General features: G+C 46.1%; 4 protein-coding genes across 5 annotated transcripts; 1 reads left to right on the top strand and 3 right to left on the bottom strand.

Moving 5' to 3' along the window:
- Positions 1-1497: 1497 nt before the first annotated feature.
- LOC133457363 (calcium and integrin-binding family member 2-like) lies at positions 1498-12397 on the bottom strand. Its single transcript, XM_061736561.1, has 6 exons — positions 12256-12397; positions 12009-12043; positions 11474-11585; positions 11165-11312; positions 6779-6974; positions 1498-2211 (listed from the first exon to the last, which is right to left on the bottom strand). Exons 1-6 carry the CDS (start codon positions 12304-12306, stop codon positions 2190-2192), a joined length of 564 nt encoding a protein of 187 aa, XP_061592545.1. The 5' UTR covers positions 12307-12397; the 3' UTR covers positions 1498-2189.
- A 10368-nt stretch (positions 12398-22765) lies between these two features.
- LOC133457335 (isocitrate dehydrogenase [NAD] subunit alpha, mitochondrial) lies at positions 22766-33994 on the top strand. The gene is made up of 11 exons (XM_061736502.1): positions 22766-22849; positions 24520-24594; positions 26436-26519; positions 26596-26710; positions 27691-27878; positions 28890-29023; positions 29154-29256; positions 32100-32164; positions 32235-32319; positions 32412-32564; positions 33635-33994. The coding sequence occupies exons 1-11, from the start codon at positions 22820-22822 to the stop codon at positions 33716-33718; spliced, it is 1116 nt and encodes a 371-aa protein (XP_061592486.1). The 5' UTR covers positions 22766-22819; the 3' UTR covers positions 33719-33994.
- A 4958-nt stretch (positions 33995-38952) lies between these two features.
- Positions 38953-70729, bottom strand: galr1b (galanin receptor 1b). The gene is made up of 3 exons (XM_061736490.1): positions 69958-70729; positions 67688-67753; positions 38953-39854 (listed from the first exon to the last, which is right to left on the bottom strand). The coding sequence occupies exons 1-3, from the start codon at positions 70648-70650 to the stop codon at positions 39537-39539; spliced, it is 1077 nt and encodes a 358-aa protein (XP_061592474.1). The 5' UTR covers positions 70651-70729; the 3' UTR covers positions 38953-39536.
- Positions 70730-73503: 2774 nt separating this feature from the next.
- LOC133457322 (transient receptor potential cation channel subfamily M member 1-like) lies at positions 73504-143326 on the bottom strand. Of its 2 annotated transcripts, none has more exons than XM_061736465.1 (28): positions 143156-143326; positions 127824-127900; positions 125584-125776; positions 125283-125496; positions 121623-121747; positions 119860-120031; positions 117812-117986; positions 113842-113965; positions 109901-109973; positions 106828-106928; positions 106485-106649; positions 106271-106405; positions 106005-106055; positions 104909-105049; positions 104766-104795; positions 104379-104671; positions 101066-101294; positions 100863-100991; positions 100654-100782; positions 88299-88427; positions 87240-87491; positions 86387-86579; positions 83892-83912; positions 83402-83546; positions 82183-82373; positions 79829-79961; positions 76885-77240; positions 73504-76493 (listed from the first exon to the last, which is right to left on the bottom strand). In XM_061736465.1, exons 1-28 carry the CDS (start codon positions 143240-143242, stop codon positions 75919-75921), a joined length of 4638 nt encoding a protein of 1545 aa, XP_061592449.1. In that variant the 5' UTR covers positions 143243-143326; the 3' UTR covers positions 73504-75918. The 2 variants fall into 2 exon arrangements, with proteins under 2 accessions (XP_061592449.1, XP_061592460.1); XM_061736476.1 differs by having other exon boundaries at positions 86405-86579.
- Between the last annotated feature and the right edge of the window lie 853 nt (positions 143327-144179).

The raw sequence follows: 144179 nt of genomic DNA, 5'->3' as shown, positions 1-144179 counted from the left end.
ATGCAGCGCCGGGACAGGAGTTTTCCGACAGTACGCGCTGGTGCTCATGGGAAACGTAGTGTTCTTTCTGGTAAAACACTACCGATTTTGTCCACAAGATGCCGCCAAACTCAGAAAAGCTGAAAGTTACGTTGTGCTGCTTTAAAATCTGCTTGACACAAATGAAAGTTCAATTGAAACACGTGGGAAAAACGCTGTCATGGTTGACACGCCTCAGCAGCATCGCATGGATGAAGGGGACAGTGCCGTTGGAGTGGCAAACCGGGGTGGTGGTCCCTCTGTTTAAAAAGGGGGACCGGAGAGTGTGTTCCAACTACAGGGGGATCACACTTCTCAGCCTCCCCGGGAAAGTCTACGCCAGGGTACTGGAGAGGAGATTACGGCCGATAGTTGAACCTCGGATTCAGGAGGAACAATGCGGTTTTCGTCCCGGTCGTGGAACACTGGACCAGCTCTACACCCTCCGCAGGGTGCTCGAGGGTTCATGGGAATTTGCCCAACCAGTCCACATGTGTTTTGTGGATCTGGAGAAGGCATTTGACCGTGTCCCTCGTGCCATTCTGTGGGGGGTGCTGAGTGAGTATGGAGTCCGGGGCCCTCTATTAAGGGCTGTCCGGTCTCTGTATGATTGGAGCAGGAGTTTGGTTCACATTGCCGGCAGTAAGTCAGACTTGTTCCCGGTGCATGTTGGACTCCGGCAGGGCTGCCCTTTGTCACCGGTCCTGTTCATAATTTTTATGGACAGGAATTCTAGGCGCAGCCAGGGGCCGGAGGGGATCCGGTTTGGGAACCACAGGATTTCATCTCTGCTTTTTGCGGATGACGTTGTCCTGTTGGCTTCATCGGACCGGGACCTTCAGCATGCGCTGGAGCGGTTTGCGGCCGAGTGCGACGTGGCAGGGATGAGAATCAGCACCTCCAAGACCGAGGCCATGGTTCTCCACTGGGAAAGGGTGGCATGCCTTCTCCGGGTGGGTGGAGAAGTCCTGCCTCAGGTGGAGGAGTTCAAGTATCTCGGGATCTTGTTCACGAGTGAGGGAACGATGGAGCGTGAGATTGACAGACGGATCGGTGCAGCGTCCGCAGTTATGCGTTCGATGTACCGGACCGTCGTGGTGAAGAAGGAGCTGAGTCGAAAGGCGAAGCTCTCGATTTACCGGTCAATCTACGCACCTACCCTCACCTATGGTCATGAACTTTGGGTAGTGACGGAAAGGACAAGATCGCGGATACAAGCGGCCGAGATGAGTTTCCTCCGCAGGGCGGCTGGACGCTCCCTTAGAGATAGGGTGAGGAGTTCGGTCACCCGGGAGGAGCTCGGAGTCGAGCCGCTGCTCCTTCACATTGAGAGGAGTCAGCTGAGGTGAGATAAGCGGCGGACGATGGATGGATGGATGGAACCACAAAAAGTAAAAGCTCAACTGAAACAGATGGTTGGAGAACAGACTGGTGGAGTGAAAAGAAAAGTGCCACAGAGAAAGAGGATCGCACTCTTGGTTAGAGATTTTTAATTCCTGGTTCTCAGATTTGGGGTTTGGATTCGCAGTACATTTGGTGTTGATCTGACACCGTACAAAAGTGAACTGTTTTCGATCAGAAATCCAGAATGAAATGAGAACCGCAAGAAGTCAGGCGACAGAAAATTGTTTTATTTGACTCTGGACAAAAAAGATGGAATTGTGAATGAGAGAAAGCTGCTGGAACAAGTTACCTGGAGGCAGGAGGAGGTGTACGAAAACCAGACTACAGGTGAGAAGACAGAGAGCCCTTCCATTAACTGAGCGACAGTTTACTATGATTGTCGGTGTGCACCTGAACGCCTCACTACAGCAGACTGAAGCTGTGCACAACATGCACGTGGTGAACAGAGATTGCATAGCTCCTCACGGTTGGCCCTTTACAGGTGTGCTTTTAGACGAGAGTCCGGTCAGTCCAGGAGAGCCTCCTGCTGAGCACTGGAGTCAGGCGAGTCCACATCCTGCTCCACACTTTCCACAGAGGACACCAGTCCACTCCAGTCCCGGTCCCGGCTGGGAACATGTACAGGAAAAAGGTCCAGTCCTGGTTGGGAGCAGGTCCAGGAAAAGGTCCGGTCCTGGTATGGAGCAAATCCAGGAACCAGTCCAGTTCTAGTCGGGAGCAGCTCCATGTGAGACGTGTGTCCTCTGCAGGATCTTTGAGGCCCGCTTTCATATTCGGATGTGGAAGTTACTGCAGACACAAACACACAGAAAAGCAGGAGTGACTACGTTTCCATGCATCAATAACCCTTTTCTAACCGGAATATTAGCAATAACCCGATTTTGCACGGCAATGTAAACAACAATAACCCCTTTGAATAACCGGAATTTGCTCATATTTGGGTTTTTAAAAACCCCAAAATCCCTGGGTTACTCCTTTTCTAACTCGAATATTCAGTCATGTAAACGCCTAACAGGATTTCCCCATCAAAAGGAACATGAATTTGTTTTCTGCACATGCTCTGTTCTCAAGGAATCCTGGTCTTTTGACTCCAGGAAGTTCTTATAAACATGGAGAAACGCAAGACCATGAGGAGACTAATCCCTTCATAAATGTAATGAAAGATATGAACATTTTGTTACTTGTAGATGGTAGAAAGTACCGGGATAGCCAGATTTACAAAAAGGAGATCGAAAAGTTGCACGAAGCAGGATTTGTACAATCGCCAGACCAGATCAAGCTCCGCTGGAAGACGCTGAAAAAGGCGACTTCTACTGGGGTGTTGATTTTCCTCCGTGCTGCTGTTATTGTTGTTGTTTTGGATTTGGATACAGGAAGAAGAAGCAGAAATGAAGGGAATTGCGTCATGACGTTCTCCGTGCGTCGCTGGTTTGATCCAAAAATCCCAAATGATTAATTACCATGTATACAGGGATAACCCTGTTTGCTCACGCATGTAAACAGATTATTCCGAATGTTTCAGTAACCGGACTCGTTGTTTTTCCCCATCCACTATGGGATGGCCGGAGTCTGTCACCGTGTGGTAGTGACTGCGCTAAAGAGGATTTCAACCCATCAGAAACTTGTGGACTGGTGGAGTCTGGGTTTTGATCAGGACTGTCAAGTTTCTGACATCAATTTTCTGATTTTCCTGGTTTTGTTTTTCCTCAAACAGTCCCAGAACACCATTGTTGTTACTCAGTTAACTTTGGTTTTCGGTTTGTTTATCCCACTAAACTGGAATCTTTGGGCCAATCCCAATACACCCCCTACTTTCTACCACTAGCCTTCACTCACTACCCATACCCCTAAAAAAGAAGCAACAGATTTTAGGGCACTTGAAATCTCCCCAAGACCCTGTCCCAATACTCCCACTACTCCTACTTTTCAGCACCACCCCTAAATTTTGCGTGCTATGTCACTGCTTTTAATTTCCGCTGTAGCGCTGTTAATATGCCACTTTATTAAGTTTTTATATTTTTTCAGGCGTAAAAGTAACCGTTAAGATCCCCAACCTGGGCTCAGTTTATCCAAATAACGCCTGTTAAGAAATTTGATCTGATGTTTTCGGCGATGAGAAGAGCCGCCGGTCCGGGGCGCAGCAGCAGCAGCAGCCGGAGTACAGACGTGATCGCCAGCTCGACCTGCGCCGTCGTCCCGGGGAGAAACCTGCAGCTCTGTGGAGAATTACCGCTGGCTGAAATAAATCATTTAGGAAAATAAATGTTGGTTTAATAGATGAAATCTAACAGTTGTAGCTACACCTGTTAAGAAATTTGCTCTGAAAATTTCGAGATGAGTACAGCCGGCTGCCGGCTCGGGAACTGATTTATGGTTCCACGGTAAATCGACGCAGAGCCTACGGCGTAGGGTACGGCGTAGGGTACGGCGTAGGGTACGGCGTACGGCGCGTGTCGCCGCGTAACCTACACCGTAGGCTCTGCGTTGGTGTGACGCGGAACCATAAATCAGCCTTTATTCTGGCGAGGTTTAAAAAAAGACTTTGCAACAACGGGCAAGCGAGTGATTATGTACATTCACCGAGTAAATATTATGAAAGTAAAATATATATTTCTCGCTAGAAAATGTAATGAAAACGCATTTTTATGCAGAAACTAACTCAAAATATTGATTTTATTCACAAAAAAATAAGAAATGTCCGCCATGTTTTTTTTTTATTCAGTCCGCAAATTACAACAAAAAGCATTTTGGGAATTTTTTCTGGCCCTCGGTCAACTAGTGAGCATCCGAAATCCCTCGATCCGTAGGGACAGATTCATAGCCACTACCCCTCGTTTAAGCCACTACCACTAGATGAAAAGAGGAATTGGGACACCACTACCCTCACTGGAACGCGCAAAATTTAGGGGTAGGGCTGAAAAGTAGGGGTAGTGGGGGGATTGGCCAAAGTTCATCATGTGGAACGAACTGAAACGGTTTCTTTCCAACATGTTTCTGTTTTTACACTGACTCTTGTGTGTTTTGCTTTATATAGGCAAAACTCTCTGGCATTATAGTGTCATAATCTTTTATGCAGAAAGGGGCCATAAAACAGATTCCTAAAGACTAGGAAGGGTCCAGGACAGACGATGGTAGAGATGAAACCGGAGAACTAGGCCTGGCGGTGCTCTCATTGATTAGACTGAGGGGAACATCTTTTCTGAGCGTCCCTGACTGCAGCAGGTTTGGTCTGCGGCGCCTCAGCTCGACCTTCGGAGGATCAGATATGTGTCCACCGGCAGACTGAACCCACCCCGTCCTCCAGTACGTAAACCGTGAACCTTCCTGCTCAGAATGAGATCGTAAATCACTCGAGGGCTGGAGCTGCAGCAGCATGGCCATGATCGTGTGTCTGAGGAACATGGATGACTCAGCAAGCCTTGCACTGCGGTCTGTCTGAACCAGGTTGCCATGGCAACAACAGCCTGGTCAAAGACTGATATCTGTGAGCTGCAGATTTGTGGCCGGAACAATCACGTTCAAAAGTTAGTACCGTGAAAATAAAATACAAATCCTTATGTCCATTATCTCCCAAAAATAAAGGAAGAAAAAGCAAATGGTAATCCTAAGTACCCCCTGCAAAGACATCAAAATGACCTCCATGTTAAAATGTTCAACTTTACAGCTCAAATGAACATATTTTCAGTCTGTTACAAAAACAATGTTGGCATCTGTAGTAAGACTTCACATCAAATTACAATGTATGGAGGTGAACTTTTATCTTCCTCATCAGGTACATTTGTATTCACAAATGTTTTGTATAATTTGTATTCACAAATTATTTATCATTTGGACTGTGGTGTTTTGATTGACAGCTGAATTGCAGCCGGTGGTGTCCAATGCCTTTACTGCTTACTTCTGTCGAGTCTTGACTTCTGAGATGTACAGACCCAACAAATCATAATCTCCTTTGTTTTGGTGTGCTGTTAACAATACTGAAACTGCCACAACTGACTCTGGTTTGTTTTGGAGGCATCCAGGGTGTAGTTTACTTTAGCAGCCACAAGCAGCTACCTTCAACAAAGACTCAACAAAGGCTTGTTGACGGCTGCTGACGGCCGCCGAGGGCCACTGACGGCTGCCGAGGGCCTTCGAGGGCCGCTGATGGCTGTTGATGGCTGCTGACGGCTGCTGACGGCTGCCGAGGGCCACTGATGGTCTCTGACGGCTACTGATGGCCTTCGAGGGCTGCTAACGGCTGCTGAGGGCCGCTGACTGCTGCTGATGGCCGCCGAGTGCTGCCAAGCGCCGCCGAGGGCCGCTGACGGCTACTGATGGCCGCTGACGGCTACTGATGGCCGCTGACGGCTACTGATGGCCGCCAAGGGCCGCTGATGGCCGCCAAGGGCCGCTGATGGCTGCTGACAGCCGCCGAGGGCTGCTAATGGCTGCTGAGGGCCGCTGACGGCTACTGATGGCCGCCAAGGGCCGCTGATGGCTGCCGAGGGCCGCTGATGGCTGCTGAAAGCCGCCGAGGGCCGCTGACGGCTGCCGAGGGCCACTTATGGCTTCTGACAGCTACTGATGGCCTTCGAGGGCCGCTAATGGCTGCTGAGGGCCGCTGACTGCTGCTGAGGGCCGCCGAGGGCCGCTGATGGCTGCTGACAGCCGCCGGGGGGCGCTGACGGCTGCTGACAGCCGCCGGGGGCCGCTGACGGCTACTAATGGCCGCCAAGGGCCGCTGACGGCTACTAATGGCCGCCAAGGGCCGCTGATGGCCGCCGAGGGCCGCTGACGGCTATTGATGGCCACGAGGGCCGCTGACGGCCGCCAAGGGCCGCTGATGGCTACTGATGGCCGCTGACGGCTACTGATGGCCGCCAAGGGCCGCTGACGGCTGCTGACGGCCTCCAAGGGCCGCTGACGGCTGCTGGCGGCCGCCGAGGGCCGCTGATGGCCGCCAACGGCTGCTGACGGCCTCCAAAGGCCGCTGACGGCCACTGACGGCTGACGACGGCAGCCAAGGGCCGCTGAGGGCCGATGACGGCCGCCGAGGGCCGCTGATGGCTGCTGATGGCTACTGATGGTCGCCAAGGACCGCCGAGGGCCCCTGACGGCCGCTGACGGCTGCTGACGGCTACTTATGGCCACGAGGGCCGCTGACGGCCACTCACGGCTGCTGATGGCTACTGATGGCCGCCGAGGGACGCTTTTTTTTTTAGCTTTATAATGTTGGATAAATCAGAGACGAGACGCCACCTCCCACATTTTGGTGATTGGGCGAGCCCTGTGGGGACCGGAGGTAACTACAGATTGGTGTTGGGTAATAAATGTCCCCTTTGTGCAGCTTAGCCCTTTAATGAAGTATTGGCGTTACCTCAGGAAGTCTGGAGCTTTAGAGATCATGTTCTCGAAGTCGGTGAAGGAGAGCTTGCTGTCTGCATCCAGGTCAGCCTCCTCCACGGCTTTATCGCACACCAGAGAAACCTCTTCTGCCGTCAGCTCCCCTTTGGTCAGCTTGTTCAGGGTGTGCTGCAGGTCTTCCTTACAGATGAAGTTGTCCCTGTTGAAGTCTGGATCAGAACCACATGGAGAGAAGAGCAGGTTGACTTTTAATACCCTCATGACTATAAAAAACATAGAGACAAAGACTGCAGGCAGAGCTGTAAGAGTGTTTGTAGAGCGTTTCTTTCGTACTCCGAGGTCAGAATGTATGTTTTCTAGCCAAAGATTTTAGCTTTACTGTGTTTAACAATTCAGCATAAAATAAGTGATACTCATAACAGTTGGCTTATTGTCAAGAGGACGTGTTTCTACAATGTCTTTATGCGACAAATACTGTTTATTATGCAGAAGCAGCAATTGTAATAATTTTTCAAAGACTAAAGATGGGTCTGGGTCTCTGGAAAGCACCTATAGAGACAACTTCTGTTGTAATAGACACTATATAAATAAATTGAATTGAATAGATGTTTTAACCCATCTTCTTCAAAGTCAAGATCTTCTTTGTTGAGAAGTTTTGAGAGATGCAGAGTCCTGTTCAACGGAAACACTGAGCCCCTGCAGCGCTACCTTTATCACAAATTCAGAGATTTGATTTCCTCTTGAGCAAAAACATAATGGAAACCGTCTCTGTCTGGACGTTTGGAGTGTGTGCTGTGTGTATTGTCCACGTGAGGTCGGCAGTGACGGGGGAAGCCAAGGGACTTGAAGCTGGTGACTCCTTCCACGTTTGCACCATAGATCCACGGTTGAGTGAGATGTAGTCACTTTTCTGTTCTCTGTTGTCCAACACCATCTCCTTAGTTTTGCTGATACTCAGGTTCAGGTTGTTGCTCTCACACCATTATGTTTACCTCTTGTTTTCCTCCTCCCGTTTTTATCAGCTGCTCATCCATTGATCACCATGTCATCTGCCACCGTGATGATGGAGGTGGAGCTGTTGGCAGTATCGATATAGAGGGAATGCGCATGACGTCACAGATGCAACTTCACAACGGGTTTCGCCCACTGAGTGGCAGAAAGACTGAGTGTCAGAAAGACTGAGTGGCAGAAAGACTGAGTGGCAGCGTGGACTTTCAGTTTGAGCAACCGGAAAACATCTAATATGGGAAAGAGCTGTTGTGTGATCGACTGTACTCATAGATTAAGCAAGAAATTGGAGTTATCGTTTTAGAAACTGCTGAAAAATAAGTTTAAGAGAGACAAATGGATCGCTGCAATTCGCAGAAATAACTGGATTCCAGGCACTGAAACGTGGATTTGTGGTTCCCATTTTGTATCAGGTGATGTTGGATTTTTGGGTAGCTAACATTAAACAGTCAAATCATAAAGTTCGGTGTCCTCATCACTTTAATTTCGCCAACAAATCCTGCCTTGAAATAGGACCAAACATCAAGGCTTTTGTATGCCTTTGTATGAGCTTTGCTCCGTGTATTTCCCCGGCGTAGAAATTAAGTACATATAAATATTTGGAAACTCGATTCATGGCCAAATATTAATGTCCATGGACCACTGGTTCTTGGGGTAACTGTACGGGTCAAGTCAAGTCCAACTGCCTTTAATTTAAGCCAATAATCGGCTGTTATCCCATCTTTTCCACAGTTTCCCCTACCAGTTGCAGCCATTTCTGCCACTCAGTGCCAGTAAGGGGGCTGGTCCAGTGGGAAAGTGACGTCAATGCAGACCCTCTATTGTAGAGGATGGGACTCAGCACGCGCCCTTGTGGGACAGCTGTTCTCATGGTGAGAGGACTGTTGTCTTACCCACCTAGGTTCTGTTGAAAAGGCCACTGATCCAGTTACACAGGGTTGTTTTGAAATGCCATCTTCATGGACAGCGTGAGAGGGACGGTGTTGCTGAACGCTGAGCTTACATAGTTCACCCTTGACCCGTCCAGCCGGGTGGAGGTCGTCTGCAGGAGGTCGCAGATGGCATCACCATGGTTTCTGTATCTTCCCTAAGCAAGCTGGAGTGGCTGGAATGTGCCAGACAGGGGTGGACAGATGAAGTCTCGCATCACCATTGAAGTCGGGGCTACTGGGTGACGATCGTTTAGGGGCTGTAGTTGTGTTTTGGCGCACAGAGACCATAATGGACTTCTTCAGACACAAAGGTACAGCAATGTTAAAGTTCTTTGTGAACACGGAAGGTTGTTGGTTGGAGCAGGACTTCAGGACACGGCCGGGTAGGCCATCCTTTTACTTCTCCTAAGGAACCTTCTCAAGTCAGATTCTGTGACGGAGAACAGCGTTTCTCCCTGAACGTCAGTGCTAGCAGCAGCGATGCAGCGATTCAGGACAGCTGTTACCGTGGCTAGTCTGAAAGCTTGTGTAGAAGATACTCAGTTCATCAGATAGAGAGAGGTCTACTGTGGTTGCTTGCTTGTGCCTGTGATTACACTACATTACATTTAGCTGACCCTTTTCTCCAAAGCGACTTAGAGGAATATAATCACGCTAAAGTAACACAGTAGATCAAAAAGTAGGTCTTGTGAAGAATGCAGTGCTAGTGAAGGGGTGTGAAAGGCGCCACGGGGAAAGAGATGATACTTAGTTCCCTCCACATGTAGGCCCCTCTACCCTTGTAGCACCTCTTAGCTTTGTTCCTACATAAGCTATAGGTAAGATGACGTGATCAGTGTGCGCTGTCAGAGCCCATCACACCTCTATGTCCATGGTTTCTGGTCCAGGTACATCTCAACTGTGACGGAAGGCATTCTGGAGTCAATAAGCGGGCTAATGTAGCTAAGAGCTACATCCGTAAACACATTTGTGCATGTCTGTTATCCTGGTTTCTGATTGGTCAGATTAGCTTTGACCTCTTTCAACACTAGGGTTCCCTGAAAATCCTTCATTTACATTTTGAGGGGAGGAAACAGTCCGTGTGGTCTGATTTGCTGAACGCTGGCCTGGAATAGAAAGTTGACCTGCGTATAGCCACGGTCCAGAGCATGTTCTCCTCCGTGTTGTACAAAGCTCAGCACATCTCAAGAGCCCTATAGAGGTAATGCACATGACGTCACAGATGTGACTTCACAGCGGGTTACGCCCACTGAGTGTCAGAAAGACTGAGTGTCAGAAAGACTGAGTGGCAGCGTAGACTTTCAGTTTGAGCAACTGGAAAACATCTAAAATAGGAAAGAGCTGTTGTGCGATCGACTGTACTCATAGATTTAGCAAGAAATCGGAGTTATCGTTTTACAGACTGCCGAAAAATAAGCTTAAGAGAGACAAATGGATCGCTGCAATTCACAGAAACAACTGGATTCCATGCACCGAAACGTGGATTTGTGGTTCCTATTTTGTATGAGGTAATGTTGGATTTTTGGGTAGCTAACGTTAAACGGTCAAATCATAAAGTTCGGTGCACTCATTACTTTAATTTCACCAACAAATCCTGCCTTGAAGTAGGACCAAGCATCAAGACTTCTGTATGCCTTCAAGCTTTGCTTCGTGTATTTCCCCGGCGTAGAAATATAAATATCAGGAAACTGGATTTGTGGCCAAATATTGTACCAAATATTAATGTCCATGGACCACTGGTTCTTGGGGTAACTGTACGGGTCACTGTCAAGTCCAACTGCCTTTAATTTAAGCCCATAATCGGCTGTTATCTGTCTTCTCCACTAGTTGCAGCCGTTTTTGCCGTTTTTGGTGGGATGTAGGCCGTTGTAATGATGACTAGGCAGGTAGACAGAGCAGCATGTGATGGTCAAGTGTTCAAGGTGGGGAGAGCATGATCCTGGAACACTCCTGGGATCACGGCCTTTATTATTTATTTACTATTAATGACCACACAGCCAGGCTGGTGGAATTTGGTCTCTGCATTTAACCCATCTCTAGAGACTAGAGAGCAGTGGTCTGCCATATGAACGGCACCCGGGGAGCGGTTGGGGTTGAGGGCCTTGCTCAGGAGCCCAGGGTGGTTGACCTGGGTTGCATTCTGGGGGGCTTGAACCTGGGTCCTCCAGACTCCAGTCCACCTCTGCAACCACTAGGCTACCACTCCCCCCTTGTCGGTAATCCAGCAGAGTCCACCCCCCCACTAATGATGCAGAGAGCAGCCAGGTAGAGCTGCCAACGTGAAACACACGTGGCAAACGGAACCCACTCGGATATCGAAGGAGAAATGGTACGAAGCAGAATCAGGAGCTGAACGCTGGTTGGAATATAAAGAGGAGGTGGAGAAGAGAAGGGAGGAAACTGAAGGAGGGACAGACCAAATGTACGTTTGTATGTGTGTGTGTGTGTGTGCGTGTTACCGTAGATCTTGAAGGCGTAGATGGTCTTCAGCTCTCTGGGCGACGCCTCACAGAGGACAGAGAACATGTCGACGAAGTCGTTGAATGTCTGGTTCCCCTGTCCGTCCTCAGAGAACGTCGCCACGATCCTGTCTCTGAATGGGTTCTCCTGCCACCACAAACACATAACACGGTCAACATGAGGAGTTCTGGTTTCATTCAGATCACCCTAGGACTAGCCAAGACCTCTAGCCTAGACCTCCGGCCTGGACCTACGGCCCAGACCTCCCGAGCATCTCGACCCGGCGAGGTTTCCGGCCGCCGTCGTACCTTCAGCTCAGGCATGGTGACGATGAGCGTCGGCGGGACTCTGACGTCGGGGTTGTTGGTGTAGTCCAGCGGCACTAGATGCGGAGCCAGCTCCCGGAACCGCCCGTGCAGCCTGCGGACAGCAGAGGGGGTGCAGCGTCAGGACCGGAACTCGGCAGGCGGCACTGGAGCGCGTCACCTAACCAGGAACGAGCTGCAGACCTGCAGAGGTCAGCATCTATACGAGCAGAGGTCTGCACCTCAGGTGTTCAACCGTGAAATAAATCTGGTTTTATGAAATGTGGAAATCGTTATATTGTCTTCATCGTTTCACATTTTCCAAGACGTCCACAACTTCTTTGGAAGTTTAACGGGACCGGTGATGTGAAGCAGTGACGACGCTTCGTGAAAAGGAAGGCGCCCCGTTGCCATTGCAACAACAGTCTGCCAGCATGTGTGTGTGTGCGCACCGTGTGTCTGAAAAGTGACTGCAAGTCTCGGCCTGCAGCTCCTCCTCTTCCTCAGTGATGAAGGTGTGGGTGTGGCTCGTACTCACCGCAGGATCTCCTTCCGGGTGAAGAAGGTGCAGTCCTGCAGAAACACAAACAAACAAGCGTGAGAGGAGCGAGAGGAGGGTCCGACCGGCATGAGGGGGCAGCGCAGAGTCCGGCTGGACGGCAGCCAATCAGAGGCAGCACATCCCCCTCTGCTCTGTCTACACTTTCCTGCTTTTAAGCCCCCTATGATCTGTGAAAGAAAAAGCCGTTTCAGCTCAAAGCCTCTCTGAAGGACGCGCCCGTTACCTGATACGCTTCCAGCTGCTCATCGGTGAAGGTCGTCTGCTTGTTGCCCATGGTGACCAGCCAGTCGTCCCATCACACGGCTGCATCACACCGCTTCACATCCAGCTGCCGGGGCGACCGCGACGACGCAGATCTGAGACTGATGCTGCTGGAGGAGGAGGAGGAGGAGGAGGAGGAGGAGGAGGAGGAGGGGGAGTATGAGGAGGACGAGGGGGAGGAGGAGGAGCTTGCTACCTTCAGGACCTGCTCACAAAATCAGCATCCGAGCAGAAGGAACATCTCTGAACAAAGATGAAAAAACAATTATATTTGTGTCACTCCTCTCTCTGTTCTTCATCCCCTCTTTCCTATCTCTCTTTTCCTGCTCTACCCAGCTGGTCTTCAGCAGGACGGTCCCCCCCTTATGATCCAGGTCCTGGTCCAGGTTTCCTCCCTGTTAAAGGGGAGTTTTTACCTGCTATTATGTAATAATTGATCTGGGGTCATGTTCTGGTCTCTGGAAACATCCTGGAGACCACTTGTGTTGTAATAGACGTTGTATGAATAAAACTGAATTGAATTGTGCAATACTACTGCTATAATAATAATAATAATAATAATAATAATAATAATAATAATAATAATAATAATAATAATAATAATAATAATAATAATAAAATACCCCCTGGGCTTCCTCAGGATTTGAGAAGGGAAGATTTTTTTCCAAATTCAAGATTATAAATATTTTTGATATCAATAAAATGCAAATCTCTATTTACAAAATTCTGTATTTAAGCCAATCACTACCACTCCACTCTCAACAATAGTTTTGTATAAAATCCAATATTCACAGTTATCCAACTAGATCAGCATCTCATCTCCATCCACCCCGATGTTGCACCATTAGAGGGCAATAGAATATTAAATACAGAGGGGTTGCCCTGTCGAATAACACCTATAACCTAGTACCTAGCACTCCGTCCCTCCTTGTTTTCAAAAAAAGATTAAAAAACTCATAACTCATAGCTGAGATGTAAACAGCTGCTGACCCAGTACCATCAACGTCTGCTGTAGCTTGTGTGTTTGTCTCTACACGTACATTGTACACTGTACATACTATATATCCAGATGTCCTTTGTTTTGATTTATGCTACAGTCTGCTTCTTTTATCATATTTTCTAAGATGTTTATTTTAACTATTATTTAATTATCTTGTGTTTTTTCTCTTAAGTATTTCTTGTTTTACTGTCTGAAGTGTATCATAGAGGGAATGCCACTCAATAAGCCCTCTCAGGTTTCTGACCTCTCCAGCACATTTTCTTTTATGTTGTTTTGTTTTTTTAATTTCCTTTTAATTTTCTCTAAACGTATTCCATTGTATTTTTTCTTTTCTTCTTTCAAAAATGTGCAAAAAAAAAAAAAGCTGCAGTCTGCTGCTGCTGACCGTCGCCTACTATCGCCTTTGAAGTGACTGAACCGCTGATATATATATCCTTTATTTAAAGGAGCTGTATGTAAGAGCAATAAGAAAACGAATCATAAAATGACCCCGATATGTCAACAGACATTTAAAAATCATGTTCATTTCAAATACTTATGTCACTGACAACAGCACTCAAGCCAGGATATTCCAGTTTAAAAAGAGGAGTTGCAGCCCTCAACTCATGTTTATGTTGTCATTTTTTGTTTTGGCCTGAAGCTCCACCCTCCACCTATCTCCCAATCACCAAGTCAGTATTGTTTCTGAAGCTCCACCCTCCACCTATCTCCCAATCACCAAGTCAGTATTGTTTCTGAAGCTCCACCCTCCACCTATCTCCCAATCACCAAGTCAGTATTGTTTCTGAAGCTCCACCCTCCACCTATCTCCCAATCACCAAGTCAGTATTGTTTCTGAAGCTCCACCCTCCACCTATCTCCCAATCACCAAGTCAGTATTGTTTCTGAAGCTCCACCCTCCACCTATCTCCCAATCACCAAGTCAGTATTGTTTCTGAAGCTCCATCCTCCACCTATCTCCCAATCACCAAGTCAGTATTGTTTCTGAAGCTCCACCCTCCACCTATCTCCCAATCACCAAGTCAGTATTGTTTCTGAAGCTCCACCCTCCACCTATCTCCCAATCACCAAGTCAGTATTGTTTCGGCATCCGGGTTGCCAGCTCGGCTCTAATTATCGCAGCCATGGCAGCCTACGTTCCTGCTGCATTCTGCAGCCTACCTGGCAACCTCTGGTCGGGGGGAGGAGGGGGAGGGTACACGCCGCTCAACAATATTTTGAAAGTGACTGCAGTACCAGTTTTGGACATTTCTTACAGACGGCTCCTTTAACCAGGTAAAAAAACTCATTGAGATTAAAACCTCTTTTCCTCCCTGTTAAAGGGGAGTTTTTACCTGCTATTATGTAATAATTGATCTGGGGTCATGTTCTGGTCTCTGGAAACATCCTGGAGACCACTTGTGTTGTAATAGACGTTGTATGAATAAAACTGAATTGAATTGTGCAATACTACTGCTATAATAATAATAATAATAATAATAATAATAATAATAATAATAATAATAATAATAATAATAATAATAATAATAATAATAATAAAATACCCCCTGGGCTTCCTCAGGATTTGAGAAGGGAAGATTTTTTTCCAAATTCAAGATTATAAATATTTTTGATATCAATAAAATGCAAATCTCTATTTACAAAATTCTGTATTTAAGCCAATCACTACCACTCCACTCTCAACAATAGTTTTGTATAAAATCCAATATTCACAGTTATCCAACTAGATCAGCATCTCATCTCCATCCACCCCGATGTTGCACCATTAGAGGGCAATAGAATATTCCTTGTTGGGGGGTTCCCTCTCTCCGGGCCCGTCTCCGGTCCCCCCCGCTGCCTCTACGGCGGGGCGCCCCTCTGGTCTTGGAGGGCCACTTTCGTGGGGGACGGGTGCGCCTGCCCGCGTCGGCGGCCGGGGCGGCTCTGTCTCTCCGGGCAGGCTGGCCCCCTGCCGGGTGGGGGTCGTTGGCCTGAAGGGTGAGGGCCTCCTGGCCGCGTGTCCGGCCCGGACCGGGTGGCCGGGGATTGCCTGGGTCGCGGTCCGCCGCCGCGGGATCCCTGGCTGCTTCTTTCCGCGCCGTGGGGGCCCCGCCCGCGGGCCCCCTCGGCCGCCGCCGGGTGGGGGGGGGGCCTCGCAGGCGGTGGGTTGCCTCCCTCCTACTTCTCCCCTCTGTGGGGTTTGCCGGTGGCCTGGGTTCCGGGCTCTTCCTTGTCGGCCTCTGGTCTCGCGGGTGGCGGGGTTGCTCCCCCCCCTCCCCCACTATAGATACACTTCAGGTGGAGCTTTGTTTGGTTTATTACACACACACACACACACACACACACACACACACACACATACATATAGTCATTTAGTCACATGCACGCACACACACACACACACACACACACACACACACACACACACACACACACACACACACACACACACACACACACGCATGATCATATACATACACACACACACACATAGACATACACACTGGCTTGTTCACCTGCATGCTGGCTCTCTAGTTTTTGGGTTTAGGTAGCGGTAGCGATAGCTTAGCTCAGAATGCGATCAGATCTCAAGATTTAGGTCGATTGCTGTTCGTGTTTTGGTTGGCTCCGTGCCGGTTTCGTGCTTTGTTTGTGGTTTTTTGTTGCAGATTTCCAGTGCTTGACGTGTGTCTCCGTGTGTTCCTGCTTCCTGGATTGGCAGTGGATGTCGTCACCCCCCCCCCCCCACCCCCTCCCCCACCCAAAAAAAAAAAAAAAAAAAAAAAAAAAAAAAAAAACACTGGGTTTGTATGTGTATGTTTATGTATGTGTACGCATATGTGTGCGTATATATATGTATATATTACATATAGTAATAATGCACATATATACACTTTTGGTTTCTACCGTCATGGTATCAATCAATAATATGTGTGCAGACAAGGTAAAAAAAAAAAAAAAAAAAAAAACCTCTTTTCCAAGAGTGACCTGGCCAAAATGGCAGCATAAAAACTACCGGTATACAACAATACATACAAACACAGACAGTCAGTCACACATTCCGGGGAAACAATAGTAAAACAATAGTAAAATTTACACAACAGGGCAGTCACAAGAACCGAGAGAGCTAATTTCTCTGTCTTTTAAAATGGATTTGAATTTACCCAAGGATAGTAGATCAACCAATTTCAAGTCCTTTTGCGCATCATTCCAGGTTGACGGGGCAGAAAACTGGAACGCCTTTTTACCCGGTTCAGTTCCGGCCCTCGGGACCTGCATTTGAATAAAGTTCTGTGAGCGCAGGCCATAATGGCTGACGTTTCTACACATGTGCACACACAAATATGTAGGGAGATGTCCCAAAATGGATTTATAAATAAAAGACAGGCAAAGGACAATTGGCAGCAGCAACAAAAAACAGTGACGATAGCTGTAACCTGTGATAAAACGCAAAGCACAATGATACACAGTATCTAATTTCTTTAAATACTGCTCAGGAGCGTTCATAAAAAGCAGATCGCAGATCGTACGTGCAGCTCCAAACTGTGTCTCTGAGACTGTCCTGCAGTACAGGGGCCCCACAAGGAACTGTTCTGTCACCCTTTCTTTACACCCTGTACACATCTGACTTCCAGCATAACTCAGACTCCTGCTTCCTTCAGAAATGTTCTGATGACTCAGCTGTGGTGGGCTGCGTGAGGGAGAGTACAGGGACACCATCAAGGATTTTACCACCTGGAGTGACCGGAACCACCTGAGGCTGAACCAAGACCAAAGAAATGGTCTTTGATTTCAGGATGAAGAGGCCAGAACCTGATCCTGTCTCCATTACAGGAACTGATGTGGAGCTTGTTTCAGCTACAAGTACTTGGGTGTAACTGCTGGACAACAAGCTGGACTGGTCAAGCCACACAGAGGCCGTCTAGAGAGGGCAGAGCAGGTGGCACTTTTTAAGATGGTTGCGCTCTTTTAACATCTGTAAACCATTGCTGTGCTCTTTTTATAAGACTGTTGTGGCTAGTGCTCTGGTTTTTGGTGTTGTGTGCTGGGGTGTGGCTGCTCGCACTTCACACAGAAACAGACTCAACAAACTGATTAAGAAAGCGAGCACCACCACGGGCACCTCAGGACTTTGTTGAGCAGGTGGCTGAAGTGAGGATGCTCAGGAAAATGAATGATTTCATAAACAATGACACTCACCCACTTCATGGAGGTGTTTGGGCGGAGCAGCTTCAGTGGCAGGCTGATCCCACCACTATGCAAAACCCAACGCCACAGAAAGTCCTTCCTTCTAGTTGCCATCAAGCTCTATAATGTGCAATAACTGTCCTATGTGCAATACTCCAGCACTTTATTCTTAGAACTTTATTACTCCCCACCCCAGCATTTTCAACCTAATTTTAATTCTAAGTGATCTGGTTTTTTTTTTTTTATTGGATCTGTTTTTATCTTGGTGTTGAATGCATGCATGAAAAACGCACTGCTGCTGCTGCTGTAACACCTTAATTTCCTGCAAAGGATTAATAAAGTATCTTATCTATCTATCTATCTATCTATCTATCTATCTATCTATCTATCTATCTATCTATCTATCTATCTATCTATCTATCTATCTATCTATCTATCTATCTCCTCTGGACACGAGAGCGACGGGTGAGCTGCAGCTTGTATCCGTGGACCGCTTGACCAGCTCATGCTTTACCAGGTGAGCTGATTGAGTTATGTCAGCCTCCTCGCCGTAATCTGGAAACTACAATTATATCTTCTAGATGCAGGAAAAGCATTTGATCAGGTAAACTGAAACTTTCTATTGGCAACTTTGCATCATTTTGGATTTGATTAATAATTTATTGATTGGATAAAGATATTATATACAGTAGCTCTCCCAAGGCATGTGTAAGGACAAACGATCAAACTTCTACAAGCTTTAACTTGCAGAGAGGTACCAGACAGGGTTGTCCTCTTTCTCCTTCATTATTTGCGATATTTATTGAGCCTTTAGCAGTTGCTATTGGGCAAAACAAGAATATTAAAAGCATACAATGGAAAACATTAGATCACAAGATAAGTCTTTATGCTGATGATGTACTCTTCCTCCAGAACTCACGAACCTCACTGTCACAGACAATTGCACTTATAGATGGATTTTCATCTCTATCTGACTTCTCTATCAACTGGTCCAAATCCACCGTTTTGTGCATCAACTGCAATTTCCAGAAGACAGGCACTGCTAAATTACAATCAGGAAACATCTGATATCTAGGCATAAACATCTCCCCTAGGCTGTCAGAGCTAACAAAATTAAATAATGTGTTTGCTCTTAAAAAAAAAAATAGAGAATGATATTACCCGATTGAACTCTCTTCCCATTTCACTCATGGGGAGAATTGGCAGCATCAAAATGATGGTTTTAACAAAAATAAATCTAAAATTGTGTTTTCCTGTGTTTCTCTCATTTCAGACTTACAGCGGACGCCACCCCTCAACACACACAAAGATGAAAATGCATGTATATGCTATAAGTTTTACCAAACTTGGTATTAACCAAAAATATATATGCAGACAAGTGGAAAAATAAAAGAAAAGCTGTGTGGCTTCCCATAATTAATTCCTCCAGCAATGATCAGCTGTGTCTCCCTTATTGCCTACTTATCACGAATCATCGTAAGTGCCGACAGCTGTGCAGGTAACCCATAGCAACCGTAAAAACACCCACATTCAAGCACATCTAGATTGGCTGCAACAACTACAATCTTTGACACATCTCTCCATGCTCATTCGGGTGCTGTTATACCTGGAGGATTTCTGCTGGTTGCTTTGACAATTGGATAATTTATTATGACGAGTATCCACATCATTGCAAGTCATTCACATGTGAAAACATGTAAGTCTGCACAGGCACAGGCAGTCCCCCGCCGCCAGGTAGTGGGGGACTGCCAATCACATCACATGTGTCAGCCAATCACATGACAGCACCTCAATGCATTTACTGTAGGCGTGTAGACATGGTCAAGACGATCCGCTACAGTTCAAACCAGCATCAGAATGGGAAAGAAAGGTGATTTAAAGGAGCTTGAGGCTCCTTTTAAGAAATGAGACTCATTAGCGCCGCCCTTCACCACGACGGCCGTTGGGGGTACTGCAGCCAACAGTGAAGCCGGCACGGGAGAACGGGGAGAACGCACATGCAGCGTCATGTGACGTCACATCCACAGCCCAGCGCGGGAAATTCGGGACCGAATTGCAGCACATTTTGCAGCACACAGCCTGTTCAAGGCAAAGGAGAGATACACTAGAGGAATCATTCTTTTTGGTTTGGAACGCTTCATCTGACATTATTACTAGAAAACTTAAAATGTATACAGATTTTTTAATAAATCCTGCCTCAATTCGGCCTCAAGCTCCTTTAAGTGACTTTGAACGGGGAATTCTTTATTTTATTTTATTTTTTTTTTAAGAAAAGAGCTCTATTTTATTTTGGGTTATTTATTTTTTTTCAGTCACTGTAATTGTGATTTTGTTTTGTGTTACTACAATAAAATTGTCATTTGTTAACTATACATCATTTTTCTTTCTCTCTCCTCAGAACCTAGGTCTTCGTAGCCTATACCTTTCTTTTGCAATCTTATAAGTACAAGTGCTACACAAGCAGAGCTGCAGCAGCAGCACCACCACTATCACGCTAAAATAATAATGATAGAATAGATAATAGAATAAAACCACACAGCGCAGGAGAAATGTCATCTTGTTTGGGCCAGGATAAACAGGAAAGAGCGGAGCTGCTACTGCTGCTGTGACAGGAGTTGTTACCATGGTAACAAGTCCCCCTCCCAACGGCAGGAAGTGCCGTGTGGCTCTGAGTAGTACGTCCCAATTAATGCACACTAGCATGCACGTGCAGAGGGGGGGGCGGAGGATGCTTAAGCACTCGCCCCCTTTGCTCAGATGCCCAAAGTGTCCTTCTGTCAAAGGCCTTTTTTTTGTTGTCATTTTCACTCATGTGGCTCTCTGGTATTTTGAGTCAGTGAATCGGTCACGTGACAACTGACGTTTGAACCCGAGCGACGTATGAAGCAGTTCGAGTTCAATGCTTCGGAGACCGGAGAACAGGACCGAGATGGCGCTGTGGTGGGTGGTTTTCCTCAGTGGATGTTAGGTTGGTGGGAAGTGAGGGTGCTGGGGTGCTGCTGGATTAGTGGGTGTCACAGACCCCGGTCCTTACCCCAATGGCCTTTTCACTAGCAAGGACCACGCCATCAACAGGATACGTTTAAATGATTTATTGATACGAAGATGATGACGATGGTGATGATAATGGCGATGGCGATGACGATGACAATGACGATGATGATGATCTATGGATCGGTCGATGCGTTGTGGGGAAGCTGTTAGGGAATCCGCCGCAGCGCCCGGGCAACGACGAACCCCCTAGGAATCTATGAGGTAGAGAAAGAGAGGGAAGAAGGAGAAGAGATAAGGGGTGGGGGGAGGGGTGCAGAGAATGAGCGAAGAGGAACTGATGGTTAGGCTGGTATTTGAAGGTTTGCCGGAAGAGGCGTGGTGCCAGAGGAGGCGTGGTTGAGGCGTGGTCCTGCTCCCGAAATTCGCTGGTTAAGCTCCAATAAAAAAAAAGATTTCCATTTTCAAGTGTGGACCCATCGTGCCATTCATTCACCAATATCTTCTAATCAGATGCATTAAATTTTGGTTTTATTTATCAGGATATTTAATTGTGCAGACATGCCTCGTAAGGAGAGGAGGATGAGAGAGAGGGAAAGGGAGTGGAGTGAGGTGCTAAAGGCCGTGGATCCTTCACCAGCTGGGTAGCAAAGAGCACAGCAGCACATGTACCAGTTATATATTTTGAGTCATTACTTTAGTTTTGATTATTGGGTATCCAGAGTTATTATAGTTTTGTATTTTTCCATTAGTTTCCATTAGTTTCAGCATTAATTTTAGTTTGTTATTATAATACGCGTGGTTTGTGGGTAAAGTTTAAGAAGTTCAGAGCAAGTATTACAATACAACACACAACAGTGTCTGGTATTGTAATGTAACAAGTAACAAATGTAACAAAGTTATTGTCGGAAAGTGTTAAAGTTGTGTTTCATGTGTCCCTTTTTAAATTTCAGCACCTGCCCCTCCAAAGGTCTCTGCACATCCCTGCATACTACTGATATTTACGCAAAAGTGTGCCGGACCTAAGTCTACTTTTTGAGTATATACTGTTTAGTATGGCATTTGGGACGCACCGAATCATAAACTGGGGCTGGATTCACAAAACATTCTTAAGAATGTCATTTTTTTCTCAAGTTCAGTCTTAAGAAGAAAAAAGAGAAGAAGTCATATTCTCCCAAAAAGTATTTTCTCAACTTTCTTTTTAAGTTTCTTCTTAAGAAAAAACGTACACATTTTAGAGTCTGTTAACTGTTTGTTAGCATGTTAGTTAGCATGGTAGTTAATTATTATTAATTTTCCCCAATAGTAATTTTTTCGCACATTAACCTCATCCACCATAACCTCAAGCTCCTGCCTTGAAAAGTTCCTGCATCTCTTTTTCTCCTTCTCCATGTTTAGTGAGTGACTACCTGTATAAATGTTGTTTGTTGGCGCGTGCAATGCAATGACATATTTTAAGAAGTTCTTAAGTAGGAAAAATAAGAAATTCGTAAGAAATTACAGTTCTCAAGACGGTTCTTAAGAAAATATTGAGGAATTGCACTTAAAGGTATTATATATGCAACTTCTGAGAGCTAGCAAGATTTGAAAGTGGCACCTCCTCTAAGCCCCGCCCCCTCCTCCCCCTCCCGTCAGCGCTCCGTCCAAAGCCACGCCCCCACAAACTTTGGGGAACGCGCATTTGCAGGAGTCGAGGTTTCCAGGACATTTTGGACAGCACATTTTCAACAAAACTACCCCATGTCTCATTCATCTGTAAGCGAGGCCGGTTTTAAGAGGGGGCAGGGGGGGCTGTGCCCACCCAAACGTGCATCCTGCCCACCGGCGTCTCCATCCCAGCGAGAGTGGAGAGCGGAGAGCGGGTGGCGGTGCGCCGTAGGCCACGGCGTAGACGCCGTAGTGGTTTAAAATGAAGGCATCTGATTGGTTCTTTCCCTTCCTGCCAAGCCTCTGGTCTTCTGACCAATCTGAGCCATTCGGTGTGCAAATAACTGATTGGTTAGAGTTTTTACAGGATTACAGCTTTCAGAGAGGATTGATTTTTTTTCTTTCCTTTTTCTGAACACATTATTCACTGGCTACTCTCAGGATGGAAAGACCATTTCACCCAGTATAACAATAAATGTTTTTGAATATGATTGCAATTAATACCTTTAAGAACTTTCTTATGAACTTCTTAATTTTAGAGCCTAAGAAATTTCTTAAGATTGTTCTTAAGAAGGTGAATCTGGCCCGTGATCTGTAGCGGAGTGCATCGTGCTCTAATACACGATCTTTGTTAACTTGGTCCTCGGTCCTAGGTGGTAGTGAGTCCTCCTCCTCTCCTCGGATCTTGGTGCAGCTCTTCTTCTTCTTCTTCGTCGACAGCATGGCAGCCGGCAGCGCATGGAGGTCACTGGTAAGACTGCTCTTTATCAGCGGTTTCAGCTCTCTAACGGACAGTTCACAGGTCTCAGTGGGCTGGGACAGCCGTGTCTACGTGGGTGCAGGTGTGCTGGTTCTGTCTGTGGGTGTCAGGGCTGTCTGATCGTTGTCATCCCCCCGCCCTGGCTGGTTAGCTGCGGGTTAGCCCGCGTCCTTCAGTCTCTCTCCACCGCTCTGACACCACCTAAAGGCTGATTTATGGTTCTGCGTTACGCCGACGCAGAGCCTACGGTGCGCGTCGCCGCGTACCCTACGCCGTAGATTCTACGCGGAACCATAAATCTTGTCCATAAATCATGTCACCTGTGTGTAAATCTGCTGCATCCGCTCATCCCTCTCGGCCTGTGCTCTCCATTAAAACCTGACTCCCTTTAACAATACACACATTTAACACTACTAGGTTTGGACAAAACCCACCAAATATCTTTCTATAACACTCTCTCAAAAGCCCTTAATAAACTGGCCTTTTAATCTCTATTTTTGGTGTACCTGAAGATTTTAATAGTTTTACTAAGAAGGAGATTACTATAATTGCTTTTTCCTCTCTTGTAGCTCGTAGACGTACAGGACTGTCTCAGAAAATTAGAATATTGTGATTTTCTGTAATGCAATTACAAAAACAAAAAGGGCTTACAGCTTAAGAAAACTCAAATATCCTATCCCAAAATATTTGAATATTCTGGGAATCTTAATATAAACTGTAAGCCATAATCAGCAATATTAAAATAATAAAAGGCTTGCAATATTTCAGTTGATTTGTAATGAATCCAGAATGTATGACACTTTTGTTTTTTTAATTGCATTACAGAAAATAAATAACTTTATCACAATATTTTAATTTTCTGAGACAGTCCTGTATTTTACTTCAATGGAAGGACCAAAAACCTCCATCTCCCAATTCTTGGTTGAAACACCTGATGTCCTTTTTATATTTAGAGAAAATTAAATACGGTATTAGGGGTTGCTCTGATAAGTTTTCTCATATTTGGGAACATATTCTTTCTCCTGTTAATTCTTTGGCATCCTTGGAAGATTAATTTGATTTAATTTAATTATAGGGAAGTATGATATTGCTAACCATTTCTATTTTATTTTTATTTAGTGTTCCTCTTACCCTGTTTAATTAATTTTTTATTATTTTCTATTTATTTCATTTTATTTTATTATTATTTTTGTTGTTGTTTTGTGTGTCCCTATTTTATTTTATTACTTTATCTTTCTCCTATTATTGTCTTCAATCAAAGTTTGATTGGTAATTGGTACTTACTTTGGGACTTGTTTATAATTATGTATTTTATAGTGTGTGTGTTTTGGGGGTTTTTTTTGTGGTAAAATATAAAACGGGGTAATTTGTCGAATCCTTTTAAAAATGTTTATTGTGTAATATGCATTACATCGACTACCCAATAAAGAAAAGTGAGAAAAAAAAACCCACCAAATATAGTAAAGATACAAAAAGCTCAGAAAGAGGCTAAATGACTTCTGTAATATTCGGCATCATCATAGGAATAAAACGGACATAGAGGAAGCATGCAGCAAAAACATAAAGCAAAAAGTTGTTCATCTTGAAAGAACAACCAGTTGGGATGTGTAACCATGTGCAGTGTGTTGGAGGAGTTAAGTTGACCCTTGTGTCTCCTGCAGGTGACCCAGGTGGGGGGGGCCCTAAGAACCCCCCTAAGGACCCCCGCTCTGTCCAACGCCTCCTTCTCCAGAGGGGTGAGTACTTCAGCTCATGTAACACTGTTGCTAAGCAACGGCACAGGTGTCACATGCTTTTAATCTTCTGGTTGATTGGTCTGTTTTAAACGGAAGAATATCAGGGCCATGGAGTAGAAAAAATATTTGAGAGGGGAAGATTTTTTTTTTATTGTGCACTTCGAGAAAAAAGTTGAAATGTGGAGAAAAAAGTTGAAATGTTGAGATTAATGTTGAAATACAATTTAAAGAATAAAGTCAAAATTTCGTGAATAAAGTCGAAATTTCGCCCTTTTTCTCAACATTTCGACTTTTTTCTCGAAATTGTACTTCAACATTAATCCCGACATTTCGACTTTTTCCTCGACATTTCGACTTTTTTTTCTCGACATTTCGACTTTTTTCTCAAAACTGTATTTCAACATTAATCTCGACATTTCGACTTTTTTCTCGAAGTGTACAATAAAAAAAAATCTTCCCCTCTCAAATATTTTTTCTCCTGCATGACACTAATACTCTTCCGTAATTTTAAAACTGTTCTTTTATTCAAAGTAATTTATTACTTTGAATTAAATATTTAATTAACAAGACTAAAATCTTAATCTGCATTAAAATGAGTAACACGGAGCATCCTTGTTCATCTGCACTTCAAGGTTCACAAATCAGGGATTACTTCCTGTTTTAGCTCATCCAGGTCACATGATTAGAAGTGCCGCCTCCTCCCTGCAGCAGCCAGAGACGTTAGGCCCTCTGGTTGGCTGTCCTTCATCTCGAGCCATCTCAGGACCCTTCTCAGGGCACCGGCGGAGCTTTGCCGGTCCTCATTTTGGACGTGGTTTCAGTAGCCTCCTCTGAACCGAAGATGGATGGAAAGATTTATCCAGAGTGAATGAAACGTTAGTGGCTTCATGGCTAATGGCGCTTTTCCACCAGCACCTACTCGGCTCTACTCATCTCAACTCGGCCTGGTTTCTTTTCCACTACAATCCATCACCCAGATCAGAAGTAGGAGGTTGGAGTGAAGCTGCTGTGACGTATTTGATTGTGTGATCTAAACGAAGAAGACAACAACACTAAAGATGTAGAACCTGGAGGAGATGATAGATGTGCTGCTGGATCTGTGACTTGTGTTTGATATCAAGTTAAAAAATGAGAGTGAAAGAAGCTTCAAGTGGCTACGCTTTTTTTATGTTAGTTTGTCTCTGCGCTGCTGAAAAGTCAGCTGGAGCCGTGAGCAGCTATGAAGAGACAGAGCTCCTGGTAGATCTGGTCGTTCCTTATCTCCGTCTAGATCTCTTTTTAATTCTCTCCTCAGCACCAGGTTTATGAACATCTGACCCTCAGAGTTGGATCATGAAACAGACTTTTGCTGCCGTTGCTGGTTGAATAAAATGAACAAGAATCCGTCAGAGTCTCTTTCTCTGATTTCCTCCTCCTGACTCAGACGTCTGACTCCAACCCCCCGACCAATCGGTGGTCTGTAGTGTGATGATGTCAGATACAGCCGACTCAGCCGCTTAGAACCTCGGCAGAATAGATACAGAAAAGTATCTACTTGACACGTTAGACCCCTAGTGGGAAAGCACAAAGGCGAGTGGAGTCGGGCTGAGTAGGTACTAGTGGAAAAGCAGCATTAGTGTGGTAAGCGGGCGAAGGCGGCCGTGTTCCAGCTTCCACGGCTGCTCCTTCCACCTGCTTGTTGATGCACCAGGAGTGGAGCAGCGTCTGCTTCCACCAGTGTGGCGTCATCCAGAACGTAGAAAGTTTAGGCTTCAAACTGAAAACCTGAGTGACCTCACAGGTCAGTCCAGCTCTCGGTAAATGATTAAAAGGGATGGATTCGTTTCTCTGATCCCTGACAGATGCAGACCGTCACTTTGATTCCCGGTGATGGAATCGGTCCAGAGATTTCCAACGCCGTCATGCAGATCTTCGATGCCGCTAAGGTTGGTGTGATCCCGCCAGAACCCGCCCCTTCTCCTTCTCCCTGAAGCAAGTCAATTAAAGGTGTTTCCCCCGCAGGCTCCCATCCGGTGGGAGGAGAGGAACGTCACAGCCATCAAAGGTCCAGGCGGAAAGTGGATGATCCCGCCTGACGCCAAAGAGTCCATGGACAAGAACAAGATGGGCCTGAAAGGTCAGCCTTGTTCCACCTCAGCTGCGTATGTTTTAGGGCCAATCCCAATCCCAATCCCCCCCCCTACTTTCTACCACTAGCCCTAAAAAGCAGCCACAGGGGTAGGGTCCTTGTAATGTTCCCTAGGGATTGGGACACCACTTGCTTCGTCACTGCGTGGTTTACGTTCGGGTACGTAAGTGACTGCGTAGTTACGTTTGCACATACGTCACACCATATCAGGAAGCCCAGAGATAAAAGCTGTTTTAATTTCCACTGTAGCGCTGTTAATATGCCACTTTATTAAGTTTTAATATTTTTTCAGGCGTAAAAGTAACCGTTAAGATCCCCAACCTGGGCTCAGTTTATCCAAATAACGCCTGTTAAGAAATTTGCTCTGAAGTTTTCGGAGATGAGAAGAGCCGCCGGCGATTTATGTTTCCGCGTTAAATCGACGCAGAGCCTACGGCGTAGGGTACGGCGCGCGTCGCCGCGTAACCTACGCCGTAGGCTCTGCGTTGGTGTAACGCGGAACCATAAATCAGCCTTTATTCTGGCGAGATCTGAAGATACAACGCAACAACGAGCAAGCAAGTGATTATATATATTCACTGAGTAAATATTATGAAAGTAAAATATATATTTCTCGATAGAAATGTAATCAAAACGCATTTTTCAAACTCAAAATATTGATTTTATTCACAAAAAATTAGAAATGTCCGCCATGTTTTTTTGTTTGATTCAGTCTGCAAATGACGACGTAAAGCATTCTGGGAAATTTTCTCTAGCCCTCGGTCAGCGAGTCAGCATCTGAAATCCCTCGCTGTGAAGGGCTAGATTCATACACACTAGCCCTCGTTATGTCCACTAGCCCTACATGTAAAGAGGAATTGGGACACCACTACCCTCAGGGGTAGGACTGAAAAGTAGAACTAGGGGGGATTGGGACTGGGCCTTAGTGGAAGCTGCCGGCTCATCGGTGTCTCTGTTCTGGCTCCTAGGACCCCTGAAGACGCCCATCGCGGCGGGCCACCCCTCCATGAACCTGCTGCTCAGGAAGACCTTCGACCTGTACGCCAACGTCCGGCCCTGCGTCTCCATCGAGGGCTACAAGACGCCGTACACCGACGTGGACCTGGTCACCATCCGGGAGAACACGGAGGGCGAGTACAGCGGCATTGAGCACGTGGTGAGTGTGGCCACGCCGCCACAGCAGGCTCCTGAAACAACTCGGTCACATGACTTCAGTGCTTTTATGTTGTATACAGTCATCCCTGGTTTTTCACAGGGGTTACGTTCCAAAAAGAACCTGTGATAAGTGAAATCCACCAAGTAGCAACCTTTATTTATTTTTTACAATTATTATACAAGGCTTCAAATAGCGGAGATCAGCCCCACCGTGACCCGATTAATTGGATTTGAACAGGAGGAAATGAAAAATGATTATGAAAAAAAATACAATAAGTACAGGAGGACAGATTGTGACTGATGTGTATTTCCCTGCTCTTCTGATGCTGCTGCATCCTGACTCGCTCTGTAGCGTCTTTTTCTCCTAAAGCCGCGGTGCAGGTGTGTTTTTTCCAGAGAAGAACATAGTTATGGGTCGTTGTTGTCGCACCTTTTTCTTCTGGGCAAAAAGATTCTTATAAACCGACACCATGGATTATATCTGAGACTGTAATGAACGATTCATCAAAGGTCCCGTTCTTGAGCTGCTGCTGAAGCTCATTGGCCATTCTCAGCTTGTTGCTAAGCAACCAACGTTATTGACACAGGAAGTGAAGAAGCGGGGAGACTGTTTAGATTGCAGAACACGATGCACAATGAAAATCCATGAAGCAGCGAGACGTGAAAGGTGAACCACGTTATAGCCAGGGATTACTGTAATACCATTTTGATCAGAGAGAAGTGGGATGCATCTTCAGAGCAGAGTGACGTGGTATTGATTTAAAAAAACCTGGACCCAGAACACGGAGACGACAACAACAAGGAGGCGCTCCAGATTTACTGTTGGAGCCTTTCTAAAGTCCCAAATTCTACCATTTTGACACCACACAGAGTCATGTAATTACCGCCTACATAATTGGTGTTCTGGGTGCTGCGGTAAGATTCCCTCCATGAGAGCAAGGCAGGGCAGGTTTATTTGTAGCACATTTCAGCTACAAGGCAGTTGAAAGTGCTTAACAGAATGTTGTTGCAGATCGTGGACGGCGTGGTCCAGAGCATCAAGCTGATCACAGAGATCGCCAGCAGACGCATCGCAGAGTACGCCTTCGAATACGCCAGGAACAACCAGAGGAGCAGCGTGACGGCAGTGCACAAGGCCAACATCATGTCAGTGTCCAACATTAACACGCAAAATACTCAATCAGAAGAGAGTTTAATGCCGACTGCGGGCCCCGGGACGACCCCGGGGTCGCCTGTGTGTGTGTGTGTGCTGCTCATGGTCATCCTCTCTCTGCAGGAGGATGTCTGACGGCCTCTTCCTCAGGAAATGTCGGGAGGTGGCTGAGAACTACAGAGACGTCAAGTTCACCGAGATGTACCTGGACACCGTCTGCCTGAACGTGAGTCACCTGACCCCGAACACACGCCTGACCCTGAACACGCGCCTGACCCTGAACACGCGCCTGACCCTGAACACGCCTGACCCTGAACACGCATGACCCTGAACACGCATGACCCTGAACACACGCCTGACCCCGAACACACACCTGACCCCGAACACACGCCTGACCCCGAACACGCCTGACCCTGAACACGCCTGACCCCGAACACACGCCTGACCCCGAACACACGCCTGACCCTGAACACGCCTGACCCTGAACACGCCTGACCCTGAACACGCGCCTGACCCCGAACACACACCTGACCCTGAACACACCTGACCCTGAACACGCGCCTGACCCCGAACACGCGCCTGACCCCGAACACACGCCTGACCCTGAACACGCGCCTGACCCCGAACACGCGCCTGACCCCGAACACGCGCCTGACCCCGAACACGCGCCTGACCCCGAACACGCGCCTGACGACATCTTTAAAATTGCTCTGTTGCTTAGATAGTTTTGTGATTAGTTGAGGCACAGAGACAGGATCTCCGTGTTTGCTGTTGTCTGTTTTTCTGCGTCACAGCTGCCATTGCTGCTAGCTTGCTAGCTATGCTATTCAGTGTTTCCTCTAGGAATTTTTTCAGCAGTGGGGGCATGCTTCCCGGGGGGGTGGCGGCGGCGGTGGCGGCGTTGACTAGGCCCGGCCCAAAGCAATCGGCGTGTGGAAACTCAACAACAATAACGCCTGGCATGAGTGTCACAATACTTAATTGTGGCTCATGATACTATACCATCCAAATTATAGCAATAGCACTGATTTGACTAGATGTGTTAAGAGCATAGTATTCTAGTTTAACTTGAATACTGTCTAACTCAGTCCCTCTGTTTGATCCAATACAAAACAGGTATCTGAAATACACAACACTGTATGAGTTATGATAAATCACAATGTAATGAGGGTGTAAATATACAGTTTAACTTGAATACTCACATAGAAATGAAAGTTGAACGTTAACCTAAAAAAACAAACCAGCAATGCTATTTTTCTCAATGTTTAGGGATAAAGAGTTTCTTCAACAGGTCACTTTTTTCTGCAACTCTGTCATTGTCAAGGGACATGAGGATGTCTTTCTCTGTGGTCATAAGCATGGTGTTCTTGTGTCTGTGTGCTCCCCCCTCACAAAAGAAAAACAGAGAAACATATTTTCTCATGAACAAATGTAATTGTCTGAAAGATGGTTCAAATGTTATTTCATTGCCCGAAAAATGTTATTTTGTTACTTGGAAAATTCGGCACTACCTTGTTCTCTATAGCTGATATAACATGAATTACTCCTATGTGGGATCAATAAAGTTCTTATTTTTGCCATCTGAGAAATTCAATATATTATATTTGATGCCTAACTGTTTCCATCTGGGAAGTCAGGATGACATTCCCTTCATCCAAATGCACTTTTGTTCTTATTCTACCAAAGTCTATGTTGTGCACCTTTCCAAAAAGACACATGTTTACAGCACCAATAATTTCTGTATTAATTCTGATTTTTGATCGATTTCTTTTTATGTTTTGAAGATAATTTTAAAAATAAAACCGGGTTAAACTTTAGCCAAAACGAGGCGTAGTTTAATAGAAAAACACAGAAAAACTCCCACAGGGAACTCAGAACTTCTTCACAAATAACTTAAAAATCACAGAGAGGAAAAAAAAAACACCAGCAAACTAACAAACAAAGCAACAAAGCTCAGAGTTAAGAAAACGAACCAGCAATGCCGATGAACAACTCGCAGCCCCGCTCCATAACTTCTCCTCCCGGGCTGCAGGTGGTTTAAGGATGATTTATGGTTCCGCGTTAAAACGACGCAGAGCCAACGGCGTAGGTTACGCCGAGGCGCGCGCCGTACGTTGCTGCGTCGATTTAACGCGGAACCATAAATCAAGGCTTCACAGCGCGACTCACTGTCCGCCGCGCAGCTCCTCGCCACGCCGACTCCACGCTCATATATTTAATAAATTTATAAAGCCCATATATTTATAAAGCCCCGCCTGGCCGAGCCCTAACACTGTGGCCGGCCGCCATCCGTCCTGGACTACTGGCCGTTCTGTGATTCTCCAGATCACACAGATGGCCAGTCCGCCTCAGTTGGCTAATAAGTCTACCTTTTCTCCGGTAATTCGCTGCCTTTATTTCTTACGGCGACTTCTCCTTTTTTTTTTTCTTACGACGACTCTGACTCTGACTCTGACTCTGACTCTGACCTGGTGCCTAACGTGATGTCACTTTAGGCCGCGCTCTCGCGAGTAATTAAGTCCCCCAAACACCCCACTCACTCCCTCCCCTCCCCCCGCCGTTGCGCTCATCATCACACAGGCTGTGCTGTGAAGGTGGAGAGATGCGGCGATGGTGCATTTGCAAAAAAAAAAAAAAAAAAAAAATTATAATAGAATTTTTTTTTCAGGCGTGGCGGCTATGATTCAGCAGTGGCGGGCCGCCACTGCTGAATGAATGTAGAGGAAACACTGCTATTTGTTCGTCTAGTTGAAGTTGAGTGTTTCTGTGATTTATTGATTATCGCTGCGAATTTAGCCGTCGTGTGGTTTCAACAAATATATCTCCATCGGAACGACGTTTAATACGCGTGTAAAACTTTGATTATTCAAGTTTTGAAGAGTTGATGGGGAGCCCCTTCCCCCTACGTCTCTCTCCTACACCGCCAAACTGGAAGCCGTCTAATTCTCTCCTGACTGGTTCTGACTCAGTTTTTCTTCTGGACCAAAACCCACTGGCTACTATTCATCAACCAGTTCTGACAAACTGCTTGGTTCTCAGTGACCCACCACTGTCTCTGTGTCTGTCCAGATGGTTCAGGATCCCACCCAGTTCGATGTCCTGGTCATGCCCAACCTGTACGGAGACATTCTGAGGTGAGTGTTGGGAGTGATGATCAGTGATGTTGCTGTTCTGCCCGGCTGAGCTCGTCTGACTGTGTTCCAGCGACCTGTGCGCCGGTCTGATCGGAGGACTCGGCGTGACGCCCAGCGGGAACATCGGCGCCAATGGAATCGCTATCTTTGAGTCGGTCAGTTTGTCCCTCTGCGGTAATATGATCTCTGGCTGCTGTGGTCATGTGATCTCTGGCTGTGATCTGAAACGTGCATGTTTTCCCTGCAGGTGCACGGCACGGCCCCCGACATCGCGGGGAAGGACCTGGCCAACCCCACCGCCCTGCTGCTGAGCGCCGTCATGATGCTACGCCACATGGGTCTCCATGACTACGGCAACAAGATCCAGACGGCCTGCTTCGACACCATCAGAGAGAAGAAGGTGAGAGGGGACAGGTGCACGTTTGAGCATGCTTACATCACTTCCAGAGCAGCCAACCAGACCAGAGGCAGCTCTGCAGGCAGCCAATCAGCACGCTGCATGTGTAGTCTGCTGAAAGTCCATCCATCCATTTTCTTCCACTTATCTGTTACCGGGTCGTGGGGGCAGCAACCTCAACAGAGATGCCCAGACTTCCTTCACCCCAGACACTTCCTCCATCTCTTCCTCCATCTCTTCCTCCAGCTCTTCCTCCAGCTCTTCCTCCAGCTCTTCCTCCATCTCTTCCTCCATCTCTTCCTCCAGCTCTTCCTCCAGCTCTTCCCCCAGCTCTTCCTCCAGCTCTTCCTCCAGCTCTTCCTCCATCTCTTCCTCCATCTCTTCCTCCAGCTCTTCCTCCAGCTCTTCCCCCAGCTCTTCCTCCATCTCTTCCTCCGGCTCTTCCTCCATCTCTTCCTCCAGCTCTTCCTCCAGCTCTTCCTCCATCTCTTCCTCCAGCTCTTCCTCCAGCTCTTCCTCCATCTCTTCCTCCATTTCTTCCTCCATTTCTTCCTCCAGCTCTTCCTCCAGCTCTTCCTCCATCTCTTCCTCCATTTCTTCCTCCAGCTCTTCCTCCATCTCTTCCTGCAGCTCTTCCTCCATCTCTTCCTCCAGCTCTTCCGAGGGGAGTCCGAGGCGTTCCCAGGCCGCCTGAGAGACATAGTCTCTCCATCGTGTCCTGGGTCTTCCCCGGTGGGACATGCCTGGAACACCTCCCTAGGGAGGAGGGACATGCGTGGAACACCTCCCTAGGGAGGAGGGACATGCCTGGAACACCTCTCTAGGGAGGAGGGACATGCCTGGAACACCTCCCTAGGGATGTGGGACATGCCTGGAACACCTCCCTAGGGAGGAGGGACATGCCTGGAACACCTCCCTAGGGAAGAGGGACATGCCTGGTTGGTGTTGACAGGAAGGACCAGCCAGCCTGCACTTTCAGAATAAGAGCTTTATTCTGACGACAGTGACACCTAGTGGCCGTCAGTGGCGTCCGCCCCTTCAGGTTCCCGTAGCAACGGTGCTTGTCGTTTCAGGTGCTGACGAAGGACCTGGGAGGAGATTCCAAGTGTTCCGAGTTCACCGCTGACATCTGCCGCCGGATCCAGGACATGGACTGAAGCTGCTGTTGGCAGAAAAACGGAGGGGGCGGAGCCTCTGATGGGGACAGGGGGCGGTCCTAAACATTCACACACGCACAAAGTTTGACCTGACCAAGAACCAGAATGTACTGTATCAACAGTTTTTCATCAGAAATACAGTCAGCTCTGTTGTTGCATATTCACTCCTTTTTTAATGTTAGCAGCTGAACTGTTCGTTTATTTATTGTTTCCAAATCCTGCTGTCTTATCTTCCTCTGACAAATAATAGACAAATATTAAAGTCTCTGAACTAGTCCTGAGTTTTCACTGAGTTTTCACTGAGTTTTCACTGAGTTTTCACTGAGTTTTCACTGAGTTTTCACTGAGTTGGAGCAGCTCCGACAAAAACCAACACTCCGCCATCAGCTTCCTCCATTAGCCGCGCCTCAAACCGCTGGATGCTCACAGACAACGTCTCAGCCACTTTAAAGTCAAATAAAAAGTTCGGACCCTTCACAGCAGCTTTATTTTGGCTCTAGTGGCCTTTTATTCAAGGTTTAGACAGGAAGGGGTAGAGAGAGAGAATGGGGGACGACATCATAATTATGAGTTTAATTCTTATCATTCATACTCCACAAGAAGAAGGAATGATTTGCATATCCCCTTCTGTAGAACCCCAGTTGCCAAATTCTCATTTATGTATCGACATCTAATTGAAAAATGCTCAACATTATCTGCATTCAGAAGAAAGCTGAAAAAAGTTTATAGATTTTTAATATCGATGTTTTTCATTTACCATTATTCAAATACAAACCAGATTCGGTTGAAGTTGGGAAATTGCGTAAAATGTAAATAAAAACAAAATACAACGATTTGAAAATCCTTCTCAACCTATATTCGATTGAATGCTGCACGTGTTGCAGCCATGAAATTCTAAGTTAATTTTTATTCGAAAAATAAAATAAAGTTTGAGTTTGAGCATTAAATATGTTGTCTTTGTAGTGTATTCAATTGAATATGGGTTGAAAAGGATTGTCAAATCATTGTATTTTGTTTTTATTTACATTTTACACAATTTCCCAACTTTAACCGGATCTGGTTTCCAAGCTATTTAATGGTATTTTGAAGTATCGTATAACTCTTGAGTTATCAGTTATACTGTATAGGCCTATGTATTGTGCTTATGTGATTTTGTGAATTCTTTTTTTATTGTTTTTATCTTTTTTCCTCTGTGTAATGTTCCTTTTTACGAGTGCAAACAATAAAACAGACAAACAAAACACAGCAAAGGGCAGCAGGCCGGGATTCAAACCTGCGACCGCTGCAGGAGGAGCAGCCTCAGTACATGGGTCGCTTGGTTAACCACTGGGCCACCCAGCAGCCTCAAAGCAGCTTCTTTTATTACTTTAGATTAGATTAGATAGTCCTTTGTTCCCTCAGTGGGAAATTTGCTTTGTGCAGCAGCAGTACACTCAACACACACATGCAGCGAAAGGGTAAAAAATATTAATATTATATTCATATTATTACAAAATATAAACAGTAGGTATATACCAGGGGTCACCAACTATATTTGTCAGAGGGCCAGAATTTTACCGGACAGTCACCTTGAGGGCCGGACCCTCAAATAAAGATTAAATAAAAATCAAATTAAATAAACATCAAATTATTTGATATTTGTTGTTGCAGCTTCTCTTTCCAAACTTCTGTGAGCCGCTACTGAGCGGGTCAACACAGTCAAAAACAAAAGACAGACGCGGATCCAGCGTCACTCCCAAATTGATGCAATTTAATAATAATTCAGCAGATTATACTGTTGCAAAAAGTATCCATCAAAAGACAAAAAAAGCATCTTATTTTAATTCTGCGATCTGCCCTTTGCAGTCAAAAAACTGTCCCGCTTCCCACTCTCACACTCTTCCCTTCATCTGCAGGTGTCAATAATCACTCATTAAATCACTGCAGACGCTCTGACACAAGAAAGGAGGGGCGAAGACAACGCAACAAACCAACGAAAAATGATTCCTTCTGAACTTATCTGTCCATAATATATACAACACAAACAAAACCTCCCCCCCACAAACCAATTCATATACACCTTCTTTCAAATAAAGGATTAAGTAAATAAAGTATAATTAGACTAACCAGGATTCATTTTGGCCTCAACATTTGTTGTTTATATTTTTTTTCCATTTCATTACAGAACTGAAGGCATCTTTAGCCTTTATGAGTCAGTCTCCTATCACCTAGACCACAGTCATCCACCAGGAGTGATAGAGATATTTTGCCTCAACTCAATTAAGTCAACTTTATTTATAGAGCACTTGAAAAACCAACACCACGGAAGAGCTAAGAAAAAGGCCTCTTAACTCAGGTAAAATGGCTCTCAAAGGCCATGAAAAGAAGAGTTGATGTGGAAAACAGATCCTTTATCGATGACTGGACTGAAAAGTATGCATTTATCATGCCAACCTTCCCAAATATGTCACCTGTATGCCTCATTTGAAACGAAACTGTTAATGCTGATCCTCATAATTATGGAATCCAGTCACGGGCTGTATTGGACGGTTCCGGCCCACGGGCCGCCAGTTGATCACTGGTATATACAGTGGAATGAAAATAAAAGTGCAGTACGAGAAAGAAAGAAAAACGGTGCAAAAAAAGCAGGTAGGATGTGTATGAGGTATAAAGATATTGCACATCTTGTTGTTATTGTCCATTAGCTACTGTGATCAGCCTGCTTGTGGAGTCTGATGGCAGCGGGGAGGAAGGACCTGATGTCTCTCAGTGACGCATCGCGGGTGAAGAAGTCGGTCACTGATGGAGCTCTCCAGGACAGTCTCATGAAGGGGGGGGGAGACATTGTCCATGATGGATGACAGCTTTGCCACCATCCTCCTCTCCCCCACCACCTCCACAGGATGGAGACTGCAGCCCAGGACAGAACTAGTACTACTACTACAGCCCAGGACAGAGCCGGCTTTCCTCTCCACCTTGTCCAGTCTCTTCCTCTCTGCTGCAGTGATGCTGCTGCTCCAGCAGAGACACCATAAAAGATGGCCGACGCCACCACAGAGTCATAGAAGTTCCTCAGGAGGCCGTCCCTCACTCCGAAGGACCTCAGTCTGCGCAGCAGGTGCAGTCTGGTTTGGACTTTCTTATAAAGTGCCTGAGTACGACGGAGTATTAGGGCCAAACTAAGACAAAAAAAATTGGAAATTACAAGAATAAAGTCGTAATATTATGAGAATAAAGTTGTAATATTACGAGAATAAAGTCGTAATATTACAAGAATAAAGTCGTAATATTACGAAAATAAAGTCGTAACATTACGAGAATAAATTTGTCATATTACGAGAATAAAGTCGTAATTTATGAGAATATATTGTATGTAAGTATATGTATATGTATATGTATATGTATGTATGTATTGTAATATTGTATGCGATGGCAGGGAATACAGAGAACTGATCTAGGACTTTGTGAACTGGTGTCAGTGGAACTGCCTCCAGAACAGCTCAGGGAAAACTGAGGAGCTGGTAGCTGGTGCCCCCCCGACACTGGTGAACATGCAGGGAACGGACATAACGAGAGTGGACTCTTTCTGTTGACTGTTGCCTTTCTTCTTGTTTGTCTTGCTGCTGTAACTGTAAATTTCCCCATTGTGGGACAATAAAGCAACATTTCATTTGATCTAATCTTATTGTTTTCCCGTTTCTCTTTATTATTAAATTTTTTTGACTGAATAGTGCAAGCGATTATAATGGATTACAATGGAGCAGCCTTCAGACATTCTTAAATAACGCTGTCATCTTTGAGAGCTCACCCCGGCTCATTCCTTCACGTAGAGAAACAGTTGGAAATGTTAACAAGTCACACGACTTTGGACTACAACATATGTAAGCCGTGTGTCCGTACAGTCTACAGGGGCTTCAAACTGCTTATTCATGGAGCTGAGAAGGGGGAGAGACACAAAGTGCAGCTTGTCTCGTTGCCGGGGCGACTAATGTTTAATTTCTCTGTTCTATAAGTAGAACTGGCAGTGCAGCTCCTGTGATGGACAGTAGGAGCTCACATGTAGTTTTTAATGTAATAAATGTACTTGAAAAGACTTGTAATAGCAGACTTACAACATATCCTCCTCTCTTCAAATGATCTTTTCCTTTTCAGCTCACCTTCCCCTCTTCAGATGATTTTTTTTCTTTTCAGCTAATCTTCATCTTTTCAATGTTTTCTCCTATCTTCTCCTACTCTTTTCAAATTTTCAGATGGCTAAGCTAAACTTTCACAACTTTCTTCACATTTTTACCTGACTTGCAATTGTTTTTACATTTTCAGCAGTTCACCTTGTTTGCCAGCAAAGTTTAGCTCTCGTTCAGCTTTCATTCAGCATGGCAGCATTCAACCTGCATTTTCACAGGAAATGCAGCCTTTTCTAGTTTCAAATATTTTATTTTTTTTTAGATTTGTTTCAAATGTAAAGTGCATATTAAATCAAATGTATTATTATTATTATTAGTCCTGATTTGAGAGTACAGACTTGACATGAGGATGTCTAGACAGATTTGATCAGAACAGAAAGTAATATTAATTAGTATCATTGGTTAGCATAAGTTGCATGTTCCAGCTGACTTTTCAACATGGTGCTGCACAGTATCAGGAAGTAAATGACTAGATTAATTAATTCATGATTTATGTAACAGACAGTATGAAATCACTCAAAACTTAAATGTAAAGGTAAAGTTTTGAAAAATAAAGTCAGAACTTGTGAGATTAAACTCTTTTGCCAAAAAAAAAAAAACGTGGTGTGTCTCGTCTATATATATATATATATATATATATATATATATATATATATATTTATATATATATATATATATATATATATATATATATATATATATATATATATATATATATATATATACATACAAATATTTTTATGTATATTCTTCTGATGCTTAATATTATATAATTAGTTTCTTATCTCACTACTAAGCTTAAATGTTGCTGTAACAGTGTGAATGTCCCTGCTGTGGGATGAATAAAGACTAATCTTATCTTGTTTTTAAAAACACACTGTGATTACATTATGTCTTTATTACAGCTCTTCAGACAAAGAAGTGCGAAGTAGCAAAACAGATGACCGCTAGCTCTTAACCACAACCAGCCATGTATCAGATGATGCCCCTAATGCATAAAATGTTGTATTATACAGTATGTAAGTATAATTTTACCTGTGTGGTGCAAAAAAATGTCGTCGTACCATTCCAGACTATAAATATGTTTATTTCTTCTGCAAAGTTGAACATTGAACATGCAGGTCTGGATCCAGACCCTCGTCGTCAGCCATGGTTGGCTCAGATCTAAGTACCACCCACTGAGCGTTAACATTCGCTGCTGTTTGAGTCCACAGTGATGAAGGGGGTTTGTCTTGTCTCTTTTCTACAGCTGATGGTTAGACTATTAAATTCAGCTAAGCTAGCAACAGTGTAAACTGTGAAACTGACATCAGTCAACATATCTCTGGAGCTAAATAAAATTACAGACTGGGAACTGTTCACAATCATGTCGGTGAGTTTGGCGTGTACACAAGTTGCAGAATTTAAATTAAGGTTTGTTGAGTTCAATTGTTTTTATGAGTTGAAAAAAATCACTTAAAAAAAACAGACAAATAAATCAGGACAGTTTCTGAGCACCATGTTTCACATGCTTTTCTCTGTTTTTCTGCTGGACGTCCTGTAGCCAGACCCGTTTAGGCTGACCACAGAAACCAATCAGTTTAGCTCCAGCAGTCATGTGTCCCGCTCCAGCCAAACAGACAAGTTGGCTTTGTTTCTGCCAGACCTCTGCTCCTTCAGACATTGGTAGTAGAGTGTGTTGTGGAGAAGTTGTCTAGGCGGAATCGGACTACTGTGCCATGGGGAGGCATGGAGGACAGGAAGTGGCGGCCGAGCACTTGGCGGCATGCTTTACGGAAGTTCTCGGACATGAAGGCATAGAGGATGGGATTGACACAGGAGTTTCCATAGGACAGGCAGTGGGAGATGATGCGGAAGGCAAAGGTAGCGTCGTTGAGGGGGAAGGTGCCGAACTCCACCCACATGGCAATAATATGGTGGGGCATCCAGCAGATGGTGAAGGCCGCCACAACCAGAAGGACCGTCTGAGTCGTCTAGGGAGAAAAAACACCAATCTGAATTTACATAATGTTAGACATAAACACATCATATTTTCAAGTGTGTGTTTAGGCAGTCCACAATGATTCCCCAGCCGTACTTGAACCAGTCCAAAATTATTCTTCACTCTGCATTCAATCATCAAAGAGAACAGGACCATTCTTCAAAAGTTCCCCAAACAATCCACAACCATTCCTGAAATAGATCAGAAGGATTCTTAGGACAATGATTATTCTTCAGAGTCCTCAACCATTCCACAAATGATCCATAACCATTTCACAAATGATCCATAACCATTCCTCAAACAGTACTAAACCATTACTTTAATAGTCCTGAACCGTTTCTCTAACAATCTGTAACTATTCCTCACACAGTCTTGAACCATTCCTCAAATGATCCGTAACCATTCCTCAAACTAACCACAAACCACAACCATTTCTCACACAGTCCTGAACCATTTCTCACACAGTCCTGAACCCTTCTGCAAACAGTCCTGAATCATTCCTCAGACAGTACTGAACCATTTCTCAAACCATCCTGAATCTGAAACTAGGATTGTCCCAATCAGGTTTTTCTGATTCTGAGTCATTTGATTTTGAGTATCTGACGATACCGAGTCCTGATCCGATACTTTCGTAACACATACAAAAAAAAGCAAAATAAACAGATCCAGGTTGTCCCCTATTTTTATTTTATTCACCTTATTTTATCATTTTGCACTTAAACAGTGAAGTTCTCTTTGAAGTAGCTTGAACAATCAAGTAATAATAGTGCAATTATTAACTCGTAAAATTGTGCAAATTTAAACATAAATTTGAATTAAATAAAAACAGCAGCTAGACCCAACGCAAATCTGGCAAGAGCGGGAGGTTTGAACTTTGCTGTGGGCGGCTAAAAAAACACTGCCGGATCGAGATGTAGCCTAGCGACAAGATGGAAATCAATGAGGTGGAAAAGAACCTCAAACATGGTCTTTACGAAACAAAGACAAAGCAAAGCCAGTCAGATATTTGGAGAAACTGCGTTAGTGTCTGTGGAGCATCTTGGAAGAAAGACGAGGGATTGGACCCTCACTCGGTCAGCAACATTCTCTTCCTCCACATTAATATAATGGCCAAGCGAGTCATTTGTTCAATTAATTTGTTTAATTCGTTAACTTTGTTTATTTTATGTTATTTATTAGTGTTATTTGAGCCATTCCCAGCCTACTCTCGTTAACCTCAATCACATAATTGATGCGTGTGCCAAAGGCAAAATAGATTGTGCGATGATGACAATGATGGATTTGCATCTAACTTTCAGTCAGGTGACCTATGAACTGTTAATTATCCATCAAGCTCCACATTGATCATGTTAACATTAAATCAGATAGATTTGTTCAGCACATTTCTCTTGCGGGACGGGACACTAAATCAATGCATCTATATTATTGTGCGGCATGAATTCTCAGAGTTTTGCGGGTGCGGGCGGTAGTATAACACACAGGTTGCAGGTGCGGGCGGTAATGGTCAGAAATTCAGCGGGAGCGGGATGAAAAAAACAGTCCTGCGCAGGGCTCTAAGCCGGGGTGTCCATCAAACAGCGTTTAGAAGGCAAATACCTTGTGCATGCAAAGCCGGCAAGAATGTGAGACACAGCCTGTGGCGCTGAGAAGACAACACAGACGCCAGTTTCGTTCGGTTTTCAATCACCGTTGTAAGTTAACTTTTATTGATTTGCCTCTGCTGTAACGCTGCTGTGCGCAGATCACCAAAATCAAACAACTTTATTGAACTCACTTTACGTGACACGGCCCACACTCGCACCCGACCTCACCTATAGCTTTCTCCATATTAGCAGCGCTGTTGTGCAAAACTACGTGGACCAGTTGCTTGTTGATACACCAGTTGTGTAGCATTTTTTCCATAGTCTATTTGATGTGCTGATGAAAACAATGAAAATAAAATATATATCTGATCCCTGATCAGGATGCAATGTCCAATTTCGATCAAGTCTGAAACAATGTGATCAGGCCCGGTATCCGATCATTTGATCGGATCGAGACATCCCTACCTGAAATGATCCTGAACATTTCCTCAAACAGTCCTGAACCATTCCTCAAACAGTCCTGAACTATTCCTCAAACAGTCCTGAACCATTCCTCAAACCGTCCTGAGCCATGGCCACCTGCCACCTGCAGAAGATTTTGGACGATTCTGCAAGTATTGTCTGTGTCGGTGAGGGGAAGGATGAGGAGTACAGGGGCGTTGTGGACTCCTTTGTCAAATGGTGTGCAACTAATCATATGCATCTCAACTCTACCAAGACAAAGGATCACATCTGCTCCTACGCACACCTCCAACAATGTTGTGACTGTGGATGTTGTCCAGGATTACAAATGCCTTGGAGTATACTTGGATAACAAACTGGACTGTGCCAAGAACACGGAGGCTCTGTATAGAAGGGTCTGCGTCGTCTCTATTTCTTGAGGAGGCTCCGGTCATTCAACTTATGTAACATCATGCTGAAGATGTTCTACCAGTTGGTTGTTGCCAGCACCATTTTTGGACCAAGGCTATATTTTGCTGCTCTCAGCAGTTTTGGTTTAATCGAGTGGCCAAGGCGGAGTTTTCCATCTCCAAAGTTCTGGAACAAGTTACCTTGTGTGTTAGACACTTTTTCTCCTCCGGTTTTTAAATCTCTTTGTATTTATATGGCTTTTTAAACTTATTTTCTTAACCTCTTAACCTGATTTTGTCTTGTACAGCACTCTGGCTACCCCTGTGGTCTTTATAACATGCTATACACATAAAGTTGATTGACTGATTCCTCAAACAATCCTAATCCATTCCTCAAACGGTTCCTTACTGTTCCCAGAGACCAGAATAATACTGTTAATATTTCCCGAACAATTTCTCAAACAGTAAAACCAGTCTTCAAACTGTTCTTCAGTCTCCAATAAGTGCCCAAAGAGTTGAGTACTATTCTTCAAAATGTGCCCACCCATTCCCAAATAGTCTGTAAACCTTCCTACCACAGTCCAGAACCGTTTCTCAATCCGTGCCCAATGTATGACCTGTTACCAGGCATAAAAGCTTAGCCAATACCAGCTCGTTATGTGGAAACACTTCACTCACGATTGGTCAGAGAGAACGGCTTACCAGCTTACGCAAAAGATTCTTCTTTACCACTCACTAAGACTCAAGCCTGAATTATGGTTCTGCGTCAAATCGACGCCGTGCACACGCCGTCACTGTGACACTGTCATGAACCCTTTGGACTTCTCCGTCACTCCATTTCGCCGCGGTGCAGTACCCCCCGCGACCGCTAATTCGTGATCTTTTGAATGGTTTATCTGACTTTTTCCGGTCACAGTGAATCAAAGAGATAAGGACAACTATTGTGCAAAAAAACAAAACAAAAAAAATCACACATACACGAAGAAAAGAGCGCTGAAAGTTCACGACTGCTTCAAACCGGAAACCGGAAATGCATTGCTTCCAAGCGAACCAATCACAGCCCTCTCCGTCTGCGTTGGGTCTGCGTCGCCTCGACGCGTAGTTACAATTTTTTGGGAGGTGCACGTCAGCGACGGCGTCAGTGACAGCGTCAGTGACGGCGTGTGGTACGCGTCGACGCGTACCACACGCCGTAGGCACGGCGTCGTTTTGACGCAGAACCATAACTCAGGCTTAAGTCTACACCAGGAAACCAAATAGTCAGGCTTCACCAGTAATCCGGGTTGGTTGAAAGCAGGAAACCAAAATGACTGCCCGTAAAAGGAGACCAAAGAGTTGAATCACACCAGGGAACTAGTTCGGATGCCTCCTGGAGGAGAATTTCGGGAAGATGGAGGCACCTTGGGATTCTCTATAGAGATCATAATTCTCTGTTGCCTTGGAAACATCTTATTGTCTCCTGGTAAAAGTGGAGGAAGTGGCTGGTGCTTCCCTAATGGCACTTTTCCACTAGTACCTACTCGGCTCTACTCATCTCAACTCGGCTCGACTCAACTTGGCCTGGTTTCTTTTCCACTACAATTCAGCACCTGGAGCAGAAGTAGAAGGTTGGAGTGAAGCTGCTGTGACATATTTGATTGTGTATCTAAACGAAGAAGACAACACTAAAGATGTAGAACCTGGAGGAGATGATAGATGTGCTGCTGGGTCTGTGGCTTGTGTTTGATATCAAGTTAAAAAATGAGAGGGAGGGAAGCTTCAAGTGGCGACGCTGTTTTTTATTGTTTGCTTGTCTCGGCTGCTGAAAAGTCAGCTGGAGCCGTGAGCAGCTATGAAGTGACAGAGCTCCTGGTAGATCTGGTCGTTCCTTATCGCCCGTCTAGATCCCTTTTTAATTCTCTCCTCAGCCATGTTAAAGAATATTATCAAAACCAGTTCAGAAGTCCGCTGTGGTGTAGTGAGTTTTATTCAGTAGCCGGCGGTGAGCAGACCCACGCAGCGCATGTCTGGGTTGGTGTGCTGACCCAAATGGTTTGACAACAGGACTTTTTATACAGTAAGTTCAAAGCACAAAAGGCAGGAATAAACAAGCCAAAGGTGAAAGACGAAAAGCAATTAAAGGGTATTTACAGTCAGATGTGATCTGTGGCCAAATGCCGTCCTCGGGCATTTGGAATGACTGTCACTAAGTTGTAAATTACCCCATAGGGTGTTCTCGTGGTTCAAGTCTTGTGGCCAAATAAGCTGCTATTAACATATCAGTCGGGAACTTCGTCATATGGCATTCCCGTGGATCAGTCTGTGTTTGACGCCAGTTCAAAGCTTGTGAGTCCTGCAGGGGGTAGAAAGCTGACATTTCAGGTGAACCACGGTGTCACAATGCCTCATCAGCACCAGGTTTATGAAGATCTGCACTAGGGCTGAACGATATGGACAAAATTTCATATCTCGATATTCATGCCAGATATCTCGATATCGATACGATACGATATGACTTCGGTTCGGTGAAAACCAAGCATTTTTCAGAAAAATAAAAACATCAGAAATCAAAAGAGTGCAGTTTTATTGATTAGAACTCACTGCCAGTCATCAACATTAACATAAAGTCACTCAATAATAAATAATAATCAAAATATTTTACTGTAGCTCCGCTTTAACGATAAATAACCAATGCAGTTAGAGTTAGAGTTCAGTACATGTTATTGATTATTGATTGGACGCTGCAGCTGAACGGACTGTCACAACATCACTGCAGTTTCATGACGGAGTGAAGACAGATTACAGATTAAACTCATGTTTCACTCCCAGGTTTCATATTTGATTTATTTTCTGTTTCAACAATTAAAAATCTAAAAATGTTAACTTTCAATCTGATGAACAAAAGAACCAGAAAAAACTTTCTTAATTTATTACTGCGCATGTGCAATCCCCCCATTTGTCCAATCCTTGTTTTCAGTAAACGAATAGGAAATAGAGAAAAGAGTTTTCCACTCGCTGTTTTAATTCCCAATTTCGATTTTAAAACACATCAATGATTTTTTTATTATCAAAACAAAAGATGGGGAACGGATTATTTTGGTGTATTTCTCTATTTTTATTTTGTAATTTCAAAACTAAAAAGGGATGGCCGACGTCGCAATTTTCACCAAGCACGACTTGCACAACACCTCGCTCTGGTTGTCGACATCATCCTTTCTAAATCCAAAATACCTCCAAGTAATGGAGGATGATTTATGTTTTGGCACGAAATTAGATTCAGCACTGCCACTGGCCGCATTATCCTCCGCAATCATGTCTCTTTTCTTCCGTTTGGATTTCTCCGCTCTTCTCCGCTCTCCTGTGTGTGTGGCTGTGTGCGTCTGGTCTCAGTCACGTCTCCCTCCCTCCCACCCTCCTATGTTTGTCATTGGTTGGCTTCAGCTGTCGATCAACAGCAAGCATGAAATAAGCTTTGTGGTTGGCTGGCCGTAGTGGTGCGTTCAAGAGCAATCTTAAAAGTAATGTTTATGGAGACTGCTCGCGCTGTACAAGCATGGCGAGCGGACATATATCGTTTATATCGTTGCTTTTCCGTTATTAATGTCTTGAATGTTCATATCTCGATATAGATACGATAACGGTATATCGTTCAGCCCTAATCTGCACCTCAGAGTTGGATCACCAAACAGAATTTTGCTGCCATTGCCTGTTGAATAAAATGAACAAGAATCCGTCAGAGTCTCTTTCCCTGATTTCCTCCTCCTGACTCAGACGTCTGACTCCAACCCCCCGACCAATCGGTGTCCTGTAGTGTGATGATGTCAGATACAGCCGACTCAGCAGCTTAGAACCTCGGCAGAGTAGTAAGAGAAAAAGTATCTACTCGGCACGTTAGACCCCTAGTGGGAAAGAACCAAACTGAGGCGAGTCGAGCCCGGGCTGAGTAGGTACTAGTGGAAAAGCGCCACATGTTGCTGTGCATGAGGAGCGGGTGCAAATTTAAACAGAAAGACAGACTTGTTTTTAGTGGCACTCATAAAAGTTTAATATCAGATCGTCTGTGAGCTCCTGGAGCGTCCGCTGCCCACATTTCTGCAGCTAAGTGTCTTTTTTATGGTGTTACTGTCAGAGAGGTTACCATGAAGATTTCACACACACAACTCCAAATCATCTTCTCATGTAAACCCTCGTTTTTAATCAGAATGTTTTATTTAAGCTCATTTTCTTGTAGTCTCAAGTTTCCTGCAGGAGTTTAAAACAATTTATGAACATAAATTCTGTTGCACAGTAAATGTTTTAGTTCCACTGTGTTTTTGTCGTAAACAGTCAGCGGTCAGCAAAGTAGGTACTAGTGGAAAAGCGCCATAATACTAAGACCCAGTGTGACTAAAATCTTTTTAAACAAATAACTCGGATTAAAGCAGGGGACAGTAACTTTTGGATATGGTAGCATCTACGGGAGGTGATGTGGGCATGATTGTTGAAACGTGAAACTGTCTCCAATCAGCTGGAGGCTTCGAAGGTGGAAAATCACAAACTGAAGATGGAGCTGGAATAGTTCTGGGATGTTTTTCTATCTCTGTCCAGTCTGTTCCTTCTCCTGCTGATGTCTCCTCCTCCTCCTCCTCCTCCTCATCTTATCTGCGGCCTGACTTTCCATTTCTGTCACGGCTGTTTAAAGGGTTTTTTGTGAGAAGGAACAAAGACTTGAAACTGAACAGGTCTCATTTACTGTGCTCGCTGGGCTCCATCAGTACAGAAACCATCATTGATGACTTATTGACGTCATCTCAAATCTCTTAGATCGTTTCAGAATTCTGACTGGACAGTGCCTGAAGGGTTTGTGAACTACCCGTAGAGTCCATGGAGCTGTCAATCCGGATCCTGAGCTATGTCCTTGTACAAACGCCTGCAGTTCTGCCACTGCTCCACACGGACAGAGGTGGGTAGAGGAGCCAAAAATTGTACTCAAGTAAAAGTACTGTTACTTCAGAATAATATGACTCAAGTAGGAGTAAAAAGTAGTCATCCAAATAATTACTGGAGTAAAAGTAAAAAAGTACTTGGTGAAAAAACTACTCAAGTACTGAGTAACTGTTGAGTAATGTCTGATTTATTTTTTTAACACAACCATTCTAACAGACAAAAGTACAAAATAATCATCTTCAGGCAAATTAAATCAATAAAATAATAAAATAAATTAAAATTAATAAAAAAAGCTTAAATTAAAATAATCTTAAAGTAAATTCAAGTACTTTAATAAATAATGAAATAAATAAAATAACAGAATAAAAAAATAAATTAAGCACAAGTAGCACAAAATGTCAATCCTTTGTACTTTTCTTTTTTAACCAGGCAGAACTAGAACAAACATGAACTCATAGAAACTCTGTGTGTTTGAGTCTGTGTAAATGTGACAAAACATGCAAAAACAAACATTTTTCCAAAGAATCACCAGTGATGTCATGAGATTGACGCGTAAGTGGATAAAAGGGATAAAAGAAAAGTAACAGCTCAACGTAGCCTAATGTAGCGGAGGAAGAGAAACAGTTTCTTCTTCACAAATCTACTCAAGTAAAAGTAAAAAGTATAGTGATTCAAAACTACTCCTAAAAGTACAAAATTTCCCAAAACTTACTCAAGTAAATGTAACGGAGTAAATGTAACTCGTTACTACCACCTCTGCACATGGGGCAGTGTTCCTATAAGAACGATCTCTGTTATTAATTGTTCCCGGATGAACCTGCAGACGGACACTGTGAAAACAGGATGTTCACGTTGGTTTATGTAACCGTCTAATTGTATGTAAAGGTTTACTTTAGGGCCATAAATCTGCCTGACCTAATTCAGGAGGGGTGGGGGTTCCAGTTACTAATTATGATTTCTCGCCTGATTGATTCACACATGCTGTTCCACTTGATAAACTATGGCTCTGGTGTGTTTGTTCTCCAGCAGCTATAACAAACTCTGACTGTGGAGTCAGAAGCAGAAACTGTGACTGGTCCGCCGGGCCGTCCTGACCCACCTCAGGTCTGAACAGAACCAGGTCTTGGGTCTGTGAATGAAGCTGTGACGTCTCTCAGAGGGGATCTCCTCTATTCTTAGTGCCACTGTCTAAATATTTACCCGGCAGCCTTTGTTCCTCCCCTGCCAGCCGCGGAGAGGAGATCTGCTGCTGCAGGTTGTCTGTACACCGTCTCCTGCCAGATACAAACAAGTCCCAGCTCCTCCTCCACGTCTATGACACCCCAGGGTGCCTGCTCCGCTCAGGTCCACCGGCTAAAGCAGGCAACCCAAAATGTTGAAAGAGCCATATTGGACCAAAAACACAAAAAAAAACCAAATATGTCTGGAGCCGCAAAAAATCAAAAGTCTTGTATCAGCCTTAGAATGAAGGCAAATGGCGAAATGTTGAGAAAAAAGTCGAAATGTTGAGAAAAAAGTTGAAATGTCGAGAAAAAAGTTTAAATGTTGAGAAAAAAGTCAAAATTTCAAGAAAAAAGTCGAAATGTCGAGGATTTAGTCAAAATTTCGAGAAAAAAAAGTCGAAATGATGAGAAAAAAGTCGAAATGTCGAAAAAAGTCGAAATGTTGAGAAAAAAGTCAAAATTTCGAAAAAAAAGTCGAAATGTCGAGATTAAAAAGGAAAGGAAAAAGGAAGAAAAAAAGGAAAAAAAGAAAGAAGAAAAAAAAGAAAAGAGAAAAAAAGAAAAAAAAAAGAGAAAGAAAAGGTCAAACATTTTTGAAAAAGCTCCAGGAGCCAACAGGGCGGTGCTAAAGAGCCGCATGCGGCTCTAGAGCCGCGGGTTGCCGACTCCTGGGCTAAAGGCTCACAGGACGGGGCTTTCTACCGTTTCCACACAGCTTTGCTGACCGCTGACTGTTTACGACAAAAACACAGTGGAACTAAAACATTTACTGTGCAACAGAATTTATGTTCATAAATTGTTTTAAACTCCTGCAGGAAACTTGAGACTACAAGAAAATGAGCTTAAATAAAACATTCTGATTAAAAAACGAGGGTTTACATGAGAAGATGATTTGGAGTTGTGTGTGTGAAATCTTCATGGTAACCTCTCTGACAGTAACACCATAAAAAAGACACTTAGCTGCAGAAATGTGGGCAGCCGACGCTCCAGGAGCTCACAGACCGTCCGATATTAAACTTTTACGATTGCCACTAAAAACAAGTCTGTCTTTCTCTTTAAATTTGCACCCGCTCCTCATGCACAGCAACATGTGGCGCTTTTCCACTAGTACCTACTCAGCCCGGCTCGACTCGCCTCGGTTTGGTTCTTTTCCACTAGGGGTCTATCGTGCCGAGTAGATACTTTTCTGTAACTATTCTGCCGAGGTTCTAAGCTGCTGAGTCGGCTGTATCTGACATCATCACACTACAGGCCACCGATTGGTCGGGGGGTTGGAGTCAGACGTCTGAGTCAGGAGGAGGAAATCAGAGAAAGAGACTCTGACGGATTCTTGTTCATTTTATTCCACCAGCTGCAAACATCAGTTACGTCACTGCAAACATCAGTTACGTCGCTGCAAACATCAGTTACGTCGCTGTAAACGTCAGTTACGTCGCTGCAAACATCAGTTACGTCGCTGTAAACGTCAGTTACGTCGCTGCAAACATTGGCTACGTCGCTGCAAACATTGGCTACGTCGCTGCAAACGTCAGTTACGTCGCTGCAAATATCAGTTACGTCACTGCAAACGTTGGCTACGTCGCTGCAAATATCAGTCACGTCGCTGCAAACATTGGCTACGTCACTGCAAACGTTGGTTACGTCGCTGCAAACATCAGTTACGTCGCTGCAAACATCAGTTACGTCGCTGCAAACATCAGTTGAATGAATGAATGAATGAATTAATCTTTATTTCGGCTTGTACAGAACAAGATGAAAAGGAAGGGAAAAAAAAAATCAACATTTCTTTTGCCGAAAAGGTGTAGGCTGAAGCCGTAGCTTATAGTGCCTACCCTTTTTTCTTTTGATCAGCAAAAAATATGAGACATTAGCTTTTACTCAGTGAAAAGAAACAATACATAAAGAAGAAAAAAAATAAATAAATAAGTAAGACAAAATATAAAATTGACATTTCACATCCTAGAATGTTTTTGATAGTATACTTTATAATTATAGTGTTTTATATTTATTTACAATATTTTCTTTAAACAATTTCTTAAACTTGACGATAGAGCGACACATTTTTAGGTTGTTATTACAACTATTCCAAATTTCTTTTGCCTTAACTGATGTACATTTCTTTTTAATATTTGTTCTTGCTGTCGTCATCTCAAACATTTTCCCCCTCAGATCATAACAGGTTTCTTTTATCTGGAACAGGTCCTGAATGCAGTTTGGAAGCAGTTTCTGCTGGGCTTTAAAGGCAAATAAAACAGTTTTCTGCTCTACTATATCATGGAATTTTAAGATATTATATTTAATAAAAACATTATTTGTTGGTTCATAATAGTCGGTTTTATTAATTATCCTTAACGCTCTTTTCTGTAATAGAAAAATAGGGTTTGTATTTGTTTTATAGGTGTTACCCCATATCTCCACACAATAAGTCATGTATGGAACTATGAGTGAGTTATACATTAAAAACTGTGCTCTTTGACAGAAAAAATAATTTGTTTTATTTACTATTGCTAGGGTTTTAGACATTCTTGATTTTACACTATTTATGTGTGATTTCCAGCTAAGTTTATCATCAATTATTACCCCCAGGAACTTATTTTCATATACTCTTTCTATTTCCATACCACTAATTTTAATTGTTATATGATTATTATTTTTCTAGTGCCAAAAATTATGAACTTAGTTTTAGTTAGGTTTAATGATAACTTATTGATATCAAACCATGCCTTCACATTTTTCAGTTCTCCTTCCACCACATTCAGCAGCTGTTCCAAATTCTTCCCTGAACAATAAAGGTTTGTATCATCAGCAAACAAGACATAATTTATTATTTTAGACACTTTACAAATATCATTTATATATAATATGAACAATTTAGGACCTAGCACTGAACCTTGTGGGACACCGAAGGTGACTCTTTCTAGTTCTGATTTATCATTATTTAACTCAACATATTGAAATCTGTCAGCAAGATAACTCTCTATCCATGAATTGGCAATCCCTCTGACACCATATCTCTCTAATTTATTTAATAAAAGTTTATGATCTATGGTGTGCAGTTACGTCGCTGCAAACATCAGCTACGTCACTGCAAATATCAGTTACGTCGCTGCAAACATCAGTTTTGTCGCTGCAAACGTCAGTTACGTCGCTGCAAACGTCAGTTACGTCGCTGCAAACATCAGTTATGTCGCTGCAAACATCAGTTATGTCGCTGCAAACATCAGCTACGTCGCTGCAAACATCAGTTACGTGGCTGCAAACATCAGTTACATCGCTGCAAACATTGGTTACGTCGCTGCAAACATCAGTTACGTGGCTGCAAACATCAGTTACGTGATAGCAAACGTCAGTTACGTCGCTGCAAACATTGGTTACATCGCTGCAAACGTCAGTTACGTCGCTGCAAACGTCAGTTACGTGGCTGCAAATGTCAGTTACGTGATTGCAAACGTCAGTTACGTCGCTGCAAACGTTGGCTACATCGCTGCAAACGTCAGTTACGTGGCTGCAAAATCTGATTGCGTCGTTGCAAACGTCAGTTACGTGGCTGCAAAATCTGATTACGTCGTTGCAAACGTCAGTTACGTGGCTGCAAAATCTGATTACGTCGTTGCAAACGTCAGTTACGTCGCTACAAACATCAGTTATGTCCCTGCAAACGTCAGTTACGTGGCTGCAAACATTGGTTACATCGCTGCAAACGTCAGTTACGTGGCTGCAAATGTCAGTTACGTGATTGCAAACGTCAGTTACGTCGCTGCAAACGTCAGTTACGTCGCTTCAAACGTCAGTTACGTCGCTGCAAACATTGGTTACGTCGCTGCAATCGTCAGTTACATGCCTGCAAACGTCAGTTACGTCACTACAAACGTCAGTTACGTCGCTACAAACATTGGTTACGTCGCTGCAAACGTCAGTTACGTGATTGCAAACATCAGTTACGCCGCTACAAACATTGGTTACGTCGCTGCAAACGTCAGTTACGTGATTGCAAACATCAGTTACGTCGCTGCAAACGTCAGTCACGTCGCTGCAAACGTCAGTCACGTCGCTGCAAACGTCAGTTACGTCGCTACAAACATCAGTTACGTCGCTGTAAACGTCAGTTACGTCACTGCAAATGTCAGTTACGTGATTGCAAACATCAGTTACGTCGCTACAAACATTGGTTACGTCGCTGCAAACGTCAGTTACGTCTCTGCAAACATCAGTTACGTGATTGCAAACGTCAGTTACGTTGCTGCAAACATCAGTTACGTCGCTGCAAACATCAGTTACGTCGCTGCAAACGTCAGTTACGTCTCTGCAAACGTCAGTTACGTCAACAAACGTCAGTTACGTCGCTGCAAATGTCAGTTACGTCACTGCAAATGTCAGTTATGACGCTGCAAACGTCAGTTACGTCAACAAACGTCAGTTACGTCGCTGCAAACATCAGTTACGTCGCTGCAAACGTCAGTTACGTCGCTGCAAACGTCAGTTACGTCAACAAACGTCAGTTACGTCGCTGCAAACGTCAGTCACGTCGCTGCAAACGTCAGTTACGTCGCTGCAAACGTCAGTTACGTCGCTACAAACATCAGTTACGTCGCTGCAAACGTCAGTTACGTCGCTGCAAACGTCAGTTACGTGATTGCAAACATCAGTTACGTCGCTACAAACATTGGTTACGTCGCTGCAAACGTCAGTTACGTCTCTGCAAACATCAGTTACGTGATTGCAAATGTCAGTTACGTTGCTGCAAACATCAGTTACGTTGCTGCAAACATCAGTTACGTCGCTGCAAACGTCAGTTACGTCTCTGCAAACGTCAGTTACGTCAACAAACGTCAGTTACGTCGCTGCAAATGTCAGTTACGTCGCTGCAAATGTCAGTTATGACGCTGCAAACATCAGTTACGTCAACAAACGTCAGTTACGTCACTGCAAACATCAGTTACGTCGCTGCAAACATCAGTTACGTCGCTGTAAACGTCAGTTACGTCGCTGCAAACATCAGTTACGTCGCTGTAAACGTCAGTTACGTCGCTGCAAACATTGGCTACGTCGCTGCAAACATTGGCTACGTCGCTGCAAACGTCAGTTACGTCGCTGCAAATATCAGTTACGTCACTGCAAACGTTGGCTACGTCGCTGCAAACGTCAGTTACGTCGCTGCAAATATCAGTCACGTCGCTGCAAACATTGGCTACGTCACTGCAAACGTTGGTTACGTCGCTGCAAACATCAGTTACGTCGCTGCAAACATCAGTTACGTCGCTGCAAACATCAGCTACGTCACTGCAAATATCAGTTACGTCGCTGCAAACATCAGTTTTGTCGCTGCAAACGTCAGTTACGTCGCTGCAAACGTCAGTTACGTCGCTGCAAACATCAGTTATGTCGCTGCAAACATCAGTTATGTCGCTGCAAACATCAGCTACGTCGCTGCAAACATCAGTTACGTGGCTGCAAACATCAGTTACATCGCTGCAAACATTGGTTACATCGCTGCAAACGTCAGTTACGTGGCTGCAAACATCAGTTACGTGATAGCAAACGTCAGTTACGTCGCTGCAAACATTGGTTACATCGCTGCAAACGTCAGTTACGTCGCTGCAAACGTCAGTTACGTGGCTGCAAATGTCAGTTACGTGATTGCAAACGTCAGTTACGTCGCTGCAAACGTTGGCTACATCGCTGCAAACGTCAGTTACGTGGCTGCAAAATCTGATTGCGTCGTTGCAAACGTCAGTTACGTGGCTGCAAAATCTGATTACGTCGTTGCAAACGTCAGTTACGTGGCTGCAAAATCTGATTACGTCGTTGCAAACGTCAGTTACGTCGCTGCAAACATCAGTTATGTCCCTGCAAACGTCAGTTACGTGGCTGCAAACATTGGTTACATCGCTGCAAACGTCAGTTACGTGGCTGCAAATGTCAGTTACGTGATTGCAAACGTCAGTTACGTCGCTGCAAACGTCAGTTACGTCGCTTCAAACGTCAGTTACGTCGCTGCAAACATTGGTTACGTCGCTGCAATCGTCAGTTACATGCCTGCAAACGTCAGTTACGTCACTACAAACGTCAGTTACGTCGCTACAAAAATTGGTTACGTCGCTGCAAACGTCAGTTACGTGATTGCAAACATCAGTTACGTCGCTACAAACATTGGTTACGTCGCTGCAAACGTCAGTTACGTGATTGCAAACATCAGTTACGTCGCTGCAAACGTCAGTCACGTCGCTGCAAACGTCAGTCATGTCGCTGCAAACGTCAGTTACGTCGCTGCAAACGTCAGTTACGTCGCTGCAAACGTCAGTTACGTCGCTACAAACATCAGTTACGTCGCTGTAAACGTCAGTTACGTCACTGCAAATGTCAGTTACGTGATTGCAAACGTCAGTTACGTCGCTGCAAACGTCAGTTACGTCGCTTCAAACGTCAGTTACGTCGCTGCAAACATTGGTTACGTCGCTGCAATCGTCAGTTACATGCCTGCAAACGTCAGTTACGTCACTACAAACGTCAGTTACGTCGCTACAAACATTGGTTACGTCGCTGCAAACGTCAGTTACGTGATTGCAAACATCAGTTACGTCGCTACAAACATTGGTTACGTCGCTGCAAACGTCAGTTACGTCTCTGCAAACATCAGTTACGTGATTGCAAACGTCAGTTACGTTGCTGCAAACATCAGTTACGTCGCTGCAAACGTCAGTTACGTCTCTGCAAACGTCAGTTACGTCAACAAACGTCAGTTACGTCGCTGCAAATGTCAGTTACGTCACTGCAAATGTCAGTTATGACGCTGCAAACGTCAGTTACGTCAACAAACGTCAGTTACGTCGCTGCAAACATCAGTTACGTCGCTGCAAACGTCAGTTACGTCGCTGCAAACGTCAGTTACGTCAACAAACGTCAGTTACGTCGCTGCAAACGTCAGTCACGTCGCTGCAAACGTCAGTTACGTCGCTGCAAACGTCAGTTACGTCGCTACAAACATCAGTTACGTCGCTGCAAACGTCAGTTACGTCGCTGCAAACGTCAGTTACGTGATTGCAAACATCAGTTACGTCGCTACAAACATTGGTTACGTCGCTGCAAACGTCAGTTACGTCTCTGCAAACATCAGTTACGTGATTGCAAATGTCAGTTACGTTGCTGCAAACATCAGTTACGTTGCTGCAAACATCAGTTACGTCGCTGCAAACGTCATTTACGTCTCTGCAAACGTCAGTTACGTCAACAAACGTCAGTTACGTCGCTGCAAATGTCAGTTACGTCGCTGCAAATGTCAGTTATGACGCTGCAAACATCAGTTACGTCAACAAACGTCAGTTACGTCGCTGCAAACATCAGTTACGTCGCTGCAAACGTCAGTTACGTCGCTGCAAACGTCAGTTACGTCAACAAACGTCAGTTACGTTGCTGCAAACGTCAGTTACGTCGCTGCAAAAGTCAGTTACGTCGCTGCAAACGTCAGTTACGTGCCTGCAAACGTCAGTTACGTCAACAAATGTCAGTTACGTTGCTGCAAACATCAGTTACGTTGCTGCAAACATCAGTTACGTCGCTGCAAACGTCAGTTACGTCTCTGCAAACGTCAGTTACGTCAACAAACGTCAGTTACGTCGCTGCAAATGTCAGTTACGTCGCTGCAAATGTCAGTTATGACGCTGCAAACATCAGTTACGTCAACAAACGTCAGTTACGTCACTGCAAACATCAGTTACGTCGCTGCAAACATCAGTTACGTCGCTGTAAACGTCAGTTACGTCGCTGCAAACATCAGTTACGTCGCTGTAAACGTCAGTTACGTCGCTGCAAATATCAGTTACGTCACTGCAAACGTTGGCTACGTCGCTGCAAACGTCAGTTACGTCGCTGCAAATATCAGTCACGTCGCTGCAAACATTGGCTACGTCACTGCAAACGTTGGTTACGTCGCTGCAAACATCAGTTACGTCGCTGCAAACATCAGTTACGTCGCTGCAAACATCAGCTACGTCACTGCAAATATCAGTTACGTCGCTGCAAACATCAGTTTTGTCGCTGCAAACGTCAGTTACGTCGCTGCAAACGTCAGTTACGTCGCTGCAAACATCAGTTATGTCGCTGCAAACATCAGTTATGTCGCTGCAAACATCAGCTACGTCGCTGCAAACATCAGTTACGTGGCTGCAAACATCAGTTACATCGCTGCAAACATTGGTTACATCGCTGCAAACGTCAGTTACGTGGCTGCAAACATCAGTTACGTGATAGCAAACGTCAGTTACGTCGCTGCAAACATTGGTTACATCGCTGCAAACGTCAGTTACGTCGCTGCAAACGTCAGTTACGTGGCTGCAAATGTCAGTTACGTGATTGCAAACGTCAGTTACGTCGCTGCAAACGTTGGCTACATCGCTGCAAACGTCAGTTACGTGGCTGCAAAATCTGATTGCGTCGTTGCAAACGTCAGTTACGTGGCTGCAAAATCTGATTACGTCGTTGCAAACGTCAGTTACGTGGCTGCAAAATCTGATTACGTCGTTGCAAACGTCAGTTACGTCGCTGCAAACATCAGTTATGTCCCTGCAAACGTCAGTTACGTGGCTGCAAACATTGGTTACATCGCTGCAAACGTCAGTTACGTGGCTGCAAATGTCAGTTACGTGATTGCAAACGTCAGTTACGTCGCTGCAAACGTCAGTTACGTCGCTTCAAACGTCAGTTACGTCGCTGCAAACATTGGTTACGTCGCTGCAATCGTCAGTTACATGCCTGCAAACGTCAGTTACGTCACTACAAACGTCAGTTACGTCGCTACAAACATTGGTTACGTCGCTGCAAACGTCAGTTACGTGATTGCAAACATCAGTTACGTCGCTACAAACATTGGTTACGTCGCTGCAAACGTCAGTTACGTGATTGCAAACATCAGTTACGTCGCTGCAAACGTCAGTCACGTCGCTGCAAACGTCAGTCATGTCGCTGCAAACGTCAGTTACGTCGCTGCAAACGTCAGTTACGTCGCTGCAAACGTCAGTTACGTCGCTACAAACATCAGTTACGTCGCTGTAAACGTCAGTTACGTCACTGCAAATGTCAGTTACGTGATTGCAAACGTCAGTTACGTCGCTGCAAACGTCAGTTACGTCGCTTCAAACGTCAGTTACGTCGCTGCAAACATTGGTTACGTCGCTGCAATCGTCAGTTACATGCCTGCAAACGTCAGTTACGTCACTACAAACGTCAGTTACGTCGCTACAAACATTGGTTACGTCGCTGCAAACGTCAGTTACGTGATTGCAAACATCAGTTACGTCGCTACAAACATTGGTTACGTCGCTGCAAACGTCAGTTACGTCTCTGCAAACATCAGTTACGTGATTGCAAACGTCAGTTACGTTGCTGCAAACATCAGTTACGTCGCTGCAAACGTCAGTTACGTCTCTGCAAACGTCAGTTACGTCAACAAACGTCAGTTACGTCGCTGCAAATGTCAGTTACGTCACTGCAAATGTCAGTTATGACGCTGCAAACGTCAGTTACGTCAACAAACGTCAGTTACGTCGCTGCAAACATCAGTTACGTCGCTGCAAACGTCAGTTACGTCGCTGCAAACGTCAGTTACGTCAACAAACGTCAGTTACGTCGCTGCAAACGTCAGTCACGTCGCTGCAAACGTCAGTTACGTCGCTGCAAACGTCAGTTACGTCGCTACAAACATCAGTTACGTCGCTGCAAACGTCAGTTACGTCGCTGCAAACGTCAGTTACGTGATTGCAAACATCAGTTACGTCGCTACAAACATTGGTTACGTCGCTGCAAACGTCAGTTACGTCTCTGCAAACATCAGTTACGTGATTGCAAATGTCAGTTACGTTGCTGCAAACATCAGTTACGTTGCTGCAAACATCAGTTACGTCGCTGCAAACGTCATTTACGTCTCTGCAAACGTCAGTTACGTCAACAAACGTCAGTTACGTCGCTGCAAATGTCAGTTACGTCGCTGCAAATGTCAGTTATGACGCTGCAAACATCAGTTACGTCGCTGCAAACATCAGTTACGTCGCTGTAAACGTCAGTTACGTCGCTGCAAACATCAGTTACGTCGCTGTAAACGTCAGTTACGTCGCTGCAAACATTGGCTACGTCGCTGCAAACATTGGCTACGTCGCTGCAAACGTCAGTTACGTCGCTGCAAATATCAGTTACGTCACTGCAAACGTTGGCTACGTCGCTGCAAACGTCAGTTACGTCGCTGCAAATATCAGTCACGTCGCTGCAAACATTGGCTACGTCACTGCAAACGTTGGTTACGTCGCTGCAAACATCAGTTACGTCGCTGCAAACATCAGTTACGTTGCTGCAAACATCAGCTACGTCACTGCAAATATCAGTTACGTCGCTGCAAACATCAGTTTTGTCGCTGCAAACGTCAGTTACGTCGCTGCAAACGTCAGTTACGTCGCTGCAAACATCAGTTATGTCGCTGCAAACATCAGTTATGTCGCTGCAAACATCAGCTACGTCGCTGCAAACATCAGTTACGTGGCTGCAAACATCAGTTACATCGCTGCAAACATTGGTTACATCGCTGCAAACGTCAGTTACGTGGCTGCAAACATCAGTTACGTGATAGCAAACGTCAGTTACGTCGCTGCAAACATTGGTTACATCGCTGCAAACGTCAGTTACGTCGCTGCAAACGTCAGTTACGTGGCTGCAAATGTCAGTTACGTGATTGCAAACGTCAGTTACGTCGCTGCAAACGTTGGCTACATCGCTGCAAACGTCAGTTACGTGGCTGCAAAATCTGATTGCGTCGTTGCAAACGTCAGTTACGTGGCTGCAAAATCTGATTACGTCGTTGCAAACGTCAGTTACGTGGCTGCAAAATCTGATTACGTCGTTGCAAACGTCAGTTACGTCGCTGCAAACATCAGTTATGTCCCTGCAAACGTCAGTTACGTGGCTGCAAACATTGGTTACATCGCTGCAAACGTCAGTTACGTGGCTGCAAATGTCAGTTACGTGATTGCAAACGTCAGTTACGTCGCTGCAAACGTCAGTTACGTCGCTTCAAACGTCAGTTACGTCGCTGCAAACATTGGTTACGTCGCTGCAATCGTCAGTTACATGCCTGCAAACGTCAGTTACGTCACTACAAACGTCAGTTACGTCGCTACAAACATTGGTTACGTCGCTGCAAACGTCAGTTACGTGATTGCAAACATCAGTTACGTCGCTACAAACATTGGTTACGTCGCTGCAAACGTCAGTTACGTGATTGCAAACATCAGTTACGTCGCTGCAAACGTCAGTCACGTCGCTGCAAACGTCAGTCATGTCGCTGCAAACGTCAGTTACGTCGCTGCAAACGTCAGTTACGTCGCTGCAAACGTCAGTTACGTCGCTACAAACATCAGTTACGTCGCTGTAAACGTCAGTTACGTCACTGCAAATGTCAGTTACGTGATTGCAAACGTCAGTTACGTCGCTGCAAACGTCAGTTACGTCGCTTCAAACGTCAGTTACGTCGCTGCAAACATTGGTTACGTCGCTGCAATCGTCAGTTACATGCCTGCAAACGTCAGTTACGTCACTACAAACGTCAGTTACGTCGCTACAAACATTGGTTACGTCGCTGCAAACGTCAGTTACGTGATTGCAAACATCAGTTACGTCGCTACAAACATTGGTTACGTCGCTGCAAACGTCAGTTACGTCTCTGCAAACATCAGTTACGTGATTGCAAACGTCAGTTACGTTGCTGCAAACATCAGTTACGTCGCTGCAAACGTCAGTTACGTCTCTGCAAACGTCAGTTACGTCAACAAACGTCAGTTACGTCGCTGCAAATGTCAGTTACGTCACTGCAAATGTCAGTTATGACGCTGCAAACGTCAGTTACGTCAACAAACGTCAGTTACGTCGCTGCAAACATCAGTTACGTCGCTGCAAACGTCAGTTACGTCGCTGCAAACGTCAGTTACGTCAACAAACGTCAGTTACGTCGCTGCAAACGTCAGTCACGTCGCTGCAAACGTCAGTTACGTCGCTGCAAACGTCAGTTACGTCGCTACAAACATCAGTTACGTCGCTGCAAACGTCAGTTACGTCGCTGCAAACGTCAGTTACGTGATTGCAAACATCAGTTACGTCGCTACAAACATTGGTTACGTCGCTGCAAACGTCAGTTACGTCTCTGCAAACATCAGTTACGTGATTGCAAATGTCAGTTACGTTGCTGCAAACATCAGTTACGTTGCTGCAAACATCAGTTACGTCGCTGCAAACGTCATTTACGTCTCTGCAAACGTCAGTTACGTCAACAAACGTCAGTTACGTCGCTGCAAATGTCAGTTACGTCGCTGCAAATGTCAGTTATGACGCTGCAAACATCAGTTACGTCAACAAACGTCAGTTACGTCGCTGCAAACATCAGTTACGTCGCTGCAAACGTCAGTAACGTCGCTGCAAACGTCAGTTACGTCAACAAACGTCAGTTACGTTGCTGCAAACGTCAGTTACGTCGCTGCAAAAGTCAGTTACGTCGCTGCAAACGTCAGTTACGTGCCTGCAAACGTCAGTTACGTCAACAAATGTCAGTTACGTTGCTGCAAACATCAGTTACGTTGCTGCAAACATCAGTTACGTCGCTGCAAACGTCAGTTACGTCTCTGCAAACGTCAGTTACGTCAACAAACGTCAGTTACGTCGCTGCAAATGTCAGTTACGTCGCTGCAAATGTCAGTTATGACGCTGCAAACATCAGTTACGTCAACAAACGTCAGTTACGTCACTGCAAACATCAGTTACGTCGCTGCAAACATCAGTTACGTCGCTGTAAACGTCAGTTACGTCGCTGCAAACATCAGTTACGTCGCTGTAAACGTCAGTTACGTCGCTGCAAATATCAGTTACGTCACTGCAAACGTTGGCTACGTCGCTGCAAACGTCAGTTACGTCGCTGCAAATATCAGTCACGTCGCTGCAAACATTGGCTACGTCACTGCAAACGTTGGTTACGTCGCTGCAAACATCAGTTACGTCGCTGCAAACATCAGTTACGTCGCTGCAAACATCAGCTACGTCACTGCAAATATCAGTTACGTCGCTGCAAACATCAGTTTTGTCGCTGCAAACGTCAGTTACGTCGCTGCAAACGTCAGTTACGTCGCTGCAAACATCAGTTATGTCGCTGCAAACATCAGTTATGTCGCTGCAAACATCAGCTACGTCGCTGCAAACATCAGTTACGTGGCTGCAAACATCAGTTACATCGCTGCAAACATTGGTTACATCGCTGCAAACGTCAGTTACGTGGCTGCAAACATCAGTTACGTGATAGCAAACGTCAGTTACGTCGCTGCAAACATTGGTTACATCGCTGCAAACGTCAGTTACGTCGCTGCAAACGTCAGTTACGTGGCTGCAAATGTCAGTTACGTGATTGCAAACGTCAGTTACGTCGCTGCAAACGTTGGCTACATCGCTGCAAACGTCAGTTACGTGGCTGCAAAATCTGATTGCGTCGTTGCAAACGTCAGTTACGTGGCTGCAAAATCTGATTACGTCGTTGCAAACGTCAGTTACGTGGCTGCAAAATCTGATTACGTCGTTGCAAACGTCAGTTACGTCGCTGCAAACATCAGTTATGTCCCTGCAAACGTCAGTTACGTGGCTGCAAACATTGGTTACATCGCTGCAAACGTCAGTTACGTGGCTGCAAATGTCAGTTACGTGATTGCAAACGTCAGTTACGCCGCTGCAAACGTCAGTTACGTCGCTTCAAACGTCAGTTACGTCGCTGCAAACATTGGTTACGTCGCTGCAATCGTCAGTTACATGCCTGCAAACGTCAGTTACGTCACTACAAACGTCAGTTACGTCGCTACAAACATTGGTTACGTCGCTGCAAACGTCAGTTACGTGATTGCAAACATCAGTTACGTCGCTACAAACATTGGTTACGTCGCTGCAAACGTCAGTTACGTGATTGCAAACATCAGTTACGTCGCTGCAAACGTCAGTCACGTCGCTGCAAACGTCAGTCATGTCGCTGCAAACGTCAGTTACGTCGCTGCAAACGTCAGTTACGTCGCTGCAAACGTCAGTTACGTCGCTACAAACATCAGTTACGTCGCTGTAAACGTCAGTTACGTCACTGCAAATGTCAGTTACGTGATTGCAAACGTCAGTTACGTCGCTGCAAACGTCAGTTACGTCGCTTCAAACGTCAGTTACGTCGCTGCAAACATTGGTTACGTCGCTGCAATCGTCAGTTACATGCCTGCAAACGTCAGTTACGTCACTACAAACGTCAGTTACGTCGCTACAAACATTGGTTACGTCGCTGCAAACGTCAGTTACGTGATTGCAAACATCAGTTACGTCGCTACAAACATTGGTTACGTCGCTGCAAACGTCAGTTACGTCTCTGCAAACATCAGTTACGTGATTGCAAACGTCAGTTACGTTGCTGCAAACATCAGTTACGTCGCTGCAAACGTCAGTTACGTCTCTGCAAACGTCAGTTACGTCAACAAACGTCAGTTACGTCGCTGCAAATGTCAGTTACGTCACTGCAAATGTCAGTTATGACGCTGCAAACGTCAGTTACGTCAACAAACGTCAGTTACGTCGCTGCAAACATCAGTTACGTCGCTGCAAACGTCAGTTACGTCGCTGCAAACGTCAGTTACGTCAACAAACGTCAGTTACGTCGCTGCAAACGTCAGTCACGTCGCTGCAAACGTCAGTTACGTCGCTGCAAACGTCAGTTACGTCGCTACAAACATCAGTTACGTCGCTGCAAACGTCAGTTACGTCGCTGCAAACGTCAGTTACGTGATTGCAAACATCAGTTACGTCGCTACAAACATTGGTTACGTCGCTGCAAACGTCAGTTACGTCTCTGCAAACATCAGTTACGTGATTGCAAATGTCAGTTACGTTGCTGCAAACATCAGTTACGTTGCTGCAAACATCAGTTACGTCGCTGCAAACGTCATTTACGTCTCTGCAAACGTCAGTTACGTCAACAAACGTCAGTTACGTCGCTGCAAATGTCAGTTACGTCGCTGCAAATGTCAGTTATGACGCTGCAAACATCAGTTACGTCAACAAACGTCAGTTACGTCGCTGCAAACATCAGTTACGTCGCTGCAAACGTCAGTTACGTCGCTGCAAACGTCAGTTACGTCAACAAACGTCAGTTACGTTGCTGCAAACGTCAGTTACGTCGCTGCAAAAGTCAGTTACGTCGCTGCAAACGTCAGTTACGTGCCTGCAAACGTCAGTTACGTCAACAAATGTCAGTTACGTTGCTGCAAACATCAGTTACGTTGCTGCAAACATCAGTTACGTCGCTGCAAACGTCAGTTACGTCTCTGCAAACGTCAGTTACGTCAACAAACGTCAGTTACGTCGCTGCAAATGTCAGTTACGTCGCTGCAAATGTCAGTTATGACGCTGCAAACATCAGTTACGTCAACAAACGTCAGTTACGTCACTGCAAACATCAGTTACGTCGCTGCAAACATCAGTTACGTCGCTGTAAACGTCAGTTACGTCGCTGCAAACATCAGTTACGTCGCTGTAAACGTCAGTTACGTCGCTGCAAACATTGGCTACGTCGCTGCAAACATTGGCTACGTCGCTGCAAACGTCAGTTACGTCGCTGCAAATATCAGTTACGTCACTGCAAACGTTGGCTACGTCGCTGCAAACGTCAGTTACGTCGCTGCAAATATCAGTCACGTCGCTGCAAACATTGGCTACGTCACTGCAAACGTTGGTTACGTCGCTGCAAACATCAGTTACGTCGCTGCAAACATCAGTTACGTCGCTGCAAACATCAGCTACGTCACTGCAAATATCAGTTACGTCGCTGCAAACATCAGTTTTGTCGCTGCAAACGTCAGTTACGTCGCTGCAAACGTCAGTTACGTCGCTGCAAACATCAGTTATGTCGCTGCAAACATCAGTTATGTCGCTGCAAACATCAGCTACGTCGCTGCAAACATCAGTTACGTGGCTGCAAACATCAGTTACATCGCTGCAAACATTGGTTACATCGCTGCAAACGTCAGTTACGTGGCTGCAAACATCAGTTACGTGATAGCAAACGTCAGTTACGTCGCTGCAAACATTGGTTACATCGCTGCAAACGTCAGTTACGTCGCTGCAAACGTCAGTTACGTGGCTGCAAATGTCAGTTACGTGATTGCAAACGTCAGTTACGTCGCTGCAAACGTTGGCTACATCGCTGCAAACGTCAGTTACGTGGCTGCAAAATCTGATTGCGTCGTTGCAAACGTCAGTTACGTGGCTGCAAAATCTGATTACGTCGTTCCAAAACGTCAGTTACGTGGCTGCAAAATCTGATTACGTCGTTGCAAACGTCAGTTACGTCGCTGCAAACATCAGTTATGTCCCTGCAAACGTCAGTTACGTGGCTGCAAACATTGGTTACATCGCTGCAAACGTCAGTTACGTGGCTGCAAATGTCAGTTACGTGATTGCAAACGTCAGTTACGTCGCTGCAAACGTCAGTTACGTCGCTTCAAACGTCAGTTACGTCGCTGCAAACATTGGTTACGTCGCTGCAATCGTCAGTTACATGCCTGCAAACGTCAGTTACGTCACTACAAACGTCAGTTACGTCGCTACAAACATTGGTTACGTCGCTGCAAACGTCAGTTACGTGATTGCAAACATCAGTTACGTCGCTACAAACATTGGTTACGTCGCTGCAAACGTCAGTTACGTGATTGCAAACATCAGTTACGTCGCTGCAAACGTCAGTCACGTCGCTGCAAACGTCAGTCATGTCGCTGCAAACGTCAGTTACGTCGCTGCAAACGTCAGTTACGTCGCTGCAAACGTCAGTTACGTCGCTACAAACATCAGTTACGTCGCTGTAAACGTCAGTTACGTCACTGCAAATGTCAGTTACGTGATTGCAAACGTCAGTTACGTCGCTGCAAACGTCAGTTACGTCGCTTCAAACGTCAGTTACGTCGCTGCAAACATTGGTTACGTCGCTGCAATCGTCAGTTACATGCCTGCAAACGTCAGTTACGTCACTACAAACGTCAGTTACGTCGCTACAAACATTGGTTACGTCGCTGCAAACGTCAGTTACGTGATTGCAAACATCAGTTACGTCGCTACAAACATTGGTTACGTCGCTGCAAACGTCAGTTACGTCTCTGCAAACATCAGTTACGTGATTGCAAACGTCAGTTACGTTGCTGCAAACATCAGTTACGTCGCTGCAAACGTCAGTTACGTCTCTGCAAACGTCAGTTACGTCAACAAACGTCAGTTACGTCGCTGCAAATGTCAGTTACGTCACTGCAAATGTCAGTTATGACGCTGCAAACGTCAGTTACGTCAACAAACGTCAGTTACGTCGCTGCAAACATCAGTTACGTCGCTGCAAACATCAGTTACGTCGCTGCAAACGTCAGTTACGTCAACAAACGTCAGTTACGTCGCTGCAAACGTCAGTCACGTCGCTGCAAACGTCAGTTACGTCGCTGCAAACGTCAGTTACGTCGCTACAAACATCAGTTACGTCGCTGCAAACGTCAGTTACGTCGCTGCAAACGTCAGTTACGTGATTGCAAACATCAGTTACGTCGCTACAAACATTGGTTACGTCGCTGCAAACGTCAGTTACGTCTCTGCAAACATCAGTTACGTGATTGCAAATGTCAGTTACGTTGCTGCAAACATCAGTTACGTTGCTGCAAACATCAGTTACGTCGCTGCAAACGTCATTTACGTCTCTGCAAACGTCAGTTACGTCAACAAACGTCAGTTACGTCGCTGCAAATGTCAGTTACGTCGCTGCAAATGTCAGTTATGACGCTGCAAACATCAGTTACGTCAACAAACGTCAGTTACGTCGCTGCAAACATCAGTTACGTCGCTGCAAACGTCAGTTACGTCGCTGCAAACGTCAGTTACGTCAACAAACGTCAGTTACGTTGCTGCAAACGTCAGTTACGTCGCTGCAAAAGTCAGTTACGTCGCTGCAAACGTCAGTTACGTGCCTGCAAACGTCAGTTACGTGATTGCAAACATCAGTTACGTCGCTACAAACATTGGTTACGTCGCTGCAAACGTCAGTTACGTGATTGCAAACATTAGTTACGTCGCTGCAAACGTCAGTTACGTCGCTGCAAACGTCAGTTACGTCGCTACAAACATTGGTTACATCGCTGCAAACATCAGTTACGTCGCTGCAAACGTCAGTTACGTCTCTGCAAACGTCAGTTACGTCTCTGCAAACGTCAGTTACGTCGCTGCAAACATCAGCTACGTCGCTGCAAACGTCAGTTACGTCTCTGCAAACGTCAGTTACGTCAACAAACGTCAGTTACGTCGCTGCAAATGTCAGTTACGTCGCTGCAAATGTCAGTTATGACGCTGCAAACATCAGTTACGTCAACAAACGTCAGTTACGTCGCTGCAAACATCAGCTACGTCGCTGCAAACGTCAGTTACGTCTCTGCAAACGTCCGTTACGTCAACAAACGTCAGTTACGTCGCTGCAAATGTCAGTTACGTCGCTGCAAATGTCAGTTATGACGCTGCAAACATCAGTTACGTCAACAAACGTCAGTTACGTCGCTGCAAACATCAGTTACGTCGCTGCAAACGTCAGTTACGTCAACAAACGTCAGTTACGTCGCTGCAAACGTCAGTTACGTCGCTGCAAACGTCAGTTACGTCGCTGCAAACGTCAGTTACGTGCCTGCAAACGTCAGTTACGTCGCTGCAAACATCAGTTACGTCGCTGCAAACGTCAGTTACGTCGCTGCAAACGTCAGTTACGTCGCTGCAAACGTCAGTTACGTGCCTGCAAACGTCAGTTACGTCGCTGCAAACATCAGTTACGTCGCTGCAAACGTCAGTTACGTCAACAAACGTCAGTTACGTCGCTGCAAACGTCAGTTACGTCGCTGCAAACGTCAGTTACGTCGCTGCAAACATCAGTTACGTCGCTGCAAACGTCAGTTACACCGACTTGCAGTCTTGCTATTGCCGTTGGTCTGAACAACTCCGCCCCCTCCGCTTACGTAAGCGGTTCTTTCCTCTAGCCCAGCAAAGAGTTGGTGCTCCTTGGAACCGTTTATTCTGGCCCGGAGCCACTTGGTCCATGGTGACGGAGCAGTAGAGAAAAACTGATATTAACATCTGAACAGCCATAACCTGCTGAAGTGATTTGAAACAATTGTATTGATGATGTTTTCAATCCGAGGAGGAGAGTGGTACCTTTTTCTTGGAGCGCTTGGACTTCTTGGATTTGGTCATCATCTTTTTATGGAGGTGACATAAAACCTGAAAACAACCCAAAAAACAGTTTCATCAATAATCTGAGTGATCAGAGACTGACCAGCATCTGAACTTGCATCAGCAGGAACCTGCAGTTCCTCCACTGACCACATGAGGTGCCATCAGTGATGTTAAAACCTGTCAACTGTCCCTGGAGCTGCTGGACCAGGGGGCGGGGCTACCTGGAGCCACAGCAGCTTTTATCCCTTTACATTCACTAACAAGGCAGGGGGAGGATCGTTTTCCAGGAAAACTTAACCGTTTCCAGGACATTTTACTTTTTGTTTTTTTCCCATTTTCCATATGTTTTCCGGGACTGGAAAATTGACCAATCATTTTCCAGGTTTTCTGGGACGCGTGCGCCCCAGCACAGGTGAGTCCAGACCAGAGTATGGAGCCCAACCAAGAAAATGGTTAGGGGTTAGGGTGAGTAGGTTGGTGAGTTTATATGTGTGAACTTTTTGTTTCTCTTTTGGCAATTTTTTGCGTTTTAAGTCAGTAATTTGAACTCTTTCAAATTAGTGAAAATTGTTGTTTTTTCCAGTGATGAGTCTTGTTTTAAGTGTAATGAGATTTTCTTTTACTAAAATGAGACATTTTAACTAGAAATAAGACAAATATTCTTGTTAAGATTTTGAGTTTTTGCAGTGATCCATTTTACTTATCCTGTGAAGGACAGAATCATATTAATAAGTTCAGAAAACTGTTTTTTATTGTTGTGTTTTGATGTATTTGATGTAAGCCCAGTGGATATTTAAAGCTTACAGAAGGCTGCATTTAACTGCTGCTATGTCATTCCTGCAGTATTTCTGCAGGTGTTTTGGTCAGTGCTATTATTTGTTATATTACATTATTTGTAATCAGCACAAACTATCTGTCCCCATATGATAAAATCCACCATCCCCCCTGATTTTTTTTTACAACTCGAGTACTGGTTGTAATGGTCCTTTAAAAGAGTTAAAAGCAATCCTGTGAGCTCTAGTGTTTATATTATGAAGCTCAAGCATGAGATCAAATCATATTTAGGTAGAAACAGCCTTTCATTAACTGTATTTGGCCTTCAATCAATTTTTGGCAGGTGAAAAAACCCATTTTCAGGGGAGAAATCAGATTCTGGCAGGCAATCACTTTTTGGCACGACACCTGGTTTTCTGCGCAGCAGGTCTCTTTTCTTGCCCTTTGGCCCCTGAGTCATGCATAGGTGTTTCTTCCCCGCGCAGGTGGACCTTGGTCCCGGGACTAGGGTTGCCACCTTTCAGAAATAGAAATAAGGGATGCCCTGATTTCAGCAGTGCAAGCGCCAAAAAAAAAGGGAGATCCCCAAAACTTCTAAACTGCATAGAAATGTATTTATTTTATATGAAAAAATAAAATGCTTTGATTTAAAGTCTAAAGTGCTTAAATAGCATTGAACTTGCATGACTGTACAGACAGACAACCATATAGCAACTGAAATACCATGGCTCCTATGGTAAATATAAATATAGCTACAGGTGAAGGTCGGAAAATTAGAATATGGTGTAAAAGTTAATTTAGTTCAATAATTCAACTTAAAAGGTGAAGCTAATATATTACATAGTCTCACAGTCTTACATGTAAAGCAAGATATGTTAAAGTTTAACAGTTAAACCTTTATTTGTTACAATTTTGATGATCGAATTGTTTATTGATTTCATAAAACATTCAAATTTTTGGAGATTTTTAATTTGAGGTTTTCATAAACTGTGAGCCATAATCACCAACATTATAACAAATAAAGGCTTGACATATCTCACTTTGAATGTAGTGGGAAATAATGTTTTTTTCACCGTTAGGTGAATTTACTACGAATTAAGTTTTGCAATATATTCAAATGTTCCGACCTTCACCTGTATATTATGACATCAATACATAAGAGCATAATACAGGACTGTCTCAGAAAATTAAAATATTGTGATAAAGTTCTTTATTTTCTGTAATGCAATTAAAAAAACAAAAATGTCACATTCTGGATTCATTACAAATCAACTGAAATATTGCAAGCCTTTTATTATTTTAATATTGCTGATTATGTTTTACAGTTTAAGATTAAGATTCCCACAATATTCTAATTTTCTGAGACAGTCCTGTATATGTCCGTATTGGTTCAATACGGAACGCAACTATTAATTCCCAATGAAGTAAGGATTCCGTATTTGAAGGGAGCGGTGCTGACCCTACCCGGCACTGACCCTGGAGTAGCACCAGCAGATGAGCAGCAGCGGCAGCAGGAACCCCAGCACCAGGACCAGGACCTTGTACGCGCGCCGGCCCTGCCCGGCCCCGGACCAGTCCTCCCAGCAGAAGGTGCTGTTGGGGGCGCTGGGGTGTCCGGTCAGCAGGACCTGGTGCCGGGCCACCGGCCCCGAGCACGCCAGGGACGCGCCCCAGATCAGCAGCACCCCGGCCAGCGCGTTCCTGCGGCTGCGGACGCAGAGCGCGCTGCGGGCGCGCACCACGGCCAGGTAGCGGTCCGCGGACATGGCCACCAGCGTGAAGATGCTGACCAGCATGCAGGCCGACGTGAAGAAGTGTCCGAAGCTGCAGAGGAAGCCCCCGAACACCCAGTGGGGCAGCGAGTACACGGTGGCCTGGGGGGGCACGCACACCAGCAGGAAGCCCAGGTCGGCCGCGCTCAGGTTCAGCAGGAACACGTTGGTGGGGCCGGGGGGGTGCGCTGCCCCGCGGCGGCCCAGCCCGAGGATCACCCCCACCACCAGCAGGTTCCCCAGCACCCCCAGCACGAAGATCAGCCCGAACAGCAGCGGCACGGCCACGGCCTCGGGGCCCGGACCCTCCCCGTGGGGGTCCCCGGCGGGGCCCGCGGACGCGTTGGGGTCCTGGAGCGCGTCCCAGAGCAGGCAGTCGTTCCTGGGGGGAAGCATCGCGGAGCCCCCGGGGTGACGATCCGGCTGCGCAATCACGCAGGAGCTTCCTGGACTATCTGCCAAAGGAAAAGTTCCGGAATCAGCCCGGCAGAGCAGACTTTTACCCCCCTTACACACACACACACACACACACACACACACACACACACACACACACACACACACACACACACACACACACACACACACACACACACACACACACACACACCCTCCTTCCTCCAGCAGGAGACGCGCGTCCCGCAGCAACGCACCACTAGACATGATACATGATTTGATTTGATTTTGTTTTTATTTTGTACATGTAAAAGACAACAATTAAACAGAAGATAAGAAAACAAAATAAATAATTTCATACTTAAACACTTAATATCTTAATTTACATGTGCAAAAAGGAGTAGGAAGAAGTGTAAACTTATTTAATCCTACCCCCATTCACTAATCATTTATTAACACGTATTTATAATAACTAACTATAATTATACTCACACACTGTACTCACACACTTACCTATACATACACTTACCTATACATATATATATATATACATATATATATGTGTGTGTGTGTGTGTGTGTGTGTGTGTGTGTGTGTGTGTGTGTGTGTGTGTGTGTGTGTGTGTGTGTGTGTGTGTGTGTGTGTGTGTGTGTGTGTTTTATGTAGGCTATATATAGATATCTTTTGTTTTTTGTATAGAAATTAAATACATTTTGATCATAATGAAATATAGTATAGGGGATAGCATTTAATAAGTTGTTACTTCTTCCTACTCCCTTTAGAGCATGTTAATTATGATGGATGCATTTTTGCATAATTATATATATTTTTTGTTTGTTTTCTTATTTACATTTATTTATCATTGATTATTATTGTTTTGTTTTGTATTCTACGATGGCCGACAAGGGCCAAACGCACAGCAACGGCCTAATGCGTCTCAGTTAATTACGAGACGTTTCTTTATTATATTTTACACCAGACGATACAATGTGCAGCGTTGTACAGTGATATAAACATCTTATATAAGTATATTCAGATAAAAATCATATTACCGTTCCCGCTGTATGTTTAAACCATGGATGTAAACACTGTGGTTCAGTCAGCAGCGCCCCCTGCAGGTTTGGAGCACTTCCTGTTGTAGTGACCGGTTATGAAGCGTTTTTCTTTTGAAGATGGTTTCTTGTTTTATATCGTTTTGTGCTTTGCATCGTTTCTCTATTTGCAGCGTTTGATGATGCTGCATTTGTCTTTGTTTTTTGCAGCACTTTTTTTCATTTGCACCACGTTCCTCTTTTTGTTCCTCGTTTTGAGTTTGTGAATTTGAATCATTTCTGTACTTGAAGTCGTTTTCCTTAACTCAGACGCATTATGCCGTTGCAGTGCGTTTGGCCCTTGTCGGCCACCGTAGTATTCACTACTGTTTCATGTTCGAAATAAAAAAAATGTCAATTTCAATTTAAAATTTCAATGATGACTGCCTGAGAAGCATGTCGCCCCGATGCACGCACACGCACATGCACACGCACACGCACACTCACATGCACACCCTCCGGTCAGGCCCGACCCAAGCCTCCATGGGGCCCTAAACAAAATATGATCTTGGGGCCCTCTATTACTGCCAATAATACTGATTATTGATCATTCACACACCCACTATAAACTTATTTTATGTTCTTCCCTGTCGTTACAATTACACTTGTAAAACTACATGTAAGAACTTTTTGTTGTAGTTAGATTGTAATCCACAGTGATTAAGACAATGGAAGCAACAACAGATTAACAAACTTGCAGAAAAACCTTTCAATGAATATTGATCAAAGTCAGCAACTGTCCCTACTGGCCACACAGAGAAGCAACAGGTCAAAGGTCACAGTTGCAGCAGAGTTGTTTCCATCATCCTACTGTCAGCCTGGCAGGTTTTTACCATCTATGGTTTTTAATCTGAAATGGGAGAAAATTCAGCTACAAGAGCAGCCCGGGGTTGATTTACACTTAATATTTAAAGTGATATAGTCCTAAGTGTGATGCTGAGTGTCATCTACAGTGTAGGCCGACTAAACAACAATTAAGTGCTAGAACAAAGTACTACAAAAACTAGAACAATAATTAAAATCACTCAACTTAGATTAACAGTACCTCATCAATATGTTCTCCATATAAGAATAAATTCATGTACAAAAACAGACATTATTAAATAGAATAAACAAATAAAATCAAACAAATACTTAAATAATGATGTAAATTAACAGAGTGAACAATAATATTGTTTATGTAATAATATTAATTATTGTGTTTTTGTACAATCCCCCCCCCCCAAACCTCTCTCTCAAACATTTTTAATGTCACTCATACATTTATAAAGTTGCAATGAATAAATACATTTTTCCGTCTAAAAAATTGCATTACTGACTTTGTAAACTCACAAATTAGAGTTGAAACATTAATATCAGAATCTCACAAATTTGCAAGGACACTATATCGCGAAATGTGATCTTTGAGGGAGAACTGGCCTCTCAGATCGTTCTGGAGTTCATCTCCCCCCAGTGGACAGATGTGGAACTGCAGCATCTCCAGGACTCTCTTCTTCACACTCCTTCCTTTTAAACTGGTGGAAAAGGCCTTGGTGTTTCTGCTGCAGGACACACCACAGCAGGACTCTGGTGTGTCAGCGAGGGATGAACCAGGAAGTGGTGACATGGCCGGGTCTGGCCTGGAGGACTCGTAGATGTGGGGGCCCTGAGAGACCGCTCAAGACCTCAACGTCCAGTTTAGTTTCAGAGCTGAGAGGACACTGAGCTGTTCTACGGGAAACTAAATCAGCAAACGTCTAAAGTATTTAACAAGCTTAATTGTTAAAGAAATAACATGCACTCAGTCACACGTCATCATAGGACCAGAAATACAGCGTTTACTGAGTCTGACAGGTTTTTATTTCTGCTTACATCTGACTGCATATAGGTACATTTACATTTCAAAATATGTGACTAGATGTTTTCTGATCACGTGATAAAAATTGAGGTAAGAAACAAACACAGAGACAGTGGTGACAGGTGCGGAGATCAGGGACCGTGGACAGGCTTGGATCGGAAGACAGAGGTGGACGTGATTCCCTTTAAGCCACTCAACCTTCAGGTGGAGACGTCTTCTAGAGTTATACTGGACCACATGTCCACGCCGAGTCCGGGTTTTATAATAAAACCACCTCAAACATCGTTTGAGAAGTTCATATGGGTTAAGGTGGGACATGTAATACCACTGATGGCCACTCGGTGCTGCTCCAACAGATTTATTCCAATTTAAGACAAATCAACCACAGACGCTATGAAGACAGGTCATGGATCTATAATATTAACTGGATACATTGCCCAAAATGGCCGCCCATTCATTTCAATGCATTCTGCTCAGCCAGCGCATGTGCCGAAAAAATTTCTGACTTCCTGGTTTACTTCCGTGTACACGGGCCCATAGAGCATGCGCAGTTGAGTCACCTCCCATGATGCTCTGGGGCCTCCCATCATACCCCGGGGCAACATCAATGGCACCGACACGGCCGTGACGTCACGCCCAGAAAGAGACTTTTCTTTGACTTTTCTGGCCGTTATAAAACATTTTTGGCGGATATAAAGTCCATGACTTAAAAATATAGAATACAAAGATTAGTAATTGCCGGTGATTACAGCTGGAGGTGTCCTGTGAACAGTTTTAGAGGCTTCTCTTTTACTATTGCGGTCTATGGGAAAAAAGCTTTCTGGGCCCCATGGGATTTTTTGTTGCAGTACCGCGGCTGGCCACTGGAAAAAATCGGCACACCTTCTGAGCGCGAGACTGGGGGGCTGAGACAGGTGGATTAGCCCATAAACTGTCTAAGTACTGGACAAACCATCTGTAGGAGGTCCCCCACAGAGTATTCCTGAAGCGTCTGTTCCCTGATCTACTTCGACTTGGTCATAAATACATGTATGGCCCCCATACAGTTGTCAGGGATGATTAAAGTTACCATGGAGACCACACCTGTTTCTGTTCCAGACCATCAGTACAATTATTTCTGCTACAAAGTTGAACATTTTAACCTGCAGGTCTGGATCCAGTCCCTGGTGGTCGGCAGAGGAACTGTGGGTCTGGATCAAACACTGGTGCTTGATCCACTCAGCAATATGGCGTGCGTTGTCTGGATCAGTCTACACAGACCTTGAACGCAATGACATCATCCGTTGCTGAAATGAATATAGGTTGTGTGTCAAAGGTTTTGCTCTTCAACCGTGTTGCTGCGTGAATCCAGCGCAGGTTCATCTTCGCCCACCTCCACGTTAACGTGTCCAACCAACCAAATATTTACAGCCTGGTTAATAAGGTTATTTAATCCTTATTTCAAAGACATGTCTCAGGCTGTTAGCTGCATTCAGAGACCACTGCCACCAACCAGAGGACACCAGCGGGACTGGCTCCATATCATCAGCTGCTATTTCTGGCAGCTGCTGGTTTCTCCGGCCCACAACTCACGGTCTTAGACAGCAGCGGGCCCGGGCAACCACGGGCGGTGGCGTCCCGGCGGCGGTCCCCCGGTCCCGGCGCTCCACCGGTCCCGGTGACAATCACATTCCCACATTTTCCCTGAGAACTCCTTTGGCCTTTACATTTGAGCTTTTCAGTTCTTTCAGTTCTTTCAGAGAAAGTTGATCAATAACTATTAAATATTAATCCTTAAAAAGACATTAATGCTTAGTGACACTCCCCAAGACAGTCCATGATGTAAAAATGCAACATTTTCACAATAAAAGCTCCAATATGGCCAGTTAACAATAAAAGAAGCGGCCTGCTCACTCCTCAAGTAAGGAGACGACTTGAGCTGAGTGCAGGGCCCTCCTGGGGTTGGTAGAGGGAGCAATGCCCAGGATCGACTTAGGTAGGAGCACTGGGTGATAAAATGGGGAAAAATTGGGATAAAAATATATTTAAAAAAAAAACAAAAGACAAAAAAACAATAAAAGAACAGCAGTATCTCCTAAATGAATCCTAGGTTTCTTGTAAAAACCATCCAATCTTATAAAAGTCTTTGTGGGTCATGGTACTAGGCAAATGCAACACAATGCCAAGAGGAAAAGACAACAGCAATGATCTTAAAAAAGCAGCTGTTGTTTGGAAGAGTTTCCAGGAGAAAACCTCGTCTGTGTAAAAGAAACATGGAAGCATGACGGAGGTTTAATGAAGCTGCATTTGAACCAGCCAGTTTTTCCAATCTCTTAAAACATTTAAGGTTGTCAACAGCATTCACAGTCTTTGGACCTGGTTCTGGTCCCCGGCCCCTTCTTGGAACGCTGATACCAGGTCTTTGATGCTGCTGGCCTTCTCCTTCTCATCTGTACTCTTTGTCCTCGTCTTTCTCGGGTTGGGGGTGTTCAGACTCTTGGATCTCAATGGTGGATACTTCCTGTCCTCCTCCTCCTCCTCCTCGTCCTCCCTGTTACCATGGCAGCCATCCACAGTCTCCTTCTCTGGTCCTGCATCAGTCAGTCTAGACTCCGCTGCTCCGCCTCCATTCGTCTGCACCACCAACAGGGGCGGAGTCAGTATGATGGACCTGTCCAGCTCCTCTGGAGCTGGACTACGGATGCCACTAATGGACTTTCTCCTTCTGATGTTTGGAGATGGTAAATACTCCATGACCCTGGACTTCTCCAGGGGGAAGGACGCTGCCCCTTCCAGGCGGGTCTTCTGGGCCAGTTCATCCAAATCAGCATCTACCGGGTTGGCCTGAGGCAGGGCAGGGTAGGTGGGGACGGGGTCACAAGGGATGATGAGGATGTCAACGTTGGATAGCGATGGAGTCTGGTCCCTCACTTTCCCTGAGAAACAGGAAACAGAATTATCACTGATCTTCATGCTGCTGGTGTAACAGTTGCACATGCTCAGAATTGCCCAACAGCTCAGCAATCACAGGCCGTTTCTAAACTACGCCAACTTTATAAACCTTGTACAGCTATGCTCTACTCATACGTACCAATGCACTACATGCAGTCATTGGCCTTTGATATTTTTCTCACAACTTTCATCAACAATCATCTAATTTAGGTGTGTGGGAAAGTGGAACAGGTTGTCACATGCACATGTATAATGAATCCTTGGGGAGATGAAACATCATCTCAAAGCATTTGAGTGTTGTCTACACTGACTGAAGGAGACAGATCAGGCCTTGACTTCTTCAGGACTAATCGGGCCCATCATGTCTCGTCCTACCTCTCTCAGTGTTGGCCACCTGTCTCTCTGGACTCAGGTGGACCTTCTTGTCCTCCACGTCTCCGGACATGGAGGTCCTGTCGTCATGCTCCAGCTGATACCGCAGCAGGCTGTACCCATCCATGCTGCTGATGCTACCACGTCGAAGCAATGAAGACGGCTCACACACCGACGTTTTGGAGCGAGTACGGACCAGCTCGGCCCGGTCTACACCCGCAAGCGTCTCGACAGCGTTCACCATCCGGCCGGAGAACTCCTCCAGCTGAGCCAGGCGGAGATCCATCGTCTGCAGGCACGCCTTCATGGAGTGCTCCCTCTCATTGACCTCCTCCAGGCGCATTGACATGTTTTCCACCCTGAAGACAGAAGCTCCATGTCACGGACATATGGAACCAATTCAACAGGTCTGATCACATGACAGGAGGCTGAAGACCCATATGAGTTATAGAAATAGAAATAGAGATAGAAAGATTTTATTGTCATTGAATGAATTGACCACAATGAAATTAGGAGCTCTGCTCCATTTGGTGCCACATTTATACAAGAAAATCAACAATAACATACAAAGTAGAATAAAATGCAGATTTGCAGATTTAAAGTCAGTGTATTTTATTGTGAAAAGTATTTATGGGGCTTTTGCACTTGTACCTATTCGACTCGTCTCGACTTGGTTTAGCGCTTTTCCACTAGGAGTCTAACATGCCGAGTAGATACTTTTTCTGTAACTACTCTGCCGAGGTTCTAAGCGGCTGAATCGGGCTGAATGGGGCTGCATCTGACGTCATCACACTACAGGCCACCGATTGGTCGGGGGGTTGGGAGTCAGACATCTGAGTCAGGAGGAGGAGATCAGCGGAAGAGCGACTCGCGGCTTCTTGTTCATCTTATTCGACAGGCAATGGCAGCACAAAAGTCTGTTTCATGATCAATTTTCAATTCAATTGAATCTTATTTGTATAGCGTCTAATACAACAAAAGTTGTCTCTAGGTGCTTTCCAGAGACCCAGAACATGAACATAAACCCCCGAGCAATTATTACATAGACAATGGCAGGTAAAAACTCCCCTAGTGGGAGAAAAGCCTTAAACCAAACAGTGGCAAGGAAAATTCCCCTTTAGGAGGAAGAAACCTTGAGCAGGACCTGGATCATAAGGGGGGACCCTCCTGCCGAAGGCCAGACTGGGGGGGTTGAGGACGTTAGCAGCACACAGCAGACAGGTGGAGGTTGGGGGGGGGGGGCAGGCAGGGGGAAGCAGCAGAAGGGTGACCAGAGGGGGGGGGCACAGGCATGTGGAAGCAGCAGTGGGATGATCAGAGGGGGGACCGCAGGCCAGCACGCAGTTCCTGAAGCTCCGGCCTGCAAACATGCACAAAAGAGAAAAAAGGGGGCCAGCACAATAAACTACAGGAATGATGGACAAAAATGATGGCTATGAGATACTTATAATAAATAAAAATGGAAAAGGAGAAGAGAGGAAGGGAAGAGGAGAAGAGAAGAAGGGTGGGGGCACCATCCAGTGGATCATGTCGGTCCCCCCTGCAGCAGAGGCCTATAGCAGCATATCTACCATGAAGCTTTGTTTGAGAATAACTATTATAGTCTTGTTCTATAGCTGCAGCTATGACTACTGACTCTAACACACTAGAGTTTACACTAACTAGAGATTTACTAACACCAGCTAGAGGTTTACTAAACACTAACGATAGGCTTTACTAAACAGAAAGGTTTTAAGTTTGGTTTTAAAGGTGGAGGTGGTGTCAGCCTCCTTAACCCAGATTGGAAGTTGGTTCCATAGTAACGGTTCCTGATAGCAGAAGGGCCACCCTTCACATCTACATTTGGATACTCTAGGAACTACGAGTAAACCTGCACTCTGAGAACAGAGAGCTCTGCCAGGAACCTAGGGCACTATCAAGTCTTAATAACATTTTAAATTGGATTCTGAATTTTACCCGTGCCATTGGAGCGACGGCCTTGAGGAAATTCTGGCGGACTGTTCAGCGCCTCAGAAGGGGGAAGCAGTACTCTGCCGGTACCGTTTACGGTGCGGGTGGGGAGCTGTTGACCTCGACTGGGGACATTGTCGGACGGTGGAATACTTTGAGGATCTCCTTAACCCGACTGACATGCCTTCCACTGAGGAAGCAGAGAGTGGGGACTCGGGGACGTGCTCATCCATCACCCGAGCCGAGGTCACTGAGGTAGTTCATAAGCTCCTCAGTGGCAGGGCACCGGGGGTGGATGAGATCTGCCCTGAGTACCTCAAGTCTCTGGATGTCGTAGGGCTGTCTTGGTGAACACGCCTCTGCGACATGGCATGGAGGAAGGGGACAGTACCGTTGGGGTGGCAAACCGGAGTGGTGGTCCCTCTTTTTAAAAAGGGGGACCGGAGAATGTGCTCCAACTATAGGGGGATCACACTTCTCAGCCTCCCCGGGAAAGTCTACGCCAGGGTACTGGAGAGGAGAATACGGCCGATAGTTGAACCTCGGATTCAGGAGGAACAATGCGGTTTTCGTCCCGGTCGTGGAACACTGGACCAGCTCTATACCCTCCGCAGGGTGCTTGAGGGTTCATGGGAATTTGCCCAACCAGTCTACATGTGTTTTGTGGATCTGGAGAAGGCATTTGACCATGTCCCTCGTGCCATTCTGTGGGGGGTGCTCAGTGAGTGTGGAGTCCGGGGCCCTCTATTAAGGGTTGTCCGGTCTCTGTATGATCGGAGCAGGAGTTTGGTTCGCATTGCCGGCAGTAGATCAGACTTGTTCTCGGTGCATGTTGGACTCCGGCAGGGCTGCCCTTTGGCACAATAGCTAAAAAAGCACCTCTTTTATTGCACAACACCTCTGTCAAGTCCTACAATATGGAGCAACATTCACAAATGACACTTAAAACTTCCCAGTGTAATAACAAAGCGTCATGTCAGCATACGTGTGTTCTGACCTTTCAGCCGTTACTCTGATTCGCTCGTTGTTGGACGACTGCATTTCATCCTCCTTCTCTCTGAAGTATTCCTCTACACACTGCTCCTCGAACTCGTGCAGAGTCTTGAGCTCTTCAGCGTTCAGCACCAGCTCTGAGGAATCACACTGTTTACATCAGCTTACATACAACCGGACGGCGAGGGTTGGACCCAGCTTGGATGGGAATAAGCTATACAGCATGTGTCGCCTTCATTCTAAGGCTTATAGAAGACTTTTAATTCATTTGTTTTTTGTGTTTTTGGTCCAATATGGCTCTTTCAACATTTTGGGTTACAGACCCCTGGTCTAAATAAAGAAGGTCCTGGGTGGGCCTGCTCACTCCTCAGGTTAAGGAGGAGACCTGAGCTCAGTGCAGGACCTCCCGGGGTTGGTGGAGGGAGCAATGCCCAGGACTGACTTAGGTACATGTAGGAGCACTGGGTGATAAAATGGGGACAAAATGGGGATACAAATATATATATAAAAAAAAGAAATGGCTAAATACAAAATTGGAAGTGTTCCTCATTTCAGTATATAATCAACACAAGGATTATTTTTGGGTGTTATCTCATATGGCAGGTATTAATCCTGCACAGCATAATGCGAATCTGCCCGAGTTTTTCTCACTTTATTACAGGTGAAAGGCACGGGTAGGGATGGGAATTGATACGATTTTTACGATTCCAATTCAATTTTAGATTCTGCTTACCGATTCGGTTCTTTAACAATTCCCTTATCGCTTCCCATTTGGAAAAAAAGGACAACAATGAGGCAAATGGCGCTAATATGATAGGGAGTGTTCACTAGTTAATTAGATACCTGCTGTTTTATTAGCCAAGGACATGCTAACGTTGCAGATGCTGCTGGAAAACGCAACATTCCTTGATCATTATTGCTGCTGTATGCGCAAATATTTTTGCATGTTGGTTGTATTTCCTCCCTTTGACGAAATATTCACTTAGCAAGTATTTCAAGTTTATCGCTTGGGCGCCATGTCTACTATCGTCTGCTGGCTTACACAACATGCGTGATGACGTCACTATGCTCACTGGAATCGAAAAGGGAATCGTCTGAAAAATATACAAAAGATTACAATGAATTGAAACACTGGGAACCGGTTCTGAGCAAGAACCGGTTCTCGATTCCCATCCCTAGGCAGGGGGACACCTGGACAGGACCGAGCCATCGCAGGGCCACATACACGCTCACACTTCATGGGCATCTATCAACCTGACCTACATGCTCTGGACGGTGGGAGGAAGCCAGAGTACCTGGAGAAAACCCACACAAACACCAGGAAAACATAGGGACATCTGGCTGTGATGGGACAGAGATGGTTTTGATTGTCTGGATTTGGCAGGGAGGGTTCGGACAGCCTTATCATAACCACCCCAGTCCCATCCTGTAAAGATGACCCACAAGACAGAGAACTGGTTTCTGTGATGGGGCTAGTCTGAATGGGATGGTTCTGATAGATAGGTAGAGTACACAAATGGCGCTTTTCCACTAGTTCCACCTACTCAGCTTGACTCGACTCGCCTTGGTTTGGTTCTTTCCCACTATGGGTCTAACGTGCAGAGTAGATACTTTTCTGTAACTATTCTGCCGAGGTTCTAAGCGGCTGAGTCGGCTGTATCTGACATCATCACACTACAGACCACCGATTGGTCGGGGGGTTGGAGTCAGACGTCTGAGTCAGGATGTGACATCAGTGAAAGAGCGACTCTAATGGCGACTTCTGGTTCATTTTAATCAACCAGCAATGGCAGCGCAAAAATCTGTTTCATGATCCAACTCTGAGGGTCAGATGTTCATAAACCTGGTGCTGAGGAGAGAATTAAAAAGGGATCTAGACGGTGATAAGGAACAACCAGATCCACCAGGAGCTCTGTCACTTCATAGCTGCTCGTGCTCCAGCTGAATTTTCAGCAGCACTGAAACAACCAAACAAAAAAAGCGTTGCCGCTTGAAGCTTCTCTCACCCTCATTTTTTAACTCCTCCTACTTCTGCTCCAGGTGCTGAATTGTTATGGAAAAGAAACCAGGCCAAGTTGAGTCAAGCCGAGCTGAGTTGAGTAGAGCCGGGTAGGTATTAGTGGAAAAGCGCCAAAATACTGTATATGCGGGCTGACCTTGTAACTCCGCCCGTTTGGCTAACCTCTGGGCCTTCTGGCGGCTTCAGAGGCTTTATATACAACTGCATAGAGCAAGAAAGGGCTTTGTTCTGTGCATACGTGTTACAATGGACACGCTAATATCAGACCACACTGTTTCCAGATGTGATAAGCTATCAGAAGACATCCCTAAAACCACATGGTGGCCTCTTGATCTTACGAAGTCGCCTCTCGCGGTCATCTCCTTCCGGTCTGCAGCGGCAGCAGAGCCTCCGCAGCACCATGTAGATGTGGGGGAAGACGATGAGAGGGGGTGGTAAGAAGGGCCGGTCGTGGAAGGTCATGATCAGCTGATACCTCTGGAACTTCCACACCTCGTTGGAGATGCACTTCACCTCGAGGAAGGTGTTACTGTCGAGGAAGAAGAGGGAGATCTAAATCCCTACAGAAGAACCTTGTTCATCCAAACTACACCTTGACATCTGAGCTTCAAATTGTGGTTATATGTCTTATCCATAGACTGTATAATTACTGGAAAAAGCCTTTGTGATGTCACCCGTACATTTTGGTGCCATGTTATGAACGGGTGGAGTGGACAGGCCTGGGAAGCTGACAGGAACACACCCAGCAGATGGTCTGGAAGGGCCCTGAAATGATGTGCCATGCTCGATGCTCCTTCATCCACTCTGGTGGAGCTCTGGAGCTGTTGGCCAACATTTACAACAGCAGCCGCCTTTTCAAGTGTGGTTCTGGTGGCAAAATCAGAACTAACCACCGAGTTTAGCCAGTGATCAGGCAGAACAAGCTGCTCTAAAGTTTGTCCTTGGACCCTTCCAGACCAACCCACAACCAATCACAGTGGTCCATTTAAAATTTACGACACAACAAAACGTAAGCCCTCTAAGGGTGCTTTCACACCTGTGGCCCGTTTGTTTTGTTCCGATTCAGGGGCTAAATCGATACAGTTGTTTCGTTTTTCGTTTGTGGCGTTTGTGTTCACAAGGCAACCGTCTGTAGCGGTTCAAAGCTGTTAACAAATGCCATGAACCAACTGTTCTGTCATTGGTCAGAAATGAACGCTGAAGGAGTTTCCTCTTCCGTACCCCGGGAAAAACAACAACTATGGAGCAACGTAAGCGAGTGTGGCTAGTTTGTTTCTGTGTGTTGCTGTGTGGATTATGTTCTCACTGCAAACAAACTGCTCCAGGTCTGGAATGGAAGCGAGCCGAGACCACCTCTCCTAGGAGATCTCAGCTCGCTTGTTTTGTCCCACATCCGAGCATGATTGCTGTGTTCACATGTACCAAACGAACCGATCTTTAGGGGGAAACGCTCCCTGTTTGGGAACAACTGCTCCAAACGGGACAGGTGTGAAAGCACCCTTAACTAGGATTGATGAAGTTCTGTTGGGTCAGTGTTAACCGATCTGAGGTACTAACTTGAAGACAGCAATGAGGAGGTTGACCAGCAGGATGTTCGCCACCAGCAGGTAACAGGCCATGATGGCAGGGGTGAGCCAGGCTCCAGGAATACAAGGAGGAAGCTTCTTCCCATCTTCATCGTACAAGTTTTCTCCACATGGAGCTGGCACACACACATGGCATTATGGCATTTGATGAGAAGAAGTGGAAACAGGTCAGGTTTGCTGACACTGAGAGTGAATTATTACAATGACGACGACGACGACATATAAACCAGTTTACATCAGCTTCTCTTCTGATTCGTCTACCGAACTATAAAAAAAATAAGCAAGATCATCTTTAAATTTGAAATGACAGAGATGGTGAGGATGCTTCCTGTGACTGTAAGGTTTCAGCTTCATTAGACCTGCAGTGAAAATAGGACGGTAAGTGGTGTTCGGGGGACTATCAACAGATACAGATGATATTTGTGTCAACATCCTGACAATTGTCTCGTCTACATACTTACGGTTGATCTCCATGGCGTAAACTGTCCAGCAGTAGCAGCAGCAGAGAGTGAACAGAGATAACAACTTTCATCAGTCCAAGAGGATGCGGATGGTGGAGAAAATCACATCTAACAAAGGAGTTCAGGAAAAGTTTCACCAAAGTGACAAACAGGATGAACTTCAGAATAAAAGCACACATTTATTCTGTAGCTCTGATTCAGGTTCAACGTGTGAGGTGTGAAGACAGTAAAGGAGTAGATAGGTGAGAAGAGAGAGGGGAGACTAATCAAGGGGAGGAAAGGAGAGAAAAGAGGGAGAATAGGGAATTAACACGGGGGTGTGGAGAAGATGGGGGTGACGGGAAACAAAAAAGTTCAGTTTTTAGAGTCTTCACCCTCTTTTGTATTTCAATATGTTGTTTCTTTAAAACTTTACATTCCTGTGAAATCTTAATTTTGTATAATCTGATGAATCACAAACCATTAAAGACTATAAAGAGAGAAAAACTGGAAATAAATCCCCCTGAAAGTATTCACCCCAAAGTTGTGAATTAGCTGCAGTTCCAGCTGGAAGTCGTGGTTTTGGAGCAGATGGGCTACGTTGTGAGGATGTGCAATAATATGGCTGTCACTGCTGAGGGTTGTTTTCTCTAATGAACCACATGCCATTGCTATCTGGTGCATCTTAACGGGCTGTTAGACCTTTTTGAGTGGATTTTGTTAAAAACAAAAACAAAATATTAAAAAAAAAATTCCATCCATCCATCCATTTTCCACCGCTCATCCGGAACCGTGTCGCGAGGGCAGCAGTCTCAACAGAGATGCCCATGCTTCCTTCACCCCAGACACTTCCTCCAGCTCTTCCGAGGGGAGTCCGAGGCGTTCCCAGGCCAGCCGAGAGACATAGTCTCTCCAGCGTGTCCTGGGTCTTCCTCCCGGAGAGACATGCCTGGAACACCTCTCTAGGGAGGAAGGACATGCCTGGAACACCTCCTTAGGGAGGAGGGTCATGCCTGGAACACCTCCCTAGGGAGGAGGGACATGCCTGGAACACCTCCTTAGGGAGGAGGGACATGCCTGGAACTCCTCCCTAGGGAGGCGTCCAGGAGGATCCGGTACAGATGTCCAAGCCACCTCAGCTGACTCCTCTCAATGTGAAGGAGCAGCGGCTCGACTCCGAGCTCCTCCCGGGTGACCGAACTCCTCACCCTATCTCTAAGGGAGCGTCCAGCCACCCTGCGGAGGAAACTCATCTCGGCCGCTTGTATCCGCGATCTCGTCCTTTCGGTCACTACCCAAAGTTCATGACCATAGGTGAGGGTAGGGGCGTAGATTGACCGGTAAATCGAGAGCTTCGCCTTTCGACTCAGCTCCTTCCCTCGTTCCCTCACTCACTCACTCCTCCACCTGAGGCAGGACTTCTCCACCCACCCGGAGAAGGCACGCCACCCTTTCACAGTGGAGAACCATGGCCTTGGTTTTGGAGGTGCTGATTCTCATCCCTGCCGCGTCGCACTCGGCCTCAAACCGCCCCAGCACATGCTGAAGGTCCCGGTCCGATGAAGCCAACAGGACAACATCATCCGCAAAAAGCAGAGACAAAATCCTGAGGTTCCCAAACCGGATCCCCTCTGGCCCCTGGCTACGCCTAGAAATCCTGTCCATAAAAATTATGAACAGGACCAGTGACAAAGGGCAGCCCTGCCGGAGTCCAACATGCACCGGGAACAAGTCTGACTTACTGCCGGCAATGAGAACCAAACTCCTGCTCCGATCATACAGAGACCTGACAATAACATAAAACAAATTATGTTTTATTTTATTGTTAAATTTGGAGGAAATACCTGAATTAAATTCCTGGTTTGCAGAAATGGTGAATAAAGTAAAAAAAGTCTCCATTTATTGTTACGTAAACAACACAAAGCTTCCCACTATTGTCATCACCTAATTTGGGGCGCATCCCTCTCACACAAGGAGAAGATGTGTGAGGAGCTGGTCTGTATGACCTTTAAACGAGTCTAGCAGAAGCAACGAAGCGGAAAAGCGAAGTCCTGGAAATGATGCAGTGCAGTGGACCAATCACAGCCCCCGAGGTCTGCGTCCCATCGAGGTGTTGTCAGAAAATGTTGGAGGTGCACGTCGGGCGATGGATAGGCTCTGCAGAGGGGAGCTATAAATTTGATGGAGAACCATAAATTAGGATTTATGCTGGGCTGGTTCTGATGGCTCTGTTCTTTTGGATTGAACTCTGGGATCACCACTGTTGTCCTTTTCACTTCACTTCACCATTTGCCCAGTTTTGTGTGGACCTGGTCTAAACAGTCCAAAAACACATGCAGTCACGCTCCAAGTGAGGCACGAAAATGAAAAAAAAAAGCCAAACGGGGTGAATACTTTTGCAAAGCAGATTTACTGCTGAAGTACATAAAGGGTGTAGACAGGATGGTGCACCAGTGAAGGACAGGGGTAAAACGGGGGAAGGAAGAGGACAGGATAAGGACGAACAGGTGTCTTACTATGGACGCTAGTCTTACGGTCTATGGAGTCGGCAAACACCTCTCCGTAGATCATCCAGTACGGCATGTAGAAGATGTTGCGAGCCAGACGCCACGTGGGCTCCTCGTCTGGGTGGAGGATGGCCTGCCGAGCGACGCCGAAGCTCATCAGCACCACCAGCATGATGACCACGAAGTACAACATGTCTATCATCTGGAGACACACGGGGGGGGGGGGGGGGTAGAGACTTTTAAATCTGGAAGAAAACATTCACAGCTTTAAAATGTTCCGTTTTACTAAGATACAAGTTATATGTAGTATATGTAGTACTTATAGAGGGTATGCATTGACGTCTCTTCAAAACATCCGCAAAAATGTCTGCAACTAGTGGAGAAGACGGGATAACAGCCGATTATGGGCTTAAATTAAAGTCAGTTGGACTTGACAGTGACCCGTACAGTTACCCCAAAAACCAGTGGTCCATGGACATTAATATTTGGTACAGTTATTTTAACTCCGATTTCTTGCTAAATCTATGAGTACAGTCGATCGCACAACAGCTTTTTCCCATTTTAGATGTTTTCCAGTTGCTCTAGCTGATAGTCTACGCTGCCACTCAGTCTTTCTGCCACTCAGTCTTTCTGACACTCAGTCTTTCTGCCACTCAGTCTTTCTGCCACTCAGTGGGCAAAACCCGCTGTGAAGTCATGCGCATTCCCTCTATACATAGTACTCAAAGATACTTGTTTCATATCACCATTTGAACTACGAGGCATGGTACCTCCCAGGTATTTCCAGATGTGTTCCACTGTCATAGCATCTTTAAATTTCCCTTAACAAGATGTTAAACTGACTTCATGCAATGTTTCTTACCATCTTCCCGATCATCATGACGTAGGGGCCCAGGTACTTGTTGACCCCGAAGATGTCAAGAACTCGGATGTACCAGAAGATGATGTCGACACAGTAGATGACGCGACCGTATCCCATGTAGGGCTCATTCTGCAGCCGCAGCAGGAGGCCCATCAGGAAGAGCGAGATACCAACCAGGTCAACGCAGTTCCAGTAGTCCTCCAACCACACCCTGATCTTCTGCTTCAACTTCCCCGGCTCTGACATGAGGATCTGACGGCATCAGGGGGGTCAATGTGAGACCATATACTGTATGTTACATATGTCAGGGTGACCACCATATATGTTTGAAATATTAGGCAGTCTCATACCTCAACATGAATGAAAGGGACACATCAAACACCAGGTGATATACAGTTTCACCTCTCAGGAGGAGCGGCGTCTAGTCTGAGACCACTCAGGGTGAATCATTGTGCAATAGAGTTTATGCAATATAATTCTCCATCTGTCTGACAATGTATTACATGGAGCGATCCATTAGTTTGATAGATATTTAATGTTGGATCATCTATTTGAAAGAAGCTGTGGGGAATAGTCAGCTCTTCAAACGTTTAAAATGCTTCTACTATGATTAAAAAAAGAGACACAACATTCGTTGGGTTTGATTCATACATTGAAGAGCTGCAGTTTAGAGCCTTTGAAACAGGTTTATTAACATCTGCAGGTTTAATCCTCTGTGTCTTTATGTAAAACAATAAAAATAATCAGATCACATTGGCTCTGGGTATGAGGACAATACAACAAATACCATGAGTCACTATGATCAGATTGTTTTTGTTGGTTTGTGTAACAAAAGAACGTAAAATTAAATGAAGGTTACTAACTTTTGCACATTCATGTAGAACATGGTTTTATCGGCATACAATGACAGAAGCAGCAAACATGACTTAGTTCTTGTTTAACATGAAAAAAAAGGGAGACACAGAAAGTGAGCCCTGTGGAACACCTTCTCTAACGTCAACCTGATGGATCAATTCTGAAGCTATATCGTGATTACAGCCAGGTGTGTTTGGCATTTACCTGTCTGACTTTCTCCAGTCCCAGAGTGATGATGTAAGAGATGACAGTCCACTCCTGCAGAGAGGGCCAGCGCTCCATCTTCACCAGGATGATGTAGTTGTAGAGGAAGAGGTACATGAAGTATGCGATCTGAAAATCGAGACACAACTTACATCACAGACTGCATCATGTGACCTCATACAATGTGGAAGAACAGTTCCTTTTGTTGTGGTACATTGGCCACCTGACGTCTGCTCTGAATTCTCAGATTAATTATCTTACTTGGTGTTGAGTATAAATAAAGTCATTTTAATAGGGGACTTTATACCAGTGGGAGCTAGCTCCATGGTTTAATTAGAGCTGCGTACCTTAAATTAGACTTTGAGAATGCTTGAAAGCTTTACATGCTATACATGTACATATAATATACATGTTATACTGTATGAAAACTTTTTACATACAAAGTAAAACATTTCCCCCTCTTTCCCAGATGTAACAGCCAAAGGTCTAAAGGCCTAAAATCTGATCATCTCTTTTTGCACCTCCCAAGGAAGACAAAAAGGTCTGAAAATTGAGAGGTGAGAAGGGTTGGGTTGTTGTATTTTCTCTTTCCTTTGTTTGTTGTGTTCCCTGAAGGCTGCTGGAGGGTTTTGCTTTATTCTCACACCTCACTGCCTGTGGCGTCCGGAAGTTGCCTGCATAAGCATAGTTTTATGTAAACTGGTACATTACTTTTATTTAATGTGGCCCGTTTTTTGTCAATACTTCATTTGTGCATGTTGAATGTGTCACCTGTGTGCGTTATTCATGCCCCCCTGCATTTTTACCAAGTTACATACAGTTTCCATATTAACATTAAAATGTTAATATGGATTAAAAGTGACATCCACAAACATCGAGTGAACCATCCTGTGAGGACTTTTGCTGACCCTAGACTAAAAAAACCGGATGGACTTTACCCATAGACTTTTTTAAAACAAGGGACTAAGCATTCGGTCACGTGATCCATTGGTTTCTAAAGACTGAAGACTGTTTTTCGTCTTTGAAAGCCGGTGTAAACACGCTCTCCTCATGTCAATCAAAGTTAGCGTTGCTCTCAGCTCCTTCAGCCGAACCACCCCACCAAAATATCTGCAGATCTGCCGTCAGACTTTTCCAGCGGGATAAACCATTAACTGAATGCTATGGTGAAAACAAAAATGACTGTTGCGTTTAACCGACACAGGTGGTTGTTTCACTAAGTGCAACAGCGATTATGGATGAGAAAGTGATAACAGCTAGCCATTGGCTGAGAGGACTGTCAATCAATTGTCAATCACTGCTCTGGAAGGTTGGAGATCTCCTTGTCAATGTGGATGTCTGCTCCATCACCCCATCCTCTGAGGTCCGCAACCTGGGCGTTATCCTCGACTCCACCCTTTCTTTCCAGTCCCATGTCAAATCCATCACCAAAACAGCTTTTTATCACCTCAGGAACATCTCCCGTCTCCGCCCCTCACTCTCTGACTCCGTGGCAGAGACGCTCATCCATGCGTTCATCACCTCCCGACTGGATTATTGCAATGGAGTCCTGTCCGGGGTTCCCAGTAAAACCCTGGACAGGCTCCAGTATGTGCACAACTCAGCTGCCAGGGTTCTCACCCACACCAAGCTCTGGCAGCACATCACCCCCACCCTCATCACCCCTACCCTCATCCACCTCCATTGGCTCCCGGTTAAGTTTCATATACAATACAAAATTCTCCTTCTCACCTACAGATCCCTCCATTCACTGGACACCCAATACTTGTCCAACCTCCATCCTCCAGATGTTAGAATCCCTAGTGTTTGCACCACTTCTGATTTCCCAGGGGGAGTTTGACCCCGGAGAGACAGGGCCACCTCAACAGTCGATGCCGGCGGGCCAGCACCCGCCCCAATGAAAGCAGGAACCCCACAGCGAAAAGCCCCCAGCTGCAAGGGCAGCGGGGGGGAGCGGAGACGGGCACGGAGCGCGAGAACCCCCCAACTAGGAGCCACCCACACAAGCCCATCCATCCATCCATCCATCCATCCATCCATCCATCCATCCATCCATCCATCCATCCATCCATCCATCCATCCATCCATCCATCCATTTTCTATACCTGCCTTACCCTTTGCAGGGTCACGGGGGTCTGCTGGAGCCTGCCCCAGCAAATTAAAAAGACAACTTTAGAGAACCGGTTCTTCGCTGCCAATTGTGTTATAATGTTTGTCGGTTCAGACACAGTTATGAGATATTTTAGGATCTGGCTTGAGTAGTCTTTCCATATGGTCGTCTTGGTGACCTTAATCAGCTGATGGTCCACTCTTCATCCTGGACCACAAGATCGGTGTGGTCCCTGAAGTCTCCTTCCTGATCCTGCATCAGCAGGTTCCCCTAACAGAGCCAAGACTGCTCGTGGGATTGACAGGTTCCATAGTTGTGATTGACAGGTTCCATGGTTGTGATTGACAGGTTCCATGGTTGCGATTGACAGTTCCAATTGTTGTGATTGACAGGTTCCATCGTTGTGATTGACAGGTTCCATGGTGGTGATTGACAGGTTCCATCGTTGTGATTGACAGGTTCCATCATTGTGATTGACAGGTTCCATCGTTGTGATTGACAGGTTCCATGGTTGTGATTGACAGGTTCCATGGTTGTGATTGATAGGTTCCATAGTTGTGATTGACAGGTTCCATGGTTGTGATTGACAGGTTCCATGGTTGTGATTGACAGGTTCCATGGTTGTGATTGACAGGTCCAATTGTTGTGATTGACAGGTTCCTACCTTCATATGTGTGGTTGTTTGTGAGATTGTTGCAGTTCCACTCTTGTGTAACTTATCTGGTGATGTGGGGACTGTTGTGTCCTTCATGTGTTTGTGAACTTATTGTTGACGTCACGTTTCCTCATATTCTGGACTTCACTAATTGGAGCTTAACCAGCGAATTTCAGGAGCAGGGCCACGCCTCAACCACACCTCAACCACGCCTCTTCCGGCACCACGCCTCTCCCGGCATACCTTCAAATACCAGCCTAACCCTCAGTTCCTCTTCGCTCTCGTTCTCTGCACGTTCGCTCTTGTTCGCCGAACCAGAACCGCAAGCACGTCAACACTACTACACGCTCGTATCTTAGATCAGTACTCACCCATTCAGGCATGGATCTCGTGTCGTTATCGCCATCGGATGACGACCTGTTTGCAGGGGACCACCAGCAAACACCAGCTGATCGGGATCCCGAGGAGATAAACTTTTCAGCCGTCGCCGCACCCGAAGCGCCGCTCTCCCGGGCCCCCACGGCCGCCCGGGGGGCCATCGAGCTCCGTCTCCTCAGCGGTCCGCGTCCGGTCCATCTCTCCTGAGCATCCGGGATTGCGCCAGCCCGCCGTGGTGTCCTCCCCGTCTCCTGGCCCGCCTCCGTCATCGGCGGGACGGGGACGCGGACAATCCCTCACCGTCGACCCAACAGTCACTCACAAGGTCTTTTATTAACATTCTCGTTAAACATAATCTCCGAACAACGTTGCCTCATTGCAAGAACCTCAACTGCACATGAGCGGTCCTTCACCTTAAGCCGTCAGTGTGGAAATATAAACAATTCCATCGTTACACTGCCCACCTCCAGCAACTACAACAGCTAACTTCGGCCGGGGTTGCTAGCACCGGGATGCTAGCTCCCCCCTCAGCCCACCTCCAGCAATTACAGCAGCTAGATCCGGCCGGGGTTGCTAGCACCGGGATGCTAGCTCCCCCCTCAGCCCTCCTCCGGAACCTACAACAGCTAACTCAGCCGGGGCTACTAGCACTGGGATGCTAGCACCCCCCTCAGCCCTCCTCCGGGAACCTACAACAGCTAACTCTGCCGGGGTTACTAGCACCGGGATGCTAGCACCCCCCGCTATGCTCATTCAGCAGCCTCAACCGCCAGCGGTAGATAGACCCTCCAGAAAAACGCTGGCAAAAATCCTTGATTCTGCGGGCTAAAATAATTGATTATGCGGGCTAAAATAATTGATTATGCGGGCTAAAATCATTGATTATGCAGGCTAAAATCATTGATTATGCAATTAAATGTGCGGGTTTTTTATGTGCTTTTATGCGGTGAAATTGCGGAATATGCTGGAAGTTGCGGAATATGCAGGAAGTCGTGGAATATGCGGAAAGTTGCAAAATATGCAAAATATGCAGGAAATTGCGGATTCGGCGCTGAGCTCTTCCCTCTTCGCTCGCCGCTACTCATCATCATCATCATCATCGTTTAGGCTATTAGTCAGACTCGAGGTCCATGATAAAAACATACAACACTCAATACATAAGAACACAGATTAAAAGAATGCTGATTATACTGAGGGAATCCTTGTTAGTTTCTTGTCCTCCGTTTAGTAATATGCTTAATTCAGCGGGCTGTCTCGTCTGATCTGAGGTCGTAGACGAAAAAAAAAGGAGAGCGCAGGTGGAGAGGAGAGGGGGGGGGGGTGGCGGCCCGGAGGCCGGTCCCCGCCTGGTCTCTCCCCTCCAGCCCGCAGCTCGGTGCTCGGGTGATTGCCGGGCGCACCGGCGCGGTGAGGGGACGAGCCAGAGCTTCGTCACCCCACGCGTTCGCCGCCAAGATCCCCAAGTGGATGGGAACGTGCGCAGCGTGCGCAGTGGTACGCGGTCAGCGCGGATCCTGAGTCCACCGGCAGCCGCGCCCCCCGCGCAAGCGGGGGGCTCGGCGGAGACGGCACTCTCTTTTTCCTCTCACCCCCGCGGGTGAGAGCTGCTGTTTGGGGGGTGGCGGTTTCTGCGAGGGGTGCGGAGGTCCCCGGGCGGGTCCCGCACGTCGCGACCGGGCGTCCCGACATGTCACTCACAACACTTCCCCCTTTTTCCAAACTTTATGCGAAAATGTGCGGCTATTGTGAAATCAAGCGAGCCCCGCATAATCCCCGCATAATCGCATATTTAGCGCGGACATATGCAATTATCGCGGGAAATATGTGCCCTTTTAGGAATAAATCTATCCCCGCGTAATCTGCGCCATTTGGCTGATTATGCAATGAATTATGCGATCGCGTAATCGCGTTTTTCTGGAGGGCCTAGGTAGAAGGGGCCCTCGGCACTGGATTGCCAGGATCCTCTGCTTCCCAGCTCCATCAGTCCCAGCAGGTTACCTCGGTTGGGGCCACCGGCATCGGGATGTTGGTACCCGGCATCCCTCCCACCGCATTTCAACCCAGTTTCCTTCCTCAACCCGTTCCGGCCCCACAGGCAACTACTCATTTCACCCCGTCCACAGCTAATCCCGCCGTCCGTCATCCCAATGCTTTCGCTTCCCGCCCTTCTCCAGTTCCGGCCAAACCTGCGCAAACAAACCTACAACAGCTAACTTCGGCCGGGGTAACTAGCACCGGGATGCCCGCTATGCTCTTTCAGCAGCCTCAACCGCCAGCGGTAGAAGGGACTCTCGGCACCGGATTGCCGGGGTCCTCTGCATCCCAGCTCCGTCGGCCCCAGCAGGTGCCTCGGTTGGACCCGCCGGCATCGGGGTTGGTGCCTGGCCTCCCTCCCAGCGCATTTCGGCCCGGTTTTCTTCCTCGACCCGTTCCGGCCCAGCGGGCAGCTGCTCGTTTCGCCCTGTCCGCGGCTGGTCCCGCCGCCCGTCATCCCAACGCTTTCGCTTCCCGCACTTCTCCAGTTCCGGCCAGCGGCGGAAGGGGCTCTTGGAACCAGATCGCCGGGATCCTCGGCTTCCCGGCTCCGTCGGTCCCAGCGGGTTGACTCGGTTGGAGCTGCCGGCATCGGGGTGTTGGTGCCCGGCCTCCCTCCCACCGCATTTCGGCCCGGTTTCCTTCCTCGACCCGTTCCGGCCCCGCTGGCAGCCGCTCGTTTCGTTTAATTTCGTTTCCTCCTCGTGCCTTCCCTCCACCAACCACCCGCACACGGACATCTTGAAGATCATGAAGGATGCCTCCACTCAAAAGGAAAGTCATCCACCCGTTCAAAAGAGCTCACACCGACCGAGTTCGCATACGCTTCTCTCTTTACAGAGAAGCTGCGTGTTCCGTCTTTCTTCACGTCGCCGGGGGCTGGTTGGCTTGTCCAGCGTCCTCGGTCCAGCCCTCCGCTTCGGAGGCAGCCGCTTTTATCGATGCCGCATCCCCCTCGCTTTCGGGGCTGCAGCTCGCCTTCATCAGTTTGGCGAGGCGCGTGCTCGGGCGCCCGGACACCAAGTCGCGTTGCCGCGTCTTCGTCGCCCGCACGGCCCCGGCGTGCTCTTCGTGCGGTGCCCCGTCGCGCCCAGCTCTTCCTGCTCCGTTCCTGCCCACGCCGGGCATCACTCCACCCGAGCGAGGATTTCGGCTTTGCAGAGGCTGGGCGAGCATCTCTCTGCACCTACCGGCATTCCCGCTCTGGAAGTGGCGCTTCGTGGTCGCCCCAGTCCGCGCTTCGTTGAGTTTCTCGTTAAAGGATTCAGTGAAGGTTTCCACCCCGGCATTATCTCACTTCTGTCAACATCTTTCGAATGCAAAAATCTAATCCGCCATAAACGAGCCGGAATCAGTCGATCGCTCGCTCGCCAAGGAATTTAAGGAAGGCTTCATGATCGACCCGTTCACTCATCCCCCCTTTCCGAACTTCGAATAAGCCCTCTCGGCATTGCAACCGGGAAATACCCAGGAAAGAAACGATCATCGTCGATCTTCAGCGCCTCACGGCAGTTCCATTCCAAGCATCAATAGCCTGATTCCGAGCGAAGACTTCTCCCTTCACTATGCCACCATCAATCACGCCATCGCCCTCATTAAACTCACCGGGAAAAGGTTGTGGCTCTCAGGCGGATATCACCGGCGCTTTTAAGGTTCTCCCCATTCACCCAGACTTCTGGCATAGTTCAGCGTCCGCTGGCGAGGTGCATACTACTTGCAGTCAGGCTCACCTTCGGCTGCAAGAGCAGCCCCTAACTTTTCGACACCTTTAGAGGCCCTCTGCTGGATCCTCTCCAACAACCACGGCATTCCTTCCTCGTCCATCTCTTGAATGATTTCCTCATCGTTATCCCTCTCTCATCGCCACCCGCTTCCGGCTTGGTCACCCTGACTTCCGTTTTCTCTGAACTCGGGGTCCCATTGTCCGCTGAGAAAACGGTGGGCCCCTCCACTTCCCTCGAATTCCTCGGTATCACTCTCGATACGGATCTGTTTCAGGCTTCTCTTTCAACCGAAAAGCTCAACCGAATCGGTCTTCTTATTTATCGGTCTTCTTATTTCCTCTTAGCCCCAGGCTGCACCAAACGCCAACTCCTCTCCCTCCTGGGCCACCTCAATTTTGCCATGCGCATTATCCCCCAAGGGCGGGCCTTCATCTCCCACATGCCGTCCATCGCTTCCGCTGTTCCATCTCTCTCGTCTCCCATCTCCCTAGACAACTCGAGCCGTGCCGAGCTTCGTTTGTGGCTCAACCTCCTTGCCACCTGGAATGGGATCACTTTCTTTCATGATGACCAACTGGCTCACCCCCACGACATCAATCTATACACCGATGCTGCTCCTTCAATCTGTTTTGGGGGCTTTTACGATGGCAGATGGTTCGCAGCAGGATGGCCCTCAGAGCGTGCAACGAATACCACAACGCATCGACCGAACCATAGATCATCATCGTCATTGCCATCGCCATTGTCATCGCCTTCGTCATCGCCTTCATCATCGCCATCATCACCGCCATCATCACCGCCATCATCACCGCCATCATCACCGCCATCATCACCGCCGAGTCAGGACAGTCGTCACCAGTTCTGGTTTCACCATCGCTTCCGTCATATACTCTCCTTATCTGGCATCTCTCCCACGTACTACTCCGGTGACTCCTTTAGGATCGGAGCCGCAACTTCAGCCTCCCACAACGTGTCCCAGAGCACCTCATACAGCCCATGGGCCGATGGTCCTCCCAAACTATCATCGCTACATTCGCTCAGATCTTAGCGACCTCAGATCCGCTCAGTCTCATCTCCTTAAATAATCCACGGTTTTGGGGGTCCGTCGTTGCCCGGGCGCTGCGGCGGATTCCCTACCAGCTTCCCCACAACGCATCGACCGATCCATAGATCATCATCGTCATTGTCATCGTCATCGCCATTATCATCACCATCGTCATCGTCATCATCTTCATATCAATAAATCATTTAAACGTATCCTGTTGATGGCGTGGTCCAGCAAATTTCAGGAGCAGGGCCATGCATCAACCACACCTCAACCACGCCTCTTCCGGCACCACGCCTCTTCCGGCATACCTTCAAATACTACCAGAAGTAGGAGGTTGGAGTGAAGCTGCTGTGACGTATTTGATTGTGTGATCTAAACGAAGGAGACAACAACACTAAAGATGTAGAACCCGGAGGAGATGATATATGTGCTGCTGGGTCTGTGACTTGTGATTGATATCAAGTTAAAAAATGAGAATGAATTTCAATAAAAAGAGAATGAATTTCAATTAAAAAAAAATAAATGAGAATGAGAGAAGCTTCAAGCTTTTTTTGTCTGTTTGTCTCGGCGCTGCTGAAAAGTCAGCTGGAGCTGAAGTGACAGAGCTCCTGGTGGATCTGGTCGTTCCTTATCGCCCCTCTAGATCCCTTTTTAATTCTCTCCTCAGCCACCAGGTTTATGAACATCTGCACCTCAGAGTTGGATCACCAAACAGACTTTTGCGCTGCCATTGCCTCTTATAATAAATGATAATAATAAAATGATGAAGCCGCGAGTCGCTCTTTCGCTGATTTCCGCCTCCTGACTCAGACGTCTGACTCCAACCCCCCGACCAATCGGTGGCCTGTAGTGTGATGATGTCAGATACAGCCGACTCAGCAGCTTTGAACCTCGGCAGAATAGATACAGAAAAGTATCTACTCAGCACGCCTCCACCCCTAGTGTAAAAGCGCAAAAACCGAGTCGAGTCGAGTCGGGCTGAGTAGGTACTAGTGGAAAAGCACCATATGTGTCGCCAATGGACAAAACCTCAGAAATGTGCGTAAACCAGCCTTGATGTGTGTGTGAAGGACCGCAACTTTCCACGTTCAAATCTTTTTTTGAACATCTGACCGTGAGCGTAGAAAGTGGCGTACGCACGTTTTTTTGTGCGCCGCACTCTTTGTACATGAGGCCCCTGGGGCCTTATGTACTAGGAGTGTGTGGATTTCTTTTTTTTTTTTTTTATCTTTTATTTATTGAATTTTTGGCACAACAAACATCAACAGCAGAAATTCACATATGAGTGACAGTGCTTATTTAGGACACGAACAAGAACTGTCCTAAAAAAAAAAGAAAAAAAACAACAACAAAAAAAACACACACAACAAAAAAAACTAAAGAAAACAACAACACAACAATACTCCTTGACCAAGCTACCTACAGTACGGCCAGATAATATAATAATATAATGGAATCCTCCTAACCAGACCTAACCGCCATTCAGATGTACATCACAATACCTACTAGACTGTCCAATCCCCACATCCATCCGGCAGAGCGAAAGCAAGCAAAACATATACATATGTAAACAAAAAATCAAATACTAATAAAAAATAAAATAAAATAAATACAAATATCTGCACACAGCTAGGAGAAATAACAATACTATGGAACTGCAGGGAAATCAAGCTTCTTAACATATGAAAAAAGGGGGCCCATGTAGTATAGAATTTGTCTGTACACCCATTCAATGTGCATCTTATTTTTTCCAATTTTACACAGTGTAAAATAGATCTGATCCAGGAGACGTGAGTAGGAGCTGCAGAAGATTTCCACATAAGTAAGATTAAACGTCTTGCTAATAAAGAGACAAAGGCAATTACGTCCTTACTTGCTCTAGAGAGTTGTGGTGTGGCTGAAACTACCCCAAACAGTGCAATAATGGGGTCTGGTTCAACGTGCATATTACATATTTCTGACAGCGTGTTAAAAATGTCTTTCCAGAAAACAGCTAAAGATGGGCAACTCCAACACATAGGTGATTTGCAGGGGACTGGGCACATCTTAGACATTTAGGGTCCACATTTTTGTAAATCTTAGACAGTCTCATCCTGGTCCAGTGGGCCCTATGAATAAGTTTACATTGGATGAGGCCAATGCCTGGCACAGATAGAGGAAGTGTGCACCTTTTTAAGTGCCTCTTCCCATATTTTATCAGATAGAACTTCACCCAGCTCCTCCTCCCATGAAGCTTTAATATTGTTTAGTGAGGTAGTTTGTAAGGAGAAAATCTGTCTATAAATTATTGTTAGGGTACCTTTAAGAGTAGGAAGTGGATTGAGAAAGGTGTCAAACTGTGTTTTTTCAGGCAGTGTGGGAAATCGAGGATCTAAACTGCGAACATAGCTGCGTAATTGAAAGTACCTGAATCGATGGTGTCTGGGGAGACCAAATCTATTTGATAATTGTTCAAGTGAAGCAAATATATTGTCCACATAAAGGTCTCTAAGCCTCTTAATGCCCATGTAGAAAAGGAGCCATCTTTACAGAACCGGTTTTTCGCTGCAAAATGTATTTTGATGTTTTTCTGTCCAGACACAGTTATGGGATGTTTCAGGATCTGGCTTTAATCTCCAGTAGCCTACTCCTCCCACACGGTCGTCATGGCGACAGAGATGTCCGATCTGTCAGCAGCTCCAGCTGAAAGATCATGTTGGTCTGAACCAGAGCAGCTGGTCCAGTTCAGGACAGATGGTCCAGAAGATCCTCTTGGTACCTAAACCAGCTGATGGTCCAGTCTTAGTCCTGGACCAGCAGATCCAGACTAAACCAGCTGATGATCCAGTCTTAGTCCTGGACCAGCAGATCCAGACTAAACCAGCTGATGGTCCAGTCTTAGTCCTGGACCAGCAGGTCCAGACTAAACCAGCTGATGGTCCAGTCTTAGTCCTGGACCAGCAGGTCGGTGTGATCTGATCATCAGCAGGTTCCTCTAACGGAGCCAAAGCTCCATCAGGATTTGCAGGTTCCATCGTTGAGCTCCTTTAGTTGTTTGTTCAGATCATGTGGTTGATTGTGAGATTGTTGCAGTTCCACTCTCCTTCACGTGGTCGTGAACTTATTGTTGATGTCACGTTTCCTCATATTCTGCACTTCACTGCATCACCAGCGAGTGTCGCCAACGGACAAAACCTCAGATAAGTGCGTGAACCTTTTTAACATGCTTTTGCAAAAGTCTTGGCCAACATCCCTCAAATGTGTCTAAAAGGGTGTAACAAGAAAAACTTCACTCCAGTACTCCATTCCTGGCTTTTTATGACGGTGTTTTTTTGCGCCGTGAAAAACGCTTCCTTTTCCCCCTTTCCTGTTAATCATTGCCCCGCTCCTCCTCCAAACCTCCTCCAACCCAACTGCTACACACTTCTGCCGTCTCCACACACACGCGCACACCGAACCACAAACACCCACACACACAGCCCAGACAGGGCGACTACAGCCCGGGGATGAAGTCCAACCGGGACCAGAGGACCGTAGCTCCCCGATACGCTCACAGCGGCGTCGGAGAGTTAAGCCGGGTGCGACAGGTGAAGCATGCACGGAAAAGCAGCACGGCGAAGAAGTCCACCGCAAACAATCATAAAAATAAAGGCATGCAAGCAGCAGTGTCCCCTTATCTTAAGTCCTACAGTCAGTGGCCGCGGGTCTTCTTAGCAGTTGTCCTCCGGTGATGAGAACAGAGGGGGCTCTAAACAGCTCCGTGTTAAGCCTGATTTATGGTTCCGCGTTAAATCGACGCAGACCCTACGCCGTAGGGTCTGCGTCGGTGTAACGCGGAACCATAAATCAGCCTTTATGGTGCGCTGGAGAGGAGAGGAGGCAGGGAGCTGGGTGGAAGGGGTGGTGATTTAGCGGGTCGTGACATCACGACCCGCCACCAAACCAGATGCGCCGTTTTTGCATAGTTATGCGGAAAATCCCAGAAAGCACACGATACACTGAATGTTAAAAGTTCGTTGTTTTTTGGGTGTAATTGATGTCAAGACACCCAACAAAACACAAAAAATCAAGAAAAATGTGTTTTTCATGTCACAATACCTTTAATGTGTGAGTGACGGACCGCAGCTTTCTACATTCACGTCATTCTTTGTACATCCGACCGTGAGCGTAGAAAGTGGCGAACGCACGTTTTTTGTGCGCCGCACTCTTTGTACATGAGGCCCCTGGTCTCCAAGCTGACTGGTGGGGCAGGGAATTCTTGGGACCTTCAAATGTGTGTTTCTGCTTTGGTTTGTTGTGATAGGATTCCTGATGAGAGTTGTCCATCAAACCATGAGACGACAGACTGAGGTTTCATCCTGAACCACATCAGTGATTGATGAGACAGATAGATGCGGTTCTGTTTGAACAGAGGAAAGTGTACTTGCCGTGTTGAACCAGAACTTAGTGAAGGGGGCGTTGTAGAACTCAAAGATCTTCCTCCCAATGGGAATCTTCATGTGCTTCTCTTCGGTCTCCTCTTCATCTTCTTTCTCTTCTTTCTTGGAAGCACCATCCTGGAATCAAGCTGAGTTAGTTGGACTGTTTCAACCGGTGAAGACATTAACACCTCAATTGATGCTCTTTTTGTTCCTACCTTGTTTGATTTGTCGCCATCTTTACTTTTTCCATCATCATTTGCTTTGGAAGAATGATGCGAAGCTTCATCTCTGAATCGGAATTCCAGGAGCAGGATGGCAGGGGGGAAAATGATCCCTAAAATAACCTGGAGATAAGGTGGAGGGGACAAGTTTAAAGAATCTGTTCATCAGTGTTGGTGTGGAGATACTGTTTCAGTACCTTGAGGTTGTTGCTCTTGCCCATCTTCAGACAGCCCATCCACATGTCGGTTAGCAGCATCTGGCTGCACGTGTGGGCGATGAAGTCTCTGTGTTTGGCGGCGACAGCCAACTTCAGGCAGGTGGAGTTACTCCAGTTCTTCAGCTCATACGTCAGCAGTTTCATGGCCACCTGCTCATCGTGTTTGTATGACTGATCCAGCAGGTCATACGCCAGAATACCAAACTCTCTGTATGGAAACACAGCAGTGCCCCCCTCAGGTTTTCAAAGATACCGCAGACCTTCACATGTTACTAGTAACTAGACCAGGGGTTGGCAACCCAAAATGTTGGAGCCATATTGGACCAAAAACACAAAAAAACAAATATGTCTGGAGACGCAAAAAATGAGAGTCTTGTATAAGCCTTAGAATGAAGGCAAATGGCGAAAGGCGAAATGTCGAGAAAAAAGTCGAAATGTCGAGGAAATAGTCCAAATTTAGAGAAAAAAGTCAAGATGTCGAGAAAAAAGTCGAAATGTCGAGAAGAAAGTCGAAATGTCGAGATTAATGTTGAAATGTCGAGAAAAAATTCAAAATGTCGAGATTAAAAAGGAAAGGCAAAAGGGAGAAAAAAATGAAAAAAAGAAGAAAAAAAAAGAAAAAAGAAGAAAAAATTAGGAAAAAAAGAAGAAAAAAAGGAAAAAAAGGTCAAACATTTGTGAAAAAGCTCCAGGAGCCACTAGGGCAGCGCTAAAGAGCCGCATGCGGCTCCAGAGCCACGGGTTGCCGACTCCTGAACTAGAAAATAAAGTTAGTCAGCCATCGCTATCCGCGCTCTGAGCGTTCAAGCGTGTCCTAAAACAATATCTAAATGTCCTAAAATGTCAATGTCCTAAAATAATAGTTTTTGATGTTTCCCTGCATCAGCACTCCTGATTCTGATTAATTATCAGCATGTCATGAAGGTCTACACAACTCTGTTGGTGACACAGCCATGTCTTCTTCTTCCGGCTCTCGTTGAAGGCGGACGCTTTTCTGCTCCTCTCCCTCCCTATCTGCCCTGCTACTGCTTTTTGTCCTGTCTTGTCTTTTTAGAGCCTCTCCTTTTCACATCCTCCGAAACTCTACAATCATGGAATTGGTTAACTGGTCTCTCAGCACAATTGACCAAATTGTTGCGACGAGAAGTCAGGGGACAAGGGAGCCCTCCTGCCCCGACGGGACATTTTTTGCCAGATACATGATGGACTCATGGAAGCATTGGAGGTTCCTGTGCCTGGCAATCCTGTCCGTCGAGGACATTGAAGATGCCTTCATAATTGGATTAATGATAACAGGATTTCTGCTGTTTGGAGTTGGTGGATTCCTGGTATATCGACAAATGCGTAAGTCGTCGACAGCTGTTCTGGCCCTTTCTGAGCTGCCTGACGTGGCTGAAGGGATAAACTCTGCGACCAACACTCAAGCTGGATGCGATTCTTGAACAGAATCGCAGGCTAGTGGCGGTTTTTGAGCTCATTGGCAAGATGGAAAAGACCTTGGAGAAGTTGGAAGCTCGGCTTGGCAGCAATTGATCACAAATTCGTCTGTTTGGAGTCGCCATTGATGAACCAGAGACTTAAGGCAGATGGAAAAAGACTGGGATCTGCCTGTTTTTTTCAATACAATTGTTGATTCTATAATCTGACCTTGACAGAGTGGTTTGGCAGGCCGCTCCAGTCACAATCTCCCTGGAGGAATGAAAACAAGGTGCTCTGCCCGCACTAGCCCTCCCCCTTCCCAGGACATCTGTGGACCTGGATCAGAACTGTACCGAGCCGTCTGATAACATCAAGGACAATGGCTGAGGAGCAGCTCTGAGGCGAAGTTCACGGACTTACCGCTCACACACACATTTGCTGATAACCACACCTCCCTCATTCTCAACGCCTTCCCGGCCCTCCCTCTTATCAGCCCCCCCAACACAGTCTCCGGGTTCGAGCGCCACGAAGCCGCGGCGATCACTTGGATGCACCGTGCCGAGACCCCTCCCCCTAGCAGCCCTCCCCCATACAAGTCTACACAGTGTGAAGATGTGTCCCCCCCCCCCCCCCCCATCCCAAAGTTACCCTTGGAAAACAGGCGCATAATACCATTGTGTCGCCGCCGGTGTATCCGAAGTCAAATACATTGTTTTTCTAAACTGCCAATAAAGCTGATTCTGATTCTGATTCTGATTTATCAGGGTTGTGTTGAAGCAGGGAAACATCTAAAACATGCAGGGCAGTAGCTCTGGAGGACCAGGGCTGGAGAACTCTGCTGCGGAGGGATAACCATCAGCAATGGCAACTGATGCTGCATCTCAATCTGGAAAGGTTGTCAAAAAGTTACCAAACAGCTGTGGACAAATGAGACCAAAGTGAAAAAATGTTTAGTTATAATGTCCAGAGCCAGATGTAGAATTTCAGCAGAAACACTTCATAGCCCCTGTCAAGCATATTGGCGGAGGGATGATGATTTAGAGTTGATCTGTCTGTTTTTTTCTAATTTCCTGCTCTGCCCAGTTGGCCTTCAGGGGGCCCCCCCTTATGATCCAGGTCCAGGTCCAGGATTCTTCCCTCCTAAAGGGGAGTTTTTCTTGCCACTGTTTGGCTTAAGGTTTTTCTCCCACTAGGGGAGTTTTTACCTGCAATTCTTTATGTTATGTTTATGTAATAAATGCTCAGGGATCATGTTTTGGTCTCTGGAAAGATCTTAGAGACAACATCTGTTGTAATAGACGCTATATAAATAAAACCGTATTGAATTAAATTGAATCTAGAGTCAAATATGAGGCCATCATCTGACAGCTAAAGCTTGGCTGAAGCTGGGTCACATGACAGGAAACAATCCCAAACACAAATACATTTACTTCAGAATGGATGAAAAAGAAAATGATCCAGAGTTTGGGATGACTTGGTCAAATTCCAGACCTGAACCTGACTGAAGTGCTGTGGGGGGACCTTCAGAGAACTGTGTATAAAGTTGTTTTTTTCATTTACCATTTTTACAAATACTATACTATACTACTACACTAGTATACTACTAGTATACTAGTATACTACTACTGTACTAGACTATACTACAGAAGGCTGTACTATGGAACCCCCTGCTCATATATGATCCATTCAAATACATAACCACAACAGAACCCAAGCCTGGACAGGACTAGCAGAACCAAAATGCTAGCTAAATCAGGTTTTTCTTCAGGCCTTGGTGCTGTCCAGGTCGGTTCTTGTCACAACTGGGTCCCATCTAGACCTCTGTCCTGTCCAGGACCAGTTTAGAGACAGGTTAAGAGTTGTGGGAACTCACTTTGAGTTGTTCTCCAGGTCCTGGAAGATTTCATCCACCAGCTCGCTCTGGGACGACTCGTGGGCCATGGCCTTCAAAAGTTTACAGGCCACCAGAGCCTTGGCCATGGCCTCTTCCCCCCGCTGCCACAGAAACAGAGACATCTTCTGGCGCTTCATGAGCACCGCCCACAACATCAGCTCATGAAAAGGGTACTGGAACCTGCAGACCTCCGGGTCGTCCACATCAATGTCAACCTCCTCCTCCTTTTTTTTGTTCTTCTTCCCCTTTCCCTTTGGTCGGGGCTCATCGTCCTACAGGGATGGAACCCAGAACAGGTGAGGAACTTTTCCTTCTTCAGGAGATCCCGTGCAGCTTTAGACCCGGAACATATTAAACGTACTGTACCTCCATGCCAAGGAGCTTCAGAGCTTTGGGCTGTAAGACACAACACAAAATATCAAAAAGCTGATTAGAAAGTGAACCGATGCAGGAAGTTGACTGTGTTGACCTGGTGGATCCTGCAGACCGCTGCATTCAGTCTTACTTACTCTTTTGAGTCCGTACAGGTTGTTGTAGAGCGCCCTGAAGGTCTTCCTGGTGTAGTGGCAGCGGTACGCTCCCCCCATCAGGAACTCCAGAACCAGGCCGATATCAATCATAGTGATCTGGTAATCTGGGGGAAGATTCCCCTGTAGCACACACCAGTTAGAGATGACAGTTCTAGCTTTAGTTTCTGTGAACATTAGGAGTGTGATGAGACCTTGTAATGCAAAATCAAGAAGAAGAAACAATTTTGTGTTGCATAAAAAGCTGTCTGTAGGAGGAGAAATACAATAAAGCGACATTCTTGCTATATTTAGCGAGTTTTCACACCCCTCTAGAGATTTTCTTTTTTTTCTCAGAAAAGCAGCACATCTAGGGACTTTATTTAGGTGATATTGAAGACTTTTGGAGACTAAAGCTTGTATTGTTCTCATTTTTCTCAGGGAGCAGTGGGTGGCTGGAGGGGGCTCTCCTGTACATAAGCACTCATAGGCAGCTCAGGCAAGGCAAGTTTATTTGTGTTGCACATGTCATGTAAAAAGGTATTTAAAAAAAGTGTAAAAGCAGAATTAAACAATCAGCGCCCGCACCCTGGGTGGGGTTGGCGAAAGGATCTTTCTGTGTGGAGTTTGCATGTTCTCCCCGTGTTCCCCTGGGTAGCTAATGTGAGCTACCCTCACAAAAACATGCAACAGTCCTGGGCTCTACTGCCCCCTCTGGCCAACCGGGGAACAGATGGGGTGGGGAGGATCTGGCCGGAATAACGTGATCCTTCCACGCGCTACGTCCGGCCGGAGAAACCCCACCCTGTCTGGTGAAAAGATGCGGCCTGCTCACTCCTCAGGTTAAGGAGGAGACCTGAGCTCAGTGTGGGGCCCTCCCGGGGTTGGTAGAGGATGGCAATGCCCAGGACTGTTAGTTAGGAGCACTGGGTGATAAAATGGGGAAAAAACCGGGATAAAAATATTATATATATAATCAGAATTAAACTATCTGTGTCTCCTCAAGTAGTGAGGAGCATCATACTGAGTGGTTTACTGGACTAACAAAAACCAGACTTAAGTAAACTGGATTTCAGCTTGGTCTCAACTCTCCACTCACCTTCTTGACGTCTCGGACCAAGAAGTGCAGTGTGTTGGCTGGTCCAAGCTTCTACAGAAACAAACAGGAGATACAGCGAAGTTTAACGTTTAACTGCTAGAACTACAGATAACCTTGAATGCCCATAGGCTTAACCCGTTGCTGCTGATGAACAGCAGGTATCAGACTGCAACACTGCTGCTCTGGAGCTGCCGCACCGTGGTCTAATTCTGAACCCTGACACACATATTGGGGGACACAGCCTTCACTTTGAGTTTGCGTCTCACCGTGTTGTACAGCTCCTCCAGGCGGGGGATGGTCAGGAAGTGGTGGATGTTGACGCCATTCTCGATCAGCAGCTTCACAAAGTCTACCCTGTCCAACACCAGAGCATCCATCATGGCCTGCTCCAGGGAGTTTACCTGTCCGACACAGAGACCTCCATCATTGCTATTCCATCATATTAAAGGTAATGATGCTCTGCCCCCTTAGGGCCCTCACCCAACTCAGTAGTTCCAGTTTTCGGGGATCTGTTTCTTCAGGTGGCTCAGGTTTGGCTTTGCCTCCTTTCCCCTTCTTCCCTCGGGCCTTCCCTTTACCTGCTGCTCCTGACTGTTTCCGGGCCACTGGGCTTCGGGGCCGATCAGAAACCAGGGTGCTAACAACCTGAACAAAGGCACACAATGGGATAAGGGATGTGTAGCGATCAGATGATTGCCATAAACTGAAGCCGTTATGTGTCAGAGCGATGCGGGAACCACCAGGTCCATCAAAGGCTCCTTCCAGATCAGCGGGGTTCTCTCCATTCGCTCTGAATGATTCAAGGATTAATCTGAAGACTCACAGGCCAGCGGATTCCATACACGAAGATCTGGCTGCGAGCGATGTCCACTCGGTTCCAGGCCAGAGCCAGACTCAGCTGATCAGACGCAGACGCATTTGTACCTGAAAGCATCAAACAAGGTCACGTCACGCCACATGTGTTAGGGTTTGGCACACCCTTCCTCCACCAGATGGCGCCAAAGTCTGGTCAGGCTTGGCCAGAGCACCACAGCTGATCCCTATCTTCGTCCCCACACCTGACACCACTCAGCCTCGTCACCCAGTCTGCTCTTAAGCTTGCCTCCCACAAGCTGTGGTGTTGGATTATATCCAGCTCAGAGCCCTGTATGCTGCCTGTTTTCCTGGTCTTCCATGGTCTCCTGTTCGTGGGCCTTCCCTTCCTGGGTCCTTGGGATTACTTTTTCCAGCCGTGAGTTTCCCTCCGGTCTGCGCCTTTTGTTTGGATCCTCCAGCCGTGAGTTTCTCTCCGGTCTTCGCCTTTTGTTTGGATCTTCCAGCCGTGAGCATCCCTCCGGTCTGCGCTTTTAGTTGGACTTTCCAGCCGCGTTTTTTCGGTCTGTGATTTTGTGTTTGCATTCCTTCCCTCCTGTGGAGCGCCTTTTGTTAAATAAACTTTATTACACCTGAACCTTGCTCGTGTTGTCCTGCATTTGGGTCCGCCCTCCTTCCCTCGAGCCTAACATGTCTCTGTCAAGAAAAAACCAGCCCACTCTGATTCCCTCAGCAGCTCCTTGAAAAAATGTAAAAGTTTTACTATTAAAGATAAAGTGCAGAAGGTCAACCAGAAAAGAAGGGTTGCTCATTCACTCATTGCCATGGTGACTGACACCAGCTCCCTTATCAGGAGGGAAGGGGTCTGTCTCTTGGACTCTTAACCAGGATGACTCAGCAGGTCCCAAAGCCAACTATATGTTCGTTATTGACAATCCTTGAACCATGAGAAGGAGACGCCCTTCCTGACCACACTGGGGTTGATTCTAAAATGGCACTGTGAACTATAGGCTACTGTCTTTTTCGGCCAGCTAGATGCAGGCTGGTCTCGTAGTTCTGAGAAACCTTTCAGCACTGGAGTTCAATTGAGAGCTATAAGGCCGATCACAAATCACATGGGGTAAAATTAGACAAGAATATTTGTTTTCACAACTCTGGACAAGGCATGGGCAGAAATGACATGTGGGAGACATCGCCACTGAAGTGTCTGAGGTGAAAAAGCCAACAAAAAGTAATAAAACCTCGACTGAAATGTTCTTGCGGTCCGTTAAGCTGATCAACACATGGATTCACTACGCTGTAGTCCAAAGTCTTATGACCCCCTTTTAAGAAATGAGACTCAATAGCGCCACCCTTCGCCACGACGGCCGTCGGGGGTACTGCAGCCAACAGCGAAGCCGGCACGGGAGAACGGGGAGACCGTGACGTCACATCCACAGGACAGCGCGGGAAATTCGGGCCCAGAATTGCAGCACACAGCCTGTTCAAGGCAATGACAGATACACTAGAGGGCTCATTGTTTTTGGTTTGGAACGCTTCATCTGACATTTTTTTCATAAATCCTTCCTCAATCCTGCCTCATGCTCCTTTAAGGTTTGAGTCAAGTTTTTGTGGTAAATCTTTCCTGAACTACGGGGTTTTCATTACTTACAAATAATCAGTTTATTTATTCATCTATTTATTTTCCGTTTTCATAAATAGCATGTGAAGTCATCCATCCATCCATCCATCCATCTTCGTCCGCTCATCCGTTACCAGGTCCTAACAGAGATGCCCAGACTTCCTTCACCCCAGACACTTCCTCCAGCTCTTCCTCCAGCTCTTCCGAGGGGAGTCTGAGACGTTCCCAGGCCAGCCGAGAGACATAGTCTCTCTAGCGTGTTCTGGGTCTTCCCCGGGGTCTCCTCCCGGTGGGACATGCCTGGAACACCTCCCTAGGGAGGAGGGACATGCCTGGAACACCTCCCTAGGGAGGAGGGACATGCCTGGAACACCTCCCTAGGGAGGAGGGACATGCCTGGAACACCTCCCTAGGGAGGAGGGACATGCCTGGAACACCTCCCTAGGGAGGAGGGACATGCCTGGAACTCCTCCCTAGGGAGGAGGGACATGCCTGGAACACCTCCCTAGGGAGGCGTCCGGGAGGATCCGATACAGATGTCCAAGCCACCTCAGCTGACTCCTCTCAATGTGCAGGAGCAGCGGCTCGACTCCGAGTTCCTCCCGGGTGACCGAACTCCTCACCCTATCTCTAAGGGAGCGTCCACCCACCCTGCGGAGGAAACTCATCTCGGCCGCTTGTATCCGTGATCTTATCCTTTCAGTCATTACCCAAAGTTCATGACCATAGGTGAGGGTAGGGGCGTAGATTGACCGATAAATCGAGAGCTTCGCCTTTCGACTCAGCTCCTTCTTCACCACGACAGTCCAGTACATCGACCGCATAACCGCGGACGCTGCACCGATCCGTCTGTCAATCTCACGCTCCATCGTTCCCTCACTCGTGAACAAGATCCCGAGATACTTGAACTCCTCCACCTGAGGCAGGACTTCTCCACCCACCCGGAGAAGGCACGCCACCCTTTCCCGGTGGAGAACCATGGCCTCGGTCTTGGATGTGCTGATTCTCATCCCTGCCGCGTCGCACTCATCCTCAAACCGCCCCAGCACATTCTGAAGGTCCCGGTCCGATGAAGCCAACAGGACAACATCATCCTCAAAAAGCAGAGATGAAATCCTGTGGTTCCCAAACCGGATCCCCTCCTGCCCCTGGCTACACCTAGAAATCCTGTCAATAAAAAATATGAACTGGACCAGTGACAAAGGGCAGCCCTGCCGGAGTCCAACATGCACCGGGAACAAGTCTGACTTACTGCCGGCAAAGAGAACCAAACTCCTGCTCCGATCATACAGAGACTGAACAGCTGTTGAAGAGTGGTGGTTGGGTTTTTCTTCAAATGTGGGCTGTAAAAAATGCTGAAATTTGGTGTGAAACAAAAGCCAAACAAAATAGAGAGAAGTACCATTAAAGTGTGTTCATGGCTCTGCATTGGTACCTCTGAAAAACAAAACTGGAGTGTTACCTTTGAGTAGAGCTGTGAGGATGGACATCTCAATGTCCTGCTGTCCCTCTGATCCCATCCTGAACACTGTGATCTGCACAAACAAACAAAAGAAAGGGTACGGACGTCTCACACTGGAAGTTCTGTTGTGGAAATGTTGGCTTGTACAGCGAAATTAAAGAACTGAATACAAAGAATACATGCAGAATACATTTAGCAAATGTAATTAGATTACAACGTTGACTCATCTTTTTCAACTCTGAATCAGGGATTTGAACCTTGGTCAAAAATCAACCCTTTCGGACCAGAAATTCAGGTTAAATGAGCAACTCTGATGGAAGTTCTGAGATGAGGGCAACCCTCACATGTCCAGAAGCACTGACAACACACCAACCTCATTCGGGAAACATGGGCACCATGAAGTTGTTTTGCTCGCGTAAACTGTTCACAAAGAAAAAGTTTCTGCATTCACAAAAATCACAGGACTTCCTGCTTTCCTGCAGAGGCCTTGTTGCCTTGTTCGCTGCTCTGCTCTTTCAATAGTTTCAATTTTGGAATATTGGACTCAAGAGCGGAACTCAGACCAATATAGTGAATGAGTTTATTGATAGTTGAGTAGCTTGTGGAGATCTGAGTGGTGTGGATATTGAACATGGTGGTGCTGGTTGAACTGGAACTCTGAGAACACAAAGATGGGGTGCGGCAAGTGTTTGAGCATTTCCACAAAACATCAGAAAGATGGCCAGAACTCCTGTACCCGACCAAAGCACTGAGCAATCTGCCGATGGGTGGAGCGGAAACCAGGGCTTTTAACCCTGGTGTTGATTAGATGAAGCAGGTGTCACAGGTGCAGGTGCTTTTTTTCCTCAACTAAACTTACAGAAGACCTATAGAAACGGGGTCTTGGATACTGGATATCAGAACAGTCTGACTTAAGAAAGGATTTGACGGCAACATTTCCTTTTTTGTCCGTTTTTACTTTACGGATGTGGATTATCAGCAGCAAAGTGGACCTATACCCCCCCCCCCCCCAACACACACACACTTCCTGCTACAGCCCTCCACCTCTCCATGTTTCCTCTCGATTTCATGATTTTTACTGAAACCTGTTCAGACAATAAAAGCAGTCTAAGCCTGATCTGAACCATACTGAACCAACTCTAAACCTGATCTGATAGAGCCCAGTGCATCATGGGAGGTCCCCCAAAGGTGTAGACCTGTAGCACCATAACTAGGGTGACTGTTCAGGCCACCGGAGTCAGGTCTAACAATGGCATCTTTCAAAAGGGTTAGTTTGAAGCCTCACTTGAAAGGGAGAGAGGATGTCTGCAAGCCAAACAATAAGGTAAGGTAAGGCTACTTTATTGATACCCAAAGGTACAGTAGATTTGTTTGCAGGTAAAAAGTAGAAACTTACAACACCATACAGTACAGTGACAGTGACACAAGACAAACAGGAGAATAACTAAACAAAACAAAACAATGACGGACAAACAAGAACATAACTGAAGGACACTATTGAACCACCAGTAAACCTGCAGTCTGAGAGACAAAACCGACCTGGGATTATCTGGAACTAGGTAGTCTTTTACACGTAAGAATGACTATGTTTTCCATCCTGAATTCAACAGGAACACAATGACGGGAAGTTAGACTGAGTCTCTATCTATCTATCTATCTATCTATCTATCTATCTATCTATCTATCTATCTATCTATCTATCTATCTATCTATCTATCTATCTATCTATCTATCTATCTATCTATCTATCTATCTATCTATCTATCTATCTATCTATCTATCTATCTATCTATCTATGGAAAAGAAACATAGATGTTTCATTTCTGAGTTGCATTCAGGAGCTTCATCTCTGCAGGAACACATGACACATTAATCTGCCAGCAGACCAGTAGGAACTGGTGCTCTGACTCTCTGACTCCCTGCAGCTGTCCAGGAGGAGCCGAGGATTGTGGGATTGTTCTGTCCAGGAGGAGCCGAGGATTGTGGGATTAAATAAATGGACACAGAACAATCTGTGTTAAGTGCTGCAAAGCTGCACCAAACCTGAACCTTTCATGATGATGATGATGATGATGTAGTCAGACTACAGATGCTCACAAACAAGAGCAAAGATATGGCACTTTAGTCCTGGAATACTAATATGATTGATTGACAGTTGGCTCAGCCAATGGGTTGCACTTCCTCATCTGTTCCTCATCTGGTGCACCCATCGCAAGACAGCTGCAGTTTGCATATCAGCCCCATGTCGGCGTTGATGATGCAATCATCTACCTTACTCCCCCCTGGACTGACCCAACACCTCAGGCCCCGTTTACACGTAGCAAAAACGGTGGCGTTTTCATGCGTTTTGGCCGTTCGTTTACACGAAAACGAAGCTCAAAGTCACCAAAAACGATCATTTCTGAAATCTCCGGCCAAAGTGGAGATTTTCAAAAACTCCGTCTTCACGTTTGCTTGTAAAAGGAGGGAAACGCACATTGAGGCTTCAGAACGTCACATTATGCCACAGAAACGTCACCACACTGCAAAAACTCAAAATCTTAACAAGAATATTTGTCTTATTTCTGGTTAAAATGTTTCATTTTTAGTACAAAAAAATCTCATTTCACTTAAAACAAGACTCGTCACTGGAAAAAAGTGAAAATTTATTTGAAACAGGTGAAAATTGTCAAATAAGTTATTTATCTGGTGATGACTCTTGTTTTAAGTCTCTTGAGCGACTTTTGAAGACAGATAGGGACCTACAATTGTTTGCAATCTGGTACCAACTATTCCAGACTTTGACACCTCTATACCTAACCAAAATGGTCTTCTAGATTCCAGATATTTAGGCGGATGTAGGGCGAGGGCCTGCCCTGTTGAGTAGGAATAAAATTGAGAGTTTGTATCAAAGTATGTCCTAAAGTGCTCAGGAACATTTCCTTCTGAGGAAAATATCATGTAAAGAAAAATGCATATTTGGTAACTGTTGATGTCATAAATAGTAAGGATCTGTAGATTTTTAAATAAAGGAGCAGCAGTAGCATCCCAGACAGATCGAGATGCAAGTCGAAAATGATTCTGGAGAATTAAGATTTTATGGAGAGTAGTTGTAAATGTACTCCCCCAAACAATATTACAATATGAAAGATGAGGATAGATTAGACTATAATAAAGAGTAAGACCTGAAGATCAGGTCAGGGGGAACGGATCTCATTAATTACAGCCAGGCGGTCATGCGGTTTACCATCAGATGGACCAGGCAGAAGCGTCGCTGGATTCAAGCCTGTACAGCGCTTCACCGACACTTTCAGCATATCCAGAAGCACAGGATGATATCTAAGCCATATAGCAGCTGACAAATGGGAAGCTTTCTGCTCCAGAAGGATCATAGACACCGCATGTGGAACCAACAGGGTCAAATCCCAATAACCAACCACATCACGTGAGACATCAAGGTAACCCAGCTGCAACTGGATCCAGCTTGCTGGAAAAATATGCTACAGGTCTCAACACATTACCATGTTCCTGCACTGAGCTCATACATCCATTCTTTTCATCAACTGTTTGGACAAAAGGTCGGGAGTAGTCAGGCATCCCCAAAGCAGGAGCAGTTTGGAGAGCTAATTTCAGCTCTTGTAACGCCCCCACCGCTTTAGGGGTCCACACCAACTTATCACAAGCATGTAAGTTTTTCCCGCAGATGAGAGAGCTCAGTGGAGCCTCTAATGCAACATAGCACGGTATGAACATCCTGCAATATGAGCAGGTCCCCAAAAATTACATCATCTGTTTCTTTGTAACAGGTTTAGAAAGTTTCTGAACGGCTCCCACTCTTGTCGTGGATTCCCAACTTACCCGGTCGCATATTGGCATGTGAGCAAGATAATGTACCCCACAGCACCCCCATGTTTTCCTAAATTGCAAGTCATTCAAGAAAAAACACCAGCCAAATGACCTACCAGTGCCTTCTTCTTCATGATCTCCATCACCATGAGGAAGATCTGCTGTGACTGGCTACGACTGTAATTGAAAGTCTTCTGGATGGTGACCAGCAGCTGGTCTTTCACACTTTCACTCACCAGCCTGTGAAAAAGGAACCATACAGTAAGGGGATAGCCACCACAGATATTCCAAAACGCTCGAAATGTTTGAATTGAGGACAACTGGACTTTTTTTTTTTTTTTTCCCCAATTTTTTCCCATTTTTATCCCCCAGTACCTAAGTGACAGTCCTGGGCATTGCCATCCTCTACCAACCCAGGGAGTTCCTGCACTGAGCCCAGGTCTCCTTCCTATCCTGACGAGTGAGCAGCTTCTTTTCACCAGACAGGGTGGGGTTTCTCCGGCCGGAAGTAGCGCGTGGAAGGATCACGTTATTCCGGCCGGATCCTCCCCACCCCATCTGGCGCCCCGGTTGGCCAGAGGGGGCATGTGTAGCCCAGGACTGTTGCATGTTTTTGTGAGGGTAGCTCACATTGCTACCCAAGGGAACACGGGGAGAACATGCAAACTCCACACAGAAAGGTCCTTTCACCAACCCCACCCAGGGTGTGGGCACTGAAGTCATGGGGGAACTAACACGCACTTCAGCACCCACAGCGTCCCCGGCGGGAATCGAACCCTGGACCTTCTGGCTGTGAGGCGGCTGCACTACCAGCCCCCAACAACAACTGGACTTCTTTTGCTGATTCAAAAAAAAAAAAAAGTTTCATATTTCGTCCAAAACTGATCAAAAAAAGTCAAGTTGCGTTCTCTAAAACTGGCTTATAAATCTTTTTTCCAGTGGCGCTGCTACGCTAGGAGTGCCAAAAGTAGCCCAGAATTGGTCCATATCAGCTACCTGGGAAAATACCAGAACCACAGAGAGCAGACACATAAGGGTCCAAGTTGGGCAACTTTTGGTACATCCTAGATAGTAAGGAATGTCTGGCCTGTTTTGGGCCATCTTGCAGTTTTCTATGGTCCATATATGTTTCGGACTGAAAACATTGACTGAAGTTGACTATGGCTGCTTGATTTCAGCCTCACAGACATGGACCAGATTTGGGTTTTCTTTGGGCCTTTGAACATTATTATCCTCATTTTAATTTTTTGCATTTTTACCTAATGTTCTTTTAATCGGCTGCTTGATCAACCCAAGGCCTGGGGACACACGTGGGTTTTCATCTCCATCAGCAGACTCTAAGCAGTGCGTCTGGTCAACGGGACCACGCCCCTGCTGTAATAAAGAGATGTATGGAGGATTTGGGGTTGATGTCACAAATCAGCCGATAGAAAGTTGTTAGTTTAATTCAGTCCGTTTTTCGTCAATTGATCAGTTCTCAAATTTATGTTCAAAATTTTATCACACACTTTCACTTCTGACTTCCTGCTGGGTATTTTGTTGTCCTTCTTTGTAGAATTCATTTGTGAGGTTATTCAGCCCATAAACGGGCTTTTCTTATTTTGTTTGTTTGTTTTTTTTTCTTTATTCAATTTCCTCCTAGTTGTTCCACTTCTGTTTATCACCATGCTGTCATCATTTAGGCTAAATGATGACAAATAAAGTGTTGGTAGACCATTAAATGAATAACATTTACTTGTACATTTCACTATTATTGCACGCTGTCAATAAAAGTTCACAACTTAGTTGTTTTTTTTTTTGTTTTTTCCATAATGGTAAGATCCCTTTAGTGAGAGTTTACAATTTTAGATGATAGACTAATAAGTATCCGTATTACTTAACGGAGTTGGTGCGAGACAATTATTAACCTTTAAATCATTTAATGTGGCGATGGTACAGTTGACTTGGTTATTGAAGACAGTCAGTGCAGTTCCATGCACATCTAAATCAAGCTATTGGCAACAATCTAGCAAAGGGATGAACGGGAGTTTCCCAGAAATCCAAGTAAACATGCACAAGAAGACTATTATTGATTATTGATTATTGAGTGAGGTGCGTTCGTCTCTGCGATGCTAGGTGGCGCCATATGCACTTTTGCGTTGGCGTTCTTCCGGCGATTCTTTGTTGTTCGTTTTCTTCTTCTCCTACTGTATTCTGGTTTTCGTGGTATCGTCACTTCCGGAAAGGGGAGTCCCGGGGCGGTCAGTGGCTCGGCTAAGCGTGGGTCGGTATACATGCTATAATAACTCGGATTAGGACGCGTTATCTGGCACTAATAGCTCAACCTAAAGAGCTTCAGTTTGGCCCGGCTAACTGTGCATTCACACCGAAAGCGTCACGGGTGCCATTCATTTTCTATGAAAGCTCGCTGCAAGAGGTGTCGGATGTGTCGGAGGCATCGGGAGCGGCGCGTTGGAGGCGTCCAGAGCGTCAATTTGAAGTTGAGAGAATCTCAACTTTATGCAAATGAGCAGCGGCGACGTCAAGGCAGCATCCAATCACAGACCGGGATTCCTGAAGCAAGAAGCCTCAATGCAGATTGTACTTTCATGTTCACACAAACGTACACTCATTCGCATGCACACATGAGCATAGCTGTGCACTAACAAACTTATTTTTATCAGGAATTCACCGCAGACAGACATACAGAAAATAATGCCAAAATATAAAGAAGGCTTCCCAAAGTGTGATCCATGGTGAAAGGGAAACAGAAGATGTGCATGCTATATAGATATATGTATTTACACTTTTTCCCTCTAGTTCTGCAGCGCAGCTTGAAAGCGTCAATTTGAAGTGGAGAGAATCACAACTTTATGCAAATGAGCAGCGGCGACGTCAAGGCAGCGTCCAATCACAGACCAGGATTCCCAAAGCAAGAAGCCTCAATGTAGATTGTACTTCTGCAAGCATCAGCAAACGCAGCCGTCCTGACCGACCACAGGCAATTTTTGACGCGTTCGGTGTGAATGCACAGTAAGGTGTATACATGGCTTTTTAAAAATTCGATATCGGTCAAGGCAACAATTCAACTTTCTGTTAGTGCATGTAAACGTACTGAAAGCCTCTGGATCAAGGAGCGGAGGGGGTCCAGTTTGGCAACCTCAGAATTGAGTCTCTGCTTTGTTCAGATGATGTGGTTCTTCTCGGTCAGGCCAAGACCTGCAACTTTCACTGGAGTGGTTTGCAGCTGAATGTGAAGCAGCTGGGATGAGAATCAGCACCTGGAAATCTGAGACCATGGTTCTTTGCTGGAAAAAGGTGTCTCGGGTATCGGGTGGTTATGCTTTCTGGACTCCCCCTGGTGAGGTCTTCCTGACACGTCCCATACTAGACATACTATGTATCTCGGTTGGCCTAGGAACGCCTTGGGATACCTCTACATGAGCTAGATGAAGGTCCTTGCTTAAGCCTGGGCTCCTGGGACCCCAGATGAGCAGATGAAGATGAATAGATAGATGGATGGATGTGGAGAACCCACATGGACCTGCTGGATGGGTCCTATCAGGAAAGAGCCTAAAACCACAGACGGCAGGAACGTTTGGGCCAAACGTGGTTACTTTTGGTGGTTCACAGATAGAAAAGAGTGTTTTTATTTTCCTATGGCCCACATGTGTTCTGGACTGGTAGCAGACGTGGCCCAGGAACAACCCAGCTGAGTTCAGGCATCCACATGTGTGCTAAAGAAAGCTGCAGATGTTGACCATGTTTGGGCACTTAAGATCGTCAGGGCTATTTGTGTAATTTTTGCTAAACTAACCTAACTAGCTATGCTTTAAAGAGGCAAGCTTTTGTCTCACAATCCCTGATGCTTATGTGAGTCATAATTTCATTTCTTCATGGAAAAGTTCTTAAATGTTCTTATTTAGGAGGCTATAAGGCAACTCATCTAATGAATCCACACATGCTTCACATTGAAACTGACCTTCTAGGTTTGGGTTTCTTAGTGGCTGCAAGTTTTTTATACATCTATACCGTCTGTTTATGAAGAAAAACAACTCTGCTGATCATCTGCAGAGCTAAAGTTCCAGCACTGACACCTGTCCTCACCCGTCCTCCTCGCAGTATCGGTGGGCAAAGGAAATGATGTCCGACGCTCGACCGCTACCGTCACAGACCACGACCGGCACCGGAGGGTCCTCCTTCAGACTCTCCAGCACAATAGAGATGACGTTGGGACCCCCTTCCAGGATCAGACACACCACTGGGACCCCCTGACCCAGACCTAAGAACAGACGGTGGTCTAGTCAGGAAAACCATAGTGATTGACATCCCAGATGACTCAGGATAAACACTGCTACAACAGATCATTCATTAACAGTTTCATGTGGCTTTATATGCCCTGAAAAACTCATGTTTGTTGGTTTCTCTGGTCCTGCTGGTTCCAGTCCTGCTGGGTATTGTTGAGAGGGATTGTGCTTCTACAGAAACACAACATGGAAAACCAAGACAGTGGTCTGACAGGCGAGATGGACTTTGGACAGATTTTCTTCTCCACCTTGTGCTTTCTCATTGAAGTAATGACTAATAATAATGACTTGGATTTATATAGCGCCCTTCAAGGCACCCAGACCGCTTTACAGAGATCATTATTCATTCATACACATCCTCACTGGTGGTGGTAGCTACGTTTTGTAGACACAGCTGCCCTGGGGGAGACTGACGGAAGCGTGGCTGCCATATCGCGCCAAACGGCCCCTCCGACCACCACCAACATTCAAACACATTCACACGGGGCAAGGTGGGTAAGGTGTCTTGCCCAAGGACACTACGACAGCAAACTGGGACAGAGCGGGATTCGAACCGCCAACCTTCCGATCATTGGACGACCCGCTCTACCACCTGAGATACTGCCGTCCCGAAGTGGCACTGAAGTGAAGATTCAAGGAAGTCTGCTGTGTTCCAAAGCTGTTTTTATTCATTGGCAGTACACATGTTCTAATTGGCTGGCAGGTGTCCAAGTGTTAATGGACACCTAGAAAACAAGTTCGGTCAAATTGCCTGATATCTTTAATATCATTGCGCTGGATCAACTGCCAGGTGGTAACCACGGCAACGGAGATTCAGAGAAGAAGAGCCGGCTACCGCAGGACGGCGACAAGTGATTTTGTAATTTCTTTTAATTTATTTGGTGAATTTAACAATGATTGATGATTGGGATGCAGAAGAGGAGAGAAAAGAAAATGAAAAGAAACTGGAGAAACGGCACAAGGAGGTGACACTGGAGATTATTTTTTTGAATGGTTGATCATATATGTAGCTTAATAAAACGATTTAGGAAACTATCTGTGGACTTTGATTCTTTGAAACAAATCTATTTCTATCTATTTCCTGTTTGTTACTGTAGCATAGCCGAGCGGAGTTGAGCGGACTAGAATATCTCCCGTTGCTAAGTCGTATCTCAGGTCCGTCCTAGTTACTGGAAAATCAACACTGTGTCCATTAAGGAGCTTATGGGACGGTAGTGATTGTTCCAGGTTGTTACCAAGGAAACTGAGTTATGGCTTGTTAAAAAACGTAACTTACCAGCTTACAACGGCTGCAGACGAGAGATTAAATAGTCGCTCAGCCGCTCAGCTGTGGCTTGTTATAAAACTAATTTAAACTGAAAACACATTAACGCATGAATAACTGATTTAATATTTATGTTTTTTGGTAAGTGGCCGTGGTATAAGCGGGATAATGCCCTTCGAGGTGAACATTAACATAAATATATGGACGACGCGGGGCGTGAACCGTCCAACGCGAAGCGGAGGACGGGTTTGCATCCGCGAAGTCTTTATCCCTTACTTAGACTATAATATGGGTTTAACTGCCATTTATTCAACTTTGTGGGCTTTTTGATGACTTTGTTGTGAAACAGCAAAACACAAGTAAAGTTCCATTTCCATGTTTTGCTGCCCTTCTGAGGATCTTCTCGTTACACTGCCCCCTGTAGGTTTGGCTGTTCATAGCATCTTAACAGCTATTTATGCGGGTTTGTGTAAATGATGGTATTTTTCAAAACGTAGAGGGGGAAATATCCATTTTTGTAAATACCTATGTATAAACGTGGCGTAAAGCAGCCAGTTGGCTGTTTGTCGGGTCACATGACTCACGTGTGTTGATCTTCTGCAGGGAGATGTGCTTCTCCAGCTGTCTGCGGAGCCGGACCTCGGCGCCATACTTGCCTGTAGTCCCGTTGTCGGACAGGATGAAGTGGGAGTGGCTGCTGTTTAGGACCGACAGCTTGCTGAGCGGGTTGGACATGGTCTGATATGGCCGAGTCACCTGCAGCACAACAGCCCCACAGGAAAGTCACCGTGGTGATGCAATTCACTGAAGCCGGGTGCTAAAATGACAGACCACGGCTTTGCAAGACACAAAACTCGGATCATTGACAAACTGAGGAATCTCAATAGAAGTTATTTGCGTTGAACGAACACAACAGCAGGGCTGGCAGAGGAGACTGCTGGTCATATTTGTGCAACACGATTTGGTTGCTAAACAAATGCTGTTGTTATTTTTGTTTGTTTATTTTGTTTATTTATTTAGCACATATTAAAAGTCAGTAATACAATTACCATTAAAATAAAAAACAAACGATAGACAGCATATATGCAAGGAGAACCATATACAAATTGAACAATTTGGAGGTTATTAATCTGATAGATATTAAGGATGCCAAATTTACGAAACAAAGGTAACGAGTGACTTCTTAGAGGCGAGGAGGCGAATGATTCTCACCAATCGTTTTTGCAACCTAAGAATTGGTTGTAATTTTGTTAGGTGAGTACAGGCCCAAGCAATGTTGCAGTAACTAATAAAGGGATAAATCATAGAGTAATAAAGGTTGAGTGAAACTTTTTGTGTTTTTGTATTTTACCAATTATTCCAATGTTTTTTGCAATTTTAGATGAAATTATTCAGCATGGATCCTCCACCCGCTGCAACTACTGCATCATCCAGCTCTTCTGATGTTGGTGAAGTCAGCTAGGTCAAGCAAACCAACACCTGATCATCATGTTACATAGTAACAGTTGTCTTCCCTCTCCTCAACTCGGCTTCAGGCGCCAGGGAGGCAATAACACGGCCTACATTAACACTGACCAGCGCATGTTAAACACACCTTAATCCACAGAAAATAACAGGGTCTCATTTCAAAACACCTTCTGTTTACTGGTGGATCTACATTTCTACCCTCACTTATGGTTACCAACTGTGGGTGGTGACTGAAACATCATCGTTACAAGAGGCTGAAATGATTTTCCTCCACAGGGTGGCTGGACTCCTCCTCAGAGATAGAAGTTCAGCTATCCAGGAGACAGTCTGAGTTGCTGCTCCTCAACACCCAGAGGAGCCAGTTGAGGGGCTTTATCTGGTTAGGACGGCTCATGGGGGAGGTGTCCTGCTGAACCATGTTCTACTGGAGAGACTGTATCTTTCAGCTGGCCTGGGAACGCCTTGATTTACCTCTCAAAGAGCTGGAGGAAGTGGTTGAGGACAGGGGACCTAACATGTGTTACAGTTGGGTTTGAACCCCCCCATCACATAGACGTTTTACTACATATGGACTTAGACCAGAACTTCTACGGACTTTTCTCAACATTTCTGGTTTGTATTTTCTTCCTACGGGTTTAGTTTCCATTATTGACCACAACTCTGTTGAATACAGCACCACCTTCTGATGATGAAACCAGATGATGGAGACAACTCTGATGAAGGTCGATATGAAGGGATGTTTTCTCGACGGAAATGATGCTGTGCTTTATTGTGGTTTAGTCTGGATTGGTCGGCTTCAGTCGGAGTTGGTGTAGTTTCTGTCATCAATGTTGTGGTTCAGTCGTATTCTTGGTGACCTGGTGAGTCAGCTTTGTCTTACGTCTTTCCCGATCAGGTCTTCCTTGTTCTCGACGATGCCCCACGGTGCGATGCCGATGGCACAGACCTTCCCTCTGGACTTGGATGAATGGTCTTTCAGGGCATCTCCAACATGACGGATCACTCCTGAAACAGGATGGAGGAGGAGGTCAGTTAGGATCATTTCTGTCAATGGTAAAATAATTCAAACATCGTTCACTACGGAGAAGGTTGAGTTTTAAAGGGACCTACAATAAGAAGTTGATATAGTGATAGCTGATTTTTTTCTACAAATGGACAATACCGGTTACTTACCCCCCACACTTTTTGAAGCCACTCTAGATGTGCAGTTCCTCTACTAACCGCGAAGGGCTGGCTCCAAAAACGAGTCAATCTCACAGTTAGATATAACATCTATACTAACTGTACTGGGGGAATGATTTTGTACCTCAAAGTAGAATTATGGATAATTAACTGTGTGGTCTGTGCCGTTAACGGCTTTAACTGCTTAGCACTGTCAGTGAGCTTGACATCTTAGCTCTGAATTAAAGACCTAATCGATCACTTGTTTTATTTCAAAGACGACCAAGTCACGTTGTGCTGTTAACTGTACTAACAGACCACAGGAACCAGTTCTGGCTTGGTCTGTAAGGATCGAAGGGGGCTCAGCTATAACACCCAGCAGCAGTCATTTTTGCTCCAGCCAAAAGCAGCTAGCTCACAACCAGAACTTGCAGCCATTCAACGCTAGTTTGTTGGCTGCCAGCTCCAGTAGCACCTTCTCCCTCAGAGATTTCCAACCCCAACCCAGAAGGGTGCAAGCTCTGGGTGTTTCCAGCGGCCTTGACCACAGCTAGCAACAGCCTTTCTGGCTACATGTAGCTCAAGCAGAGCTACCCTTTGAGGTTTGGCCAGGTCGGTTCCTACCAAGATGGTTTCTAATGGCGCTTTTCCACTAGTACCTCTCCAGTTTCTGTAACTACTATGTTGAGGTTCTAAGCTGCTGAGTCGGCTGTATCTGACATCATCACACTACAGGCCACTGAGTGGTCGGGGGGTTGGAGTCAGACGTCTGAGTCAGGAGGTGACATCAGTGAAAGAGAGACTCTGATGGCGGATTCTTTTTTTTTTTTTTTTTTTTTTTTTACCTTGTCTGCACACATATTATTGATTGATACCATGACGGTAGAAACCAAAAGTGTATATATGTGCATTATTACTATATTTAATATATACATATATATACGCACACATATGCGTACACATACATAAATATACACATACAAACCCAGTGTTTTTTTTTTTTTGTTTTTTTTTTGGGGGGGGGGGAGCGGGTGGGGGGGGGGGGTGACGACATCCACTGCCAATCCAGGAAGCAGGAACACACGGAGACACACGTCAAGCACTGGAAATCTGCAACAAAAAACCACAAACAAAGCACGAAACCGGCACGGAGCCAACCAAAACACGAACAGCAATCGACCTAAATCTTGAGATCTTATCGCAGTCTGAGCTAAGCTATCGCTACCGCTACCTAAACCCAAAAACTAGAGAGCCAGCATACAGGTGGACAAGCCAGTGTGTATGTCTATGTGTGTGTGTGTGTGTATGTATATGATCATGCGTGTGCGTGTGTGTGTGTGTGTGTGTGTGTGTGTGTGTGTGTGTGTGTGTGTGTGTGTGTGTGTATGCATGTGACTAAATGACTATATGTGTGTATGTGTGTGTGTGTGTGTGTGTGTGTGTGTGTGTGTGTGTGTGTGTGTGTGTGTGTGTGTGTGTGTGTGTGTGTGTGTGTGTGTGTGTGTGTGTGTGTGTGTAATAAACCAAACAAAGCTCCACCTGAAGTGTATCTATAGTGGGGGAGGGGGGGGAGCAACCCCGCCACCCGCGAGACCAGAGGCCGACAAGGAAGAGCCCGGAACCCAGGCCACCGGCAACCCCACAGAGGGGAGAAGTAGGAGGGAGGCAACCCACCGCCTGCGAGGCCACCCCCCTTCAGGCCAACGACCCCCACCCGGCAGGGGGCCAGCCTGCCCGGAGAGACAGAGCCGCCCCGGCCGCCGACGCGGGCAGGCGCACCCGTCCCCCACGAAAGTGGCCCTCCAAGACCAGAGGGGCGCCCCGCCGTAGAGGCAGCGGGGGGGACCGGAGACGGGCCCGGAGAGAGGGAACCCCCCAACAAGGCGACACCCGCGCAGGCCCGACAACGGAGGGCCCCAGACCCAGGCATCCCATTCATTCATCCATTCACCTATCCGATACCTATACTAATAATAATATAATATACTATACATAATACTAATAATAATACTAATAATAATACTAATAATAATAATAATAATAACCATCTTTGTATAATATAATATTGATAAATTATTAAGTTTTTGATGTCCTGCCAATGGAGGCTCAAATCCTCCATGGCAGGACCCTTCCATACCACATTCTCACCGACACAGACATACAATCACGCACCGTTTCCCCCTCCCCGGGGGGGTCCAGCACCGCCAGAAGGCACCCCAGGCTGCACGGCGGGCCCCGCCAGGCCCGGGTAACCCGACCCACCTGTCCCAGGCCGGTGAGGGAACGCGGGTGATGTGGGACCCCCTCCCGCCCCTTGTGTTGAGTGCATGTGATTAATGCCATAAAAACAGGGAGGAGGGATGGCCAAGTATCGATTGACACCGACCCCCCCCCCCTCCCGAACTACGTGTCCTTGTCAAGTGTATTTATAAAGTGTTGAATGTGCAGTGTCTATTTTGCTGTTAAAACCGTGAGGCGGGGAGTGCCGGGCCACGCGGGACAGTGCCCCCCACGACCCGGACCCCCCGCCTTTCGCCTATGTGCGTATGAATCGTGTAGGGGGGGCAAGAGGGGGAGCGGAGGCCGAAGCCAGGAGGCAGGACCAGCAAAGCCGGCCCTGATAAGACACCCGCGTCCCCCCACCGGCCATCCAGTAGACGGGGGCCGGCCCTCCGAGCCGGGCCAGGGCCCCACCGTACCTCCACGGGCGCCCCCGGCGCCGCCGGAGCCCCCAGACGGAGGGGGAAACGGTCCAACATCCTCCCATTCATACTGACAACATAAGACATAGATACCTGGGAATGGTGCCACCCCGGTGATGATGGCGGATTCTTGTTCATTTTATGTCTGTTTCATGATCCAACTCTGAGGTGCAGATGTTCATAAACCTGGTGCTGAGGAGAGAATTAAAAAGGGATCTAGACGGGCGATAAGGAACGACCAGATCTACCAGGAGCTCTGTCTCTTCATAGTCTCGTGGCTCCAGATGACTTTTCAGCAGCGCCGAGACAAACAAACAAAAAAAAAAAAAGCGTTGCTGCTTGAAGTTTCTCTCACTCTCATTTTTTAACGTGATATCAAACACAAGTCACAGACCCAGCAGCACATCTATCTCCAGGTTCTACATCTTTAGTGTTGTTGTCTTCTTCATTTAGATACACAATCAAATACGTCACAGCAGCTTCACTCCAACCTCCTACTTCTGATCTGGGTATTGAAAAGAAACGAGGGCAAGGCGAGTCGAGTCACGCTGAGTAGGTACTAGTGGAAAAGCGCCATAAGTGAGTTCCTATAAAAGCTCTCTAAAGAAACCTTTGAATGACTTGACAGAAGGTTTGTGCAGGGGGGTATCGGAGAGAGTGGGGGCTGAATGTGGTACCTGTGCTGACTCCTCCTGTGAAGATCCAGGCTCCGGTGGTGACAGCAGCTTTGATCAGTCCCTTACCGAAGACCTGCTTGAGTTTGGGTGGCAGGTCAAAATTCTGCAGGCCCCCATGGACGGAGATGAGCAGCGTAGGGAGCTCGAGCTGCCAGTCCTTCACCATCAGGTGGAGCAGAGAGTCAGGCTTGGAGTCAAAGGAGATCCTTATGTACTGCAGGAGGGTGAGAGAGAAAGGGGTGGGGTGGTTTAGTCAGGGGTCCTACAGGAACCCACAAAGGCAAACCAATGTGTGTACTACCATGGCCTTGTTGACGTGTCCCCCTCCCTGGAACTCCAGGATCCCGTAAGCATCGGTGGGGAACGTCTGGCTGTGTTTCAGAGCGCTCCACCTCTCCGTTGGCTGGCCCTCCAGCTGCACCAGGGGGGGCCCTTGGTCTGCGGTGCCTGGGGGGACGGCGGTGTGCTGGGCCACAAGCTGACCACAGCTGCACCTGAGCAACAACAGCACACGGTCAGGCCAACAATCACACACAAGTTATTTTGTAATGTCATTATTTATTCAACACAAATGAAGATAAAAGGGAAAAACTTGTGTGGGCACACAGTGCCAAAAGAGAAGGACACCAGGCATAGTTTTAGAGGAGAAGCAAGTGTTGCTGCACATACAACTGGAAAGGATTATAAAGGCATTTAAACTATTGGGACTTAACCGTGCTCCACCGAGAACATTCAAGACCTCATAGGTCAAACTAAAGACTGGTGGGCTAAAGTCATGGCTCAGTTGGTCAACTGGCACTGATGTGTGGTCAGGGGAGGCAGGAGAGGATGTGCGTCATCAGAGAAAGAAAAAATGAAAAATGAAAAAATCATTAAATGGTTATATTTATCCAGTGATTTACATTATAAAGTTATTTTCCACCTAACTTCACCAGTTTTGGATGAATTCTTTCTTCAAAATCGCTGCATTTTCACGTTTACTGTTCAAATACTGAAGAGACGTGTGGTGAGGCTGCAGCCATATGAGCCTCACCATGGATTGTGCAATGACTCAGCTAACTGTGCTGGCATGCTAACTGTGCTGGCATGCTCTGCAGTGAGACTGTATTGCTGTCTCTGTCAGGGTTTGACATTTCCCCCAGTTTGAGTTTCAGTTCTGTCCCTCCTGTTTCCCATCTGCCCTGATTGTCTGCACCTGTGTCTCGTTATCCCCTGTGTATATCTGGTCTTGTCTTTCCCCTGCTCCCTGCTGGTCTGTACTGTTTCCTCCCTCCATGTGGCATGTCAAGTTTTTGATCCTGCTCAGCAGCGCTTTTGGTTTTGCTGAATAAATCCTGCTTTGTGAACTCCTGCCTCCTGCTCTCCTGCGTTTCGGTCCTCAACAAACCTATCGTGACAGCCTCTCTGTATGTTGCCATTAAAATGTTCAAACACTTTTAACATATTAACTAAATTTAGTTTAGCTAATGTATATCATCTACAGTGTTTTTTTGTGTGTTGAGCAATCATAAAACGGCTGCGGAGAGGCTCTAAGTGATGCTTGCAGTTCTCCTGCCTCATGGTAAGGGGTAGTCGTGATCCCAGTGACTCTTCCTGTGACTCCTCTGGTGCAGAATAAGTGACAGCAAGCTACAACCTATAGTTAACAAGTCAAGTGCAGCCATTCGTTTATTACAGGACAATAAGCTATTCTGTAGGGTTCCTGTTTATAAATCTGATTGTGATGAAGTCAGTGCCTCACTAGCCATGAACCTACCACCCCAACTGGCATCCAGAAAAGCCAGGTGAGGTGGTTCATCTGATTTGGCTGCCTCCTGTATGCCCCCCATGGTGAAGTTTTTATGAATGTATATTACTGTCTTTAATTAAGAGCATACTTCTTGATTTTTGATGGCTGGATGGATAGATGGGTAGATAATGGATGGATGGATAGATGGATGAATGGATAGGTGGGTGGATGATGGATGGATGGAGGGATGGATAGCTGGGTAGATAGGGGATGGATGGATAGATGGAGGGATGGAAGGATAGGTGGGTGGATGATGGATGGATAGATAGGTGGGTAGATAGGTGGATGGATGGAGAGGTTGGTTGATGGATGGATGGATGGATGGATAGGTTGGTGGATGATGGATGGATGGATGGATGGATGGATGGAGAGGTTGGTGGGTGATGGAAGGATGGATGGATGAATATTCTCTTGTTTACAACACAACTGCCAAGAAACAGTCTCAGTACCAAGATAAGATCAATACATCTCAGATCTTTTCACTTTTAAACTGGACCAAAGGTGTTTTAAGAGTCGGGTTATCCTATTAAAGTAGCTGAGGGACAACTTTTATTTGTAAACCTAAGAGCTGTCATGTGACTGAATTGAGGCTCTTGTCATACTGTCTCATTCCAGCCAGGAAACAAATGTTAATTCAGTGGAAAGCCAGCGGCTCTAACCTCAACCATGTGGTTAGAAGACCTTAAATGAACCCCATCATTTTGAAACAATCAGAAAACCTCCCACCGATAATCTGAGTGGGAGTGTTCTACCTGCTGAGGTCTTTGCTGGGAATGATCTGGATACATTCCCTCTTCTGGAACGTCCTCTCGATCCATGCTCGTTGAATCTGGAATGGAAACAGAAACAGGAAACATCAGTATCTTCTGCAAATGGACAATTACGACGGCTTCAGCTTTGATTATGAGAGAAGCAGGTCAGATTTCAGCCAAATTAAACTTCTTTATCTATGTCCAAGAATTCGATAATTGAGAATTTATCAGGTCAACAAATGTGATTATAGAAATTTGATTTGACAAAATAACTGGACTGAAAGTAAATAAGAGTTTTTCACCTTTAACTCCCAATATGAAAAAAAAAATACATTTGTTAATCATAGCACCCTTTACTGGCCAGTTAGTTCCATATATGATTCAATGCAAATGTCAGCAGCAGACTGTGAAAACTGCCCAGCGCACGTCCAGTGGAAGTGACTAAACAATCGCTATGCACAGTACTCTGTACCGAATATTGCACTAGTTTGGAATATTATTGAGCTACTGCTATTATTTATGCACTGTTAAATGTTCACTTAATCTGTAATATATCACCTAACTTATCCTCTACCTATTTCCTCTGTTGAATATTATGTTATTGTTCCTGTTTATAGTTCACTGACGTTAACGCACAAGTCGACCTGTATAATATCTTCATAGTGCCTCTTTTATCACTGCGTATATTTTGCTCACTCATCTGGATATATGTGCCAATATTGCATATGGCATAAATCCTACCTGTACACACCTTGAGTATACCACACTATTTTTGCTCATACACTTACTGTTGATTGCACCTGTACATGGGTAATGACAATAAAGTTGAATCTAATCCAAACTCATCAAATTTATGAACATATCTACAAAGTTTCATGGGCATTGTAAATTGATATTTAAAAATATTAACCCCTAAAATTTGATTCTGAAAAATCCGCCAATTAGGTGCAGCATACAATTGAAGGCTTGTTTAAGTGTGCCATTTCAGAATTTTGTCTAAACTGGTTTATGAGATACCAAGATACTGTGTGAGTTGTAACTAAAGAACAAAGGACTGATGGATGGGCAGAGAGACCAGAAGAGACGCAGCAGCATCATAACCAAATAAAGACTCACAACACTGGCTAGTGACAGGAGTGGATGATCAGCTGCAAACATACCAATAAAGGGAGTAAAAGTAGAAATCACATAAAATATAACCATGGACATCATCCTAACAAGAAAGTGACTCAGCAAAAGAATGTCTTTAGTCAGAAGCTTCTTCAGATTTGCTGTAAAACAGGCCGCCACAGGAGACCGTTCGGACTGCGACAGGAGATCCTTCTGACAACTACAGGAAATCTTTCAGATCACTACAGGAAAGACCTTTAGAACGCTACAGGAATAATTAATAACTCTTTAATAACTGAACCAGCACCCCCTTTGTGGCACAACACCCTTAAGACCTCTTGTCAGGGTTTGACACTTCCCCCCAGTTTTTGAGTTTCAGTTCTGTCCCTCCTGTTTCCCATTTGCCCTGATTGTGTTTGCACCTGTGTCTCGTCGTGTCTCGTTATCCCCTGTGTATATCTGGTTTTGTCATTCCTTTGTTCCCGGTCGGTCCGTACTGTTTCCACCTCCATGTCTCCTCGTAGTTTTTTCCTCCATGATCCTGGTTCTTTGTTAAACCTGCTCTGCAGCGCTTTGTTTTTGCCTTTTTGTAAATAAACCCTTTTTTGTTTTGAACTCCTGGCTCCTGCTCTCCTGCGTTTGGGTCCTCGACAAAACCGAATCATAACAGAACGGACCGACCAGATGGACCCAGCGGGAGAGCGCCTCACGCTGCTGGAGTTTTTGGCGAACATGCGCTGGGCCGAGGAGGGGGAGTATGGGGACCCCTTTTTGGGAACACGCCTGGCTCTGGGTGGGCCCAGGAGCCTGCAGGCTCAGGGTAGACGACGGCGTCGGCCTCAGCCCCAGCCTGTTCCTGCTCCCTGGGAATCGGCCGAGAACATGCGCTGGGCAGAGGAGGAGGAGTATTGGGACCCCTTTTTGGGGACATGCCAGGCTCTGGGTGGGCCCAGGGCCTGCAGGCTCAGGGGAGGCAACGACGACGGCGTAAGCGCCAGCCCCAGCTTTTTCCAGCTCCAGCTCCTGCACCCGTCCCTGTTCCAGTGGTGGTCCCGGACGCACCTCCCCATGTTCCAGTGGTGGTCCCGGACGCACCTCCCCATGTTCCAGTGGTGGTCCCGGACGCACCTTCCCATGTTCCAGTGGTGGTCCCGGACGCACCTTCCCATGATCCAGTGGTGGTCCCGGACGCACCTTCCCATGTTCCAGTGGTGGTCCCGGACGCACCTCCCCATGCTCCAGTGGTGGTCCCGGACGCACCTCCCCATGTTCCAGTGGTGGTCCCGGACGCACCTTCCCATGTTCCAGTGGTGGTCCCGGACGCACCTTCCCATGATCCAGTGGTGGTCCCGGACGCACCTTCCCATGTTCCAGTGGTGGTCCCGGACGCACCTTCCCATGTTCCAGTGGTGGTCCCGGACGCACCTCCCCATGTTCCAGTGGTGGTCCCGGATGCACCTCCCCATGTTCCAGTGGTGGTCCCGGACGCACCTTCCCATGTTCCAGTGGTGGTCCCGGACGCACCTTCCCATGTTCGAGTGGTGGTCCCGGACGCACCTTCCCATGTTCCAGTGGTGGTCCCGGACGCATCAGCCCCTGCTCCGGTGATGGTCCCGGACCCCCCCCAGCCAGCTCCGAGGACCCGTGTCCCCCCCCAGCCAGCTCCGAGGACCCGTGTCCCCCCCCAGTCAGCTCCGAGAACCCGGGTCGCCCCCCAGCCTGCTCCGAGGACCCGGGTAACCCCGCAACCAGCGCCTCGGACCCAGGTACCCCCGCAGCCAGCGCCTCGGACCCGGGTACCCCCGCAGCCAGCGCCACGGACCCGGGTCTCCACTCAGGCAGCTCCGAGGATCCTCTGCCCCCTGACACCGGCTCTCCGCATCCTGTCTGCCCCTGTTCCGGCTCCCCGCATCCTGTCTGCCCCTGTTCCGGCTCCCCGCATCCTTTCGGCCCCTGTTCCGGCTCCCCGCATCCTGTCTGCCCCTGTTCTGGCTCCCCGCATCCTGTCTGCCCCTGTTCCGGGTCCCCGCATCCTGTCTGCCCCTGTTCCGGCTCCCCGCATCCTGTCTGCCCCTGTTCCGGCTCCCCGCAGCCTGTCTGCCCCTGTTCCTGAGGCGGTCCCGCCGCCAGTCTCTGTTCCTGAGGCGGTCCCGCCGCCAGTCTCTGTTCCTGAGGCGGTCCCGCCCATCTCTGTTCCTCTTCCTGAGGTGATCCTGGATGGATCTGCCCAGCCCCGAGAACGGCCCTCTAGCCGGTGTGCCTGGGCCCGAGTCTGGTTCCGGGGTTGGCCCCCCAAAATGACTCTCCGGTTGGCCCGGCCCCGTCGGCGTCCTCCAGAACTCTCTCGCCGGTCTGCCCGGCCTCGAGGACGGCCCCCGTGTCCCCCCCCAGTCAACTCCGAGAACCCGGGTCGCCCCCCAGCCAGCTCCGAGGACCCGGGTAACCCCGCAGCCAGCGCCTCGGACCCAGGTACCCCTGCAGCCTGCGCCTCGGACCCGGGTACCCCCGCAGCCAGCGCCACGGACCCGGGTCTCCACTCAGGCAGCTCCGAGGATCCTCTGCCCCCTGACACCGGCTCTCCGCATCCTGTCTGCCCCTGTTCCGGCTCCCTGCATCCTGTCTGCCCCTGTTCCGGCTCCCCGCATCCTGTCTGCCCCTGTTCTGGCTCCCCGCATCCTGTCTGCCCCTGTTCCTGCTCCCCGCATCCTGTCTGCCCCTGTTCCGGCTCCCCGCATCCTGTCTGCCCCTGTTCCGGCTCCCCGCATCCTGTCTGCCCCTGTTCCTGAGGCGGTCCCGCCGCCAGTCTCTGTTCCTGAGGCGGTCCCGCCCATCTCTGTTCCTCTTCCTGAGGCGATCCTGGATGGATCTGCCCAGCCCCGAGAACGGCCCTCTGGCCGGTGTGCCTGGGCCCGAGTCCTGCTCCCCTGTCCCGCCGCGGTCCCGCCGCCAGTCTCTGTTCCTGAGGCGGTCCCGCCCATCTCTGTTCCTCTTCCTGAGGCGATCCTGGATGGATCTGCCCAGCCCCGAGAACGGCCCTCTGGCCGGTGTGCCTGGGCCCGAGTCTGGTTCCGGGGTTGGCCCCCCAAAATGACTCTCCGGTTGGCCCGGCCCCGTCGGCGTCCTCCAGAACTCTCTCGCCGGTCTGCCCGGCCTCGAGGACGGCCCCCGGAACGCTCTCGCTGGTCTGCTCGGTCCCGAGGACGGCCCCCGGAACTTTGGCCGTGTGTGGCCTGGGCCCTCCTCCATGCCCCCTCCGCCCACCCTGGGTTGGGACTGTTGGGACATCTAGGATCTGTCCCTTGAGGGGGGGGTACTGTCAGGGTTTGACACTTCCCCCCAGTTTTTGAGTTTCAGTTCTGTCCCTCCTGTTTCCCATTTGCCCTGATTGTGTTTGCACCTGTGTCTCGTCGTGTCTCGTTATCCCCTGTGTGTATCTGGTCTTGTCATTCCTTTGTTCCCAGTTGGTCCGTACTGTTTCCACCTCCATGTCTCCTCGTAGTTTTTTCCTCCATGATCCTGGTTTTTTGTTAAACCTGCTCTGCAGCGCTTTGTTTTTGCCTTTTTGTAAATAAACCCGTTTTTGTTGTGAACTCCTGGCTCCTGCTCTCCTGCGTTTGGGTCCTCGACAAAACCGAATCATAACAGGATATCCTTCAAACCCCTAACCGAGACACCTTAGACCTCTAAAGAAACCCTTCAGACAACTACAGGCGATCTTTTGGACCACTACAGGACATCCTTCAGAACATACAGTACTCTACAGAAGATCCATCAGACCTGTACAGAAGAACCTTCATACCACTACAGGAGATCCTTCAATCAATATAGGAGATCCTTCAGACCACTACAAGAGATACATTAGACCTCTACAGGAGATTATTCTGAACTTTACAGGAAAGCCTTCTGAGCTCTACAGAAGACCCTTCTGACCTCTACAGAAGATCCTTCAAACCATTACAGGAAATCCTTTAGACCTTTAGACCCTTCAGACAACTACAGGCGATCTTTCATGGGGATGAACAAAGTATTTTTAGATGTTGAATTTTAATTTAAAAACGGGAAATAAAGCAAAGAGCACAATACTAAATACTAAAACATAAATCTTTACAAAACAAGACAACTTCACAAGACTCAAACTTACTCAAAGATCAAAACCACAAACACTTTATTAGGTGCACCTGCCCAACAGCTCGTTTACAAAAATGTTTAATCAGCCAATCACATGACAGCAGCTCAATGCATTTAGGCATGTAGACATGGTGAAGACGATCTGCTGCAGTTCAAACCAGCATCAGAACGGGGAAGAAAGGTGATTTAAGTGACTTTGAACATGGCATGGTTGTTGGTGCCATACGGGCTGGTCTGAGTATTTAAGAAACTGCTGATCTACTGGGACTTTCACCCACAACCATCTCCAGGGTTTACAGAGAATGATCTGAAAAAGAGAAAATATCCAGTGAGCGGCAGTTCTGTTGGTCCCTTGTTGATGCCAGAGGTCAGAGGAGAACTGGAGACTGGTGGGAGCTGATAGAAAGGCAACAGAAACTCAAACACTCGTTACAACCGAGGTTTGCAGAAGAGCAACTCTGAAGGCACAACACGTGGAACTTGAGGTGGATGAGCTACAGCAGCAGAAGACCACACCGGGCCACTCCTGTCAGCTGAGAAGAGGAACCTGAGGCTACAATTCACACAGACTCGCCAGAACTGGACAACAGAAGATCGGAGAAACTTATTGTTGCTGACCATGTCCTTCCCTTTATGACCACAGTGGACCATCTTCTGATGCTACTTCCAGCAGGATAACATGTCATGAAGAATCATCTCAGACTGGTTTCTAGAACATGAGGATGAGTTCACTACTCAAACAACCTCCATAGTCACCAGATCTCAGTCCAATAGAGAACGTTTGGGATATGGTGGAACGGGAGATTCTCATCATGGATGAGAAGCCGACAAATCTGCAGCAACTGCGTGATGCTGTCATGTCAATATGGACCAAACTCTCTGAGGAATGTTTCCAGAACCTTGTTGAATCTCTGCCACGAAGGATTAAGGCAGTTCTGAAGGCAAAAGGGGATCCAACCCGGTACTAGCAAGGTGTACCTAATAAAGTGTCTGGTGAGTGTATGTAGTGAACATTGGTAAACATAAATTTCTTTCATTCAGACTGGATAATCCTTGAAATGACATAGATTTATAAACCGCCTGTTGATTTATTTGTTCATTCTACTGGATTCTATTGGCTGGATTCCTTGGGGTGTCAATCATCCAGATCCATCATCGTTCCTGATACGTCCTTTTACAAACACCCACAGCTCAGCAACTTTTCCACATGGGGGCGCTAGAACATCCTGAAGAACAAAACAAAACAAAACCAAAAATCCTTCTTTCTGAAAGGAGGTAACACATTTAGTGACATTTATATTCAAAAGATATATATTTAAAATAAAAAAATGCCAATAATAGCAACTTTTTCAGTTGAAAAATTGTAGCCTTTTCAAAGTAAAATAATGATATTTTTCCATGAAAATCTACTTAATCTAGTCTTAGTTCAGTTAATGTGGTGATTGCTGAGTGTTCAGGCTCCAACTACATAAATCCAAACTTCCATGAGCTCTAAAAGTGGATGATTTAGTCATATTATTGCTGTTTTAGTCATATTACTGCTGTTTTAGTCATATTACTGCTGTTGTACTACGTTGTGGAGTTAACAGTACTCCACAACGTAAGTAAGATGGTGTCGAGGAAGCCTACGAGAGGAAAAAGACCAAATACTTGTAGCTAGCAATCCAAGCTGCTCAGAACGGCTGGTTTTACCAAGATTTTCCCTGTAGAAGTGGGATGTAGGGGATTCGTCGCTACATCTATGATCGCCCTACTGAAGAAAATGGGGGTGAAGGGTTGATCCCTCCAACAGGCAATCCAGTCCTTGTCAATTGCAGCGTAAAAAAAGCAGCAATTGGCTTTGGATTAAAAGAAAAGACAAGAACTGGGGTGTGAAAGCAAGGTAGGAGGGCGTGGAACTAAGGGGGGTGTAGCTGGGACGCCATATCGTCAGGGTGCCCTCCTGATGACCCCGATTAAGTACCCGCCCTTCCTCTCACTCTATTCCTACTGCTGATACCAAGGGTGTCGAATAACCACAGGGATTGAAACATCAAGTCCTACTAGCTCTACCGTTTTTTTTATCTACTCTGCTCTGGTAATATTTGTACTTCATTTAATACTTCTGGTGAAATCTCACATGTGCAGTTGTTGAAATAAACTCATTCTAAAATAGATTTCTGAGCAGGAATCTCTTGCCAGGTGGGGGATAATTATACATTATGTGATTAAATGCAACACGTGAAGCAGCCATGTCATCACTAGAAACCACATTCAGCTGTAACATCATCCCGTCTGAATTGATCCGGCTAATTTCTCGCAGAATCCTGCTTCTTTTCTCTCTACAGTAAATCCTCTACAGACCACTGTAGCGAAGTGCCTTTTAAATCTGTTTCCTGTGTGTTTAATGGACGCTCCTCTGAAGCGTCTGAGTTGTTGTGTGTTGTGTCTCTAAAAGTCCTGCACTCAGGATGATGGGGATTAGTGTCCGAGCGGATCATAAGCCTCACTTTCATTGTCTTTTTCACGTCAGCTCCATCATCATCATCCCCATGTGAGGGCGTGGGGCCTGTTGTTCTGTCTAACCATAACCGAAACCTCAGTTTAAATGGGTTCAAATCCTGGATCACCTGGAACCAAAAAATCCAGGTGTCCCTTGTGGAGCATTCTCCGTCTGTACCCGTGTACCGCATCCTGCCAGACTTCTATTCAAAATGAAATGAAAAAGAAGATCTCAATGTTGAAGAAAATGGATGAAAACATCTTTAGTCTTTGACAAATGATTGTGATTGCCACTGCCGCTACTGACAAGACAGTCAAGAAAATACAAAGGCAGCGGGTGATCATTCAGAGATTAAGCCCTGGTGTACTGCACTTATAATGATTAAGTCGTGTTAGAGCACAACTACATCATACTCATGAGGTCAGAATCAGCTGGTGTTCATGACTCTACACTGACCGACTGTATGAAATCCAGCGCTGCCACAGACGTGCAAATGCAAAAAAGGGTTTCCATGACACTTTTACAATAAACTGGATTATCTAGACGTCTGAAAACTGTATTGTTTTTGTGTGGTGTGGGTTTTAAATAACAACACCTTTGCTTGAAGATGCAGGTACAGTACGTTTATCTAACAGTTGTTCCACAATACAGTTACAGGCAGGACGACTCTAACATGTCTACCTCAGGCAGAACATATCAGAGCCAGGCAGGGGGGCGGGGCATATGCCCGGGGGCGGGGCATATGGCCGGGCCCTTTGCAGCCTGGAGCCAGTTAAATAGCACCAACATCATCTCCCATTTCACTTCACTTGTGGAGGCTCGTCCCTTTTCAAGGTGCTTTTAGTTTTATTCTGACACCATGTCACGTTACTCTAAGCTTAACTCTCTTAAAATAACGAGATAGAGAGAGTGACTTGCCGTTAACCATTTACTTCAACGTCCTAAGCAACAGTAACCAATGACCACACATCTGGGTCCCTACCATGGATGTATTATATTAACTGGATACCAGACCGGAAAATGGCCCCCGTTCATTTCAATGGAAGTTGCTCGACTGGCGCATACGCCGAAAAAAGTTCCTGACTTCCGGGTTTACTTCCGCGTTAAGGGGCCCATAGAGCATGCGCAGTTGAGTCACCTCCCATGATGCTCTGGGGCCTCCCATCATGCCCCGGGGCAACATCCATGGCACGGACACGCCTTTTGACTTTGACTTTTCTGGCCGTTATAAAACATTTTTGACGGATATAAAGTCCATGACTTAAAAATATAGAATACAAAGATTAGTAATTGCCGGTGATTACAGCTGGAGGTGTCCTGTGAACAGTTTTAGAGGCTTCTCTTTTACTATTGCGGTCTATGGGAAAAAAGCTTTTTGGGCCCCATGGGATTTTTTGTTGCAGTACCGCGGCTGGACACTGGGGGAAACCGGCGTGCCTTCTGAGTGCGAGACCCAGGGGCCTGGTCCCTACATACTAACCACCAGCCCTCTGATTGGCTGAGACATAACCAGGCTGTAACACAGCACTGTAACAGGTTGGATTAACTTTACACAACAACAAAGTCCAACAAAAACATAGCCTAATAAAACAAATACATTTCAGACACAAATTCAAGGCATTTATAGGAGTTCAACACCACGGAGCCTCCAGATCTCTCTGCAATCACCATCTCACATCCACTTCAACTAATGACAGTAGTGTACTGAAATTGGCACGGCAGCCCATAAATTCACATACAAGTTCAAGTTCAATTTGAAGTATTGTGTCCTACTCAGATGATGGCACTTGAGCTCTCATAATCGTTTTGCTGCAACTTCTTTCCACATATTGGCTGGTGTGCGGTGCCTGTCTGCTCTGACGCCTGTTCTAAGGAACTTTTTATTCATTATTATTTTCTTCATTTTCATTAATTTTGTAGTTAGTGATGCTGTTTTTTTCCCAGAGGTGTTTCACCTGAGGCTAACTGTAGTTGGTGTCATGAAGTCTTTTACTGGCCCCTTGATATGTGGGGCTTGATGTTGGCTTCTGGTGGCCACAGAGGTAACGGTGCTGGTTCTGACGTCCTTTGTGGCTCGCGTCTTGTGGGCATTCTGTGAACTTCAACTATAGCCGCAGCTTTTCTCTGTGATCTAGTAAGTGGTTTTTATGCTGTACTACTCATTACTGTATATCAAACATATCATTTATGTATTCATGATTGGTGTGGAAGTGTGATGGAGCTGTGAGTCTTAGCCTGGTACCCCTTGTACATACTCGCTCACAGCTGCAATGTCCTGTCATGGTAATCATTTATTGTTTAGTCCTAATCGTTTTTATGGTGTTCAAATTACTATGCATTCAATTTGTCTGCGTCACTTCTGCATCGAGGCTCCTGATTTTGATCCGCTCGCATGCAAATGATGTATTAAATCTACTGAACTCTTGATCTGCCACGTTTTTGTTCCTGTTACCTTAATCCACTCAGTTCAGCCCAAATAGCCACCCAGGTGGTTACAACAATTCAATTCAATTCAATTCCATTTTATTTATATCGCCTCTATTACAACAGATGTTGTCTCTAGGATCTCTCCAGAGACCAGAACATAAACCCCCGAGCAATTATTACATAAACAATGGCAGGTAAAAACTCTGTTAGTGGGAGAAAAACCTTAAACCAAACAGTGGCAAGAAAAACTCCCCTTTAGGAGGGAAGAAACCTGGACCAGGACCTGGATCATAAGGGGGTTCAACACCATAGGTGAGGACGAGATCGAGGGTATGATTAAAACAGGGAGTCGGTTTGTTTACTTTTTGTGAGATACCCGTCGATTCTAGGAGAGAATTGAAAGCTAATTTAAGATTATTGCTTTCAACATCCATATGAATGTTGAAGTCCCCCACTATGATGAATTTATCTGTACTGATCAGCAAACCAGATAGGAAATCTGAAAATTCAGACAGAAACTCTAGATAAGCACCAGCAGGGGGCCGGTACACTACCACTAACAAGACTGGCTTCTCTGATTTCCAGCTCGGGAGTTTCAGACTAAGCGTGAGGCTTTTGAATCTATTATAATCGCATTTAGGTTTAGTTTTTGTTTGAAGATTGTTATAGATTGCAACACATGATACAGAGGTGTAAACGGGGTTTTTTCCACGACAGTTTTCCATCCGTATTATCCATCTCTTCATGTTGTCATCAGTTGTCCTCTTGTGTCCACGTCCAGGAAGGTTCTCTTTAGTCCTGTGGAGCCTGAACTTCTGAAGGAAATGTCCAACTGTAGTCAGGAACGTCCTGCTGCTTGGAGATGGTCTTCCAGCCTTCACCATGCTGGTCCAGAAGGTTCTTCCTGGTCTCCTCAAACAACTGTCTCCTCTACTGTCTCAGGTCCATGTTCAGTGTGGTGGACACCAGGACACCAAACGTTTAACCCTTTAAGTACTCAGACTGACTGAAGACACCTGAGATGTTCATGACAGCACACTTGAGTTTAACTCGTATCCATGGGAAAGTTAGTTTTAGTCTGGAGGAACCGACTCATCTATCCTGGAGACTTTCAGTAGTTTTTTGTTTTCTTTAATGTTCTGTTGGACGAAAGTTTAACTAATTTTCATGAAGTGAGTGTTCAGTGAACTATTATTTATTGTTGCTTTTGTCAGTTTCAATGATCTCAGTGATCATTATAGATGTTCTTTCTATAATAGGAGACCAACATATGGATCTACCTGTGTTTAAGAGAGACATCAGTCTGATCCAGAACATCCTTGGTTCTGTTTTATAATACAATCGTTTGTAGCTACAAACATGAGTGATGGGCTTGTGCCACAAAGCTGTTCTGATGTCTGACAGTCAGACGTACATAAACCTACATAAACGCACGAGTTAAAGACGTGCGGTTGTCCGGTGGAGGCGTCCGCTGCAGGTTCTGCTGAGGTGGAGAGAATCTCTGATGGATTTCCTGAAACATCAACGATCTCTTCTGGCTGTAACACTGATCATTTTTCCACAGAAGCTTTTTGTGATGACTTTAATACTACCGTGCTGCTACTTGCTGATAAATGAGGGTTCTGATTCTAGTTTATGTGTAGCTATGAAAAGCCCCATTTGATATTTCTGGTGACGTCGCTGTCTGTCTGGATCCTTTATACGCTCCAAAATAAATACAGGACAAGACAATAAAACCCGCTGCAATGATGAGCAGGGCTTCAAGTCGAGACAGTTGAACTCTGCTGTCACGCTGGGACGTCTGAATGACTGACAGGTGTCCATCATTCCTGTTATTGGAGACAACCAGTGATTCTAAATGGCCTATAAAAGTGGGTGTGAGCATGTGTAGTTGTTTGTCTCCGTGAAGACTGGTGACCTACCCAGGTTGTACCTTTACATCATAATTCCTCTACTGACCACTAGGGTATGGATCCCATTTGCATTCACATTAAAATGTCCAACTTTACAGCAGAAACAACGTCCGGTTACGGCGTGGTGCTGGTGAGACGCACTTGTTAACGAGACCCTAAACAGCTTAAACTTCACACGACTTGAAATCATATAGCACCGGCCAGTCTAATGGTTAGGAAATCCCGAAGAATAGTGTGGTAAAGTTCAACACCACCGAATTCACCAGCTAGTAGCAGGGAGATGATGGCTGCCGTGACGTCAGAGGAACTACAGTATACCTGCATGAAAAAGGACTTCACAGAGATATTCCAAGATGTGCTGGTCGGGATAAGTGGACTCAAGAATGAATTACAAAGCCAAGCAAACAGGATAACAGAAACTGAGTCAGAATTGGGAAGGCTGAGGACGATCTACATGCCATGCACAGCACTATTAAAAAGCTGAAAGAGAAATGCGCCACGCTGGAAATGAGAGCGGAAAAGCAGGAAAATAGAGGCTGGCGCAACAACTTAAGAATCGTTGGCATCCCTGAGAAAGCTGAAGATATGTGTGCTTTTTTAGAAGGATGGCTACCAAAAGCTCTCGGCGCTGGCACCTTTCCCACCCCTCCCATCATTGAGAGAGCGCACAGGATGGGACGACTCATCGCTGGCCAGGATTCAAGACCAAGAGTGGTAATTATGAGATTCCTCAACTATAGAAAAAAAGAAAAAGTTATGGAAACACCCCGAAGAATGGGAGACGTGCAGTTTGAAAAACACAACATCCGGTTCTACCTGGACTACTCAGAAACTCTTTGATGCAGTGAAAAGGCTACAGTCAGTCAGTTACAGTTAGCTACAGTCCCTGGGCCTCCAATGGCATGTTCTACCCGACGTCCTGGTGATCGCACACGACACTCAGCAACACTCATTCACGTCGGCCCCCGACGCAGAAACGTTTGTCCAAAACATAAAGGGAAATACTGCCTCCACATCCGTGCCTAACACTGAGTAGCCTGAACTGAATATCCGTGGCTGTCTCCACACGTGCTGCTCCCATGTGGCCGGAGGTAAACAACCTCATGATGTACTGATAAGAAAGAGAAGCTGTTTTACCTTTGTTATTGTTTTACTTAATTCTTTCTTATCTCCTTATTTGATAACAGTCTACATACGTTGCCAAAGGCGAAACTCGTATGTTCTCAGAAACGTTCAAATGGTCTGGCTATTTAATAGTTTGCTGTTGCCCTCAGAGGAATGGGCTTATAAGGCTCTTACATCACACTGCTCCTCATTATGAGGAGATGTTTCAAATAATAAGTCTGTAGTTACCTAAGGAGTTACAATGATGTATTTCAGTCGAGGAAATGCATACGGGGTCTCAGGGTGTTTTTCCTTACTGTATACATGTGGGTGTTTTTTTATTTTCATTTATTTATTTTATATGTTTTCATTTGTGATGTCCTGCTGCATAGGTATTTTTATGCTCAATGGTGGGTAACTCAGAGATTAAGATCAGGTCCTGGAATGTCAGAGGATTGAATTATTAGGCAGGTATTAGATTACTTAAATCCCAAATTATTTTCCTGCAGGAATCACATTTGACTTATATGACTAAAGGTAAAAGAAGATGGCCCCATTTTACTCTCAAGCCAGAGGGGTTATTATTTTAGTTCATAAATCGGTTCCCTTCAAGCTCAGCCATGAAGTAATTGACCTGGCAGGCAGATACTTTATTTTACAAGGAACAATATTGACATCCCCAATTACCCTTGTAAATGTTAATGGACCCAATATGGACAATCCCACCTTTTTTCAAAATCTATTTCTTACTATATCCTCTACTCTCAGACAATATTATATATAATTGGTGGTGACTTGGAACAACTGAAGAAGAAGAAGCTCCACAGGTGTTGATGTTTCTCATTCACACGCCAGAAAGGTCTTGCTTCAGTCTATAATTCATCTTAAACTAATGGAGGTCTGGAGGAAACTCCATCCTAACAAGGAGTTTTCATGTTACTCTAGTACTTCTAAAACTTCATCACGTATTGATTACTTTCCGATCTCTATGAGTCTGCTACCTCACGTGACTGATTGTGCTTACGATAGAATAGTATTATCTGATCATGCTCCCATATTTCTTTATGTGTGGAGTTTACATGTTCTCCCCGTGCTTGCGAGGGTTCTCTGCGGTTACTCCGGCTTCCTCCCACAGTCCAACATGCCTACTAGATAAATTGATGATTCTAAATTGCCCATGAGTGTGAGTGTGCATGGTTGTTCGTCTCTATACGTGGCCCTGTGATGGACTGGACACTAAAACTAATACAATACAAGTGGCTCTGCAGAACTTATGTGACACCTGTAAAACTACATTCTACAATCTCAACATTCCTGATAGCTGTATAACATGTAATGGTTGTGCTGGCACTCTGCTGCACTGCATGTGGGAATGCCACAAAATTCTGTTATTTTGGATGTATGTAACTGACATGATTTCACGTATGACTAACACGGTGGTTCCACTTGAGGCAAGGCTCTGTATGTTAGGTATTTATCCTGATCACTATGTACCAGGCTGCAAAATAGCTCCCCTGATGGATCTGTCCTTACTTCAGGCTAGGAGAGCGGTTGCATTGAGGTGAAACGGCATGGACGGCCCAAACACAGGGAATGTGGTTACGGGAGATGGCGTCATGCTCGGCACAGGAGAAATTAACTTACGGTGACACATTCACTATTAGTGTTATTATTATGATTTGATTTTATGTCTTGGACATTTTTTTTAAGATCTATCTTTGATTGTTTGTGCTGTTGAGCCACACTCAACAGCACAAACACAAAGAGAGGGGAGGAGGGATGTTCGGGATGTTACTGTCCTTGTCCCTGTATGTTCTATCAAACAAAACAATAAACAATAAACTTATTGTTAAAAAAAACAACAACTTTACAGCAGAAATAAGCTGGTAGCCAAAGCTAACTTTGATTGACATGGTGGGTTTGTTCCCTCGACCTCCAGCGCGTCTGTGCTCAGTACAAACAAAGAGAGGCTTCAAAAAGGCTCTACAGGAAGCGTTCGGGGGAGAAGGCTCGTACACTTCTTTGCTGGAGTTTACAGCTGAAACATTTGGTGTCTTCCACCATAGTAGTTTAGTTCATTTTCCATATTTTTAGATGAATCTAACTTTAGGCTCACAGGTTAGTCCAGGTTAGTCCCGGTTAGGGTTAGTCTCAGGTGTCGTCCTTACCTTCAGTGACCCAGAGGTGGTGTCTCGTCTGAGGGATGAGCGTTTCTGCGATCCGTTCGTCCCCCTGATCCCCCTGGCATCCATCATGAACAAGTTCAACCGTCCTCCACATTCATCCTCTCATTCTGTCTGTCTCCTTGGTCCTTGTTTCCTTGGTCCTGGCCTCCTCTGTCTCCTCAGAGGCCCTTGTGTCGGGTTCAGGCATCTATTGCGAATGCGAGAGAGAACAGAGCCTCGGCCCCCTCAGCTGTAATCAGGATTAGAGGTGGTGGTGGTGCAGCTGGTGGGGGCAGAGCTCTTTAATGGATGCACATGTAATAGCCAGTGATGGAGGTACATGTGAGGATCACTGTTGTCACATTAATCTGCTGATGTCGCTCCATCTCAGAGGTGACAGCACCAGCTCCTGGCTGCAGGACAAACAGACGCTTAAGGGGGTTTTAGCAGTTGAGGATAACAATAATAATAATAGTAATAATAATACATTTGATTTATTTAAGGCGCCTTTCAGGGCACTCAAGGTCACCTTTACAGTGCGCACAACATCGATTAAAAGAGCAAAAAGGACAACAATATGCTTGCAATAAAATCAGAACTCAGCAATAGCATTATAAGGCGCACGGAATATACGGTAAGATGCCGTACTGTAGTGGCTGGGGTTGAGTTGCGTATCTACCTGATGGAGCTGCGCTACAGGAAATGCTACAAAATGCTACAGCAAATGCAAAAAAAAACAAGAAGAAAAGTACTGTAAGTCAAACTTTATTAACAGCTTTCTGAACTCCCAAAACAAACACGGAGGGGAACTTTTCCAGTTCATTCCCCATGCCCGATTCCCTCCAAATCTTCTTTTGTGTTTGAATGGAACAGCTGGGTGAGTGCAACATCCAACGGTCCCGGCTCCGTCTCGTCTGGTGTGAGTCAGCGTCGCCGCTGTCGTCTTGAAAGTCTGTGACGATTCCTAACGGTGTTAGCACCGTTACTTCGGAGACACAAACTACAGTACCCACAACCCCCCTGACTA

This window comes from Cololabis saira, chromosome 2 (genome assembly GCF_033807715.1).
Source record: "Cololabis saira isolate AMF1-May2022 chromosome 2, fColSai1.1, whole genome shotgun sequence".
Classification (NCBI taxonomy): domain Eukaryota; kingdom Metazoa; phylum Chordata; class Actinopteri; order Beloniformes; family Belonidae; genus Cololabis; species Cololabis saira.
This window is presented reverse-complemented; position numbering and strand designations above follow the sequence as displayed.

Excerpts from the sequence above, each read along its gene's own strand:
- LOC133457363 (XM_061736561.1), bottom strand. The coding sequence starts at position 12,306 with ATGGGCAACAAGCAGACGACCTTCACCGATGAGCAGCTGGAAGCGTAT. Across the intron at positions 12,044-12,255 it reads AGCAGCTGGAAGCGTATCAG|GACTGCACCTTCTTCACCCG; the intron begins GTAACGGGCGCG and ends GTGTTTCTGCAG. Across the intron at positions 6,975-11,164 it reads CTACGCCTTCAAGATCTACG|ACTTCAACAGGGACAACTTC; the intron begins GTAACACGCACA and ends GTTCTGATCCAG.
- LOC133457335 (XM_061736502.1), top strand. The coding sequence starts at position 22,820 with ATGGCAGCCGGCAGCGCATGGAGGTCACTG. Across the intron at positions 29,024-29,153 it reads GTGCACAAGGCCAACATCAT|GAGGATGTCTGACGGCCTCT; the intron begins GTCAGTGTCCAA and ends CTCTCTCTGCAG. Across the intron at positions 29,257-32,099 it reads TGGACACCGTCTGCCTGAAC|ATGGTTCAGGATCCCACCCA; the intron begins GTGAGTCACCTG and ends GTGTCTGTCCAG.
- galr1b (XM_061736490.1), bottom strand. The coding sequence starts at position 70,650 with ATGCTTCCCCCCAGGAACGACTGCCTGCTCTGGGACGCGCTCCAGGAC. Across the intron at positions 67,754-69,957 it reads TCTGCTGGTGCTACTCCAGG|GTTTTATGTCACCTCCATAA; the intron begins GTCAGTGCCGGG and ends GGTTGTTTTCAG. Across the intron at positions 39,855-67,687 it reads CCAAGCGCTCCAAGAAAAAG|ACGACTCAGACGGTCCTTCT; the intron begins GTACCACTCTCC and ends TTTTCTCCCTAG.
- LOC133457322 (XM_061736465.1), bottom strand. The coding sequence starts at position 143,242 with ATGATGGATGCCAGGGGGATCAGGGGGACGAACGGATCGCAGAAACGC. Across the intron at positions 104,672-104,765 it reads TGAAGCTCCTTGGCATGGAG|GACGATGAGCCCCGACCAAA; the intron begins GTACAGTACGTT and ends CCATCCCTGTAG. Across the intron at positions 79,962-82,182 it reads TGACCGCGAGAGGCGACTTC|AGCTGGTGCTGAACGCTGAA; the intron begins GTAAGATCAAGA and ends GTGATTCCTCAG.